The sequence below is a fragment of the Anomaloglossus baeobatrachus genome, chromosome 1 (genome assembly GCF_048569485.1).
Source record: "Anomaloglossus baeobatrachus isolate aAnoBae1 chromosome 1, aAnoBae1.hap1, whole genome shotgun sequence".
Lineage (NCBI taxonomy): Eukaryota > Metazoa > Chordata > Amphibia > Anura > Aromobatidae > Anomaloglossus > Anomaloglossus baeobatrachus.
In genome coordinates, this window is record NC_134353.1 from 155,606,717 (window position 1) to 155,750,895 (window position 144,179).

At 45.4% G+C, this 144,179-nt stretch overlaps 1 protein-coding gene and 1 long non-coding RNA gene across 3 annotated transcripts in view; one reads left to right on the forward strand and one right to left on the reverse strand.

The window, feature by feature from the left end:
- CDKN2AIP (CDKN2A interacting protein) overlaps window positions 1–2,632 on the reverse strand; it is an 8,175-nt gene extending 5,543 nt beyond the window's left edge. For both annotated transcript variants that reach the window (XM_075334715.1, XM_075334719.1), the window contains exon 1: window positions 2,265–2,632. In XM_075334715.1, coding sequence (XP_075190830.1) covers window positions 2,265–2,524 — 260 coding nt within the window. In that variant the 5' untranslated portion in view covers window positions 2,525–2,632. The remainder of the gene's footprint in view (window positions 1–2,264) is intronic.
- Window positions 2,633–12,687: 10,055 nt separating this feature from the next.
- Window positions 12,688–75,509, forward strand: LOC142290741 (uncharacterized). Its single transcript, XR_012750379.1, has 4 exons — window positions 12,688–12,751; window positions 68,809–68,854; window positions 74,094–74,216; window positions 75,301–75,509. It is a non-coding gene; the product is annotated as an uncharacterized LOC142290741 (long non-coding RNA).
- Window positions 75,510–144,179: the final 68,670 nt, after the last annotated feature.

A 144,179-nucleotide genomic window follows, 5' to 3' on the forward strand; every position in this document is an offset into this window, starting at 1 on the left:
TGAAAATGAACGACGTGTCAACGAGCAACGAAAAGGTGAGTATTTTTGCTCGTTAATCGTTCAGTGGTGTCACACTGATGTGTAACGATGCCGGATGTGCGTCACTAACGACGTGACCCCGACGACATATTGCCTGATATATCATACAGTGTGACGCCGGCATAAGAATGGGGTGTGGCCGTCAGCTCCATGCTCTTCTTACCTGTCACACCTGCACCATCTCCCAATACTTGCTTCTATCCGGTCTTAGAACAGGGGGTGTGGCGGGGATCTGACCGCCGACTCCATGCCCTTTCGTTCACACCCACTGATACTTACTTCTATCCAGTCTTAGAACAGGTGGTGGCGGGAACATATTTTATGAAGTTACTGATTTCCAAGTGATCTAAATTTACTAGGACTGCAGCTGGCAGCTCAGCTTCATAGTGTATGGGGGCAGGGACAGTACAACTTTTTTTTCTCTACCAGGAGTACCCCTTTAAAGGCCAGAAAAAGGTACATGAATGTGTATAGAAGACAGTTTCGACTTTCAGAATTCTGCACGCCTTCACCATGCCCGTGTTAAATATAACAGATTTAGCAGAAATTCACCCTGACTGGGTCCAACATGGCTTCTCCAGTGACTATTTAGTACAAGTAGTGGTGACAACATATCAACAGCAACGCAGCCAAAACACTGGGCTCAGCAGCTCATGCCATGTACATCGGTAGAGCAGATGAGCCCAGAGATTGTCTGCAGCGCTGCCGACTTGATGTCCCTGCTGCATCTGGTAAACAATCGCCAAAACATTGGTGTAGACCACACTGGAAATGGGGAGGGTGGGTACTAGCTGTTTCTATTATTAACACTGGCACCCTGATGGCATAGAGAATGAATTCACACAGGTAGGTTTTTATATTTTTATAGCCAAGCACAGGAGAGCATATAACCCGGATCAGTGATACAACGCCGACCATATGTATTACATGTACACCAAGAGGCTGAGCATCCATGACCAAGTACATCATCATTTGGCTTGCTGTGCCAAACACACTTTCCATGATAGACGCATCTAATATGTATAGACCGCTAATAGCATAGTCAGGATGTCCTCTGCACAGTAAGGGCTCATTCACACTCCAGGTCTGAAGGACGAGTTCTCTGCACATTCTTTACAGATGGACATGTGAAGGACAGATCATCTGTGGGGTTTTGAGCACTGCCCCCAGTACTAGTGAAATGTAAAACAATAAAGGTCTGAGGCTGGGGCTTGACCAGTCACAGACATCAGAGGGTGCAGGGACAGGGGCAGGGAGAGGGCACATTACTACACACTTTACATATTTTTATTTTCAGTACTCAGCCATAAGAGTGTCGGGGATCATCAATAAATGAATAAAACCCTCAAAGTTTGGTGTAAATTTCTGAAGAATTGGCCCAAAGTGACTGTGGTGCCAGGATATGTAGTGGTCAGGAAGAGAAAGCACATGACCGAGAATGAAATCACGTAGAAAGGAAACTGCAAGTATCAGAAGAGAATATGCCCTGAATGTCCTGCACCGGGGACCATACACCGGGGGGTGCCCAGTCAGGCCGCGGGGACCATACACCGGGGGGTGCCCAGTCAGGCCGCGGGGACCATACACCGGGGGGTGCCCAGTCAGGCCGCGGGGACCATACACCGGGGGGTGCCCAGTCAGGCCGCGGGGACCATACACCTGGGGGGGTGCCCAGTCAGGCCGCGGGGACCATACACCGGGGGTGCCCAGTCAGGCCGCGGGGACCATACACCTGGGGGGTGCCCAGTCAGGCCGCGGGGACCATACACCTGGGGGGTGCCCAGTCAGGCCGCGGGGACCATACACCGGGGGGGTGCCCAGTCAGGCCGCGGGGACCATACACCGGGGGGGTGCCCAGTCAGGCCGCGGGGACCATACACCGGGGGGGTGCCCAGTCAGGCCGCGGGGACCATACACCGGGGGGGTGCCCAGTCAGGCCGCGGGGACCATACACCGGGGGGGTGCCCAGTCAGGCCGCGGGGACCATACACCGGGGGGGTGCCCAGTCAGGCCGCGGGGACCATACACCTGGGGGGGTGCCCAGTCAGGCCGCGGGGACCATACACCTGGGGGGGTGCCCAGTCAGGCCGCGGGGACCATACACCTGGGGGGGTGCCCAGTCAGGCCGCGGGGACCATACACCGGGGGGGTGCCCAGTCAGGCCGCGGGGACCATACACTGGGACAGTACTTGCAGTCACACCTGAGAGCACAGTACTTTCTTACCGGCAGCCGGTGAACACGTGGTTGCTCCACACCATGGAGTAGGCGAGCAGCTGGTCCAGGCCCCGGTGGTCGGAGCCCAGAAGCGGCGGCTGCTGCTGCTCGTCCTCGCAGAAGTCGCTCATGTTCCGCAGGATGAACTCTCTCCGGTGCCGCCACTGCTTGTCGGACTCGCACTCTCCTCGCACAGTCTCCACCCAGTCAGCCGTTTCCCGGTTCTGTCTGAGGAACTCGGATACATCATCTTCGCCCGCCATCCCCATCCAGGGAAACCGGCAGCGAAGCAGTGCGGCTCTAAAGCTATGGGAACTCCTCCGACCCCAAGCAAAACTCCGACCCCACCGTCAGCTGCACGTCACCGCCCTCATCGTGTTACGTCACGGTGTTTCCGCTACCGCCACGTGACTGGATGCTAATTGTGCGCCGCCATCTTAGGTATGGGCAAAGACCCACAACAACTTCTCATTGCAGGCGGATATTCAGAGCAGTGTAAAAAGCCACTGGTGAAGAGCGTTCCTATGTCAGCAGCCATAAGCAGGCGCATACAGGCCACCATGGCAAAAAATATATATACTACAGCACAATGCAACACCCAGAAATGATAGCAGGGCATTCACTATGGAGAAAAGTTTAGTCTCCAGAAGAAACCTTGTGACCTATTGAGTGGAGCTCAGGAGCTGCTCTCACTGGGAACCAGCCATGTTGTTTTTTAAGGCTATAATGTAACTATATAAAGTTATTGGTTTTGATGCAGTCAGTCCACACTGAGGACAGGAGGGACAGTGCTGGGACTGGTTACCACAGCCTTCCCATCTCTCCCCCTCACTGACTATATATATGAACCCATCACCCTACTGTGCGGTCTCTTCTACATGTGATCCTGGATCAAGTAGGTCCTGGGCCTCTTGATTAACCATTTCAGCCCTGGGGCACTTTCCGTTTTTGCGTTTTTGTTTTTTGCTCCCCTTCTTCCGAGAGCCGTAACTTTTTTATTTTTCCGTCAATCTTGCCATATGAGGGCTTGTTTTTTGCGGGACAAGTTGTACTTTTAAATGAAACCATAAGTTTTACCATATGGTGTACTGGAAAACAGCAAAAAAATTCCAAGTGTGGAAAAACTGCAAAAAAAGTGTGATGGCACAATAGTTTTTGGGATGTTTTAGTCACGGTGTTCACTATATGGTAAAACTGATGTGTGGGTGTGATGCCTGAGGTCGGTGCGAGTTTGTAGACATCAAACATGTATAGGTTTACTTGTATCTAAGGGGTTAAAAAAAATTCACAAGCTTGTCCAATAAAAGTGGCGTACGTTTTGCGCCATTTTCCGAAACCCGTAGAGTTCTTATTTTTTGGGATCTATGGCTCAGTGACGACTTATTTTTTGCGTCTTGAGCTGACGTTTCTAATGGTACCATTTTTGCGCAGATGCTACGTTTTGATCGCCTGTTATTGCATTTTGCGTAAAACTTGCGGCAACCAAAAAACGTAATTTTGGCGTTTGGAATTTTTTTGCCACTACGCCGTTTACCAATCAGATTAATTGATTTTATATTTTGATAGATCGGGCATTTCTGAACGCGGCGATACCAAATATGTGTATATTTTTTTTTAACGCTTTAATTTTCAAGGGGGGTGATTTGAACTTTTAGGTTTTTTTTTATTTTTTAAAACTTTTTTTTTTACTTTTTTTTTATTTTACTAGTTCCCCTAGGGGGCTATAGCGATCAGCAATCCGATCGCTCTGATCTATCTGCTGATCACAGCTATACAACTGTAAACAGCAGATACGGTCACTTCCTGATTCATTCAGCTCGGGGCCGGGTGAAAACGAAAGTGAAACGTCATAGCTGCAGTCATCATCACATGACCCTGTGCTACCATGGCACCACCGAAAGTCACGTGATCACTCACGTGACTTCCGGTGGGGGCGGCGGTAAGTGAAAATCTTCACCGCGTGTATATACATCTCGCTGCAAGACTTTGGCAGCGAGATGTAAGGGGTTAATGTTACGGGTGGAATGCGATTCCACTCGTAACATGCAGGCACACATGTCAGCTGTTGAAAACAGCTGATATGTGCACGGATCGCCGCCTGCCCGCGGAAGGGGGCGGGGCTTAACGGGACACGCTCCATGACGGATAGATCCGTCCATGGTCGTGAAGGGGTTAAAGGGGTTGTCCACTACTTAATCAAATACTACAATTACAAACTACCTTAAAAACAATTACCCTGTTTCCCCGAAAATAAGACATCCGTCTTTCAGAACGAATCCAGGGGTTGATGTGGCTCGGGCGCTAGGTGCTGCTGCGCCTACCCACTGGCATCCAGGCCATGGGCGACGCGGCACTGTTCTTCCGTTTGCCTGTGTAGTCATGCCAAGGATTTTCTTATTTGTCAGTGTTGGCTGCGCATCTGTGTTTGGTATCCCTGTGAGCGTGCGCAATACCAATTCCTTGACAGTGTAGGCTGTGCAAACACACACAAATGGTGCTGCGTCTGCGCACTTACCCGTGTCCCTGGAGTGGGATGACCTCAAAGGTGATATTTTTGGATCGGTGCGTACTTCTAGTCCAGGGCATGCGCAGTTACATGCAGGGAACAATTTACTCCATTATTTAGGTAATTGATTTCAGCCCAGTGGGCGTGCTATATTGTATTTAAATCCAGGTTTCTATGCAACGCACGTGGGAGCCTTGAGATACATCTTCTCCTCACCCTCTTGCCTCCTGATGAACCGTATCTGGGGTGGAGAAATGCGTCGAGACAATCATGCACCTTCTACAGGGAAGTACTTTGTAATATTTAATATTGGGCCTTGTGCAATAATTTTATGTTTATTGCTAATTTTTGTAAAGCCTGTTTGTGTATTGTTATTAGAAACAGTCAGTAATAAATCATGTGGGCCAGTTGTACTTTTTAGGATGCAGTGCCAAATTGCTCTGTTTGTGATAAACCTACCTTCATTTAATAGGAAGTTATCAAGAAAATATTATACATGACTCTGTTTGCCACTGCATCTATTGGGCAACAAATTACATTTCAGAGAATGACGGTTGTTAATTACATAGTCACAGCAGACTCTAATTTTATAGTCAGTCCCAATTTTGGATACCGTACATAGATTGCATCAACAATTGTTGTGCCTATAGGGAAAGGATAGCGCTGACTAGGGTCAGGCGATGTGGAGCGGGGGCACCATTTTACATTATGGTCATACCCTTAACTGTCAGGCAGGAGACGGCCTAAATTAGGGTTTAAAACAGGGTGATTGATCTAGGACACCCAGTCAGCATGCCTTTGTGGATAACGGATCACTGGTTCATGAACAAATAATAGCTGGGTAAATATTAAAATATACCTTTTAAGAAATCAATTAAAACCGGGGATATGAAACAAACAAAACATATAAAACCCTCCAGAAAACCAAAAGGGTCAAAATACTGATATCAATGAGGCAAAATAGTGAGCAAAATTACGTTATCACAATACACTAACAATGATAACAGAAAGTAACAAGTCCAAAAGTGATATGAACACCCCACCGCTGGGGACTTGGTTGTTACCTGAATAGATAAATGCCTCTATTTGAGCAAAGATGGGATCACCTCCTAAGAGAGGTTCTGTTCTAAATGAAGCTCCCCTGATGGGTTTAAAACGAAACGCGTAGGAAGACTCCTGAGGACGCCATCTGTGAGTCAGCAATTAAGGGGTACGGTGCAGCTATATATGATAGCTCCCCCTTGGAGATCCAGCATTCCTTCCGTGAACATCTTACCGGACCAGGAGATTATACCGGTGAGATTGTTCCTATTGGATGCATATGTATTATGGGTGTTTGGTAATATTATATAGCCATCTGCTAAAGCCAGAAACCAGCAATCGTGTGGCCTATAATATTATAATAGCAAATCATGCAGGAGCCAGTTGATGCTGACCAATGGCATCCTTTACAGTAAGCTATAGTAGCGAGCACTGTAATCCAAACCAATCAGGGTTACGTTTCCTGAGCATAACCAGTAACTTTGTTTACAAATGCTGCCCACATGTTGCAGTTGGCTCATCGATTTATACTTATCTTTTTCTGTATTGTTTATAGAGTATTTACTCCACACTTGGACTTGAACATGTATATGAATGGTATAATAGTAATATTTTTATAATGTTTTATGGCATGTTTGCTATTAGAATTGTATTTATTGGTGGAGAAGATTTCATTGGTTGCCAGGAATTTAAATAGGAAGGCCATGTACTACCATATTACAGTGCCTTGTGAAAGTATTCGGCCCCCTTGAATTTTTCAACCTTCTCCCACATTTCAGGCTTCAAACATAAAGATAAAAAAATAAAATTTTATGATGAAGAATCAACAAAAAGTGGGAAACAATTGTGAAGGTTAACGATATTTATTGCTTATTTTAAATTTTTGTAAAAAATAAAAAACTGAAAATTGGGGCATGCAATATTATTCGTCCCCTTTACTTTCAGTGCAGCAAACTCACTGCAGAAGTTAATTGAGGATCTCTGAATGATCCAATATTGTCCTAAATGGCTGATGATGATACATATAATCCCCCTCAGTGTAATCAAGTCTCTGTATAAATGCACCTGCTCTGTGATAGTCTCAGTGTTTTGTTTAAAGCACAGAGAGCATCATGAAGACCAAGGAACACAACAGGTTTGTGATACTGTTGTGGAGAAGTTTAAAGTCGGATTTGGTTGCAGAAAGATTTCCAAAACTTTAAACATCCCAAGAAGCACTGTGCAAGCGATCATATTGAAATGAAAGGAGTATCATACCACTGCAAATCTACCAAGACCCGGCCGTCCCTCCAAAATGTCATGTCAAACAAGGAGAAGACTGATCAGAGATGCAGCCAAGAGGCATATGATCACTCTGGATGAACTGTAGAGATCTACAGCTGAGGTGAGAGAGTCTGTCTGTAGCGCCCCTGAGACCCTCAGGGCACTACAGGGAACTACATCCTCTTGGGGATGCAGGACCTACCCCCTGGGACCTGGAGTACCAGTGCCGATTCCATGAAAACACAATCTAAATCCTAGTTCTCCTCTCCACACTGAGCATAGAGGGTTAACGATGTAAGGGGATGGTCGCCATGGGAACGAGTCCCTGGGTATAGCCAGGCTCGTGGGAGGGGTCAGCAGTCAGTCAGAGAGTAGAGAGTAGGGAGTCAGGAGCACACAAGAGAGGTGTGCGGACGTGCCCGACCTGGGTCCGTGTAACGGAGAACCCAGGGGCACAGGAGAGAGGTTGCCAGGAGATACCGCTGGGACCGGAGCATGCACGGGGCACAGGGCCCTAGGTCAAACGTAAATTTTAGACTGTTCGACAAATACCTGCCCGGTGAGGACACCTTCACGGACTTCACCAAACCAAATAATCCGGGGGCATCAGCAGTAAACTAGGATCGGGGTTCGGACACTTACCTCCCCGCAGGGTCCGCACTGCCCGCCGTACGGAGAAGGAGACTGGACCCCAAAAGGGACAGTCGGGGTCTCGAAACGCTCCACGCTACGGGGACTCAATATACAGAGCGTTCCAGTGACAGAGCAATCTAGGTCACTACATTGGCACTGGTCCTCCAAGGGACCTGAACCAGCAACCCTGGGTCCATAGTGAGTAGAGACTGTTAAAGACAACCTATGTAGTCTCCATTATTGTCCCACTACATCTCCCGGGCACAGCCCTACCTGCGGAGGGCCTACCATCATAGCTGCCACTACCATCAGCTCCGGGAGTACCCAAATACAGCAGTGGCAGTTCTCTATCCTTAACCACAACCCGCAGGTCGCGTCACAAACCTTAACTTTATTATCTCCCCTGTAAATACCCCCCATTAAGAAAAGGGGCCCAGAGCACGGGACCAGGCAATGGCCACCAAAGTGACATTCCCATTTGTTACCGCCCGGGACTGAGTAGCCCCTTCTCTGGTCGACACATGTCCATAGGACAACAATCAGTCGTATGCTACACAAATCTGGCCTTTATGGAAGGGTGGCAAGAAGAAAGCCATTTCTCAAAGATATCCATAAAAAGTGTCGTTTAAAGTTTGCCAGAAGCCACCTGGGAAACACACCAAACATGTGGAAGAAGGTGCTCTGGTCAGATGAAATAAAATCAAACTTTTTGGGCACAATGCCAAACGATATGTTTGGCTTAAAAGCAACACAGCTCATCACCCTGAACACACCATCCCCACTGTCAAACATGGTGGTGGCAGCATCATGGTTTGGGCCTGCTTTGCTTCAGCAGAAACAGAGAAGATGGTTACAATTGATGGGAAGATGGATGGCGCCAAATACAGGACCATTCTTGAAGAAAACCTGTTGGAGTCTGCAAAAGACCTTAGACTGGGACGGAGATTTATCTTCCAACAAGACAATGATCCCAAACATAAAGCAAAATCTACAATGGAATGGTTCACAAATGTAAACACAAACACAATGTATCCAGGTGTTAGAATGGCCAAGTCAAAGTCCAGACCTGAATCCAATCAAGAATCTGTGGAAAGAGCTGAAAATTGCTGTTCACAAACGCTCTCCATCCAACCTCACTCAGCTCCAGCTGTTTGCAAAGGAAGAATGGGCAAGAATTTCAGTCTCTCATACCCCAAGCGACTTGCAGCTGTAATCGCAGCAAAAGGTGGCGCTACAAAGTATTAACTTAAAGGGGCCGAATAATATTGCAAGCCCCAATTTTCAGTTTTTTATTTTTTACAAAAAGTTAAAATAAGCAATAAATCTCGTTCACCTTCACAATTGTGTCCCACTTGTTGTTGACTCTTCACCATAAAATTTTAATTATTTTATCTTTATGTTTGAAGCCTGAAATGTGGGAAAAGGTTGAAAAATTCAAGGGGACCGAATACTTTTGCAAGGCACTGAAGCAATAGAAAGGTTGTTTCCAGCATCACATCCAAATGGAATTTGATAAAAATAACTTTTATTTCAAAAACATAAAACTAACATTCCGTTAGGAGGATATCCATCTTTAAAAAACGTCTTTTTAAAAAAGATGGATATCCTCCTAACGGAATGTTAGTTTTATGTTTTTGAAATAAAAGTTATTTTTATCAAATTCCATGTGGATATGATGCTGGAAACAACCTTTCTATTGCTTCTCTGACTTGCCTCCATGAACACGGAGTCGGCCTCCTTGCACCATCCCTAGAAAGACAAACCAGATGATCCAATTGCCGGGTAAGCTGAAAAAAATCCTTTTTTTCACATTTTGCAAGGCACTGTATATGACAAACACCCAGATCCATAGTAGGCGGCAAAACATTTTTGCGGTTTCTGTATTTGTGATGCCATAATAAAGCAAGATGATCGTTATTGGATGCTGCAGTCAACTTGTTTTACTTGGATTTTGCTTTAGTTAAGGTATCGTCCCACATTTGGCAATTGTGCATCCACATGGCATTGAAACTTAATGCTGCCCCATCACCTTTATTGTTACCTATTCAGCTTTATCTAATGTTAGTTGACTATATTGTCTTTAAGTTTATGAGCTATGAACTGCTTCATCATAATGTAAGGTTCTCAGATCTCACTGGTCATTACATTTTTAATATGTGTGTAGTGGCTTCATGGTATCTGAGGACAATATGAGGTAGGGCCTGAGACACTGATTTCAGGGATGTCACTTATTAGAATTTGTGCTGTTTCAATGCAGTGAGTGTTTTATCAGTAAGAGATTATCACTGCTGGGACTAGATCCATGTGAGGCCTGGTCCTGGTATGTCCCCTTTTCTGATAAGTGTCTCATTGTCAATATACAATGTACACAAAGAGCTGTGGTGTAGGCAGGGCAGCTTTCTGAGCTCTGCTACATGTTACATCTAAAAACTGTGTAACAATTGTGTAACAACTGCTGCACCCAGTAAACTAAGTGATACATAATTGGAATCAGAGTATCTTTCCTACATTATGCTGCTCTTAGATGAGGGTGCAAAAACCTGATAATCTAAGGCTGGTTTCACATCTCTGGTATTTTGCCAGAAACCGGATTCGGCACAAATGCAGTACAGTTACATTCATTTACAATGGAAGCACGACACCATGTGGACACATGCGATTGTGCATCAAGCATGTGTCCGCATGGTATCGCACTTCCATTGTAAATGAATGTAACTGTACTGCATTTGTGCCGAATCCGGCTTCTGGCAAAATACCAGAGATGTAAAACCAGCCTTAGGCTTTGTGCGCACTGGAAAATGAAATTTTCTCAAGAAAATTCCTCAAGCATTGAAAGATTACCGCACCCGTGGCAAACCACACCCGAAAACCGCATGCGGTTTGCTGCGGTTTTACCGAGGTATTGTTCGCGGTATTGCCGCGGTTTTGCCGCGTGCGGGTTGGTACATGTGCTTTATTGCATTCAATGCAATAAAGCACATTGGAAAAAAAAAAAGTCATTTCATTCTGAGATAGATAGATAAAGAAATAGACAGATAGAAGAATAGATAGATAGATAGAGTCCCTGTGAGCACACGCTGAATTTCTCACGGTCGGCAGTGTGTTCACATTACTGGCCGTGGGAAATGCCCTGTGGTTACCTCTGCTGTCTCGTTGCGAGGCTGCATTTAGTGCTGTGTCAGTCGCGGCTGGATGCAAGCATCGCAGGACGTGGATTACGCCGGAGCTGTGTGTTTCGGGGGGTTAATAAAATGGTGAACCAGGAGCTTTTTTGTGTTTTATTTAAAATAAAGGATTTTTAGGTGTGTGTTTTTTCACTTTACTTACGGGTTGATCATGTCAGCTGTCTCATAGACGCTGCCATGATCAAGCCTGGACTTAGTGGCGGCGATCCGCCGCCATTAACTCCTTACATTACCTTGATTGCCACCGCATCATGGCAACAAGAAGAGCCGGGGACACTCCGGGACTGTCGCATAATGCATGCAACAGTCCTGGGGCAGCTGCGGCTGATATTCTCGGCTGTGGGATGGGGAGGGAGGCGGGAAACATCAACCCTGCCCCTCGCCCTCCCCAGCCTGAGAATACCGGGCCGCCGCTGTGTGTTTACCTCGGCTGGAAGGTAGAAATACGGCGGAGCCCATGTGTTTTGTTTTCTATATTTCTGTTTGCTTTCTATGTGTATTCTATATGTCTGTGTCTTTGTCTGTGTTCTATGTCTGTGTCTGTGATGTCTGTGTGTGTCTGTGATATGTGTGTGTGTTTACTGTACTCCGCTTCCTCTTCCTGTAATGACATCACTTCCCTGCAAACCGCAGGGCAACGATGTACATTACCGCAGGTAAACCGCGAAATACCGGAGGGAATAACGCAGGAAAACACAATGAACCGCACAGAATTTGCTGCCTGCGATATTCCCTGCGGAATTTCATGATTACATGGCAGTCAATGGAGTGAAATCCCGCAGCAACGTGCGGAAAATAAGTGACATGCAATTGTTTTTGCTGCGGGAATCCCGCAGCAAAACATGCAGCTGTCAAATTCCGCATAGTGCGCACAGCATTTTTTTTCCAAAGGTTTTGCTGGTGATTCACTGCAGAGATGTTATGAACATTTTCTGCAGCGAAACATGCAGCAAAACCGCAGGAAATCCGCGGGAAAAACCGGTAAGTGCGCACAGGGCCTTAAGGAGAAGTTTTCTAGCTCTTGCAAAAAGGAATTATTCTTATAAAAATATTTTTTTAATGATATGCTCAAAAAATAGAAAGTTTATGATTATGAAATGCGTGGCCTTAGCATAATTTGAAACTTTCTATTTTTACAGCAAATCAATAAAAAAAGTTTTTATAAAAATAATTTCTTTTTGTGGGAACTGGATTACTTCGCCTTACAATTACCATTGTTCACATAGTGGCGGCTCAAGGTTTCTTCCGTGCAACTTACAGTACCCATTATGGATTTCTTGTCTGGATCTCGTAAGTTGATGTGAATTACTTTATTTTTAAGCAAAAACCTGATGACAGATTCCCTTTAAAGCATGTCCCCTTTTAATTACTGCGGACTACAATTGAAGTTTTAATGAAATTTTATTCTTGCTGCATTGATATTTTTAACCAAATGATTTTCTACGATCAGTTTGATAGGTTTGGCAATCCACCTGTCTTTGTTGTTCCTTGTGGGTTGAATAATTGTAAATGCATCTCATTGTCAATATCACACTTTTTGATTTCCATTTTGCTCTATTGATTGTATGCTTCTATGGTAACTTGTGTATACTGTATGTCCTCTATACAGTATTTATATAACCAAAGTTTTTTTTACAGATGAAAAATCCAATTTACAGTGAATCGAATTTGTTAGTGCTCTGCATATGAATAAAATAGAAGCGTAAGACTATAGAAATATAAATATATCATGGCAGAAATGAGGCATTGAGTGCCAGCTGGTGCGCAGTGCGTGTGACACCGAGGATTTAAACCAACCAACCACTAAAGAGGTCAGTTTCAACTTTGCACACGGAGCAGCTGGAGAAACCACAACTGCTGAAAGCCAGGTAGGGGCAGCCATCTTTACTTACTCATGTAGGCCTAATTTTCAGTGGGGTTGAGGTCAGGACCAGTCAAGTTTTTACACTCCAAACTCATCAGTAATGCTGTTTAGGGCCTTGCTCTGTGCACATGGGCACAATCATGCTGGAGCAGTAAAGGCCTTCCACAAACTCCCCACCAAGTTGGAAGCATACAATTGTCCAAAATGTCTTGCTATGCTGAAGGATTTGTAGCCATCCCCGTCTAAAAAAAACAAAAAAAAAATTAAAATAAAAAAAGCCTTAATGTTCAGTGTGAAAATAGCAAGATTTATCACTTTTATTTTTAGTAAAGATTATGATATGGGAAAAATATTGGCATAAGTTAAAAAATACATTTAACACTAAAACCTGGTATAAAATAATTAGTAATTTTTTGATGACACTTTCTTTAACCCTTCCACGACTTTTGATGTAAACTTATTTCATGGTCAGATAGGGGTTCACGACCTATGACAGGAGCTGTGCCCATGCAATCGCCACCATGATTTCTGCTTTTTTGACAGCCAAAAGCTTGCTGTCACTGCCAGGGATGATCTATGCATTGCCCCCAGCTGTTTAACCCCTAAATGCTGCGATCAATAGAGATCCCATGCAATCGCGACCCCCTCAAAGTGATCACGGGGGTCCGATCATTGCCATGGCAACTCGAGGTCGCCATGATGATGTTGTGCCGACCTCCATGTCAGCTAGCTATGGCAAGTGTCTTAGACCATGCCAGAAGCAGGGTCTAAGACGCTGGTGTCAGTGTAAAACTGTCAGGTATAATGTATTGCCATGCTGGTGTATTGCAATGTATTATACCAGCGATCAGAGCAATAAAAGTTAATCTCCCATATAGGGACTAAGGAAAAAAGTGGAAAAAAAAGCAAAAAAAAATTAAAAGTATAAAAAAAATCAGAAAATAGCAAAATACAGTATATTTTAAAAATTTTACCAATAAATATTTATATTTATATTTATCGAAAAGCAAACCAAAAAAGTACACAAATTTGGTATCGTCGCGTCTGGAACAACCCAATCTATAAAATTTTCACACTAGTTAACTCCTGCAGTGAACACTGTAAAATAAATACATAAAACACGTAGCAAAAACTATGTTTTTTCAATATACAGTTGACATAAACAGTGGAATAAAGTGCGATCAAAAAGTCATATGTAGTGATGAGCGAACCCGAACTGTAAAGTTCGATGTCCATACCAAACAGCAGGGAAGTCCTTCTTACAGTTCGGGTTTGGCAACCCAAATAATAAAACAAAAAAACAAAAGGGTTAAAGCAGGAGCAATATCCTTACCAAGCCTCCTCGCAGTGGTAATGCTACTTCCGGGTCTGTTCATCAGTGATCATACATATTTTACCGGCGGCTTGTATTGGCTGCCGATAGACCACGCCCCCACTCTCTCTAACAGCGCATGTGATTGACCAGCCCTTTAACACTGACAGTGCCAGCCGGGGAGAGGGGGGTGCGGGTCTCTCCCGCACTCCCCGACTCCCGGCCGGCACTGTTCATGTTAACACTAGAACTACAGGACTCGTGACACCTATATAGAAATACATAGTGCAAAGTAGTCAAAATGACTACCTCAGTAGTTCTAGTGTTAAAGGGCTGGCAAGGTCCAGTACTCAGGTCACTGGAGGTTATACCGTGGGAATGTGGGTATGATCTCCGGTGAACTGAGTGATGTCACAGCTGCCATCCAGGTTCCCCTTGTCAGTGCTTCCTGGAGCCTGGAGAGATCAGACGTGTTTTCGGTCTCTCCAGGCTCGGGTGTAGCAGGCTAGGACCGTCGTGGGATGTCATGTGGATTACAGCAGAACTTCAAGGGTTTTTTTTGGGTTAATAAAGACGGGAAAGAGGGTGCTGTATTTTATTTCAAATAAATTCTTTTTCTCGGTGTTTGTGTTTATTTCTTTTGACTTATAGGATTAGTGATGGGGGACTCATAGACCTCTACCCATCACTAATTCTGGGATTAGTGACAGCTGTGCGCTGTCATTAACCCCTATTACCCTGATTGCCACTGCACCAGGGCAATTGGGAAGAGCCCGGTAAAGCGTCGGGATTGTCACATCTAGTGAATGCAACAATTCCAGGGCGGCTGCAGGCTGCTATTCTTAGCCTGGAGGGACCCCAATAACGATGGGCCTCCCCAGGCTGAGAATACCAGCCCCAAGATGTTGGCTTTATCTTGCTGGATATCAAACCGCACATTGTTTTTTAAAAAATTATTTATAAAAAAAAGAAACCACATGCAGTTCCTCTTATTTTGATGCACAGCCAAGATAAGCAACACAGCTTGAGGTGGCAGCCTGTAGCCGTGGCTTTATCTGTGCTGGTATAAAGGGGGACCCTACACCAGTTTTTTAAAAATGTATTTATTTATTAATTTTACCTTCCACTATAAGCATGCAGACAGCACCTGTGATTCCAACCAATCACAGGCGCTTTTAGAGATGATGGGGGCATGGTCAGCCAATCAGAGCTGCCGGTGGGTGTTAAAGCAGTGAATATGCATAAGGACTCATGATCGGACCCGGAAGTAGTGATACAGCTGCACGGGAGGCTCAGTAAGTATAGTCTCCTGCTTTAACCCTTTTCTTTTACAGGTAATGTTTGGGTCCCCATAGACATATGGGATTCGGCGTTTGGGCACATGTTGGGGTTCAAGTACGGTCCCGAACTGGACTTTTTTTTTAAAGTCCCACCGGACCCGAACATCTGCGGTATCTCTGAAAACATAATTTTGTCTTGCAAAAATACAAGCCACTATATAACTTTGTCAGCAAAATATTACTTCTACCACAAGATGAACGTCGTAAAAAATAGTAAAAAAACCCTGTTATTGATTTGTTTATTCTGCCTCCAAAAGATTGCAATAAGGTTTGGCTCACATATATCCTGCGCTCTATGCTGAGCACTTTACATGTAAATCTCTGACAAAAATAACACAATTCGCTGTACTGAAGCAGAGGGAGTCACTTTTAACTCCTGTATGGCCTGTGCTCCAGTGGTGTCCATTTTGTTATGCCTCTTTTTAGGCGTGCCCAAAAGTGCAGTGAGCAACAGTTTTGTGCACCTTTGAAAAGACGAACACCACTAGACTGAAACCAAAGGGAGTCCGGAGTAATGCGGGCGTCACACGGTACGATATATCGGGCGATATGTCGTCGAGGTCACATCGTTAATGACGCATATCCAGCATCGTCAAACATATCGTACCGTGTGACACCTCGGAACGACTGTGAATGAGCAAAAATACTCACCTTATCGTTGCTCGTTGACACGTCGCTCATTTTCAAAAAGTCGCTCCTCCTTCTGTGCTCCGGTTGTTCGTCGTTCCCGTGGCAGCACACGTTGCTCCGTGTGACACCCCGGGAACGACGAACACAGCTTACCTGCATCCCGCCGGCAATGCGGAAGGAAGGAGGTGGGCGGGATGTTTACGTCCCGCTCATCTCCGCCCCTCCGCTTCTATTGGCCGGCGGCTGTGTGACGTTGCTGTGATGCCGAACGTCCCTCCCCCTTCAGGAAGAGGATGTTCGCCGCCCACAGCGAGGTCGTCCGGCAGGTAAGTACGTGTGACAGGGGGTTAACGACTTTGTGCGCCACGGGCAACTAATTGCCCGTGATGCATGATTTATTGTCCCGTGTGACGCCCCCATAACTCTGTTGCCTCATTAGTAAATGGATCTGTCAGGGGTTTCACCTGAATCACGTATGTCGGAGATGTAGAAGGAAACCCTAATGTAAGTGCTCAGCATAGAGCACAGGATATATGTGAACTGATCCAAAATATTCTGTACCCCAAATTCCCACTAACAGCATTCAACTCAACCCACAAAAGCCCAAGTCGCCACTCAGGTCTGTCATCTGTTAACGGAAATATAGGGGGCTTTCACGTTACTTGTAACACAAAGGCTCTGGAAAAGCCCTACAGCTCCCTAAAAATAAATGTATCAAAATATGCAGTTCCAAATCCAAATGCCCCATTCCTTTCTCAGTCTCACAGTGAGCCTAAACCACATTTAGCATCCACATGTTTTGCATTTTTGTGGTAAGGAAAGCCCATTTAATTTATGGGGTCCATGTCTCCAGAAGCACAAGCTGGGCAGAATCTATAGGCACTACAACGTACTGGGCACTACAGTGTACTGGGCACTACAATGGCAGATTTGCATTTTGACTCAGCAACATCCAGTGCTGCTTGTTTCTGGAAAACACCTATTGTGTCAAAATCATGACTACACCTGTAGATAAATGCGTAGAGGGGTGTATTTTCCAAAATAGTGTCACTTGATGAAGATTTTGCTATTGTGGCACTTAGGGTCTCTGTGCATGGAGTCCGCAAACTTTTGTATGAAAATCTATATTCCAGGATTCAAATAACGCTCCTTCCCTCCTTGTAGCTAAGCACAACTGAACAGGCACATATGAGGTGACAAATTTTGGTGCCATTTGTACTCATTTTCCTATGTGAAAATGTAAAATCTTGGGCTAAAACAACTTTTTTGTGGTAAAGATTACGGTAATTATTTTTTTTTTTCACCGCCCAATGGTATAAAATTCTGTGACACATCGATGGTGCCAATGTGATCACTGTACCCCTAGATAAATGTATTGAGAGGTGTAGTTTGTAAGATGGGGTCACTTATGGGGCATTCAGCTGTCCTGACACATCAGGGGCTCTGCCAATGTGATATGGCATGCAGAAACCATAACCACAAAATCTGCACTATAATTTGGCACTCTTTCCCTTCTGGGCTTTGCAATGTACCTCAAAAGTTGTTTTTGACCAAATATGGGGTATTGACGTACTTAGGAGAAATTGCTTAACAAACTGTTTTGTTCATCTTCCCCAATTCTGTGAATAATGTGAGGGTTAAAAATTATCACAATATGACTGCAGGATAGTGAGGGACAGGGAACTCCTTTAATGTCCCTCACGCTACGAGACCATAGGCTATTTCTAACCTCCAGATTACCCCTGATGGTGGAGATGCAGGAGCTCCAGTTTAAAAATATAATAATAGTAATAATAAGAAGAAGTTTTATTTATATAGCACTGACATGTTCTGCAACACGTTCTAATTCAGAGGGAACTTGTACAAACAAGATAAGACATTACAAGAGTAACACATAACACATCACAATCAAATACGAGGAGTGAGACCCTGCTCATAAGCTTACAATCTATGAGGAAATAGGGGAGACACAAAGCACTATTATTTTTGTGTGCCAAAGTATAGTTTTATTGATATTATTTTGAGGTACATACGTTTTGACTGCTTTTTATTGCATTTTTTCGGCAATTTTTTACTTATAGAAGGAATGTAAGGCTGTGTGCACACGTCGAGTATTTGGTTGCAGAAATTTCTGCACCATTTTTGCATCTTTTGGCAGTAAAAATAGCGGCAAAAAAAATAGTTTTCGATGTGTTTTTGCATGTATTTTTGACCTGTGGTTTTATAGTGTTTTTGACTGACTTCATTGCAGTCAATAAAAGAAAAATGTTCCTTCCAGCCCTCAAAAAGTACATGATGCTCAAGTCTATGGAAAGCATCCACAATCCAAACAAACAAATAGACCAGCACTCCTTGTATTCTTTTTAAGTCAAATCCTTTGTTCCATCCCCTGCACGGGAAGACAACACAGTAGCGCGTTTCGGCTTGAGCAAAAACCTTTCTCAAATAGAACATTTGCTTTCATTGAATGCAATGCATGAAAGTACATTGCAACACCGCTGAAAGAGTTGACATGTTGCAGATTGTTTTCTACACCAAATGTGCAAGTTACACATAAGCACCGTGTGCATAACACTTCAGGATTCTCATTGACTTTGCTGGTGTCAAGATGCCCTTCAGGTTTTGTGAAAAATCTGCACTCAAAAACACATCCAAAAACACAATAGAAATGCAATTTGTGCCCACAGGCTAATACTTTGACAACATTGTTCCCAGCAGCGACTTGGTAGTCAGAGATGTGTCCAGGGGTCTTTCCCATGCTCTTCTCATTCCATTTGAATACTTTTTCCATCCATTTCAGCGATTTTCCTGCCCCACCCCCCGCTTGAGTTTCCCATTGACTTCCATTATACTTGTTACTTGAGTGGACCCTGTCTGTGTTTCCCACCTGCTCGATTCGAGTACTTAGCATTTGAGCATGTTAGTTCTTGCATAGCACTAGTGTTTAAACAGCAATGATCAGAGCATGCTCCGATCACTGCTGTTGGATGTAGGTGCTGGTTGTATAACACAGCCGACACCTACCCTGTGGAAAAGGGCTCAGCTCCTGAGCCCGCTACATTCCACTCCCATAATGTACCATGTAAGGTGTTAAAAATACCTGAAAATGTAATTAAAAATATAAAAGACACCCCTTTACGATGGTGATTCAGCACTGACCCTCCAGTGGTGCTGCTGTTCTTTGTTCTCATTCTTCTAGATGTTAGTAGAATAGTATGTGACCTTATTCATATTATGATGTGAAGATTTTTTGGAATTGACAGGGATTTGTTTTATTATTTATCTTTTTTGTAACATTGTATATATTATGCAATAATAAGGTATAATTTCTGTACAACATGCAACATACTCTATTGCTTTAGGGACACCCATATCACTCTACTTATAAAGCTGGGTTCACACATAGCGACAGCGTCAACGACGTCGCTGTTACGTCACCATTTTCTGTGATGCAACAGCGACCTTGTAAGTCGCTGTTATGATCGCTGCTTAGCTGTCAAACACAGCAGAAGCAGCGATCATAACGACACGCGTCGCTGTGCTACATGTGCAGAGAGCAGGGAGCCGCGCACTGACAGCTGAGAGCGGCGGACGCTGGTAATGAAGGTAAATATCGGGTAACCAGGGAAAGGTCTTCCCTTGGTTACCCGATGTTTACGCTGGTTACAGCTTTCCGCAGCTGCCAGACGCCGGCTCCTGCTCCTTGCTCGCTTCATTTCGTCGCTCTCTCGCTGTCACACACAGCGATGTGTGCGTCACAGCGGGAGAGCGACGACCAAAAAATGAAGCTGGACATTCAGCAACGAGCGGCGACCTCACAGCAGGGGCCAGGTCGTTGCTGGATGTCACACACAGCGACAGCGACGGGACGTCGCTGCTACGTCACAGAAAATGGTGACATAGCAGCGACGTCGTTGTCGTCATCGCTGTGTGTGACACCAGCTTAAGGCCGGTGTGCTGACTGGTGTTAAATATATCAATCACTTTGCTTACCTAAATGCAGGAGCTGATCATTGTTATCTATGATAGTGTAAATATTGTGTGGGTGCATTTGCATCATTAGTATGTGTCTGCACTAGCATTTCATGTGTACTTCATTAGTGGTATTATTTAGGCTAGAATAATAATTATGTTGAATTCTCAATAGCAAGAGATTGCTTCAGAATTGCTTAACCCCTTCCTAATATTGCACTTATTATTTATTACTTCCCTTCTTCCAAGAGCCATGACTTTTAATTTTTCCATAGACATAGACATAAGAGGGCTTGTTTTTTGCAGGACGAGTTGTACTTTTGAATGACACCCTTCACTTCACCACCAGAGTACTGAAAACTGAGGCAAAATACTAAGTGCAATGAAATTGCGAAAAAAATGCAATTCTGATATTGTTTTTTGGGGGGATATTGTTAACAGCGTACATTGTGTGGTAAAAAATAACTCGGCAAATTGATTTTCCCCATCAGTATAATTACGGTGATACCAAACTATTCACTCAGATCTTTTTAATAGAATATACAGTATACAGTACAGACCAAAAGTTTGGACACACCTTCTCATTCAAAGAGTTTTCTTTATTTTCAGGACTCTGAAAATTGTAGATTCACATTGAAGGCATCACAACTATGAATTAAAACATGTGGAATGAAATACTTAACAAAAAGTGTGAAACAACTGAAAATATGTCTTGTATTCTAGGTTCTTCAAAGTAGCCACCTTTTGCTTTGAATACTGCTTTGCACACTCTTGGCATTTTCTTGATGAGCTTCAAGAGGTAGTCACCGGAAATGGTCTTCCAACAGCCTTGAAAGAAGTTCCCAGAGATGCTTAGCACTTGTTGGCCCTTTTGCCTTCACTCTGCGGTCCAGCTCACACCAAACCATCTCGATTGGGTTCAGGTCTGGTGACTGTGGAGGCCAGGTCATCTGGTGTAGCACCCAATCACTCTTCTTCTTAGTTAGATAGCCCTTACATAGCCTGGAGGTGTGTTTGGGGTCATTGTCCTGTTGAAAAATAAATGATGGTTCAACTAAACGTAAACCGAATGGAATGGCACGCCGCTGCAAGATGCTGTGGTAGGCATGCTGGTTCTGTATGCCTTCAATTTTAAATAAATCCCCAACAGTGTCACCAGCAAAACACCCCCACACCATCACACCTCCTCCTCCATGCTTCACTGTAAGAACCAGACATGTAAAGTCCATCCGTTCACCTTTTCTACAAAGACACGGTGGTTGGATCCAAAGATCTCAAATATGGACTCATCAGACCAAAGCACAGATTTCCACTGGTCTAATGTCCATTCCTTGTGTTCTTTAGCCCAAACAAGTCTCTTCTGCTTGTTGCCTGTCCTTAGCAGTGGTTTCCTAGCAGCTATTTTACCATGAAGGCCTGCTGCACAAAGTCTCCCCTTAACAGTTGTTCTAGAGATGAGAAGGTGTGTCCAAACTTTTGGTCTGTACTGTATATAAATATTTCTTTTCTAAACCAGACAAGCCCTTATATAAGTACAAATTTCTTACTATATAACTAAAAATTAAATAATTGATCACTATGCTTTGAGTTTCTATTCTTCACCATTTCTAAGACCATGATTGCTGTAAGTGAATGAAATATTGTTTATGTGAATGAAACAGTGCAGACCAAGTGCTCCTTAGGCTATGTGCGCACTAGAAAAGTGATTTTTCTCAAGAAAATTTCTTGAGAAACTTCTGGGAGTTGAAGATTACCGCACCTGCGGTAAAAAAACGCACCAAAACCGCGGGAAAAACGCATGCGTTTTTGCCGGGTTTTTGCTGTGGTTTTTCCGCAGGTTGGTCCCTGCGTTTTTTTATGCTGTAACTGCAATAAATAATATAGATAATAGATAGATAATCGATAGATAGATAGATAGACAGATAATGGATAGAGGGAAAGATGGATAGATGAATAGATAGATAGATAATAGATGAGAAAGACCTATATAATGTCCCACTTCCCTGCATATTCTAAGCTGGCACCCTTTAGTGACTTTCATGTAGCACTAAAGGGTGCTTAGCCTTGTATTTAGCCAAAAAATAAATAAATAATTAAAAAAAAACGACGTGAGGTCCCCCATATCTTTTGTAGCCAGCTAGGGTAAAGCAGACGGCTGCAGCTTGCAGACCACAGCTGGCAGCTTTACCTTGGCTGGTAATCCAAAACAGAGGGTACCCCACGCTGTTATTTTACATTAAATAAATAATTTAAAACAAAAAACGTGGTCCCACCCAAATTGGATCACCAGCCAAGGTAAAGCGGGCAGCTGTGGTCTGGTATTCTCAGACTAGGGAGGTCCACCGTTATTGGACACTCCCCAGCCTAAAAATAGCAGGCCACAGCTGCCCCAGAAGTGACGCATCCATTAGAAGTGCCAGTCCTGGCGCTTTGCCCCAACTCATCCCGTTGCCCTGGTGCGGTGGCAAACGGGGTAATATATGGGGTTGATGCCAGATGTGTAATGGCATCAAGCCCTGGGGTTAGTGATGTCAAGCGTCTATCAAATACCTGACATCACAACCAAGTTAGTAAAAAATAAAAAGTAGACAACAAAAAAGTTTTATTTGAAAAAACACTCCCCAAAACATTCCCTTTTTCAACAATTTATTGAAAAGAACAATCAACTCCAGGTCCGGCGTAATCCAATAAGGGGGTCCCACGACGATCCGTACAATAGTCACTGTCCCAGTCAATGAAAAACAGAATGTTCCCCATTGTCTGGGAGAGCAGTGCAGTGACCTGGCCTAACATTAATAGGTCAGCCCCGGTCACTGCAGGGGATGACGAGCGCTGCTGTCAGGAGGTTAGATGAGATCATTACCTGCAGTGATGATCTCCTGCTCTCCTGACATCAGCGCTGTCACTGATTTCTATGCCTGCCGCGTTCTCAGCAGTATCGCGAGAGCCCGTGACGTTACCGCTAGTCAGTCTCGGGCCGCCCGTGAGTCGGGCATAGAAGGCTGTGACAGCGCTGACGTCAGGAGAGTAGGAGATCGTCACAGCAGGTAATGATCTCATCTAACCTCCCGACAGCAGCGCTCGTCATTCCCGCGGCTGCCTGCACTGCAATGTGAGAAGCTGCTGATACTGCAGTGCAAGCAGTCGCGGGGCTGGAGCGGGACACAGACTGCACGGGCACCCGACAGAGGTCACACGGAAGTGCTTTCGTGCGGCGTCCAGGGTGTGTGATATGTGTGTGTTTACTCTGCTCTGCTTCCTCTTCCTGTCATAATGACATCACTTCCCTGCAAAACGCAGAGTAGTGATGAACATTACCACAGGTAAACCGCGGCTATACCGAGGGTATACCGCACATCACTTGCTACCTGCGGTATACCCGCGGTATTTCGCGATTACATTACAGTGAATGGAGTGAAATACCGCAGGTACCTGCGGAAAAGAAGTGACATGCACATTTTCTCAAGAAATTCTGCAGAAAGAATTTTCTTGAGAAAAAAAACGCAGGTTTTGCTGGGAAATGTCTGCAGAAAGATTACAAACATTTCTCAAGAAATTTCTGCAGCAAAACCGCGGGTAAAACCGCAGGTAAAAACACAGTGTGCGCACAGGGCCTTACTGTTCTTAGTATTCTACATTGTATTATATGGCTGCACAAAATGAAAGAATTATTAGTTTATGGAGGGAATAAAGGGAGTGTCGCGGGCGGGGGCGCAGACGACGGCAGGGGGCTACTCGAGACGCTCGGATCCTGGATCGTGGCTGTGGCTCGAGTGGCAGCCGGATCTGGGGCTCATGCAGCAGCCCGTCGCCCACAACTAATAAAGGGGTTATTTACAGGGGAGAGTTTGTCAGTTACACCACCCGTGGGTTGCGGTGATAGTTTGGTGACACCGCCGCTGCTTTGGTATGGGGCACCTGGGGCTGATGGAGCGGGGCAGCAGGATGGTATCCCCTCCACGGGTAGGGGTGGTGTTGTCCCGGGGCCCAGGTGTAGGTGGAGTGGAATGCTGAGACACCGTCTCCAGGCTGGACCGGATGATACCGGTGTACTCACCGTTGTTGAATAATTCACACAGAGTCCAAGTAGTAAACCAAGTGCCAGATACCGGTAGCCTCGGGTCCAGCACACCAGTGAGCAGAACACTCCTGAACTCTAATTTTGTGTCTTGTGTGTTGACTAGTCTGCATGGATTGGGAAACGTCCACTCCTGGTATTGTTGCTGTGGGAGCTGTGGCTTGCGAGATCTGACCCTGTGGATTTTTGCAAGCACTTGCAGATGCCCTATCCCCCGCGTTGGGCTTCCGTATCTCTCTATCTGGGCTACTCGTGGGACAAGATCTGGAACCTTGTCCCCTGCTGGCTAATTGACAAGGTGCTTTCAGCTGTCCTCGCCCTGGGGTCCAGGTACCCCGACTGTGCACGGCCTCCGGACCGGATTCCCGCTGTCGGCACCGGCGGGCTACAACCCTGCCCCGGTCCACTTAAGGTCTCCTGCGACCGGATCTCCATCGCCTGTGGCCCTACTCTGCCGTCTGCCACCTAGTCAGCTCAGGTAGTCCGGTAGTCCGGGAGCTATAACCCCTGACCACCACTTCACTCCTCTCACTTCCTCTGTCCAAACTTATCCGACTTGTTCCCTCCCCGAACACCTCAGAACCCCTAGGTGGGCGTCACCATCTGCCTAGCTCCGCCCACTGGTGTGTCCCTATTGTCTTGGGGGGGTGACTAGGCTTTGTGGCTGGTGTTTGTAGCTGTGTGGGGTTATGTTGGTAGGACAAAGAGGAGAGAGTCCTGCATCTGAAAGATGGATGCAGTCTCCTGTGACAACCTGATTTTGTCAGGGCGTCAGAGGAGCATGATTAATGGAGGAAATAAAGGGGGCAAGATTAATGGAGGGAATAAAGGGGGCACGATTAATGGAGGGAATAAAGGAGGCATGATTAATGGAGGGAATAAAGGGGGCATGATTAACACCCTTAGATGCCATGGCCACTGCAGTTATGAGAGGGATGCAGTGGGCTCCCTCTTTCACCTCATTAGCTTTCCTGTAGTAGAATTATGTGCCAATCAGTTTCCATTGGAGCCAAGAACGCAACAATGGCCTTCAAGTCTGTCATGCACATACGTCTAATAAGTTCTGCCTAATGAAAGATGTATATGTGGTCTGTGAGTAAATCATTGAAAAGCATAACATCAATATAGTTTAAAGAAAAAAAAAGTCCCTAGTAAAAAATGTGGCTCAGTGGTTAGCACTGTTGCTTTGCACCACTGGGGTCCTGGGCTCAAATCTCACCAAGAACAACTTCTACAAGCAGTTTGTATGTTCTCCCCGTGTTTGTCTGGTTTCCTCTGGATTCTCCATTTTCCTCCCACTTTCCAAAGAAATACAGATAAGGAATGTAAATTGTTAGCTCCAATGGTGAGAATGGCTGGTTAACAAAGATAGTGCGGAGCCCACATTGTTTTTATAAATGATTTCTTTAATTACTTGTAAAAAATGGTGTGGGGTCCCCTCTCTTTTTGTTAACCAGCCAAGGCAAAGCAGACAGCTGAGTGTTGCAGCCGGCAGCTGTCTTCTTTACCTGCTCTGGTTTTCAAATGATCAAAAATAGACAGTAGCCCACTTCATTTTTTTACTTAGTCCCTATCCACATTTTGATATAGGGCAATTGCCCCCATTTTGCATACTTTTGCAGCCCCTACCCTTTACTACAACCATTATCAGCCATTTTACTGCATTGAAGTTCAGGTTCCCATTGACTTATATGGGGTTGGGGGTCTAAGGTCAAGTTCGGATCAAGTCTGGTTCCCGAACTGAACTTTTAACTAAAGTTCTTCCGAACCTGGCGAACATGAACTTCCAGGGGTCTCTTGATCTCTATTCAGGAAGCAAAATCTTCGTTGTCCAGTGTATTAAGGAAATAAAAAAACTATTTACTGTGCATAAGTGGAAAAAAATATATTATCACTGTAATTTGTAACAACCCTGAAAATAAAATTGTTATTCATTTATAGCACACAATGAGCGCTGTAAAAAACAATAATGGCCACATTTGTATTTTCCCCTGTAAAATGAACAAAATCTATGCAATATATGCACAATAAAAAAAGCCCACATATGGCTATATCAATGGAAATAAAATAACTCTCTAAATGCAGATATAGAATTGAAGCGCCCCCGGGGTCAGGGGGTTACTCATCACCGGGCCGCGGTGCTTCTGCTGTGTCGCTGCGGTGGTCTTGCCCGGTTCCGTGACCCTGGCGGTGTCAAAAAAGATGGGGATGCGGATGATGGGGGTAGTTGTTTGTGGTGCCGGTGTTGTGGACTGTGAACCCTTCCTTCTTGTGCTGTATGTGGTGAATCCCTGTAACTTGTAGTACTACAGAGACTCATGTCCTGGGTGTAGTTCCCATCCTGTTTGACAGGCAGCGCGAGTCCGTTATTGGGCTGGATCCTGGTCACAACCCCTGTCTCTGTTTGCTCCTATACCCTGGATACTTTAGGTGGGCAAAGGGACATGCAATCCCCTCACCTGGCGGATTCTGCTGGTTGAAGTTCCCACCAACCTAGGGCTCCGCGTCCCGTCTGCGCTGATCCCAAGGGAGCTATGAAGCTCTCCCTTCAGCGACCGTGTTCTTCTGCATCTCACATGGTTCCTGTCCTAAGCTGTTCTGTCTGAGTCTGTGTGTGTCGCCTTGCTCCCCTGTCTCTAGCTCCACCCCCAGGTGCTGACTTCGTGAGTGGGGAAAGTTCCATTCCCATGGCAGCCAGCCCCCCACATCTACCCTAGCCAGTCCCAGTGGCTGGCTACTAAGGTGTATGTAGTGTGTGAATGTGATGAACACCTGTGATAAACCTCCTCCTTACCCGGGATGAATACTGCACCTTAAATTAGGTGCAGTACCCTGTGGCGACTGTAGCCTCAGGGGCACCACAGAATGACTAAAGAAGTACTTAAAAAGGACCGGTCACCTGGTCAAATATGACCAGATTTTGCTCCTATTTTATTTCCACTCCTCCTTTGAGTATTCTATTTTTTAATCCACCATACAGTACCAGAGATATGGGCATTTGTATCTTATCTAGTGCTATTTTCAATGGTCTTTACTAAGTCGGCATGGCTCACAAAATTAGCCAGGAGCATGATGTTTGGCTTCTCTGCACAATTATCAAGTGAAAAAGGCCTCCTTGACAAAGATCAGAAAGATTAGTATTAAAAAAAGACCCATAATCTAGAATTGCATGGTGGATTTAAAAAAATGAAATAAATAAATAAATAAAAGAATAAAAGTAAAATACTCATGTGAGGATCAGGAGTAAAAGAAGAACAAAATCTGGCCACTTTTGACCTTGTGACAGGTTATCTTTTAAAATGTTCCTCTTCTAGAAAAGTGTTCCCCAAATGTTTGGATGCTAGTGTAGAAAGAAGCTTAGATGATACTCATCCCCCCCGAGTCCAGTGCTCGCTCCCCTCCGCTGCTCCCGTCATGTCCTTAAGAGGTTATTGGTGGAGAACTGCTGCAACATCTAGGAACAACTTACTAATGATTAATATAGTGGCTGCATACACAAGGAGGTAAAAATACATCTGCCACTGCAAATTTTCAGATTTTCATAGTGAAGTATAATAAATTTCCACAAGAGGGCACCAAAGTACAAAGCCGCGGATTCCATGAAGAGAAGTTCATCTTTGAGAGTACTTAAATGGAATGTCAGGTCCATCATTTATGAAGCCAGCATCAGAAATGCTGAAACAAACATGCCTATGACTATATCCTGCCCTCACTATATGCTGGCCATCACTATATGCTGCCCATCACTATATGCTGCCTATCACTATATGCTGCCCATCACTATATGCTGCCCATCACTATATTCTGCCCATCACTATATGCTGCCCATCACTATATTCTGCCCATCACTATATGCTGCTCATCACTATATGCTGCCCATCACTATATGCTGCTCATCACTATATGCTGCCCATCACTATATGCTGCCCATCACTATATGCAGCCCATCACTATATGCAGCCCATCACTATGTGCTGCCCATCACTATATGCTGTCCATCACTATATACTGCCCACCACTATATGCTGCTCATCACTATATGCTGCTCATCACTATATGCTGTCCATCACTATATACTGCCCATCACTATATGCTGCCCATCACTATATTCTGCCCATCACTATATGCTGCTCATCACTATATGCTGCCCATCACTATATGCTGCTCATCACTATATTCTGCCCATCACTATATGCTGCCTATCACTATATGCTGCCCATCACTATATGCTGCCCATCACTATATGCTGCCCATCACTATATGCTGCTCATCACTATATTCTGCCCATCACTATATGCTGCCCATCACTATATGCTGCCCATCACTATATTCTGCCCATCACTATATGCTGCTCATCACTATATTCTGCCCATCACTATATGCTGCCCATCACTATATTCTGCCCATCACTATATGCTGGCCATCACTATATGCAGCCCATCACTATATTCTGCCCATCACTATATGCAGCCCATCATTATATGCAGCCCATCGCTATATGCTGCCCATCACTATATGCTGCCCATCACTATATGCTGTCCATCACTATATGCTGCCCATCACTATATGCTGCTCATCACTATATGCAGCCCATCACTATATGCTGCCCATCACTATATGCTGCTCATCACTATATGCTGCTCATCACTATATGCTGTCCATCACTATATGCTGCTCATCACTATATGCAGCCCATCACTATATGCTGCCCATCACTATATGCTGCTCATCACTATATGCTGCCCATCACTATATGCTGCTCATCACTATATGCTGCCCATTACTATATGCTGCCCATTACTATATGCTGCCCATCACTATATGCTGCCCATCACTATATTCTGCCCATCACTATATGCTGCCCATCACTATATTCTGCCCATCACTATATGCTGCCCATCACTATATGCAGCCCATCACTATATGCAGCCCATCACTATATGCAGCCCATCATTATATGCAGCCCATCGCTATATGCTGACCATCACTATATGCTGCCCATCACTATATGCTGTCCATCACTATATGCTGCCCATCACTATATGCTGCTCATCACTATATGCTGCCCATCACTATATGCTGCTCATCACTATATGCTGCCCATCACTATATGCTGCCCATCACTATATGCAGCCCATCACTATATGCAGCCCATCACTATATGCAGCCCATCACTATATGCTGCCCATCACTATATGCTGTCCATCACTATATACTGCCCATCACTATATGCTGCTCATCACTATATGCTGTCCATCACTATATGCTGCCCATCACTATATGCTGCCCATCACTATATGCTGCCCATCACTATATGCTGCTCATCACTATATGCTGTCCATCACTATATGCAGCCCATCACTATATGCTGCCCATCACTATATGCTGCTCATCACTATATGCTGCCCATCACTATATGCTGCTCATCACTATATGCTGCCTATCACTATATGCTGCTCATCACTATATGCTGCCCATTACTATATGCTGCCCATCACTATATGCTGCCCATCACTATATTCTGCCCATCACTATATGCTGGCCATCACTATATGCTGCCCATCACTATATGCAGCCCATCACTATATGCAGCCCATCACTATATGCAGCCCATCATTATATGCAGCCCATCGCTATATGCTGACCATCTCTATATGCTGCCCATCACTATATGCTGTCCATCACTATATGCTGCCCATCACTATATGCTGCTCATCACTATATGCAGCCCATCACTATATGCTGCCCATCACTATATGCTGCTCATCACTATATGCTGCCCATCACTATATGCTGCTCATCACTATATGCTGCCCATTACTATATGCTGCCCATCACTATATGCTGCCCATCACTATATGCAGCCCATCACTATATGCTGCTCATCACTATATGCTGCCCATCACTATATACTGCCCATCACTATATGCTGCCCATTACTATATGCTGCCCATCACTATATGCTGCCCATCACCATATGCAGCCCATCACTATATGCAGCCCATCACTATATGCTGCCCATCACTATATGATGTCCATCACTATATACTGCCCATCACTATATGCTGACCATCACTATATGCTGCCCATCACTATATGCTGCCCATCACTATATGCTGCCCATCACTTTATGCTGCCCACCACTATACGCTGCCTATCACTATATGCTACCCATCACTTTATGCTGCCCATCACTATATGCTGCTCATCACTGTATGCTGCCCATCACTATATGCTGCTCATCACTATATGCTGTCCATCACTATATGCTGGCCATTACTATATGCTACCCATTACTATATGCTGCCCACCACTATATGCTACCCATCACTATATGCCGCCCATCACTATATGCTGCCCATCACTATATGCTACCCATTACTTTATGCTGCCCACCACTATATGCTACCCACCACTATATGCTACCCACCACTATATGCTGCCCATCACTATATGCTGCCCATCACTATATGCTGCCCATCACTATATGCTACCCATCACTATATGCTGCCCATCACTATATGCTGCCCATCACTATATGCTACCCATCACTATATGCTACCCATTGCTATATGCTACCCATTACTATATGCTGCCCATCACTATATGCTACCCATTACTATATGCTGCTCATCACTATATGCAGCCCATCACTATATGCTGCCCATCACTATATGCTGCCCATCACTATATGCTGCCCATCACTATATACTGCCCATCACTATATACTGCCCATCACTATATGACTTCCCTCTGCTACATTTTTTTGCAAAATACTGTACAAAGACTCATTCACACTAACACTCAAAAGTAAAGTTTCACTTGTATATTTACCAAAGCATAAAAATATATGTCTCCAGAGGTCATGAAAAAGAAAAATAACGCCCCAGAAAACGGTAATTGGGCAAATAATCAAAATTGACTATCCTCAGTGGTTGATTGCTTTTAATGGCTGAGACTGACTAGTCTGTCCTTTAACACTTATTTTTCACGATTTTGGAATCCATCTATGACATTATAGTGGCCTTTTTGCAGATGAATAAATAAAGGGGTTTTACAATAAAAAAAAAAGAATGATACCCTCACTAATTCAACTGCTGCCCCTTTTAGTATATTGCTTTGTCCCTCCCAGTCTTTGACATATCAACAATAATGTGAGTTGGGGTACAGTCCTGACCCAGGACACTGATATGGCCAGTGATTGACTGAGCAGTCATTTCTTGTGCATTGAGGGGGAGCAGTAAGTAGAGAACAGCGAAGAGCCCCCAAACATCAGTTTGGCAACTGCTATATATTGGTCAGGCCGCACTTTTTTTTTTTTTTCTCTTTAGAAATTCTAACATGGAAATGGATATCCCCTTTAAATGTTTGCATAATGTTCCATCTAAATGAAGTAGCCGTGATTTGGTAAATACATAAAGGTAGCTTAGAGTATACATTAAGAATAAGCTCTAGCTGTCTATCACCAGAGGTCTGGGTAGGGCCAGGGATGTCAGACTGAACGCTAGTAAAATGGTGTGACAAGTTGGATGCTAAACGAATGACACATAATAATATAGATTACTCCACAGAGGTGCAGAATGTCTCATATACATGACTGTGGTGTAATAAAGGCTAATACTGACTGAGGTAAGATTAGAAATCTGATGGTTTTATCAGCATCTCGCTCACGCTATGTTTTATTTTAACTAATGATGAGGGAGTGTACATGCCACTGCTTGATAATCAAACATCGGGGTGCTCTGGTATGTTCATTGTTCGAGTCCACGCCCCATGTGTTTCGTGACTATATTAGACAGCCAATAAAAATGCGGGGATTGCTAGCAATCCACGGTAATGCCATTTCCACGTTAGCTACTGACGTTACTGTGATTAGCCAGTGGCATCGCCTCTTTAGATATCTTATATAACACCCGGTGACATGATGCTTGGCACACTCTCCTCTGAATGCAGCTCAGTGAGAGTTGATCCAGAAGAGAGAGCTTAGATTAGAGCAGGCATATAGGCAGAGTTTAATTGTTATTGCAGTAATTGTATACCTCTGCTGCACCATTAAAACAAAAGTCCTTTTCAGGGCAACATACTGTTTTTTCTGTAGTAAAACCGCTGTTACCTGCATTAAGTGTGGGTATAGCTGATAGATTTGGGATAGTTGTGGATTAGAGGCATATAGGCAGGGTTTATTGCCTTAGGCTATGTGCACACGCTGCGGATTTACCACGGATTTTACTGCGGATTTGCTTCAGAAAATGTGTCTAACATTTCTGCAGTCAATCCCCAGCAAAACCTATGGGTATAACAAAATTATGTGCGCACACTGCGGTTTTTTATACCTGCTGATTTACCTGCGGATTTTCCGCTGCGGAATTAACCCTAGAACGCATACCTGGGGCCTCGCCTGCTAGGTCATTTGTTTTCTATGGTAGATTGTTATGCTTGCGCGTTCTAGGGTTAATGAGCATGTCACTTCTTTTCTGCAGGTACCTGCGGTTTTTGCCATAGATAATGGTAAAAATCCGCAGGGACGAACCTGCGGAAAAACCACGGCAAATCCAAGGCAAATCTGCACCAAACCACGGAAAAACCGCATGCATATTTTGTTGCATTTTTTTACCGCAGTGCCGGAATCTTTAAGAGGGTCTGGATTTTCCTTCAGAAAAAATCACTTTCTAGTGCGCACATGGCCTTATAGTCCTTGTATAGGTGTAATGTTGCTGCGACAAAAGTCCTTTTCAGGACTACATATTTTCTTTTCCCTATTAATACCAGAAAGTTTTTGTCATATATTTTATACCTAATTTAACATGCGCAAGGCATGCAGTAAGAGACAGGAAAATGGACGTGGTACTGATGGTGCACAGAGGCCATGGACCAAGTGAAACTGAATCTGATGTGGAAGCACAACAAACATGCTCACTCCCGAGACCTAGCTTCTTTTTTCGATTTTGCAGGGGGCATGAGACGCCACTCTTGTAGCCAGAACAGTCCAAACGGGTGGTCTGTTGGATGGCAGATAATGCTTCCAGTATGTTTCCCAGCACCACCCTCTCTTCCACATGGTCCAGTATCATGTGGTAGAATCGTCGTAGGACCTCATATGGATTATGTCGGATCTGGGTGTTTTGGGGGTTAATAAAGTGGTGAAAGAGTTTGTTTTTTTTGTATTTTATTTAAAATAACACATCAATCCATGTGTAATTGGCTAAAGCCTTAGAAATTAGGACATTGAGATGTAAACTAAACTGGAAAAATTAACATCATTTGAAGGACCAGATTCTCTTCAGTAGAGATGAGCCACCCCCCTGGAGTTCAAGTTCGGTTCGGTTCGTCGAACGGTGCCCCGTTCGACGAGCTGTTCGACAAACCTCTCGAACCCCATTGAAAACAATGGGAAGCAATCACAAATACATAAAACACATTGTAAATGTACACATACAGTTAATAAACATTGCCATAACACTTACCGGTGCCCGCGATCCGTCCTGCACTCTGTCTCCCGCCGCTTTTCCATCGGTAATCGCTGCGTCCTCCCGGTAACCAGCAGTGATGCAGGACCTATCATGACGTCAAAATAGCCATGTGACCAGTCACGTGTCTATTATCTCATTGGCTACAGACTGGTCACATGGCTTTGACGTCATGCTAGGTCCTGTCATTGCACTCTCCGGTACACGGTGCACGTTTGTGTATCGCCGTGTACCGGCGACATACTCTGGCACACGTTCAACTCCCCGTTCTGCTTCCCCATTCCATTATTGACCGGCTGACACAATAATAACGGTAAATAACGGAGATCACCGTTGCAATAGCAACGCGCCTGTTAGCAGTGACGTGACCGCTAACAGCCGCAGCGGCACCGGGAATCACGTGATCGGAGCACCGTTGCTATGGCAACCCATCTGTCAGCGGTGACGGTACCGCTAACAGCCAGCAGCACTGATCACTCACGGAGTGAAAAGCCTGCACAGGAGCAGCAGCGTCTTCCTCCCATGCAGTGCTGCTGATGGAGCAGAGCTGCATGTGTTGAAGGAGAAGGAAGACAGAAGACCATGGATCGTGAAGGGATAAGAGGGAGTAATAAACATGGAGTCGCTAAGTGTGTCTGTGTATTTATTACTATTAAAGTATTTTTTCTCTGTGTGGTGTCTTTTTTTTAACCCTTTATTGGAGATTCTGAATGGCCGGGTCAAACTTGCCTGACATTAAAGGCTGCTTTACATGGTACGACCGATTGTGCGATTTCACAATCGATCGTACCCGCCCCCGTCCTTTTTGCGTCACGGGCAAATCGCTGCCCGTGGCGCACAAAGTCGGTAACCCCCGTCACACATACCTCTCGTGCGACCACGCTGTGGGTGGCGAACGTCCACTTCCTGGAGTGGGAGGGACGTTCGGCATCACAGCGACGTCACACGGCCGCCGGCCAATAGAAGTGGAGGGGCGGAGATGAGCAGGATGTAAACATCCCGCCCACCTCCTTCCTTCCACATAGAGCCGGCGGCTGACGCGGGAGGCAGGTACGCGATGTTCATCGCTCCCGTGGTGTCACACGGAGCGACGTGTGATGCCACGGGAACGATGAACAACCGGCGCCCAATTTCAGAACCGATATTATGGAACCTAGCGACCAGTACACGAATCAAGATTTGTGAGCGATACTGTGTCGCTAGGAGGTGTCACACAGGCCGGCATCGCCAGCGATGCCGGATGTGCGCCTGGTGTAAAGCAGCCTTAAGAATCTCTGGCTTAATACTAGCTAGTAAAACAAAGCTAGTATTAACTCATTATTATCCAGCAAGCAGCTGGATTATTATCCAGTGCAGCTGGAAGAGTTGGATACAGCGCCAGATGATGGCGCTTCTATGAGAGCGCCATTTTCTGGGGCGGCTGTGGACTGCAATTCGTAGCAGAGGGGCCCAGAAACCTCGGGCTAACCTGTGCTGCGGATTCCAATCCCCAGCTGCCTAGTTGTACCCAGCTGGACACAAAAATGGGGCAAAGCCCACGTGTTTTTTTTTTAATTATTTCATAAAATTCATGAAATAATTAAAAAAAGGGCTTCCCTATATTTTTAGTTCCCAGCCGGGTACAAATAGGCAGCTGGGGGTTGGGGGCAGCCTTACCTGCCTGCTGTACCTGGCTAGCATACAAAAATATGGTGAAGCTCACGTCATTTTTTTTTTTTTTTTAGTTTTTTGGAAAAAAAAATAAAAAATGCTTCCCTGGATTTTCCATTGACAGTGAAGGTAACACCAAGCAGTGGGGGTTAGCAGCCAGTAGCTGCTTGGATTACCCTTATGTAGCAATACAAAAAATGCAGCGGGAGCCCATATATTTTTTTTTATTATTTATTTAAATAACTAAAAAAAATGGGCTTCCCTGTATTTTGATTGCCTGACATGACAGTGCTGTAAATATAAATCATTAAAAAAAATGACGTAGCGCCCCGCGGTATTTTTGATTCTCAGCGCAGTTAAAGCAGACAGCTACGGGTTGTCACCCACATCTGCCTGGCGTTACCTTGGCTGGCAATCAAAATACAGGGAAGCCCATTAATTTTTTTTATTTAAAAAAATAGTTAAAAAAAAAAATGACGTGGGGTCCCCCCATTTTTGATAGCCAGCTAGGGTAAAGCAGATGGCTGTAGCCTGAAAACCACAGCTGCAGCTTTACCGTGGTTAGGGATCCAATGTGGAGGTCACCCCAGGCTCTTTTTTATAATTATTTTATAAATAATAATAATTACAAACAAAAGTAGGGTCCCCCCCAAATTGGATCACCAGCCAAGGTAAAGCAAACAGCTGTGGTCTGGTATTCTCAGGGTGGGAAGGTCCATAATTATTGGCACTTCACAGCCTAAAAATAGCAGGCCGCAGGTGCCCCAGAAGTGGCGCATCCACTAGATGCGCCAATCCTGGCGCTTCACCCCAGCTCATCCCGTGCTCTGGTGTAGTGGCAAATAGGGTAATAAATGGGGTTGATACTAGCTGTAAGGTCACCTGACATCAAGCCCAGCAGTTTGTGAAGTCATAGCGTCTATCAGATACCTGACATCACAAACTGTCAGTACTAACAAAAAAATAGACAAAAAAAATGTATTTGAAAAAACACTCCCCAAAACATTCCCTCTTTCACCAATTTATTGTAAGGAAAAAAAAATAAGGGGGTCCCACAATGACTCTGGACCATCTAGAATATGGGAGGACATGCTCAGGGAACGTATCCCCCATTTTCTTGGAGTGCAGACCCTCCATGTGAGGAGTGTGGGTGCAATGAATCTGCACCCACTCTCCCCAGGTCCACAGCAGCAGAGTCCATGTCGTAAGTGTTGCTAGCAAACCTGCAATGCCCTGCTCATGAGGTAAGGGCATGCCTAATCAGGTGAACTATTCTACATTTCCAAATATTGGTATTTGCTGATATTATTATATTATTGCTATTCCATCTACTATATATTGGGGATAGGATCTTGGAGATGGCATACCCCTTTAAGTCCAGTTATCCAGCTGAATGAATACTAAACAACAGAGCTTGCTATTTAGACATGTTTTCTTGTGGCGTATAACGGACTCTCATGTTTGATAGTCGTTCAGCAGGGCAACTATAAAATCAAATACCTCAATTTGGAAATATAGTATAGCTCTCCTGATCAACTATGTTCCTTACCTCATGAGCAGGGCATTGCAGTTGCTTACAGATGCATGGTTACCGCCACTCACTGTGTCTGAACACAGGAAGTTGAGCTGACAGCCGCTCTGTGCATGCGGCAGCGTCTATTGTGAAGGAGGGGCCGCGGGGGATCAATGCTGCACAGGTATGGTGGTCACCGGGGAACACCGGTGGGGTTATAGGGGGTGACCTGGCAGGGCCTGGGGAGGAGTTTTCTGTCGCATGTGTCATGGCACATGCAACAGAAATCAGAAGAGTAGGGTGAATGCGGCCGGCGCCCTGCTGTGTGCGTGGCCATCTTGGATTTCCGGGAGGGGGTCGGGGGGGCACTTTGGCGACACCGGGGGACCGGGGAGGAGATTTATCTTCCATCTGACATGTTTGTTCATGTCAGATGGGAGATAAATAATTTTTTACCAGCGCTGTCATTTACTGTAACGTCATCATCGGTATACGGTGTATACCTGTGATCACGTGAGCAGGGACCGGAAAAACCGGCCTGAATCATGATCTCCAGGGTCTCAGCTACTCCTGAAACCCCGGAGATTTTCTGACGCTGGGGGGTGCTATTCACTTATTTCTGCCTGCTGTTTATAAACGGCAGATCAGAATAAGGCTACATTCACACGACCGATCCGTTTTTGCGGTCCGCAAAAAACGGTCCTTTTTTTTCACGGGTGCATCCGTGTGGCATCCGTTTCCGTTCCGTATACGGTCCGTATGTCATCTGTTTGTCATTCGTGTGCCTTCCGGTTTTTTTGCGTACTGCAAAAAAACTGAAGGAGGCAAAATACATAAATTTACCCAGGATCCATAGCTTCAACCTACATGAGACAGTCACATGTTTACTCCAGTGCTATTTTCTACTGCTTTTCACAGCGTAGAGCGCTCTGGTGATTTTCCTGTGTTTGTACACTTCATAACAATCTTTTCTGTCATTATAATGGCAGAAAGACACATAATGTCCCACTCTCCTGCATTTTGTAATTTTGCACCCTTTGGTGCCTTTCATGTGGCACTAAGGGGTGCTTAGCCTTGTATTTACCAAAAAAAAAAAAATAAATTAAAAAAAAATGACGTGGAGTTCCCCCTATTTTTGTAGCCAGCTAGGGTAAAGCAGACAGCTGCAGCCTGCAGACCATAGCTGGCAGCTTCACCTTGGCTAGTAATCCAAAACTGAGGGCACCCCACGCTGTTATTTTAAATTAAATAAATAATTAAAAAAAAAATACGTGGGGGTCCCCCCAAAATTGGATCACCAGCCAAGGTAAAGCGGACAGCTGGAGTCTGATATTCTCAGACTAGGGAGGTCCATGGTTATTGGACTCTCCCCAGCCTAAAAATAGCAGGCCGTAGCCGCCCCACAAGTGGCGCATCCATTAGACTTGCCAATCCTGATGCTTCGCCCCAGCTCATCCCGTGCCCTGGTGCGATGGCAAACGGGGTAATATATGGGGTTAATACCAGATGTGTAATGTCACCTGGCATCAAGCCCTGGGGTTCGTGAGGTCAGGCGTCTATCAGATACCCAACATCACCAACCCAGTCAGTAATAAAAAAAAATAGACGACAAACACATTTTTATTTGAAAAAACACTGCCCAAAACATTCCCTCTTTCACCAATTTATTAGAAAGAAAAACAAATCCAGGTCTGCTGTAATCCAAGGGGTTCCCATTACGATCCATACCATAGTCAATGTCCCAGTCAATTAAGAACAGAATGTTCCATATTGGCTGGGAGAGCAATGCAGTGACCTGAGCTAACATCAATAGGTCAGCCCAGGTCACTGCAGGGCATGACGAGTGCTGCTGTCAGGAGTGAGGTACATTACCTGCGGTGACGATCTCCTGCACTGCTGACAGAAGACCTGTCACTGCCTTCAATGACCGCCTCCTTCACAGCCAAGTATCGCGGGAGCCTGTGACATCACCGCTAGTCACAGTCTCGGGTCAACAGCGAGAGGAAATGTGAAGCGGCGGCCATGGAAGACAGTGACAGCGCTGAGGTTGGGAGGGCAGGACTTCATCACCGCAGGTAAGCCGAGCAGGGTAATGTGTGCGGAGTGCGAGGTGGGTGGAGCCTAGCGGGGTAATGTGTGCAGAGTGCGAGGTGGGTGGAGCTAAGCGGGGTAATGTGTGTGGAGTGCAAAGTGGGTGGAGCCTAGCGGGGCCATGTGTGCGGGTGGTGGAGTGCGAAGTGGGTGGAGCCTAGCAGGGCCATGTGTGCGGGCGACGGAGTGCAAAGTGGGTGGAGCCTAGCGGGGCCATGTGGCGCTGAGGACGTCAGTGCCGGTGACTGCATGGCTGGGGACAGGTGAGTGTGAGTGTGTGTGTGTACATGCCGAGTGCAGGAGGGGGCGGAGCCCAGCGGGGAAGTGTCGGCTCCCTGCACACGTAACGGGTAAATATCGGGTTACCAAGCAAAGCGCTTTGCTTGGATACCCGATATTGATCTTGGTTACCAGCTTACCGCAGGCTGCCAGTGATGGCTCCCTGCACACTGTAGCTGTAAAAAGCCCTGCTTTTGGTGATCGAACCATTCTCGAACGTAACTTGAACTGTCGAGCTTTTAGCAAAAAGCTCGAGTTCGAGTTAGATCTCGAGCACCCCCAAAATCACTCAAACATGAAATTGGCGAACCTCGAACCTCGAACATCGCTCAACTCTACTCTTCAGTCTTCTGGAGACTGAGGGGCAAAAGCTTAAAAACCATATGAGATCCATCCAATGGAAGGAAAATGTATCTGCTCTTTGCCAAGATTCATTTCCCTGCCACTTTCTTTAAGTTTCTTTGTTTGTAATCATCAAGACTGTTGTGGATGAAAAATTACTTGTTTGGTGAATAAAAGAGCTTGCAAGAAGCATGAGTGTTGTGGTTTTCTACATTTTACTGGTTATAATCATGGATATGACCATAGGACTTGGTGGGATGACGTTCTGAATGAAAGGGCCTTTTGCTTGTAATAGAATGCTTAATGTCTGCAAATTACTTTCTCCTCCTGGTACATGACCTTAATCATGTGAAAAAAATATGACCCAAATAGAGTGAATGATTTTAAATATGGAAACCCATGGGGTTTACATGCAAATTCTGCCATATCTGCTGTGAGCCTTTTGGCCCTGCACTGGTTGATTCCATAGTTGAATTCTTGTCTAATCGTATGTACTGTTGGCTGGCTTCAATAGCACCATATTAGAAGAGTTGTGCTCTTATAATCTGAGAAGCTGCATCCTCCTCCTGTTCTGTCTAAAGAGCAATGGATCTGCAGCTTTCTCCTCCTTATAATGGAGATTTTGGTTCTTTCTGCTATGAAGAACCAGTAACTCAAGCATTATTAATATCCTATGTTATCACGACCTATATACAGTAACTAAATCCCAATATAATAAACTAAATTAAAGTAGTTTCCTTTACCATGGTAAAGGGGGCTTTACACGCTACGATATCGCTAATGCGAAGTCGTTAGGGTCACGGAATTTGTGACGCACATCCGGCCGCATTAGCGATGCCGTTGCGTGTGACACCTATGAGCGATTTTGCATCGTCGCAAAAACGTCCAAAATCGCTCATCGGTGAAATGGGGGCCCATTCTCAAATATCGTTACTGCAGCAGTAACGAAGTTGTTCCTCGTTCCTGCGGCAGCACACATCGCCCCATGTGACGCCGCAGGAACGAGGAAGCTCTCCTTACCTGCCTCCCGGCCACAATGCGAAGGAAGGAGGTGGGCGGGATGTTACGTCCCGCTCATCTCCGCCCCTCCGCTTCTATTGGGCGGCGGCTCAGTGACGCTACTGTGACATCGCTGTGACGCTGAACTAACCGCCCCCTTAGAAAGGAGGCGGTTCGCCGGTCACAGCGACGTCGCTGGGCAGGTAAGTACGTGTGACGGGTCTGGGCGATGTTGTGCGGCACGGGCAGCGATTTGCCCGTGTCGCTCAACAAATGGGGGCGGGTACCCACGCTAGCGATATCGATACCGATATCGCAGCGTGTAAAGTGGCCTTTAGTGTGAATACCAGATTTGTGAAAAACTTTGGGGGTGGGGTATTTCCAGCAAGTTTCTGTAAATTCACTCGAATTTGCCTTTTTTAAGGATACTAATTGTGAAAGTGTTGTGGTATTCCCTTTCAACTTCAGGACTCTATAACTTATGGGCAATCAGCTCTGGTGTAGAGAAAAAAATCTAAAATTCCTTAAGGGGCTCATAAATAAGTCATATACGAGCCCTCTTCGGAGCCGATCACTCAAACTCATAAAGGGGACCCATTATGGTCAGTATCTCTCTTGTTATAAGTTGCAGCTCTAGAGTTTGCCGAATGAGACCGAGGACGTTCTTTGTAAAAATTAGTGTAAAAAGAGAGTAGTGCAGCGTCTTCCAGATGCCCAATTCCTTCTTCTGTCTGATATAACTCTTTCCTCTCTTAAGTAGGAAAAACAAGAAAAAAAAAATAGTGACTTGCTGGTTAGTTCTCGCTACGAGAAATGCACTTTGTATGATGAGTTCTCTATAGATTGGTATGCTGTAACAGAACATTAGTACCCAAAATAATAATACAAGAAAACTGCTACACCCTGTAGTATGCTGTGGTGCGCTACACACTGTTTACTTGTAACTGGTCATATACCTGCTAACTGCTGATTGCTGAGCTGTCGGGTATTGGACCATAAACCATCAAAGTCCTGGACAACCCCTTTAATCCAGTAGCTGTTGCTATGTATCTGTCTCATATACCGAACAAAGGGTCATTACTGTGCATCCCAGTTCTCTCATCTATGAAGTCCTGCAGCTGTGTTGGCAGAACGTGGTCACAATGAGCTTTTATTGAATGTAAACAGACATCAAACAGAGATCTTAAATGCCGGGAGGAATCAATACATAAAGGATAATAGAAAGTTCCATCACTTTTAATTAAAGGAAAATTAAAGAGCAACTGTCAATCTGAAAAGTGACAGTAAATGAAATAACATTTTCTCGATTACGTTGTACATCTAATTAGTAAATTGGATAATTTAGCTCAATATTAAAGGGATTCTGGTTTTACTTTTATTTTGGCAGAGTGAGCGTACAATCTGACGATAGTCTGTTCTGTGGGGCACGCTAACTGGTGGGTGGAAGGAACAAGTTGATAACAAATGAAAAAGTGGAGCCTTGTGCCTGGCTCTCCCCAGAATTCAGGGTGGACCCATCAATGTGCCCATTTCTCTGGTTTGTCAAGCCGCAACAACAAAAATGGGAGAATCAATCTATTTTCCTCATAATTTTGTAAACAGCAAATCACAAACATGTTGAATTAACCATCACATGCTTTTGATTTTCCCCTTTTATTTTTTCCCCAAAATCATCCATCTGAAAACGATAAAATCTACAGTTAAGCGGGCTTTACACGCTACGACATCGCTAATGCGGAGTCGTTGGGGTCACGGAATTCGTGACGCACATCCGGCCGCATTAGCGATGCCGTTGCGTGTGACATCGATTAGCGATTTTGCATCGTTGCAAAACAGTGAAAAATCGCTAATCGGCGACACGGGGGTCCATTCCCAATTATCGTTACTTCAGCAGTAACGAGGTTGTTCCTCGTTCCTGCGGCATCACACATCGCTGCGTGTCACGCCGCAGGAGCGAGGAACGTCTCCCTACCTGCCTCCCGGCCGCTATGCGGAAGGAAGGAGGTGGGCGGGATGTTACGTCCCGCTCATCTCCACCCCTCCGCTGCGATTGGGCGGCGGTTCAGTGACGTCGCTGTGACGCTGCACGGACCGCCCCCTTAGAAAGGAGGCGGTTCGCCGGTCACAGCGACGTCGCCGGACAGGTAAGTATGTGTGACGGCTCTGGGCGATGTTGTGCGGCACGGGCAGCGATATGCCCGTGTCGCGCAACAGATGGGGGCGGGTACCCACACTAGCGATATCGGGACCGATATCGCAGTGTGTAAAGTAGCCTTTACTCTCCTTCCATAGGTCCAGTGCTACATCTCTACCACTCTACTGATGATTGTGTACAGGTTGCAAGAGTGATGTAAGGTCGACAGTGCTGCAGACAATAATTGAGCTTAGCAGCCCTGCCAATGTAGACAGAACACTGTGAAGCTCAGCGATAGACAGCAGCACTGTAGCCATGTCGTCACCATTGCAGCTTGTACACTATAAGAGGATTAGCGGCGGAGATGCAGTGCAGGAATGGTGACTACCTGCTGATTTTACCATTTTTTTATTTTGAAAAAGTTGAAAAGAGAAAGCTTTTTTAATCCCTGCAACAAGAGAATATAATATGTAATATGGTGCTATACTTACAATGGTGCTTGAAAGTTTGTGACACCGTCAACATTTCCAATATTTCTGGACAAATTTGACCTAAAACTATCTTAAGGCCCTGTCACACACAGAGATAAATCTTTGGCAGATCTGTGGTTGCAGTGAAATCATGGACATATTGTTCCATTTGTACACAGCCACAAACCTGGAACTGATTGTCCACAATTTCACTGCAACCACAGATCTGCCGCAGATTTATCTCTGTGTGTGACAGGACCTTAGATTTTCACACAAGTCCTAAGATTTTCACACAAGTCCTAAAAGGAGAAAAAAAACCCAATTCAAACAAATGAGACAAACGTATTAGACTTTGTTGTTTTTTTAAATAGGAAAAAGTATCCAATATCAGATATCTTAAAGCTGGAATTAAACAAAATGGCATGGGTTACCTGATAACCAGATAAGGTTAAGCAGACAGCTGGGGGCTGGTATAATCAGGCTAGCAAGGCCCATAGTTATTTGGCTCTTCCCAGCCTAAACATAATAGCCCACAGTCGCTCCAGAAGTGGTGCATCCATTAGATGTGCGAATTCTGGCACTTTGCCTGGCTCTTCCCGATTGCCTTAGTGGCAATCAGGGTAATATTTTTGGGTTTAATATCAGCTGGGAATTGACAGCTGGCATAAAGCCTAAGGGTTAGTATTGGAAAGGCGACTATCAGACACCCTCATTACTAATCCAGTAAGTGTAAAGTAAAAAAAAAACTCCAAGGAAGAATTAGTTTATTTGCATAAAGACTCCCCCACTCTCCAAGGGATTCGATGGAATGAGGCTCCATGGAATTCATGAACATCGTGTGACATTACACAGTTGGTTATGTCCGAAGTTCAAATATTTTTTTTGAATGAATAAATTAGAGAATTAGGGAGTGTGTGAGAGTCTTTATTCATCATTGGATTATATCAGAATTTTGAGGATTTTTTTTAAATTAATAAATTGGTGAAAGAGAGTGTGAGGGGGAGTCTTTTTTTTCAAATAAACAATTTTTTCCTTTTTTTTTACTTTGCACTAACTGCGTTAGTAATGGCGGTGTCTGATAGTCGCCTATCTATTACTAATCCCTGGGCTTGATGCCAGCTGTCAATTCACAGCAAACATCAGCCCCCAAAATATTACCTCGATTGCTAACAAATAAGGGCACTTGGGAAGAGCTAGGCAAAAAGCCCGACTTGGTGTATCTAATAGAGGTGCCACTTCTGGGGCGGCTGCAGGCCAAATAACCATGTGCCTTCTCAGCCTAGTAATACCAGCGCCCAACTGTCTGCTTTACCTTGGCTGGTTATCAAAAAAAGGACACCTCATGCCGTTTTTTTTTTTTAATGATTTATTCCCTATTTACATTTGTCGGCAGGGCAATTTAACTTCTCTTACCCCTATTTTACTCCCTTTTGCAGCCCTTAACCCTTAGTATGCACATATTACAGCCCAAAAGTTCGGGTCTCCATTGACGTATATGGGGTTCGGAGTACGTAAAGTATAGCTCAAGTCTGGTTACCGAAGCAAACTTTTAACTAAAGTCTAGCCAAACCCAACAATCTCAAACATCCAAGGGTCCGTTCATCCATAGAAGAGAGCAGTTAATGGTAGAAACTCACAACCATGAGAGTTAAAGATGTATTGTAGGGAGGAATAGGTTAAAATCTTTCCAAACTTTTGTGCACGACTAATTACTGGAAACGTTTACAGCGCACAAATTTGATATTGGCTCATTTTCTTCATTTAAAAAATGACAATGTCTAATATTGTTCCTCATTTGTTTGGTTTGGTCCTTTTTTTCTATTTTCAGGACTAATGTGAAAATCTAATAAAGTTTTAGGTTAAATTTATGTAGAAATATTGAAAACTTTGAAGGGTTGACAAAGTTTCAAACACCATTGTAGGTACCATACAGAAGCACACAGAGTGGCTGTGATTACACCGTATTCCAAAATATTATGCAAATTATATTTTTCTCTGATTTTCCTAAATGGTCGGTGCAAATGACAGTCAGTCTAATAAAAGTCATCACCCGTTAGAGTATACATCAAATTGTATTGAAGAAACCTACCAATGATAATAGTATTATCTTCAAAATGTAAAAAAACTCAACATGCACTGTTCCAAATGATTAGGCACAGTAGAGTTTCTAAACATTTTATATGTTTTAAAGAACTGAAAATGCTAATTTGTGGAATTTGCGGCATTAGGAGGTCACATTCACTGAAATAAAAGGCTATTTAAATCCAAAACATCCTAACAGGCCAAGTGACATGTTAACATAGGAACCCTTCTTTGATATCACCTTCACAATTCTTGCATCCATTGAACTTGTGAGTTTTTGGAGTGTTTCTGCTTGAATTTCTTTGCATGATGTCAGAATAGCCTCCCAGAGCTGCTGTTTTGATGTGAATTGCCTCCCACCCTCATAGATCTTTTGCTTGATGATACTCCAAAGGTTCTCTATAGGGTTTAGGTCAGGGTAAGATGGTGGCCACACCATGAGTTTATCTCCTTATATGCCCATAGCAGCCAATGACATAGAGGTATTCTTTGCAGCATGAGATGGTGCATTGTCATGCCTGAAGATGATTTTGCTCCTGAAGGCACGGTTCTGTTTTTGTACCATGGAAGAAAGTTGTCAGTCAGAAACTCTATATACTTTGCAGAGGTCATTTTCACACCTTCAGAAACCCTAAAGGGGCCTACCAGATGTCTCCCCATGATTCCAGCCCAAAACAGGACTTCTCCACATCCTTGCTGACGTCACAGCTTTGTTGGGACATGGTGGCCATCCACAAACCATCCATTACTCCATCCATCTGGACCATCCAGGGTTGCTCGACACTCATCAGTAAACAAGGATGTTTAAAAATTAGTCTTCATGTATGTCTGGGCCCACTGCAACCATTTCTACTTGTGAGCAGTGGTTAGGGGTGGCCGAATAGTAGGTTTATGCACCACAACAAGCCTTTGAAGGATGCTACACCTTGAGGTTCGAGGGACTCCAGAGGCAGCAGCAGCTTCAAATATCTGTTTGCTGGTTTGTAATGGCTTTTTAGCAGCTGCTCTCTTAATCCAATTGACTTGCCTGGCAGAAACCTTCCTCATTCTGCCTTTATCAGCACGAACACGTATGCGCTCAGAATCAGCCACAAATATCTTCACAGTACGATGATCACGCTTAAGTTTTTGTGAAATATCTAATGTTTTCATCCCTTGTCCAAGGCATTGCACTATTTGATGCTTTTCGGCAGCAGAAAGATCCTTATTCTTTCCCATGTTATTTGAAAACTGTGGCCTGCTTAATATTGTGGAACATCCAGCTTTCCATTTAGTGGGCTCACCTGGCAAACTAATTATCACAGGTATCTGAGATTGATTTCAGTGATCCAAACAACCCTGAGACACAATACCATCATTGAGTTTCATTGAAAAAAAAAATGAATTGATATGACACGTAAATCCAATTTGCATACTAATTTGGAACATGGTGTACTAGCTTTATATACTGTGAAATCTATTTCTAGGCATTCAGACACCCAGAATTGTCTAAACTTTGAAAAACAACATTTAATTAAATTGTTGTTAAAGAGAACCTATTAGCAGGATTTAGCACTATAAAGTAAAGCCATGGCCATAATGATGCTGTGATGCTGATTTAATATATACCTACAATGAAGAACTCCAATCTTTGGTTGCTGAGTAATCTTTCTCTAAAGTTTTTATCTGATGACAACGTCTGTGCATTGGTGTGCATTGGTACAGGACTTGAGGGGGTAAGGTCTTTGTCTTCTCTGCCCCTCCACTTGCATCCTCTGTTTCTTCTGCCAGTCACTGATTATTCAGTGACCTGCCTACTTTTTGAACTACCATGCCGCTGCTGCCATCATTGCGGTGGGCATGGTGTGTGTACTGTGATACTGCGGGCGGTCTGCAGGTCTGCAATAAAATGGCGCTGAAGGCAGCGCATACCTAGATTGAGATTTCGGCTCAATTAAGTCGAAATCTCGATCTGCATATGCGCAGCCCTGGAGCCATTGTATTGAAGACCGTGCGGTGTGATTGTACAGACTGTCTTCAATAAAATGGTTCCAGGGTGGTGCATGTGCAGATTGAGATTTCGGCTTTATGAAGGGGTAATTTAGCTGAAATCTCAATCTGCGCATGCGCTTCATTTGGCACCATTTTATTGAAGACCTGCAGACGGCCCACAGAATCACACTGTGCACCCAATTCCCACTGCAATGATGGCAGTGGCACAGAGTTTCAAAAAGGAGACAGGTCACTGAAAATCCAGTGACTTGTAGAAGAAACAGAAAAGGTAGGTGGAGGAGCGGAGAAGAAAACCCTACTCCCAAGTCCAGCCCTGATGCACTCGAATGCACAGAGACATCATCAGATAAAAACTAAGGAAAATTATTCAACAACACAAATTGGATTCCTTCACTGCAGGTATCAGTTTAATCAGCATCACAGCAACTTTATAATGCTAAATGGTTATAAATTGAGATTTTCTGATTGTTTAAATCCTGAATTAAGCATTAACACCCATGCAATCTGCACCACCTGCCAGGTCCAAATCTTTCTCAATGGTAGTGGTCAGCGCCACCTGCAATCATAAAGAAAATCTTTTCTCAAAACCTCTTTGGCAAGTTAAGTACCACCTAAAACAAAAATGTCAATAAATGAGAGCTTTTACTGTCATTATAAGCTGGTTGTAACATGGGAAAATAATATGTTAAAGAAAATCCTACAAACTCTTATATAATGTTATGGATAGCTCACATTCTTTACTTATGTCTTATCCTTTATTAATTAATGCATATACAAGTGCATCTCAATATATTAGAATATCATCAAAAAGTTAATTTATTTCAGTAATTCAATACAAAAACTGAAACGCATATACAGTCAGGGCCAGAAATATTTGGACAGTGACACAAGTTTTGTTATTTTAGCTGTTTACAAAAACATGTTCATAAATACAATTATATATATAATATGGGCTGAAAGTGCACACTCCCAGCTGCAATATGAGAGTTTTCACATCCAAATCGGAGAAAGGGTTTAGGAATCATAGCTCTGTAATGCATAGCCTCCTCTTTTTCAAGGGACCAAAAGTAATTGGATAAGGGACTCTAAGGGCTGCAATTAACTCTGAAGGCGTCTCCTTCGTTAACCTGTAATCAATGAAGTAGTTAAAAGGTCTGGGGTTGATTACAGGTGTGTGGTTTTGCATTTGGAAGTTGTTGCTGTGACCAGACAACATGCGGTCTAAGGAACTCTCAATTGAGGTGAAGCAGAACATCCTGAAAACATCCTGAGGCTGAAAAAAAAGAAAAAATTCATCAGAGAGATAGCAGTCATGCTTGGAGTAGCAAAATCAACAGTCGGGTACATTCTGAGAAAAAAGGAATTGACTGGTGAGCTTGGGAACTCAAAAAGGCCTGGGCGTCCACGGATGACAACAGTGGTGGATGATCGACGCATACTTTTTTTGGTGAAGAAGAACCCGTTCACAACATCAACTGAAGTCCAGAACACTCTCAGTGAAGTAGGTGTATCTGTCTCTAAGTCAACAGTAAAGAGAAGACTCCATGAAAGTAAATACAAAGGGTTCACATCTAGATGCAAACCATTCATCAATTCCAAAAATAGAAAGCCAGAGTTAAATTTGCTGAAAAACACCTCATGAAGCCAGCTCAGTTCTGGAAAAGTATTCTATGGACAGATGAGACAAAGATCAACCTGTACCAGAATGATGGGAAGAAAAAAGTTTGGAGAAGAAAGGGAACGGCACATGATCCAAGGCACACCACATCCTCTGTAAAACATGGTGGAGGCAACGTGATGGCATGGGCATGCATGGCTTTCAATGGCACTGGGTCACTTGTGTTTATTGATGACATAACAGTAGACAAGAGTAGCCGGATGAATTCTGAAGTGTACCGGGATATACTTTCAGCCCAGATTCAGCCAAATGCCGCAAAGTTGATCGGACGGCGCTTCATAGTACAGATGGACAATGACCCCAAGCATACAGCCAAAGCTACCCAGGAGTTCATGAGTGCAAAAAAGTGGAACATTCTGCAATGGCCAAGTCAATCACCAGATCTTAACCCAATTGAGCATGCATTTCACTTGCTCAAATCCAGACTTAATACGGAAAGACCCACAAACAAGCAAGACCTGAAGGCTGCGGCTGTAAAGGCCTGGCAAAGCATTAAGAAGGAGGAAACCCAGCGTTTGGTGATGTCCATGGGTTCCAGACTTAAGGCAGTGATTGCCTCCAAAGGATTCGCAACAAAATATTGAAAATAAAAATATTTTCTTTGGGTTTGGTTTATTTGTCCAATTACTTTTGACCTCCTAAAATGTGGAGTGTTTGTAAAGAAATGTGTACAATTCCTACAATTTCTATCAGATATTTTTGTTCAAACCTTCAAATTAAACGTTACAATCTGCACTTGAATTCTGTTGTAGAGGTTTCATTTCAAATCCAATGTGGTGGCATGCAGAGCCCAACTCGCGAAAATTGTGTCACTGTCCAAATATTTCTGGACCTAACTGTATTATATAGAGTCATTATACACCGAGTGATCTATTTCAAGTGTTTATTTCTGTTAATGTTGATGATTATGGCTTACAGCCAATGAAAACCCAAAATTCATTATCTCAGAAAATTAGAATATTATATAAGACCAACTGAAAAAACAATTTTAAACTCAGAAATGTTGGCGCCTACTGAAGAGTATGTACTGTAAACTCATTACTTGGTTGGGGCTCCTTTTGTATGAACTCCTGCATGAATGCATTGTGGCATGGAGGCGATCAGCCAGTGGCACTGCTGAGGTGTTATGGAAGCCCAGGTTGCTTTGATAGCAGCCTTCAGCTCATCTGCATTGTTGGGTCTCGGGTGTCTCTCATCTTCCTCTTGATTGGCGAGTTTGCTGGCCGAGCAAACACAGTGATAATGGGGTTATTAAACCAAGTATTAGTACTTTTGGCAGTGTGGACAGGTGCCAAGTCCTGCAGGAAAATGAAATTTCCATCTCCAAAAAGCTTGTCCGCAGAGGGAAGCATGAAGTGCTCTAAAATTTCCTGGTAGATGGCTGCACTGACTTTGGTCTTGATAAAACGCAATGGACCTACACCAGCAGATGACATGACTTCCCAAACCATCACTGATTGTGGAAATTTCACACTAGACCTCAGCAGCTTGGATTGTGGCCTCTCCACTCTTCCTCCAGACTCTAGGACCTTGATTTCCAAATGAAATGCAACATTTACTTTTATCTGAAAACAACACATTGAACCTCTGAGCAACAGTCCAGTTCTATTTATCCTTGTCACAGGTAAGATGATTCTGGTGTTGTCTATTGGTCATGAGTGGCTTGACACAAGGAATGTGACAGTTGTAGTCCATGTCCTGGATATGTCTCTGTGTGGTGGCTCTTGAAGCAATGACTCCACAGCAGCCCACTCCTTATGAATCTCACCCAAATTTTTTAATGGCCTTTTCTTAACAATCCTATTAAGGCTGCGGTTATTCTAGTTGCTTGTGTACCTTTTTCTACCACACTTTTTTCTTCCTTGGATACAGCACTCTGTGAACAACCATCTTCTTTAGCAATCACCTTTTGTGGCTTACCCTCCTTGTGGAATCTGTCAATAACTGCCTTTTGGACATCTATCAAGTCAGCAGTATTCCCCATGATTGAGTAGCCTACTGAACCAGACTAAGGGACCATTTTAAACGCTTAGGAAGCCTCTGCATGTATTTTGTGGTAATTATTCTAATTTTCTGAGATAATGACTTTTGAGTTTTCATTGGCTGTAAGCCATAATCATCAACATAAACAGAAATAGAGCACTCTGTTTATAATGACTCTATATAATTCATGTGCTTCCCTTTTCGTATTGAATTAATGAAATAAATCATTTTTTTTATGATATTCTAATATATTGAGATGCACTTCTATTTTTCCTGTGTACTGTGTATTAAGTTCATTTTCCTGTTTATTAAAGGACACTTGATTATATGCTTTTGTAATTGTGGTGGATCCGGTAACATCCTCTTTTTAGGTAACTATTAAATCAGACAAAAAGTAGACGATTGTCTTCCATCAGAACATGCCGTAGTTCAGTTTATTTATTAGTATGCAATGACAGTTGTTTGAGCCAATAAAGTGACTTTTTGCAGACTTTCAGCAGGTATAAGATAATTTTAATGGACAAGCTGTATGTCTACGTAACCTACCATATAACACAGAGACAATATGCTAGGCAACAGTTAGAGATATTATTAACAACTATAGATACAACATCATTTTTTATTTTCTTATCCAGGAAAATAAATTGTGTTTTTCACTTGAGCTGACATACACAGTCCGATTCATTAAGACTGAATTTGCAGAAGCCACTCATAATAAACGGACTCATGGGAGTACAATATGCCTAATTTATTAAGTGCATCTGTGAAAAGGAACCTGTCAGGTGCAGTATGCACCCAGAACCACGAGCAGTTCTGGGTGCATACTGCTAATCCCTGCTTAACTGTCCCAGCCTATAGTAGCATAGATAAAGGGATCTTTAGAAAAAGTATTTCTAAAGATCCCATATGATATGCTAATGAGGCCAGGGACTAGTTGCAAGGACGTTAGTTACCTTGGCTAGTCGGCCCCCTTAACATGCAAGCATGCCCCTGTGGGCATGCTAACATGCCAATGAATATGCAGCATCAGTGGATGGTCGCACTTAACTCTCTGCTGCCATCGCATCCGAGTCCTTGATTTCGGCTCAGTGCACATGATCCCGGACTTTTGGTCATGGCTTACGGCCATGGTGTACGCATCCCGGCTTGAAACTCACAGAGTGCGCATGACCAAAATGATCATGTGCACTGAGCCAAAGGGCTCAGAAGGAAGGAGCACCATTTAACTTTTCGAATGCAAAACTGGCTGGAATAGATAGCACACGTCATGTCACATTTGCAGAGCCCCTGCTGTGCTTAAACAGTGGAAATCTCCCACAAGTTACCCCATTTTGGAAACTACATCCCTTAAGGAATATATCTAGATGTGTGGTGAGCACCTTGAACCCACAGGTATTTCACAGAATTTTATAATGTTGAACTGTGAAAATAACAAATCACATTTTTCCCACAAAAATGTAACTTTAACCCCAATTTTTTTTATTTTCACAAGCGTATCAGGAGAAAATGGACAATACAATTTGTTGTGCAATTTCCTGTGAGTACACTATACCCTACTACTATTTGGGTGAACAACAGGGATCTGAAGGGAAAGAGCACTATTTGAATTCTAGGCTGAGAGGCACCTGTGGGTTAGGGTGCACTTGGCCTCCAAGAATAGAGTGCTCCCAGGTGGTCTGTGTGGCGTCTGCAGGCCCTGGGAGTCAGCAGCAGGGTCCAGAAACGGAGCAGACACCGCTGAGTGCTCGGGAGGTTGAGTGCGCTGGCATCCCTGCTGGAGAAGAGAGGCAGGACAGTGCAGGGGCACTGGTATCAGCGCTACACAAGAAATACTTTTCAGGCAAAGTGGAAACCTCAGAAGGGAAGGAGCGCCATATTATGGTGCAGATTTTCAGATTTTGCTGTTATGGTTTGTCAGTGCCCTGATCCAATAAAAGGGCCCCTGAGGTGGCACAATAGAAACTCCTCCATAAATAACCCCATTTTCCAAACTACACCTCCCCTTACGCCTCCAATTTTTTAGGAATTCTTGAAAGATTAGATGGGCATTAATATTCTCCTTGGGCTCCCATGATCTCTCCTCAGGACCAAAACCCTTCCAGTACACCAAGAAGAGGGTTTTACCTTGTACCCTTTACTGTATATGGCGAGGCTTGATTTTACCTCAAAGATGTCTTCAGCACTGACCGAAGGAATCAAGGTTCCGGGATTCCTGCAGTAGCAACTCAGGACAACAGGTTTGAGGAGAGACACATGGTATGACATGGGGATCCACAAGGAGGCTGGAAGCTTCAGCTTGTAGGATATGGCATTGATCTGCTGGAGCACCTTGAAGGGTCGCATTAAACGGGGTCCCAGCTTGTAGGATGGCATCTTTAGACGGACGTAATTAGAAGCCATATCTTGTCTCCGGGCTGGAACGTGGGAGGGTCTAGGCATCTCTTATCTCTGCATGTCTCTTTATTTAGCTGAAGGACTGCTGTACTTGGTCTCCTCCCAGATCTCGGAAAAACTCTTGATGAGAGCATTGACTGCAGAGTTGCCGGACGACATACACAGGGAACGGGATTTTAGGCTGCTGTCCATACCCAATACGAAACAGAGAATTGGCAGAGGACTCACGTGATTATTGTAGGAGAACTCCACACATGGAAGGAGATTGACCCAATTACTGTGGTGTTTGTTGATGAAATTTGTCAGGATCTGGTTCACCTGCTTCACTTAACCATTGGACTGTGGATAGTAGACCGACGAGAAGTCCAGTGTGACATCCAACAGCTTACAGATAGCCCTTCAGAACAGAAATGTGAACTGGTGCCTCTATCGAAGACAATGTGAAGGGGTAAACTGTGCAGGCAAAAAATGTGTTGAATGAAGAACTCAGCGAGCACTTAGGCAAAAGGCAAACCAGACAGTGAGGTAAAATGGGCAATTTTAGAAAACCTGCCCATTACTACCCAGATGATGGAGCAACCAGAGAAGTTTGGCAGTTCAGTGATGAAGTCCATCTAAATGAGCTGCCAAGGAGAGGATGGCACCAGTAAGGGACGTAGTCTCCCAGCAGAAAGATTTTTAGGGGTCTTGTTGTAGGCACAGGAAGTGCAGGTCAAGACAAACTCCACAATGTCTTGATGTAGCATAGGCCATCAATAGTGCTGAGAGATTAGCAGAGTAGTCTTATGTCCATCGTGACCAGCTAACTTAGAGGAATGATCCCACTGTAGAACATGCTTCCAGAGCTTCAGTGATGAACGTCTTTCCAGGAGGTACTTGAGACACGTTTACCAGAGCTACTGTGAGCATTTTGGAGGGCTCAATAATGTGTTGTGGCTCTTCCTCCTGGTCGGTCGACAGAAAGGACCTGGAGAGGGCATCCGCATTGATGTTATTTTCTGCAGGACGGAAATGTAAAACAGTCAAAGCAGGCGAAGAACAGCGGCCATCAAGCTTGGCATGGATTAAGCCCCTGAGCCAGTTGAAGGTAGGCCAAATTTTTGTGGTCAGTGTAGATGACAACTGGATGCATCGCCCCTTCCAGTCGGAATCGCCAGTCCTCCAGAGACGGCTTGATCGCCAACAGTCCTTGGTCACCAATCAAATAGTTTGGTCAGGTGCAGAGAAAGCCCTGGAAAAGAAAACGCAGATTACCATCTTACTAGAAGAAGACTTCTGCGTGAGAACCGCACCGGCCCCAGAAGACGAAGCATCCACTTCCAGTAAGAACTGCCTCATATTCTATAGTCTATGCAGTGCCAGAACAGAAGAGGAGTCCATATCTTAGTATTTGCTCCCTTGCAGGTCATGGCCAAGATGGGGAGAATCCAGGACGAATATTGCTGGATGAATTGGCTGTAGTAATTGGTAAAGCCAAGGAACTGCTGACACGCCTTTACTCCTGGATGAGGCCACTTCAGAGCCGCTGACACCTTTTCCAGGTCCATCTCCAAGCCTGTGTCAGAGATGATGTAGCCCAGGAAAGGAAGGGAAGACCATTAAAAGAGGCACTCGATTTTGGCATATAAGCAATTCTCTCTCAGCCTTTGTAGAATCTGGCAAACATTCCTCCTGTGTGTAGGCAGAACACAAGAATGTCATCCAGGTACACAGCCACGCATGAAAAGATTCCAGAAGATATCGTTGATACATTTCTGGAAGATCACTGGAGCATTGCTGAGCCCAAATTAGCATTACCTGATATTCATAGTGGCCATTAGGGGTATTGAAGGCAGTTTTCCATTCGTCACTTGAGCGTACATGCCTTGGAGGTTGAGTATGGAGAAGATCCTGGAACCTCACAGATAGTAGAACAATTCTGGTATAAGCAGCAGCAGATATTTATTCTTGACCGTGATTTGACTGAATCTCCTGTATTTAATACAGGAGCGCAGGGAACATTTTTCTTTACAAATAAGAACTCAGCTCAGGCTGGTGAGAAACACTTCATGACAAATCCTCTTGCCAGGTTCTCCTCGATGTACTCTGACATGGAGAGCCTGTGTGACTGCAACCACTCAGACGCAGGTTGGCAGGAGAAGTAGCGAATATGCATGAGCCTAATAAGTAACCCCGGAAGAATGGGCGGCCGTGGGAGCAGTTACAGCCATACCGGTGACTCGGTAAGTATAGCGATCTCGGGTTTTTTTTGTTTTTTTTTTTTTTTGTTTTAATTTCCTGAGTTGCCAATCCAAGAATTCAGGTTGCCTTTGAACCAGCAGGGGTTGGACTTCACAGTCCGTTCCGCCCATCACTATTTTTCACAAAAAAAACGCAGGAAAATCAGATTTGAAAAATGCACCAAAAACGCACCAAAAATGCAACGTCATTACAAGCGGTTTTTTTTTTTTTACATTTCCAGGCTCTCTGGGACAAAGTGCAATTTTTGGTGCAGTTTTGATGCCTCAATGGTGCAATTGTTTTGTGACAACAAAACTTCAGCATGCGCATGTAGCCTGCTGCTATTTTGCCACGTTTTTGTGCCTTTTTGGGTGCAGTTTTGGTCCCAAAACTGCATGCATTTTCTTCCCCAGGAAAGTCTACGAGATTTCTCTTTTTCTGTCCACACGTTGCAGCTTTTTTTTGGCCGCATCTTTGTGGTGACCACAATTCCTTCTGCAATTTTGAGCTCTTCTAGTCAATAGATTTGACTTAAAAAATGCACTGGGCAAAAACGTGGTAAAAAACACAGTAAAACGCATGCAATGGGTGCATTTTTTTGGGACCAAATACGTGCATTATTGTGGTCACCACAAAGATGCAGCGTGCGCACATAGCCTTAGACATCTACAGCCAGGAAGCCACAGCCAACCTATTTTATAGGTCTGTGTGCAATCTCCCCCATCCTTAACCCCTTCACCCCCGGCCACTAAAACACCCTAATGACCGGGCCATTTTTTGCAATTCTGACCAGTGTCACTTTGACAGGTTATAACTCTGGAACGCTTCAACGGATCCTGGCGATTCCGAGATTGTTTTTTCGTGACATATTGTACTTCATGTCAGTGGTAAATTTAAACCGATAATTTTTGCGTTTATTTGTGAAAATTTAGGAAATTTTGCAAAAATTTTGAAAATTTCGCAATTTTCAAACTTTGAAATTTATGCCCATAAATCTGAGAGATATGTCACACAAAATAGTTACTAAATAACATTTCCCACTTGTGTACTTTACATCAGCGCAATTTTCAAAACAAAATTTTTTTTCGTTAGGAAGTTAGAAGGGGTCAAAGGTCATCAGCGATTTCTCATTTTTCCAACAAAATTTAGAAAATAATTTTTTTTAGGGACCACATCACATTTGAGGTGACTTTGAGAGGCCGAGGTGACAGAAAATACCCAAAAGTGACCCCATTCTAAAAACTGCACCCCTCACTCTGCTCAAAACCACATCCAAAAAGTTTATTAACCCTTTAGGTGCTTCACAGGAACCAAAGCAATGTGGAAGGAAAAAATGAAAATTTTACTTTTTAACACAAAAATGTTACTTTAGCCATAAAATTTTCATTTTCACAAGGGAGAAAAGAGAAAGTGCACCCTACAATTTATTGTGCATTTTCTCCTGAGTACGCTGATACCCCATATGTGGTAAAAATCAATTGTTTGGGCACACAGCAGGACTCGGAAGGCAAGGAGCGCCATTTGAATTTTTGAACGCAAAATTAGCTGCACTCATTAGCGGACGCCATGTCGGGTTTGAAGACCCCCTGAGGTGCCTAAACAATGGAGCTCCCCCACAAGTGACCCCATTTTGGAAACTAGAGTCCTCAAATATTTTTTCTAGATGTTTGGTGAGCACTTTGAACACCTGGGGGCTTCACAGAAGTTTATAACGTTGAGCCGTGAAAAGAAAAAATTTTTTTTTTACTACAAAACGGTTGCTTCAACTAGGTAGCTTTTTTTTCCACAAGGCTATCAGGAAAAAATGCACCATAAAACGTATTGTGCATTTTCTCCTGAGTACGCAGATGCCTCATATGTGGTGGAAATCAAATGTTTGGACACACGGCAGTGCTCGGAAGGCAAGGAGCGCCATTTGAATTTTTGAGTGCAAAATTAGCTGCACTCATTAGCGGACGCCATGTCGGGTTTGAAGACCCCCTGAGGTGCCTAAACAATGGAGCTCCCCCACAAGTGACCCCATTTTGGAAACTAGAGCCCTCAAATATTTTTTCTAGATGTTTGGTGAGCACTTTGAACACCTGGGGGCTTCACAGAAGTTTATAACGTTGAGCCGTGATAAGAAATTTTTTTTTTTTTACCACAAAACGGTTGCTTCAACTAGGTAGCTTTTTTTTCCACAAGGCTATCAGGAAAAAATGCACCATAAAACGTATTGTGCATTTTCTCCTGAGTACGCAGATACCTCATATGTGGTGGAAATCAAATGTTTGGACACACGGCAGTGCTCGGAAGGCAAGGAGCGCCATTTGAATTTTTGAGTGCAAAATTAGCTGCACTCATTAGCGGACGCCATGTCGGGTTTGAAGACCCCCTGAGGTGCCTAAACAATGGAGCTCCCCCACAAGTGACCCCATTTTGGAAACTAGAGCCCTCAAATATTTTTTCTAGATGTTTGGTGAGCACTTTGAACACCTGGGGGCTTCACAGAAGTTTATAACGTTGAGCCGTGAAAAGAAAAAAATTTTTTTTTACCACAAAACTGTTGCTTCAACTAGGTAGCTTTTTTTTTCACATGGGTATCAGCAAAAAATTCACCATAAAATTTATAGTGCATTTTTTCCTGAGTACGCAGATACCTCATATGTGGTGGAAAGTAATTGTTTGGGCGCATGGCGGGGCTCAGAAGAGAAGGAGCGCAATTTGACAGCAAAATTGGTTGGAATCATTAGCGGACGCCATGTCACGTTTTGGATACCCCTATGGTGCCTAAACAGTGGAGCTCCCCCACATGTGACCCCATTTTGGAAACTAGACCCCTCAAGGAGTTTATCTAGATGTTTAGCGAGCCCCAAGGGGCACCACAGAAGTTGATAATGTTGAGCCATGAATACAATTTTTTTTTCTCATTACAAAACTGTTACTTGAACCAGGTAGCTTTTTTTTCACAAGGGTATCAGGAAAAAATGCACCATAAAACGTATTGTGCAATTTCTCCTGAGTACGACGATACCTCATATGTGGTGGAAAGTAATTGTTTGGGCGCATGGCGGGGCTCAGAAGAGAAGGAGCGCCATTTGACAGCAAAATTGGTTGGAATCATTAGCGGACGCCATGTCACGTTTGGAGACCCCCTATGGTGCCTAAACAGTGGAGCTCCCCCACAAATTACCCCATTTCGGAACTAGACCCCTCAAGGAATTTATCTAGATGTTTGGTGAGCCCCTTGTACCCTCTGGGGCTCCACAGAAGTTGATAACGTTGAACCGTGAAAATTATTTTTTTTTTTTTTAACCACAAAATTTTTGTATCAACCAGGTAGCTTTTTTTTTTACAACGGTTTCAGGAAAAACTGCGCCATAAAACGTATTGTGCAATTTCTCCTGAGTACGCAGATACCTCATATGTGGTGGAAAGTAATTGTTTGGGCGCACGGCGGGGCTCAGAAGAGAAGGAACGCCATTTAACTTTTCAAACACACAGACGCGGTACAATGTTCGGCCGCTGCAGGATGCACGGTCGGATGAGATACAAAAAGCGTTGGGGATACGGAAAAAAAAAAAGTCACGCCAAAAATTGAGCAGGGATGCCGATCCGTTATCTGCATCCCTGATCAGAGCTTGGCGGGACGCACGGACGGACGCGATACAAAAAGCGTCGCAAATACGGAAAAAAGTCACGCCAAAAATTGAGCAGGGATGCCGATCCGTTATCTGCATCCCTGATCAGCGCTCGGCGGGACGCACAGACGGACGCGATACAAAAAGCGTCGTGAATACGGAAAAAAGTCACGCCAAAAATTGAGCAGGGATGCCGATCCGTTATCTGCATCCCTGATCAGCGCTCGGCGGGACGCACAGACGGACGCGATACAAAAAGCGTCGTGAATACGGAAAAAAGTCACGCCAAAAATTGAGCAGGGATGTCGATCCGTTATCTGCATCCCTGATCAGCGCTCGGCGGGACGCACGGACGGACGCGATACAAAAAGCGTCGCAAATACGGAAAAAAGTCACGACAAAAATTGAGCAGGGATGCCGATCCGTTATCGGCATCCCTGATCAGCGCTTGGCGGGACGCACGGACGGATGAGGTGTAAAAATGGACAGGATACAAGAAAAAAAAAAAAAAAAAAGTTATACTCACAGTACCAGGAGGATCACTGACCAGAAGAGCTGCAGAGGAACAAGAAGGCAGTGAGATGGACAGCTTTACAGGAGCAGCAGGCAGGACGTTGAACAGATCAGCAGAAGGACCCAGCGATGGAGGCAGATGTGATCGGGCCAGTGAAGACCTCGGACGACCCGTGAAGGCAGGTAAGAGGACGTCGGGGGGGAGCAGAGGGGGATGGGGGGGGGATGGGGAGAGGGGGGGCAGATGGGGGGGGCAGAGGGAGAGCAGAGGGGGCGGAGAAGCAAAAGCAGAAGGAAGGAACCTTGGAAGCAGATGACAGAGGAGGCAGGCAGAGCGCGTGGGGAGCAGATCGGGATGCCGGGGGGCAGATCGGGGCGTAGGGGGGGCAGATCGGGGCGTAGGGGGGCAGATCGGGGGGGGCACGGGCAGGGGCCTTCACGGGAGCGTGCAGGGGCCTTCACGGGAGCGCGCAGGGGCCATCGCCGAAGCGCAATACTTACCATTGGAGCAGGCGCGGTGACAGCAGAGGCGGCGTCTGCGGCGGCAGCAACGGTGGCGTGGTACCAAAAGTACCAGCCACACCACGCTGCAGACATGTTGGGGGAGGGTCCCCAGACCAGGACAGGCCTGGGGAGGGCGGCCACCTCCAGATCAGACCGCCCCACTGCACACTGATTGGAGCGATTGCGCGTCATAGCACGATCGCTCCAATCAGTGCTGCAGGGGCTGGGGGCGACATGTTTGAGGTCCACCTATGATATGCTGCAGCAGCTGCGGCATCTCATAGCTGGATCTCACAGGATCGCACTAATTCCGGCATTATTTTTGCCGAAATTAGTGCGAACGATGTGGTGGGCGGTTCAGATTTGAACAGCCAATCACATCGATTGCCTATGGGGGGTGGCGATGCCACCCCCCCTGGGGTCAAGCAAAGGTCCCCTGCTGTAAGAAACAGCAGGGGACATCATTTGAAAGCCGTTGCTATGGCCACGGCAATCAAATGAAGTTTAGGCAGTAAAATTACGTCCCTGGTCGTTAAGTCACGTTAAAATAGGACGTAATTTTACTGCCCGCGGTCGTGAAGGGGTTAATATCACATTACAGGTTATATGACATTATCAGAGTTAGCTGATAACGAAGCAAAAACTATCACATATCTGAATGCAAAAGTATTATGTAAAATGTATGCACACTCATATGGAAGGCTAAGTTCACACTTGCGTTGTTTTGCATCAGTCACAATCAGTTGTGTGACTGATGCAGCGGATTCGTTGCAGATAGTGGCACAACTGATGTGACTGATGCTGCAAAAAAAATCCGATGTTTTTTTTTTTTACTGTTTTACCGGCGGCTGGCTTTTTGTTCTCAAAAGCCGGCCGCTGGGCGATCAACTGATCGTTCACAGCTGGCCGCCAGGCGATCAGCTGATCATTCACAGCCGATCAGTTGATCGTTCCGGCCGCTGGAACTAGAACTTAATTTACAGTCGATCATGTTTTTTTACTGTGCGCATGCTCACAGTAAAAAAAGATCTGCCGCACACAAAAAACGTTACATTCAGCATTGCTCCCGCCCGACGGTCAGTCAATAAATGACTGATCCATCACGCGGGGGATGCAACGCCATCAGTCACAATCCGTCGCTAATAAAAGCCTATGGGGAAAAAAGTCAAGGCGACGGATTGCAACTGATGCAAAACAACAGAAATGTGAACTTCTAAGCCTAACACATCCAATGTATCTTAATTACAGCATAGAATATTAGTGAAAATCAAAGTTAGTTGGAAAAGCAGCATTATAGCACGATTCAGATATGCTCCAATATCAATCAAAAGATATGTATTGAAGGGGTTTTCTCTTTTTTAAAATGATTCTCAATGAAACCAAAGTGGGTAAATTAAAAAAAAATCCTGTATTCATCCCCCATACCATGACCACTCCTGTACAACATATACTGTGTCCCCTGCTAGTCTCGAGGTATAAACATCTCGTGACCGCTGATGCCAGTCAGTGGCCACTGATCAGCTGCAGTCTTTACAATACATTGAAAACTAAGAAATACTACAGCTATACAATCCTTTATGAAAAGTTCAAGCTCAATCTCCTTCTACCTAGTCTGGTTGACGACTCCCTGCTGCCGCTTTGATCTTACATTGCTCAGTTGAAGCTGCAGTTGTTCGTCGAGTTGGGTGGGCAGAAACTCATGATGAGCGCTTTTACTCTATTGGTGAATTATAATAGGACTCAAAAAATGGTAAATTTACTGTGTTATATGGATTTTCAAAGCAAGTACACCTGCCTCATCAGGTCTAAAAGACTTACCGTAGTTATTAATCCATGCAGCTTGTACTGTGAAATCTGGTGCTGATTCCCATTTTTTTATCCCAGTTCTTTGTTTCCCGTGTTGGTTCAGCAAAATGGGGATAAAGAGACAGACAAAATTATGTACTTAGATGTTTTTCTTTATTGTTTAGAAAGTAATTCAGTACTGAAAGAGGAAAATATCATGCTCAGTGTTTCCTTTTTTATCATGTTCCTTTTAAAGAGTTAGCTTTTTCACAAACTGTCCAAAAATATCTCTATTTTGGGATCAACAAAAAACAATGACATTTTATTAAGCCATGAAAAAAAATCATGCCTTTATTTAGGGAGGAGGAACTGTTTTGAACTGCTGTTTTGAAAGTGACAAGCTTCTCAACATGCTGTCCAAAATGTATCCCTATTTAGTATCAGCAACAGGGTTGCTATTTGGAAAATGAAGAAATAGTCTTTTGAAAGTAAAGAAGCAATGGCTTCTCAACTAACCTTGTAAAAGTTCACACTTTTAAGGGAGCAAAAACATGTTTGCTTGACCTGAACAGAATAAGTTTCCCAGCAGCAGTACAATTTAGCTATACAACACTTTAGACAAGCAGGATATGTGTGAGGGCATTTACCCACAGTTACAGCAGAAGTGTCAGCAGCAGCAACAGTACAGAATAGAATATGATGGCATACACAAGAAAAAGAACATCAACAGTACAGTACCACTGTAAAACACAATGGACAGGCAGATGTTGGGCTTTCATGGCTGTCTAGTAGCACTGGCAGAAGCTACACAGTATACAATTTTTTTTCTGTGCAAGCAAAGAGACGTCTGACAGTGTATAGTTAGCATGAGCAATGCCAGCTGCAGCACCTCAGTATAGATTACATGATGGATAGGATAGGATCTTGACATTGAAGGCCACAGAACAGTGTAGAACACATTGGACTGGGAAACAAGAAAATTCTTTGGTTGATCTAATCATTGGCATCAGCCATAGATGGTCAATGCCATGGTGTTTAATCTCTTTGCCAATATACTGGAGGCTGGATATGACAGTACACCCATGACAAACTTGGCAAGTTCTTGCCACTGGTCTAATCTGCTGACCCAGATGTCCATAAGGTCAGGGCTCAGGGCTGCTGCTTGAGAAAGGACACAGTCCAGGTATGATTAAACTTGGCTGCTCAGGCAATGTATCTTTGCTAAAGTGGTCCATCATGTCAAATATATTATAATTGCTGCTGCTACCTCTTCTACTTATTCTAGTGCTCCAAGTGCTGGAACTAGTGGGGGGAGCATTGGCTTTACAAAAAGCGGAGTGGGGTCTTCTAATCGCCGTGTGATTAGCCTGAGTCTTCAAAGTGACACTTTGCCAAACAAGGAACACAATTTCTCTTACTGTGAAAATTTTGACTCCCTTTCTGAAGCCAGAAAAATTACCCAATTTTGCTTTTATAGCATGGCTATTCAGTAGTCATACCATTGCTTGATGATATGCCTGTCATCCCAGAAGCAATCAAGCATACAGCTTCCCATAATCTCCAGCATGACTGAAGGCCTTGTTCGTTCACTAATCCTCCCTCTTCCTCACTGCAATGTTATAATTTCCAGTTTTGTTTTTGTCATTATTTGCATTCTATCCCTATCAACATCATAATCTTCATGTGCCAGGCATAATGTAATGTCCCCCTATAAATCCAGTTGCTGCTGCTCATACTCTTTTTATCCTCTTCTTCCTCCACATCGTGCTGCATGTAGCATGCACCTTGAGGATCCCCCTCGGCCACAGGGTGGCGATGAGCATGTACAAGTTGCTGTTCTTACTCAATTCCTTATTGCATCCTGGTGAGCATTTTTCCAAGATACATATGAAGGGATTTATATAGGTGATTCCAAAGTTCTGCCTCCTGTCAAATTTAATAGCTTCTTCAAGGGGACCTCAGCAAGTGACACGTGACCTCATAAGCTACTGGTATTGGGTTTCAAACTAACTGAAGCCCCAGTTTTCTTACTAAATCATATAATCTGCTCACACTGCTACAAATAATCTATGTGCAGTGTCGAATTCCACCAGCTTTTGATGTCACAAATTATGTGCTCAGTTATGCTGTTCTGTTTTTGCAAAGCCTTAATGACATGCTTCATCATGTAAAAATGGTTGAAATGACTAGACATCACATTCTTTAAGTGATTATATTTTTAACATTTTTTTTGCACAATTGAGGATGTGCTTCATGCATGGTGTGTGTTACTTCAGTCAAACTTAAAGCAGTCACAATGTTCTGGGGGTAATGATCTTTGCTGTTAAAGGGAAACCATTCAGTGTGAGATTTGTTGGTTGATGTACAGCTGTTTGGCTTCAGTCACCTAGCCTCACAAGCTGTAAAACTGCTTGGCAGTACTTTACCATACATGAACGAAAAGAATGAAAGCAGTGGGTAGATGCAATGCTGTTCCGTCATGTCTGTTGAGGAAAATGTGGTGGAGCTGTAAGAGGATACAGGAAACTGCCGGATGGCAGTGGAAGCAGATGTAGCTTTCAGCCACGGAGGCATCACTAACTGTCCTGGTTTCAGTGGTGCATTGCTGCCACTCAAAACATTTATCCAGTGGGCCATGAAACACATCTTATCCCTATCCATAGTTGCTGCTTACCTATCCTTGATTGTATGTTGAAGAAACAGATGTATGCTCCCAGTCATCCTTTTTCACTTGCGGAAAGAGAGAGGGAAATGGGCCTCGTGTAAGAACAATATATGGAACCTTTGCAACTCAAGAGTTCATGATAATGCTCAATTCCTCTTGCGTTGGAGACAGAAATGTGCAGTTATAAAACTGTACTAGTAAAATAGGTATGCAAAAAGTTACATATGTACTTATTTAAAAAAAATCCCCAAAAGAACATGAGAACAAATGCTAGGTAGGCATATATCCCAAAAGCCAGCACATACCACAGGGCACTGTATTTGTGTGACATTAATGAATATAAATCTGGAATAGTACAGAAAGTGAGAAGAAAAAAACATTTTTGGAGTACGCTCACTTTGTGAAGTATACAGTCATATAGGAACATCTGTAATGTTGGGATTTTTATTGTCTTTGTTTAAGAATGAAAAAAATACCCCCTTTACATAAATGAATGTAGAAGAAAAGTAAAAAGTTGTCGCTTATCACTTGTTAGCATTACAAGCCAGAAAGAACACATTCTGTTTTCTGTTTTTTCCTTTAGTAGAAGAAATGGGATTGAGGTACTTTTGTGCCACCCCCACGTCAGCAGTCGGGCTGCTCGGATCCGGATCTGCAGTGGCACGAGGGGTCTCCGGACCCGGGGGTCGTATGGACACTTCAAATAAAAGGGGATGTATATGTATGGGGATTGCTGTAGATACTTTGTGACGCCACCCACGGTGTGTGGTAATGTGGAATACCACCGCTGCTGTTGGGAGGCACCCGGGGGTGATGGGATGGCAGCTGGATGTTAACCCCTCCGTGGGTAGGGATGGATGCCCCGGGGCTCAGTGTCCAGAACACAGGGAGTGATCTAGGCCGGAGGTGGCGTGCGGGGCCGGACCGGAGAATGTTGGTGTACTCACTGTTGAATAACTGCACACAAGTCTGTTGGTAAACCAAGGTGTCAGTGGCCGGCTGCCGCGTCCGGGTGTACTCGGGTCCCACACCTGGCTGGTGTACCGATGTCCCTTCCTCCGGCACTTTGTACTTTTTCTCACTTTTGGACAACTCAATATGGAACGGGGAAGTCCACTCCCGGTGTATTTTGGTTGGGAGACGTGCCCGCGAAAACTGACCCTTGGGATTTCAGTGGGTGTTTGCGGATACCCTATCCCCTTGGGCTGCCATTTCACTCTATCTGGGCTGACACTTTGGAACAACGCCTGAAACCTTGCTCCCAGCCTTGTTAATTAGAGAAGGGGCTTACAACTGTCTTCTAACTAGGGTCCAGGTACCCCGCCTGTGCACGGTTTCCGGACCAGATCTCCGCTGTTGGTACCGGCGGGCTCCAACCCTGTCCCGTCCACTCTGGGATCTCCCGCGACCGGACTCCCGTCGCCTTTGGACACGGTCCACTGCTTGCCACCTGGCCAGTAGACCAGGGCCACTACCCTGGCGACCTGCACTAGGCACAGTCTCGACTCCCAGAGTCTGCCACTGTCACTGACAGACCCACTTCATTCCTCACTCCACACTTGACTGAACCTGAACTTAGACTTAACTGACTGGTTCCTTCCCCTGGATCCTCAAGACCCCTAGGTGGGCGCTCCCAATCCGCCTGGTCCTGCCCACTGATGTGTCCTTCTTACCCTGAGGGGGGTTGCTAGGATTTGGTGGCTGATGGGACCTGGTGTGGGAAGGTGTTGTGTGGGGTGTAGTACCTTCTGTGACCACCTGGCGGCGCCAGGGTGTCACAATTGAACTGCTTTTCTAGTTTATATTGCTTCAATAATTAAAAAACACAAAGAAATTGTCAAATTTAATTCACAGGTAGCTGATAAAGGTGACCTATTATGACTTGTCACTATCTGGTCAATTCTCACAGAGTCTGCAACTGTTGATAACACTCCTATCACTCTCTCCCCTTATCAATTGAATCTATATGACAGTCAGAAACTGCATTTTCTCCCATTTTTCTATCTTTATAGTTCTGCAGGACTTGTTTGATCTATTTTAGGATTTCCCTCCTTATTGCTGAGCTGTGTGCCCAGAGATCCTACCTCTATGCTGTAAGACACTGAAATGGCAGTTGCTTTCCCTGCCTCAGCTTTTATTCTGGCTCTGCAAGGCATTATGGGGAAGTCCGCATGGGTGCACCCTCAGTCATGTAAGCCTTCTGTGGCTGATGCAATCTTCTACAATAGGTAAAATGGCACAGGGATTTTATTATGTTGATTTGCGCTAAACTAATTGCAAATTGCTTGTACTCGTTGATACCAACATATTTCATGAAATTCAACTCAAAGACTATTCACTTTGAAGTGTTAATTAAAAAAATGTAAAAATCAATTATAAATAAATGTAATGATTCCTGTGAAAAATCTGGGAACTATTGTAACTCAACTATAGCCTTGATATAATCATGCTGCCTTTATGGATAACTTCTGTCCAGTTCTTGCATCACATGAAAATGGAGCATTTCTCAGTGGAAAACTACAGATATAATTTCCTTTGAGTACAAATACATATATTTAACTTGCTGTAGTGATTGCATAGTCCCCATCTGTAATTTCTACAAGCTACGACATAAGCTGTATGATTACCTGGCTGGAGACAATGCATGAACTCCATTCTCTGTAAACAGTAGTGCTTTGCAAAATGATCTTAATTCATGTGTTCATTTAAGTTGCTTATATAGTTTTACATTATTTTATGCCACCCTGTCATTTTACCTGTAACACTACTTTACTGTTGAAGAAAACATAATATACGTAGATTTTTTTATATTTCTTTATTGAATGAATTCAGTGTGTACTCTTGTAGCAGTTGTCATTAAAGAGGTGGTTTATTCCATAACTTACTTGTGCAAATCTAGCAGGATATATCTAAGACTAAGGCGGGCTTTGCACGTTGCGACATCGCAAACCGATGCTGCGATGTCGCACGCGATAGTCCCCGCCCCCGTCGCAGGTACGATATCGTGTGATAGCTGGCGTAGCGAAAATTATCGCTACGCCAGCTTCACACGCACTCACCTGCACTGCGACCGTCGCTCTGGCCGGCGACCCACCTCCTTCCTAAGGGGGCGGGTCGTGCGGCGTCATAGCGACGTCACACGGCAGGCGGCCAATAGCGGCGGAGGGGCAGAGATGAGCAGGATGTAAACATCCCGCCCACCTCCTTCCTTTCGCATATCCTACGGAAGCCGCGGTGACGCCGGTAGGAGATGTTCCTCGCTCCTGAGGCTTCATACACAGTGATGTGTGCTGCCGCAGGAACGAGGAACAACATCGGACCGTATTGATGGATTACGCCGACGCTGCACCGATGATACGATTACGACGATTTTGCGCTCGTTAATCGTATCATCTAGGCTTTACACACTACGATGTCGCATGCGATGCTGGATGTGCGTCACTTTCAATTTGACCCCACCGACATCGCACCTGCGATGTCGTAGTGTGCAAAGCCCGCCTAAGAACCTCTTTTAGGTTTGAAACGCGTAAGAGATTGTTTAATACTTTATAGGCTAAGGTGTAAGACATTGTTTTAAACTTTATGGATGTCCATACAACCTAGTGTTGTTTTTAACCTTATGGCATAAAATTGGTTTGTAACCTTATTTCTTGGACGTGATGCTGGAAACAACTTTTTTCTATTGCCGAAGGTTTGAGAGGTAGAGACGGAGTTTGAAGGGGGCCCGAAAATGTTGTCAGTACGGGGCCCTGAAGTTCCTGGTGGCAGCTTTGCTCGCAGTAGTGCTCCTGTGGCCCCAGCCTAAGGTCATTTATGGCAAGATCTTTACACACAATTTATTGGGGTCGGTGGAGCTTTGCGGTAGGGGGAAGTATTCAGGCTCAGCCTGGCATATGCATCATAATCTATAATCACAAAAACTGGTTAAATTCAGACAGAAATGTTCTCCGGTACATGGCTGGAAAACATTTCTGCTTCTGTCATATGGCAACTAACAGGTATTCTGTAAGGGGCACCTGTGGATTTGTTTAGTAATAAGAAACTTTGTTTTTCCTAACATTTTCATTCGGTACGTTTCCCTTTTGTAACAAATGCACACAAAATGACAGGAAATATAATGGTGGCTCTTTTGAATTAATATATCTGAGACTGAAATGCATCATACTGTAACTGAAGCATTTGTCCCCAAGCTATTACCTTTCCAAAACACTCACGTAATTGTTTTATACAAGGCCATGTTTCTTCCTAATTGTGCTTAGCAAAGGAAAATGTGTAGTCATATGTGATCCCTCAGTATGAGCCTTATGTTGATTTATGATTTTGTTACCTGTTTGTTGACTTTTATCAGATTTTTTGTCACTTCTGGATGGCATCACTTTTTAAAGACGTCAAAGGTAAGCTGGCCACAAAAAGCTATTGTATTGTTACAGAGTGTGAATAATTGATGAGGAGTCTGAGAAACATCTTTCTGGGAGAGAACATCACTGTGACTGATGAGCTATGTAAATAGACTTAAAGGGTTTGTTCAATATATAAAAAGTCTGTACAAATATCTATCTTTAATCCCCAACCACTTTTGTAAGATTTGAATATTTCCTACTAATCTCCATAACAGCTAATCCCTATAGCTGTATTCTTACTTTACTTCCTGTGACATTTCGTTTGAGGGGATTCTCAAGCAGGACATCAAAGGACGATGACCATGCAGTCACCTCCCTGAAGCTTCTATCACCTGCTTGGTTCAGGATATCACAGGAGGATGGCCCTGCAGTCACCTCCCTGAAGCTTCTATCACCCCCTTGGTTCAGCACGTCACAGGAGGATGGCCATGCAGTCACCTCCCTGAAGCTTCTATCACCCGCTTGGTTCAGGATATCACAGGAGGATGGCCCTGTAGTCACCTCCCTGATGCTTCTATCACCCACTTGGTTCAGGATATCACAGGAGGATGGCCCTGTAGTCACCTCCCTGAAGCTTCTATCACCCACTTGATTCAGCACATCCCAGGAGGATGGCCCTGCAGTCAGCTACCTGAAGCTCCTATCACCCCCTTGGTTCAGGACATCACAGGAGGATGGCCCTGCAGTCACCTCCCTGAAGCTTCTATCACCCGCTTGGTTCAGGACATCACGGGAGGATGGCCCTGTAGTCACCTCCCTGAAGCTTCAATCACGCACTTGGTTCCTGATGTCATCAGGTGATGGTACAGCGGTCACTTACCACATCTTCTATCACAGCCTCAGACTGCTGATGTCTGGAATCAATAATGGTGATAGTAGCAGAAAAGAGACCAGACAGTTTCTGTCTGCCCTGAAATGGCTTGTCATTAGGAGGTGGCAAAGCTGTCACTCACCCTGTCTCTATCACTGGTTCCTCCTGATGATCTCCTGTTCCAGGGGAGAAAGGGTGATAGAAACTGAGACTCCCTTCAAAGGCAATGTCATAGACAATAAGGAAAACAGATATAAGGATTAGCTATAGGGAAAAAGTAGGGAATTTGCAAATAAAGCAAAAGTGGTTAGGACTTAAAAATAGATATTTATACAGGACATTTTATGTATCGAACAACCACTTTGACTGCTTCATGACCAAGGACATGCCATGGGTGTCCCTTTAATGTGAGCCTGCATTTAATGAGAACTCAAATTTTTCCTCCTGATGGGAGCTGATCTGATCAGCTGACGTGCAGCTAACAGAAGCAAGTGGATCTCCGTTAACTACACCATCGTTGGCCCTGTAACGTGATCACGGGGTGTCAATGGGTTGTGATGATAGTGTGGGATCAGCTGTTGACCCCTGTCATTGTCATGATGTAGTTCCTGTGAATGCCAGCAGATTGCCAGCATTCACGGGTGGTCAGCGTTTCTGTTGTTTAGGCTGATGCTGAAGCATCGCTCTGAACAGCAGAAGTGATCAGACAGTGCCAGTTTCAAGTCCTAAAGGAACTAGTAAAATCAATAAGTGTCAAAAAATGTTTTTAAAAAATATAAAAAACCCCCTAAAAGTTCAAATCACTTCGCTTTTGCCCCATTGAGAATAAAACAATTAAAAAAAAACACATATTTGGTATCGCCACTTTCAAAAATGCCCAATCCATCAAAATATAAAATTAATTAATCTGATTGGTGAAGGGCATAATGAGAAAAAAAAATCTAAACCGTAACATTGCAATAAAATGCAATTAGAGGTGATCAAACATCACATCTACACAAGATTGGCATAGTTCAAAACAGCAGATCAAGATGCAAAAAATAAGCCATCACACAGCCCCAGATCCTGAAAAATTAGAATGCTAAGGTTCTTGAAAATAGTGGCAAGAGTGCAATTCTTTTGACAAATTTCTGAATGTTTGTGCTACTTAATTGAAAGTAAAACTATACATGTTTGATATCTATGAACTCGTACCAGCCTGGGAAATCATATTATCAGGTCTGTTTTACCATATAGTGAAAATGGTAAATAACCCCCCCAAAAACCAATAGTGTAATTACATTTTTTTCGCAATTTCATCGCACTTGGATTTTTTTCCAGTACAATATGGACAAGAATAAATGGTGTCATTCAAAAGTACAACTCATCCAGCAAGAAACAAGCCCTTATATGGCTATATTGATGGAAAAATAAAAAAAGCTATGGCTCATGGAAGAAGGTGAGGAAGATACTAAACCGAAAACTGGAAAATCGACGGGTTGTAAAGGAATTAAAGGTTGTTTACAATAAATAATGGCCAAATGTCAATATCATTCCATTTTTTTAGAGTGGATTTATGAATCAAACTAAATTTAAAGCCTACTTCACACATCCGTGCAAAACACAAACATTTTGCACTGTCCGTGGTGAAGGTACAGTTAGGTCCAGAAATATTTGGACAGTGACACAAGTTTTGTTATTTTAGCTGTTTACAAAAACATGTTCAGAAATACAATTATATATATAATATGGGCTGAAAGTGCACACTCCCAGCTGCAATATGAGAGTTTTCACATCCAAATCGGAGAAAGGGTTTAGGAATCATAGCTCTGTAATGCATAGCCTCCTCTTTTTCAAGGGACCAAAAGTAATTGGACAAGGGACTCTAAGGGCTGCAATTAACTCTGAAGGCGTCTCCCTCGTTAACCTGTAATCAATGAAGTAGTTAAAAGGTCTGGGGTTGATTACAGGTGTGTGGTTTTGCATTTGGAAGCTGTTGCTGTGACCAGACAACATGCGGTCTAAGGAACTCTCAATTGAGGTGAAGCAGAACATCTTGAGGCTGAAAAAAAAGAAAAAATCCATCAGAGAGATAGCAGACATGCTTGGAGTAGCAAAATCAACAGTACATTCGGGTACATTCTGAGAAAAAAGGAATTGACTGGTGAGCTTGGGAACTCAAAAAGGCCTGGGCGTCCACGGATGACAACAGTGGTGGATGATCGCCGCATACTTTCTTTGGTGAAGAAGAACCCGTTCACAACATCAACTGAAGTCCAGAACACTCTCAGTGAAGTAGGTGTATCTGTCTCTAAGTCAACAGTAAAGAGAAGACTCCATGAAAGTAAATACAAAGGGTTCACATCTAGATGCAAACCATTCATCAATTCCAAAAATAGACAGGCCAGAGTTAAATTTGCTGAAAAACACCTCATGAAGCCAGCTCAGTTCTGGAAAAGTATTCTATGGACAGATGAGACCAAGATCAACCTGTACCAGAATGATGGGAAGAAAAAAGTTTGGAGAAGAAAGGGAACGGCACATGATCCAAGGCATACCACATCCTCTGTAAAACATGGTGGAGGCAACGTGATGGCATGGGCATGCATGGCTTTCAATGGCACTGGGTCACTTGTGTTTATTGATGACATAACAGCAGACAAGAGTAGCCGAATGAATTCTGAAGTGTACCAGGATATACTTTCAGCCCAGATTCAGCCAAATGCCGCAAAGTTGATCGGACGGCGCTTCATAGTACAGATGGACAATGACCCCAAGCATACAGCCAAAGCTACCCAGGAGTTCATGAGTGCAAAAAAGTGGAACATTCTGCAATGGCCAAGTCAATCACCAGATCTTAACCCAATTGAGCATGCATTTCACTTGCTCAAATCCAGACTTAAGACGGAAAGACCCACAAACAAGCAAGACCTGAAGGCTGCGGCTGTAAAGGCCTGGCAAAGCATTAAGAAGGAGGAAACCCAGCGTTTGGTGATGTCCATGGGTTCCAGACTTAAGGCAGTGATTGCCTCCAAAGGATTCGCAACAAAATATTGAAAATAAAAAATTTTTTTTTGGGTTTGGTTTATTTGTCCAATTATTTTTGACCTCCTAAAATGTGGAGTGTTTGTAAAGAAATGTGTATAATTCCTACAATTTCTATCAGATATTTTTGTTCAAACCTTCAAATTAAACGTTACAATCTGCACTTGAATTCTGTTGTAGAGGTTTCATTTCAAATCCAATGTGGTGGCATGCAGAGCCCAACTCGCGAAAATTGTGTCACTGTCCAAATATTTCTGGACCTAACTGTATGTCCGTGTGTGTGTTCCTTGTGCTGTCCCTATGCTATCTGTGTGACATCCGGATTGCACACGGATAGCATGAGATGGTATACTTACCTGTCCCCGTTGCTGCTGTGTCCGGCGCAGCTGATACTTCTGCGTCCGCGGTGAGTTTAGTTAATATACAATGAGCGTAATGAGTGGGCCTAGAACTAACAGCAGCGCCAGAGACTGCAGCGCTGGAGACAGGTAAGTATAAAAATTCTTTATTTTTATGTGATCTCTGTTTTCTCTGGTACCTGTCACACTGATTTCACATGGATCACATCAGTGTGCGGTCTGTGTGACACCTGTGCTGCTGGCAGAAAATATGTCACCATGTGTAGCACACAGACACACCTGTGCTTCACACGTACACATGCTCTGTGTGAAAACACAGATGTCTGACCAAGCCCATTGACTTTAATGGGTCTACATGTGTCCTTGTCACTGTTGCATGTGAAAACGGACGTCATATGTACGGGAGACAGGGATGTATGAAGGAGGCCTAGTATGTATAGGAGATCATTCCATATATATGAACTATTAACTTAGACAACGATGAACAAGATTAATTTGGCCATTATTAATCACTTTGGTCATATACAGCAGTAAATTTCTGCCCATACCTAGTGTAAAAGCAATGATATAACAATTCGAATAATGCTCATTTAACTATCCTGTTAAAAAGACCAATATGGACTGTATAGTTCCAAATGATTCGTAATACAAATGTTCAGTCCCCATACAGTTTGATAGCAACAGATCAAAGTTTATGGAAGAAGATGTACTGCTGACAATTATTATTATTTAGGCCACATTAAAGATGTGAACACCTGAAGAACAAGAATTGCTCATAATAAGCTGATCTCTGCCATTTACACACGGGCCAATGATTGTTATGAATGCCTGTTTGGCCAAATATCAGTCCGTGTAAATGACCCATAAAACAATAAAGGAAAAATGTTCTCCCTATTTTACAAGTAAAATGATTACAATAATAAGATGCAACTTACTGTGACATAGGTTTTAAAATAATCATTATTGTCGGACTCCTTGTGATAATAGATTGTGAATTCTGCAGTGACCACACAACTAGTTGTATTGCATCAATCTATAGGTGAAGAACATTGATCTGGACAGATAAGATGAATCATTACAATTCCGTATGGAATCGGAAGCAGTTACAGATTACTGGTTATGTCAAAAACAACAAAGAACACTGGGATCAGAAACAGAATAAGTGAGTACAACAATTGTTCAATTAGAGTTTCATTTGTTACCGATTATAATATTACAATCCTTCCTTTGAGAGCTGAATGCCAGATGTACTGCAGCCAGAAATGTTACTTCTGCTTTGCAAACGCCCAACCTCGCTGTCTGAAGTCTGTCTTACCTGCTCATGCTGAAGCAAGCAGCTTCAGCTGCATCTCCCTTCTCCTTGCCTACTAATAATATTAGACATCTTTAAAGAATAATGTGGCATCTGAACATTTACATTGAGCTACCAAGCCAGCATAGGGGAATGACAACCTGCTAAAAGGTGGAAAATATGCTCTCTTCTAGAAATGAGCGGACCGTGGAAGTTCAGATTCACTGCGTTCAACCGGACTTTAGTTAAAAGTTTGGTTCGGGACCCGGATATGACCCCATATAAGTCAATGGAGATCTGAATTTCTGTGATGTAAAATGGTTATAGTAAGGGCTAGGGAGTTGCAAAAGTTAGCAAACCGGTGGCAATTGCCCTGCAAACAAATGTGGATAGAGAATAAATAAAACAAAAACGTGTGCTCTTGCCTATTTTTGCTAACAGCGCAGTAAAACAAACAACTTCGGGCTGCAATTATCAGCTGTCTGCTTTACCTTGGCTGGTTATCAAAAATAGAGGGGATCCCAAGTCGTTTTCTTTTTTCTTTTAAATAACCAGTCAAGGTACAGCAGACAGCTGGGGGCTGGTATTATCAGGCTGGAAGGGCCCATGGTTATTTCCAGTCTAAAAATAGCAGCCCTCAACTGCCCCAGAAGTGGTGCATCCACAACCATTAGATGCACCAATTCTGGTGCTTTGCCCAGCTCTTCCAGATTTCCCTGGTGCAGTGGCAATTGGGGTAATACTTTTGTGGTTGATGTCAGCTGTGTTGATTGACAGCTGGTATGAAGCCCAGGGGTTAGTAATGGAACATGAGCATGTCAGCCATATGCCGGGAAAGCTTTTGTGTACATACTAATTACCATACAATTTTATAATACAGAACATTATTGCATTTTTCATTTACATTCTTCATCAGCTAGTATGAACCTTTCAAAATATATATTTTTTTCATTAGAACCGAGTCCAAAGTAGAAAAGAAGCCAAAGCAGTCTTACGTCATCCTGAGGTCAATCACCAAAGCTCCAGATCCAATTCAGCTGACTGCTAGACACGTTCCTCTTCGATACAGCAATGTTCACACTGCACTTCAAGCTAGGAGAAGGAACTACAAACTTGGGAAATTAGGTGAAGAATGCTGTTTTTCTCCTTGTGAAAAATAAAAGATGATTCAAATTGCATGTTTATTAATAAAAATGTGTGCAGTTGCTAAACACAAAGGAATGCTTTCTGCAGTTATTTGCTTTTTTACTTAATGGGGATGATTAATATTTGCCAATACTTATAAATCAGCCATCACATTGATGGACTTCCATCAGAATATTTCAAGAAGCTGCACCTGCTATTCGAGGGCAGTGTCATGCAAGCCGCACCTATACGGGTGAGATAATCCACAATCATTATCAGTCAAATTGATTGCTGAAAAATACAAAATAGTTTAAATGAAACTTCCCATTATGTAAATAACCAAATTTATCACACACACACACACACACACACACACACACACACACACACACTGTATATATTTATGTCATAGCGAAGAAACGATCGGTGTGCAGTTCAACAAGAGGGGAACACCAGGCAACAAAAGGAGGTTTTGGCAATAATGAGAGGGAAGAAGGTTCACCTCTTAAAGGGAACCAATCACCAGGATTTTCGTATATAACCTAAAGTCAGTGCTATTCTGGCACTATCAGGCTGACTCTCTACATACCATTAGTGGACAGCTTGGATGTATAGGTTTTCAAATCCAAGAAAGTGATGTTTATAAATTCAGCAGCTTCTTGATTGGCAGGAGCAACAGAGCAGATAATATCTGGGTGGGTATTCATATGGATTCCCACCCCCCTGCCGCCTGTTCCTCCCTCTATGGTAAGTATTATACAAACTATTCACTGTGCTGAAGGACCTGTGTGAGGTCATACCCATGTGACCATAAGGGGCGGGGCCTCAGCCAACAAAGCTGGATGCCAGGTCACATCGGTATAACCTCACCACAGGTCTTTCAGCACAGTAAATAGTTTGTATAAGGCTGGACTCACACGAGCATGTGGCATGCGATATATGCTTATGACCCCCGGCTCAGGCTCTGTACGAGCATGAGCCGAGTGTCATGCAACTGTGACCGGATCTTGCGAACGGGTCACAGCTGCGAAGCTGAGGGCGGGTTAATCTCCCCATCTCCTCTATTGTCAGCCTGTGCGTATATCGCACTGCACTGGGATAACATCCGAGTGCAGTCCTATGTTTCTCTCGCACCTATAGATTTGTATGGGTGCGAGTGATACGGCTCTTGCAGAAAATTGCAGCATGTTGTGATTTTTTTCCTCAGTCCGTTTAGAGCTGAGGAAAAACATGCAGATCTAAGCTGCAGCATTGTCTAACATGGGCCCGAGTGCAATGCGAGATTTCCTCGCATTGCACTCGTCTCATTTATATGTTCCTGTGAGCTTACCCTAATACTTACCATTGGATTTGAAAGCCTTAACATCTGAGCTGACCACTAAAGGTATGTAGAGAATCAGCTTGATAGTGTCAATATAGCACTGGTTCCCTTTAATGTTATATGTGCACACTGCTGTTTATTATGCAGACAAACTGCAACCAAAACTGCACCTTGTCACAGAGAGCCTGAAAATGTAAAAAAAAATGCTTGTAATGTAAGTGCGTTTTTGTTAATGCGTGTTTTAAAGGAGAAACAGCATGTGAGAGGATAGGATTGATAGATAGCTAGAATAGATTGATAGATAGAAAAAATAGATAGAAAGAATAGATAGATAGAAGGATAGATACATAGAACATATAGAATACCTAGAAAAAAAGAACATATAGAATAGATAATAAGAAAGAACAGAATAGATAGAAAGAAATAACAGAATAGCTTGATAGAGGGATAGCTAGCTTGGCCAGCTGTTTTTTCTAGATTTTTTGCGATAACAAATGACGTGGGGTCACTCCCATTTTTCATTTCCAGCACAAGAACAACAGCAACTGTAGGCTGCAACCCTCATCTGTCTGCTGTACCTTGGCTGGTTATGAAAAATAGAGGGGATCCTCCTTTATTTATTTTTAAAAATGACGTGGGGTCCCCCCATTTTTCTAAAACCAGGCAAGGTACCACAGACAACTGATTTAATTATTGTGGGAAGGGCCAAATAACGATGGCCCCTTCCAGCCTAACAATAGCAGCCCACAGCCGCCCCAGAAGTGGCGCATTCATAAGATGTGCTAATTCTGGTGCTGGGCCCGGCTCTTCCCATTGCCCTGGTGTGGTGGAAATTGTGGTAATAAGGAGTTAATAACAGGCCACAGCTGCTACTAAGGTGGAGGACTCCAGCTGTGACCGGAAATCACCTGAATGACGTCACTGCTTATTGCGCAGCTCACTTCACTTAGTTCGTGAAGCTCACAGTGGGCAGTCTTGTTCTATCGCGCTAACTGTGAGCATCAGATGTAGCGTTGCTGGAAGCGTTGTGGGACCTCGTGTGGATTATGTTGGGCCTGGAGGGGTTTATGGGGTGTTAATAAAGTGGTGAATGAGGGTGGCTTTCTTGTCTTATTTCAAATAAAGGATTTTTTAAGTGTGTGTATTTATTTACGTACTCTTACAGATTAATGATGAGGGGATGTCTCATAGACACCTGTCATGATAAATCTAGGACTTAGTGGAAGCTATGGGCTGTCATTTAACCCCTTATTACCCCGATTGGCACCACACCACGGCAATCAAGAAGAGTCGGATGAAGTGCCGGGACTATCGCATGTAATGGATGCGGCATTTCCGAGCAGCTGCTGGCTGATATTTTTAGGCTGGGGAGAGCCTAATAACCATAGGCCTCCACAGCCTGAGAATACCAGCCCCCAGATGTGGGGCTTTATCTAGCTGGGTATCAAAATTGGGGGAACCGCCCAAGGTTTTTTAAAAATTATTTATTTTACTGTACGATATAGACCCGCTCACCGGTGGCTGTGATTGGTTGCAGTCAGACAGCTGTCACTCAGCATGGGGGTGGCTCTGACTGCAAATAATCACAGATGCCGGTGAGTGGGGGAAGCAGTGAATATGTATGAGCCTAATGAGCGGCCGGCTGGGGAAGAACAAAGAGCTGCCACAGGAGCAGTGTGACAGCTACCCCGGTGATCGGTGAGATGTAGCACTTGGAGAGAGAGAGACAGGGAGAGAGAGAGAGAGAGAGAAAGACACAGACACCCCAAAATCACTCCAGCATTGATTTTGTCATTCTGGAACTAAGTTGGTGAGCTGCGTTTTTGTTTACAAAACTGCGGGTAAAACATATGCAAAACGCAAACAACTTGTAACCATGTGTTTTGCCTTGCGTTTTTTTATTATTTATTATTGATTTCAATGGGAGACAAAAGTTGACAAAAACACAAAAAGAATGAATATGCTGCTTCTTTTTTGACACAAAATTTTGTCAAAAAAACTGCTGACAAACTGCAACGTGCGCACAGCAAATCTGACTTCTCATAGACTTTGCTGGGAAGTCAAAAGTGAGAAAGTTTTGACAACAAAACTGCACCAAAAGACGCGACAAAAACTGCAGCGTGCGCATATAGTCAACACTCACCTGAGTCTGAACCCTGCTCTCCCTGTTGTCTCTAGATGGGTACTTCCCCCTGTGCATGATCACATGCCTAGGCCCTAGCTGACCCTGGACTGGCCCTAGCTAGCGTATAGGGCAGAAAAACGCTAGTTTTACTACTGCAATAAGACTACATAAGGAAAGAGGCAAACAAGCAGGACAAAACACAAAAAGGAACTACAAAGCTTCTCCAGAGAGGGATTTCAAAGCTTCTAATGGAAAGAACTCCACAACTTTCACTATAGTGATCAGGATAGAAGATCTAGAATTGCCATAGAAGAGATCTAGGAGGGAGTTAAAATAGAGAAAGGGAGTGGTCATAAAGCACAGCAGCTGAGAACTAAAGCTACAAGGATTCTCAGCAGGAAAAAAAAAGCACTCGACTCTTTTAGCACAGAAAGGAAATGCGCTAACCCATGGGGGTGGTGCTAAATGTTGCAGAGGGACCAGCTGGGATATGTAGTTCCACTGGCAGCAGATGATAATGTTACAGTAGCTGAAGTGGATTGTTGGACCCCTAAACACTTAACTTTTGTCCACAACAATTGTCAATGGCAGGAGGTAGCACTTACAGACATGTATAGAGCGCTCCTATGGACGTGGTGTCTTGGTGCAGGCGTTGAAACACTGCTGATGTTTGTGCAATTGTATAAGCAGCCAGACATATAGATAAACTTGCAAAAACAACACTTTACTGAAGGGAATAAGGGGATACAGTCTGTCTGTTAACCTGTTCAAGACACCTGGATCGTGTCAGGGTAATCACCTGCCGCTGCTGCGGGCAGCCAGCAGAGATCCCCGCAGATATCAGCTGATTTGAACAGCTGACATGTGTTCCTCACAGGCACAAGTAGATCCACGATCCACCCGTGCCTGTTTACCGCTTAGATCGTGCTGTCAAAATGTGACAGTGATGATGTAAATGCCAGCCACGGTAAGCGTTCACTCAGCCAGCGCCATCGGAAGTCACATGACGTGATCACGTGGATCCAATGGTTGCCATGGTAGCACAGGGTCATGTGATGACACCTGTAGCTTTCATGAGTCACTTCCTCTTACTGCTGACAGAGCGCTGTATGTAAGAGGAAAGCAGCATTTCAGCAGATCAGAGCTGTGCAGCTGTGATCTACAGAAAAGCACAAGTGATCAGACTGCTGATCCTTATAGCCCCCTAGGGGGACTAGTAAAATAAACAAAAGTTAAAAAAAGTTTTAAAAAATTAAAAAAAAAACAAAAAACTGAAGGGTTAAAAAAAAAAAAATATTCACATATTTTGTATCGCCATGGTCAGAAATGCCTGATCTAAAAATATAAAATCAATTAATCTGATCGGTAAATGTAGCATCTGCGCAAAAATGATACCATTAAAAATGTCAGCTTGAGACGTAAAAAATAAGCCATCACTGAGCCCCAAATCCTGAAAAATGAGAACGCTATGGGTTTTGGAATATGGCGCAAAAAGTGTGCCACTTTTTTGGACAAACTTGTGATTTTTTTTTAACCCCTTAGATAAAAGTAAACCTATACATGTTTGGTGGCCACGAACTCGTACCGACCTGAGACATCACACCAACACATCAGTTTTACCATATTGGGAACACGGTGAATACAATTCCTAAAAACAATTGTGCAATCACACTTTTTTTTGAAATTTTTCCGCACTTGGAATTTTTTCTGAAAAATAAAAAGTTATGGCTCTCAGAAGAAAGGGAACAAAAAAAAAACTACGGAAAATCGCCTCGGGGTGAAGGTGTTAAGGGCAAACTAGTTCACTGTATAGGGTAAACAGTATTTTACATATGAAAGAAGGTGTCTTCTCCTCATGAAACAAGCAAGTTTGGTGCCTCTCAGGGCGCCTTGAGTACAGTTCTCTCACTTGATGTTGGAGGTAATATGCACAATCCAGGTAACTACGCTGATTTAGAAATCTTCATGGGTCGAATCCGTGACACACTAGTGGTATGTAGCTACTCACGGTTTTACATTACCATTCCCTTTTGGGAGATTACATAGTTCCTAATTCACAGTGCCCAAAGTATTTCTGGTGTACTGGAAAAAGTCATTCCCACACAAAAACTGTTTAACTCAGCAGCAGTAGAATGGGTACGAAGATACCCCAGAAATAATTCCGCTCTAGTCATTATAACCATCAAGTGGGCTCTAAGGAGGACCTGTGATCTGCCAATTTCCTTGACCTTCTGATCCTAGATACCCTAGAGGTTACAGCAGGGCATGGCAAACCTCATGACAGTACCCCCCCTTCTACAAGGGGCCTCCGTATGCTCAGGACCAGGCTTATGCAGATGAGATGCCTGGAAGGAGCACACCAACCTATTTGCATTACCTTGTGATGCTGGCACCCAGATTCTTTCCTCTGGACCATAACCCTTTCAGTGTACCAAGTATTGAAGAGAGTGACGAACAAAACGGGAATCCCCAATTCTTAACACTTGAAGTTCTAAATTACCATAAACAATGGAGTCGATAATGGTGACAGTTCAGATGACACCACATATTTTTTGAGCAATGATCTATGAAACACATTGTGGATTTCAAGTGCTTGTGGTAACTCAAGGTGAAAATCAACAAGATTAATGAAAGCAACCACTTTATTCGGACCAATGAAGATAGGACCTAATTTCCACTAAAAGATTTTTCAACTTAATATTTCTGGTAGACAACCATACGTAATCATTAACACACAGATCCGGACTTGACGAACGTTTCTTATCAGCCTTCCGTTAATATCTGTCCCCATAACCTTCATATTGTCAAACAGAAGAAAAACTTTCCTCCCCAGGAACTCTCAAAGACACATTTCTACTGAAAGCACAGAGCTGAGGGTAAAAACCATATGTACCAAAAAATGGTGACTTAACAGTCGAGTCATACCGGCAATTGTTTAATGCAAATTTAGCCAAAGGTAAGTAAGATGACCAATTTTCCTGATTCTCAAACATGAAACTTCTAAGATATGTTTCCAAACTTTAATTTAAGCATTCGGTTTGACCATTCAATTGAATATAAAAAGCTGAGGAAAAATACAAGGACACTACCTCAATCTAAACCCCGGATTTTAAAATATGTAATTTTATGTAGTTTCAAATTTATATATAAAATTGTATATTTACAGTCATATGAAAAAGTTTGGGCACCCCTATTAATGTTAACCTTTTTTCTTTATAACAATTTGGGTTTTTGCTATTTCAGTTTCATATATCTAATAACTGATGGACTGAGTAATATTTCTGGATTGAAATGAGGTTTATTGTACTAACAGAAAATGTGCAATCTGCATTTAAACAAAATTTGACCAGTGCAAAAGTATGGGCACCTCAACATAAAAGTGACATTAATATTTTGTAGATCCTCCTTTTGCAAAAATCACAGCCTCTAGTCGCTTCCTGTAGCTTTTAATGAGTTCCTGGATCCTGGATGAAGGTATATTTGACCATTCCTATTTACAAAACAATTCCAGTTCAGTTATGTTTAATGGTCGCCGAGCATGGACAGCCGCTTCACATCATCCCACAGATTTTCAATGATATTCAGGTCTGGCGACTGGGATGGCCATTCCAGAACATTGTAATTGTTCCTCTGCATGAATGCCTGAGTAGTTTTGGTGCGGGGTTTTGAATCATTGTCTTGCTGAAATATCCATCCCCTGCGTAACTTCAACTTCGTCACTGATTCTTGCACATTATTGTCAAGAATCTGCTGATACTGAGTTGAATCCATGCAACCCTCAACTTTAACAAGATTCCCGATGCCGGCATTGGCCACACAGCCCCAAAGCATGATGGAACCTCCACCAAATTTTACTGTGGGTAGCAAGTGCTTTTCTTGGAATGCCGTGGTTTTTTGCCTCCATGCATAATGCCTTTTTGTATGACCAAACAACTCAATCTTTGTTTCATCAGTCCACAGGACCTTCTTCCAAAATGATACTGGCTTGTCCAAATGTGCTTTTGCATACCTCAGGCGACTCCGTTTGTGGCGTGCGTGCAGAAACGGCTTCTTTCGCATCACTCTCCCATACAGCTTCTCCTTGTGCAACGTGAAAACTGACAGTTTAAATCTCTGAGACAACTTTTTGTATCCTTCCCCTGAACAACTATGTTGAATAATCTTTGTTTTCAGATCATTTGAGAGTTGTTTTGAGGAGCCCACGATGCCACTCTTCATAGGAGATTCAAATAGGAGAACAACTTGCAAGTGGCCACCTTAAATACCTTTTCTCATGATTGGATACACCTGCCTATGAAGTTCAAAGCTCAATGAGGTTACAAAACCAATTTAGTACTTTAGTAAGTCAGTAAAAAGTAGTTAGGAGGGTTCAAATCAAGAAATTGCTAAGGGTGCCCATACTTTTGCATCGGTCAAATTTTGTTTAAATGTGGATTGTACATTTTCTGTTAGTACAATAAACCTCATTTCAATCCAGAAATATTACTCAGTCCATCAGTTATTAGATATATGAAACTGAAATAGCTGTTGCAAAACCCCAAATTGTTATAAAGAAAAAAGGTTAACATTAATAGGGGTGCCCAAACTTTTTCATATGACTGTATATTTGTACCATATCATTTTTCCCTATAGTAATAGAATATTATCTTCATGTCATACCAATTTGGGATATATTGTGAAAGGACATGTTTGTTTGATGGTGGTTCCCTTCCCTATGAATAAATAGGGTAGAAGATTATAGGAATAGCCACGGAGGTATTTGGACACAACTATTAATAGGGTCTTCAAATATGTCCTCCTATTTAGGTAGAAAGAGGTAGGATAATGATATGGTCCATGAGACTAATCCTGGTATGAATTCTATTATTGTATTTTTGAACACTTATTCACTTTTTGTTTTTTTTGTTTGAGGTGGAATTATTTACCTTTTTAAATTGAATTTACTCTGTGTGCAGAATTATTAGGCAAGTTGTATTTTAGAGGATTTTTTTCATTATTGATCAACAACTGTGTTCTAAATCAACCCAAAAGACTCATAAATATCAAAGCTTAATATTTTTGGAAGTTGGAGTGGTTTTTTTTTTTAGATTTGGCTATCTTAGGAGGATATCTATTTGTGCAGGTAACTATTACTGTGCAGAATTATTAGGCAACTTAATAAAACCCAAATATATTTCCATCTCACTTGTTTATTTACCAAGTAAACCAATATAACTGCACAAAATTTAGAAATAAACATTTCTTACATGCAAAAACAAAACCCTAAAAAATTAATGACCAATATAGCCACCTTTCTTTATGATGACACTCAACAGCCTACCATCCAAAGATTCTGTCAGTTGCTTGATATTTACGATCAACATTGCGTGCAGCAGCCACCACAGCCTCCCAGACACTGTTCCGAGAGGTGTACTGTTTTCCCTCCCTGTAGATCTTACATTTTATGAGGGAGCACAGGTTCTCTATGGGGTTCGGATCAGGTGAACAAGGGGGCCATGTCATTATTTTTTCATCTTTTAGACCTTTACTGGCCAGCCACGCTGTGGTGTATTTGAATGCATGTGATGGAGCATTGTCCTGCATGAAAAATCATGTTTTTCTTGAACGATACCGACTTCTTCCTGTACCACTGCTTGAAGAAGTTGTCTTCCAGAAACTGGCAGTAGGTTTGGGAGTTGAGCTTCACTCCATCCTCAACCCGAAAAGGTCCCACAAGTTCATCTTTGATGATAACAGCCCATACCAGTACCCCACATCCACCTTGCTGGTGTCTGAGTCGGAGTGGAGCTCTCTGCCCTTTACTGATCCAGCTTCTGACCCATCCATCTGGCCCATCAAGAGTCACTCTCATTTCATCAGTCCATAAAACCTTTGAAAAATCAGTCTTAATATATTTCTTGGCGCAGTCTTAACGGTTTATCTTATGTTCCTTGTTCAAAAGTAGTCGTTTTTCAGCCATCCTTACCTTGGCCATGTCCCTGAGTATGGCACACCTTGTGCTTTGTGATACTCCAGTAATGTTGTAGCTCTGAAATATGGCCAAACTGGTGGCAAATGGCATCTTGGCAGCTTCATGCTTGATTTTCCTCAATTCGTGAGCAGTTATTTTGCGCCTTTTTTGCCCAACATGCTTCTTGCGACCCTGTTGGCTATTTGCCATGAAACGCTTGATTGTTCGGTCATCATGCTTCAAAAGTTTAGCAATTTCAAGACTGCTGCATCCCTCTGCAAGACATCTCACAATTTTGGACTTTTCAGAGCCCGTGAAATCTCTCTTCTGACCCATTTTGCCAAAGGATAGGAAGTTGCCTAATAATTAAGCACACCTTATATAGGGTGTTGATGTCATTACACCACACCCCTCCTCATTACAGAAATGCACATCACCTGATTTACTTAATTGGTAGTTGACTCTCAAGCCTATACAGCTTGGAGTAGGACAACATGTGTAAAAATTATCATGTGATCAAAATACTCATTTGCCTAATAATTCTGCACACAGTGTAATAAAGGAGTATTTTATTACATATATATGGGTCTTTTTGATATTTCTGTGAGTACCACCGCCCTTTTGACCAAAAATCCAAGTGAGCAGAGGTTATACTGAGTCTTTTCTCATAAAACTATACAGTCTGCTCAGCTCCCCCTGCTCAATAACATGATGCCCACAGATTGGACAGTTATCTAATACTGCAAAGATCTCACTTCTATGGTACACAGAACACCACACACAATACCACACAAATCATTGCTAATGAAATAAACACCATTAAAAATGTTATACCTGTTTATTATCTATTTATTATTGAAATAATAAATGTTCATAACATGAAAATTGAAACCTTTTTAAACGTAATAGCTGAAAGGTTATACATTGTTTTCTGTTATTAATTTCTCATAACAATAACTTATTAATGTATTAGATGACTATTCCAGATACTTTATATCTTAGGGAACATTGTTGATAACATTGTTACTTCTCAGTATATTGTACAAGTTAAAGAAGCATACCATATCACATAAGAACATCCAAATAATAAATCATGACGTAAGATTTGGCAAAAGAAATTATATTATTCAACAATGAACAAAAAAAATCTGAACTGTTATATAAACTTTTCAGGTCAAATTCAGAGACATTATTCAATAAACTAGTCACTGCCAATTAAAGATATTTTCCGAGAATGGAAAACAATACATGACTAAAGGAATTGTCCTTATAAATTCCTTAATCCCTTCCCCCTTCTTTCCCTTAACACCTTCCTGGTCAGTCCAATTTTTTCAATTTTGACTAGTGATGGGCGAACTTGCAGATAAATGGGACCAGCGGGTCTAACCGGGTTAAAAACAAGTCTCCCAGTTCCGGCTCGGGATTGATCGCAATTATCTAGCTGGATACTGGCCCCCATATAAGGGGAAAAGGAGAAGCGGCAAGCTTTTAAAGTGCAAAAATATGACAGATTTTTATTATGACAAGTGACAATTCATTGCAGGGTTAAAAACATTTAAGAACGGAGACCTTAAATAATGACAATGTCCTATTGCCCCCCATATCCCAAAACACATGTGATGTCTGTAAACATAAACATGGAGGATATAATAGCTATATCAGGGCACAATGGACAAGTATGTACAAATACAATTCAATTTTAATTCTCATTCAGGCTAGTAAATATTGCAAAGTGCCCAGATAACTGTTTCAGGGAGTCATCACACTGGATGACGATGTCCTATTACCCCCCATATCTCAAAACACATGTGATGTCTGTAAACATAAACATGGAGAATATAATGGCTATATCAGGGCACGATAGACAATTATACACAAATACTATTCAATGTTGATGCCTGATTAGGCTAGTAAATATTGCAAAGTGCCCAAATAAATGTTCCAGGGAATCATCACACTGGATGAGGAGGAGGGGGAGGACATGGAGCCGAAGATGACCAGCTCGTAAAGGTATCAATTAAGGTCTCAGAGCATCCTCATACCATCCCAACGCACGTTTCAATAACGATTTTCTTTGTCTTCTTCAGGGGAAAAGGTGCTGTAATGCATGCCCACCAAATGCCGGTTTATAAATGCCGCCGATATGAGCCGGGATTCCCCGGAAGTGACGTATCGGCGCATGCGCAGACCGCCGTCGCCGAGCCCGAGCGTCACTGTGCCGTCACGCCAATCAGCGCATGCGCGGGAGCGGGGACGCGTCACCATAGCTCCCGCGCATGCGCGCGGCGTACAGACGGCAAAAATGACACTGAGCAAGGCGAGACGGACCCCGCACGCGCGCGGACACAGCCGGGGATAGGTGTACCATATGGTTACAAGGGCGGCAGAAGAAATCAATACAGGAAAAGTCCGTGAATCCAAGTGGAGAGGTGAAATGGGAGGCTTCTGTATATATATAAAGGTAAAAATATACAAGTTTACTTTTATCTAAGGGGTTACAAAAAATTCAGAAATTTGTCCAAAAAAACTGGTGCAATTCTTATGCCATTTTGCACAATCCATAGCATTCTCAATTTTCGGGAATTATGACTGATTTATGTGATAGCTTATTTTTTCCGTCTTGAGCTCAGGTTTTTAATGGTACCATTTTTGGGCAGGTGCTAAATTGTGATCGCCTGTTATTGCATTTTGCACAAAATTTACAATGACCAAAAAATATAATTTTGGCGTTTTGAATTTTTTTGTTTGCCGCTACGCCGTTTACTGATCAGATTGATTGATTTTATATTTTGATACATTGGGCATTTCTGGAGGCAGTGATACCAAATATGTGTATATTTTTTAATTTTTTTAACCCTTTCATTTTCAATGGCTGGTGATATGAACTGTTAGGTTTTTATTTTTTTTAATTTTTTTAAACCTTTTTTAACTTTTTTTTTATTTTACTAGTCCCCCTAGGGGACTATAAGGATCAGCACTCTGATCACTGATTCCTTCCTGTTGCTCAGTGCTGCACAGCTATGATCAGCAGAAATGCTGCTCTCCTGTTGCTGCCGCTGCTCTGCCGGCTGTGACAGGAACTACGTCCTGATAGACACAGGAGTCATCACATGACCCATCGCTACCATGGCAACCCATCGGCACCCCGTAATCACATCACGGGGCCTCCAGTGGCAATGGGGAAAGGCGATTTCTTTTCTGCGGCCATTTAAATTGCACTGTCACATTTTGAGTGACGCGTGCATTGAGTGCATTTCTGAAACTTTGATTAGACATTTTGTAGCAATCAAGCATTCAAAATTCCAGAAATACACTCATTGTTTGAGTGACGTGTGCATTGGGGCGGGACTATGTGGGTCGGGTCTTATATTTGTCGCGCCCTGGGACAGCCGAGCTTCTCGGATCCGGGCAGTCCGTGGCTCGAGGGGTCCTGGACCCGGGGGCACCGTTGAACAGTATTTAAAACAAAAATAAAATTTAAAGTAAAATAAAAGTCTGACTACGCCACTCGCGGTTTGCAGCCAGGGATGATAGGGCTGCCGTTGCAGGTTCTCACTGGGGATGATGGATGGGGGCAGCGTGGATGGTGGAGCCCTCCATGAGCAGGGCTTTTTCCCTGGGGTAGGTGAAGGGTTAATGTGGAGGCGTGCGGCAATGAAACAGTCCAGACAAAGAGGGCAGTTTGATAGTGTTTACTCATTGGTTCGACACCCTGAGACATACTGGATTCCAGGTGCGCCCTTGTCCTGATGGCTGTGCCTGCCAACCTGGTGCCACTCTCCACCTGTGCACTCCTATGTATGTGGGTCCTCCCTGGCGTGGAGCACTTGGTCCTCCTGGTGTCTGGGTCCTGCTGCAGGCAGCTTGGACTATTTAAGGAAATATGTCCCGGTCCCCACTTTGCTGTTGATGCCTCAGACGTTAAAGGGTGGCAGATGAGTCCTGGAATCCCACCCGCCTGGCAGAGTTAACAGAAGGCTTGAAATCCGTGTCTGTTCTGGGGATCTGCACCCCTGCGTGCAAAGTACTGTAAGCTTTGGATGTCCACCCCACAGGGTCCCTCTGTCCTTGGGATTTGCTCTCTCACTCCACAGCTACTTTCCTCCTCTGAGTGGCTGTTCTTCCAACTCAGGTATTTGCAGTGTCTTTCTTTCTATGTGTCTCAAGAGTCTCTGGTCTTCCCTTCACCCTTCCTCTTTTACTGTCTACTCCTAACTACCTACCACTTCCTGTCTTCTGCAGACTACCCACACTCCCCAGGTCACTATTTTCTCCCCCAGGTCTGGTCTCTTCTTCCCAGTTGGCTGCCTTTTATCTACAGCGCCCAGCTCTGTCATCTAGCTAAGTGAGGCTCCCAGCCGGGTACAGCGAGTGTAAATGTCCTGGTGTGCTGGTGTGTGTGTAGTGGCTGGCACAATTATGTTGGACTTGGGCTGTTACCTAAATTGTTACATTATTTTTGTAACACCTGGTTACCGCAGGTGTGTCAGACATTCTTATTCCGCCTCTTTACATTTGCCTGGCTTTCTTCACCACCATTTCCTTTATGTCCGACGAGTGCAATAGCATTGGGAAATATTTCATCACAATAGAAGGGGAACCCGCCTCTAGCAGCAGCAGCAACAGCAGCTAACTGCACCCGAAGCAGATGGCATGCTTGAAATCAAACAGCCCTTGTCAACAGCATCAGACACGTAGGAAGCATGAAGAAACCGTCAAAAAGATGAAGCTGTAGATAGCACTATGCACCGGCACTGACTCCAATGCTACCTTAGTGAAGAGTTGGTTTGATACTTCCCAATTCTACTGCAAGAGTGCCGGACATAAAGGAAATGGAGGTGCCTGGGGAGAGAAAGACCAGGCAAACATAAATGCTATATATATATATAATTGCCTTATTCTGTCTGTCTGTCTGTCTTGTTCCAAAATTGTGTCCTTATGGTGACAAGCGTCTGATTGGCCGCTGCTTCGGCCTGGCCCCGCCCCCCCACGGATTGGTAGCTCGCCTCGGCCTGGCCCCGCCCCCCCCCGCATGGATTAGCCGCTCGCCCCGGCCCTCTGCACGCATCGCCAGACATAACCTTGTGTTGCTGGGATCGTGACGGAGCCGGTGAACGCTGGTAACCATTATACACATCGGGTAACTAAGGTCCCTTAGTTACCCGATGTGTATCATAGTTACCAGTGTACACCGGCTCCCCAGCGGCCTTGCCCCTCCCCCCCCACGGATTGGTCGCTCGCCTTGGCCTGGCCCCGCCCTCCGCATGGATTGGCCGCTCGCCCCGGCCCTCTGCACGCATCGCCAGACATAACCTTGCGCTGCTGGGATCGTGACGGAGCCGGTGAACGCTGGTAACCATTATACACATCGGGTAACTAAGGTCCCTTAGTTACCCGATGTGTATCATAGTTACCAGCATACACCGGCTCCGTCATGATCCCAGCAGCCCCAGACATAACCTTGCGATGCTGGGATTGTGACGGAGCCGGTGAACGCTGGTAACTATTATACACATCGGGTAACTAAGGTCCCTTAGTTACTCGATGTGTATCACAGTTACCAGCGTACACCGGCTCCCGGTACACATGTGCAGGGAGCCGGCATTATACTCCTCTCCCCCCAGGACTACTCCTCCTATTATAGTCCTCCTATTATACTCCTCTCTGAGTATAATAGGAGAACTATTATAGCATGGGGGATGGAGCACGATGGGGAGTGCGCAGCATGGGGGATGGAGCACGATGGGGTGCGCAGCATGGGGGATGTAGCACGATGGGGGGTGCGCAGCATGGGGGATGTAGCACGATGGGGGGTGCGCAGCATGGGGGATGGAGCACGATGGGGGGTGCGCAGCATGGGGGATGGAGCACGATGGGGAGTGCGCAGCATGGGGGATGGAGCATGATGGGGAGTGTGCAGCATGGGGGATGGAGCACGATGGGGGGTGCGCAGCATGGGGGATGGAGCACGATGGGGGTGCGCAGCATGGGGGATGTAGCACGATAGGGAGTGCGCAGCATGGGGGATGGAGCACGATGGGGAGTGCGCAGCATGGGGTATGGAGCACGATGGGGGTGCGCAGCATGGGGGATGTAGCACGATGGGGGGTGCGCAGCATGGGGGATGTAGCACGATGGGGAGTGCGCAGCATGGGGGATGTAGCACGATGGGGGGTGCGCAGCATGGGGGATGGAGCACGATGGGGAGTGCGCAGCATTGGGGGATGGAGCACGATGGGGAGTGCGCAGCATGGGGTATGGAGCACGATGGGGGTGCGCAGCATGGGGATGTAGCACGATGGGGGGTGCGCAGCATGGGGGATGTAGCACGATGGGGAGTGCGCAGCATGGGGGATGGAGCACGATGGGGGGTACGCAGCATGGGGGATGGAGCACGATGGGGAGTGCGCAGCATGGAGGATGGAGCACGATGGGGGGTGCGCAGCATAGCGGATGGAGCACGATGGGGGGTGAGCAGCATAGGGGATGGAGCACGATGGGGGGTGCGCAACATGGGGGATGGAGCACGATGGGGAGTCCGCAGCATGGGGGATGGAGCACGATGGGGGGTGCGCAGCATGGGGGATGGAGCATGATGGGGGGTGCACACCTCCCCCTACTGCACAACACCACACACACACACACCACACACACACTGGGAACCACAAACACCGCCCTACACAGACACCCAACACACAAACAGCGCGGCACACACAAATATACGCACATGCCGCACAACACACACATTGCACAAAACATACCTCCCACCAAAACACACACACACACCCCACACCCACACAAACCGCGCAACACACACACACAGCGCTCCACAAACAACGCAACACACACAACACAACACACAAACAACACCGCTCTCACCCCCCGCCACACCCAGACAACACCCAGAACATGTACAGCGCCCTACACAAACACTTGGTAACTACACACAACAACATCTATATATATATAACAAAAATCATACATTAACTACACAATACGTAAACTCTAGAATACCCGATGCGTAGAATCGGGCGACCTTCTAGTATTTTCATATAAAACATCCCTACATTTTTTTTTTTTGTTTCTAACTTTTGTTCCTCTTGAATTTTCACTTTATTCTCTGCAGCCACTTTATTTACCTGTAGCTCAACAAAACATGCCCAGCCTCAGTGTCCAGCCCCGCCCTCTGCCCACCCATTATGTATAGCACCTAATGGGAGTCTATAGTAGATATATACACTATGTGTGTATGATAGATATGTATATACTCACACATAGAATCCCCCCCCTGTCTCTCACCAATGTACTCTATTCTCTTCCCCTGGGGCGCTGTCTCCTCTGCCCCCCCAGCACATTCACTCTGTCTCTCTCCCATGTGTGGGACCCTTGGGTTTCAGGCGCCACAGGGTATTACACCACTTTTATGGTGTAATATCTATCCCGGGTCAGGTGGAGGTTAACCTGCCTGTCCCTTCACAGAACACACACAAAGAGCAGGTGCTTACTCAGGGAGGTGAGATCCTGGCCGGAGACTGACAAGAGTGTGGTGAAGGACATTTTAGCTAAGCTGAAGGTAACCTTTTTTACCCGTACACCGTCTGAGATAAAAATGCATTTTTTTGGCTGCAAGCAGAGAGCCCAGGAGAGCATCCAAGATTATGACTTAAATCTGCAGGAGGCAATGAAAGCAGTCAAGTAGGTGGCACCAGCAGAGGTGGGGGATGAAAATCGCTTACTGACCGACCAGTTTCTGGAGGGGCTGCTGTCTTATGCCCACCGGAGCCAGCTGCGCTTCGTAGCCATGCAACACCACCCAGACATCAGCTTTGCCGAATTCAAAGACCGGGCAATCCAAGTGCTGCGTGAACCATCTTGGCCCAATCCTGTGTCCACTACCAAGCTAAAGGTGGATGCCAACGTGCAAGCTGTGGAGAAGGATCCCCCCAATGATTGGCGACTCCAGATCCAGGGACTGATCAAGTGTGTGACTGCCTTAACCCATGTAGTACAGTCCAAGCAGGTGAAACAGCTACCGGTATCTATTGAACTGGCTTCCGGTGCTGATGACCTTCCCTGGCGACGATGCGGTAAGGACCCGTTGTCTCAAGTTCCTGATCGGTATACTGCAGTCCAAATGTCGCCGTTGTGGTAAAGCGGGACATTTTGCAAGAGGCTGTCCTATGAGTGTCCAGAACCAGGGGGCCGGGACCGGTTCCCTGGTACAGCCATCTCCACCAGCAGCAGCAGACAAGAAAGAGTGATAGTAAATATTTTCTTGCATAAGAGAAAATTAAAGTTAATGTTAATTTTCTATGTTGCACTTTGAAAATGTCTTGATGACTTGATGGCCTGTTTGAAACAGTTGAAAATGTTTGAAATGTTTATTTGCTGTGCCGCCCATAAGGGAAAGACATAATGTTTTGGTTTAATGCATAACAAAAATGCGGTAATATTTTTAAAATGTTGCAGCCCAGGAGTGCTGCAATTTGCCACCGGGGAATGTGACACCCTTGGACTTCAGGCGCCACAGGGTATTACACCACTTTTATGGGGTAATATCTATCCCAGGTCAGGAGGAGGTTACCCTGCCTGTGACTTCACAGAACACACACAAACAGCAGGTGCTTACTCACAGGGGGTTGGACTAGGGCAGACAGGGTAGCCAGCCATCACAAAGCATGGGACTTCCCCATTCGCTAGGACAACCACCGGGGCGGGCACCACATGAAGTTGAAGTAGGTGCAACCATCACACTTTAGACAGAGCCTTCCTCGGCACAGCTTGGGATAACACCTAGCACTGACAACAGGAGTTAGGGGGGCTTTACACGTTGCAACATCACTTCCGAAATATCGTCAGGGTCACGTCGTTAGTGATGCACATCCGGCGCCGGTAACGACATCGCAACGTGTAAATCCTAGATGCGCCGATAAACGATCGCAAAAGCGTCGAAAATCGGTGATCTGTGTAGCGTCGCACATTTTCATATTATCAGGTCGACCGCAGGTACGATGTTGTTTGTCGCTCCTGCAGCTCCACACATCGCTGTGTATAAACCTGCAGGAGCGACAAACATCTCCTTACCTGCGTCCCGACGGCAATGCAGAAGGGAGAAGGTGGGCGGGATATTATGTCCCGCTCATCTCTGCCCCTCCGCTTCTATTGGCCGGCCGATTAATGACGTTGCGGTGACGTCGCGGTGACGCCGAACGCACCTCCCCCTTGAAGGAGGTATGTGCGTGTGAAGCTGCCGTAGCGATAATGTTCGCTGCGGCAGCAATCACCACATATCACATGTGCGACGGGGGCGGGTACTATCTCGCTCGGCATCGCTAGCCGATGCTAGCGATGTCGCAACATGTAAAGCCCCCCTTACTGTTCCTCTCTTTTCGTGGGACTGTGACTTTGAGCAGAAGGCTCGGTCCGGGTTCCGGATAGCTACAGAGGGACACTTCAGTAACAGACTTTCACGGGCACCGGCGGTCACCGGCGACTATCTGGGATCGGCTGGAGTTCATCGTGGCAGAGGACGGTACTCTGGGGCAGCGCCTGAACAATCTGTAAGTAAAAAGACTTGGAACCGCAGCCCCTGCCTCTGCCTCTCCTTTACCGGTGCTGACACTCAGCGCTGCGACGCCAATGGGGACTACTACCACCACCCCCGTCCTCCATCATCCCCCGGGGCCTGCTCCCACAGGGGGATGATGAGCGACACTATCCCGGCTGCACCCGACATCTGCCCCGGTGAGAGAACTTGCAGCTGCGTACCACAGATGGCGTCATGATCCTAATAGACTTTCCTAAAAACCCTGACTACTACCTCCATCCTCCCTGCCACCCTCCAAACCTCCTTCCTGTATGCCTCGGGGCAACGGAATGGGGCCAGGCCACCCCATGATGATGCAGAAGATCTGTATCCCCGGCCTGGCGAAGAGTAGGTTAACACACCTGCCCCATGGGGCGTTACACATGCACTCTCTTCTCTCCCCCCTGCGCTGTCTTTTCTGACTCCTCGCGCGCTGTCTCTCACCCCATGCTGTCCTTACAGCTGAGCGATGCAGAGCTCAGTGCTGTTCACCGCAGTGTCAGGTGACGTCGCTGGGCTCTGCTCCTGGAAGTGTTGAAATGCTAGGTGTGCCTGATGCTGCATTTATCACACAGTGCAGAGACACAGTGCACGAGGGAGGGAGGAAATAGTTACTCGGGCCCCATACATCATAAAGAGCTGAGGACACCGTCAGGCAAATAGCGTTGTCCTAACAGTGACTGGGCCCCTATGTTTGTCCACAGGGCCTGGCTCATACAGGGCACAAATAGCAATGCACAGGGGGCTGAGAAGAGCACGGAATGTGGGCAGTAGGCGGGGAAGGATGAGAGTTGGCGGGGCTGCATCGCACTGTACTTGGTAGGCAGCAGGGCGGCAACATGACGTCGGCTATGATGCCCGTCAACAAGGTCCTGCCCCTGTCGTTGTGACGTCCTGGACTATTCAGGTCATCACAGGGTTCTGCACAATCTGCCCTTCCCGTGCAGGACTCAAACCCCCATGGTTCTGGGAACCTAACCTGTGGTACTGCCTCCACCAGCAGTCACAAATCCTAGATACATCTTGTACCACACCTGTCAGGCACACCAGTGGGCTGCTTAAGCAGGAATAGGGCCGCCCACCTAGGGGTCAGGCAGGGAGGTGGGAGATGTCAAGTCAGTTCAGTGGTAGCCCTCGAGCTGTGAGGAGCTCTGAGGAAGCTGGGAGTTGGAGCTCCCAGTGGAGAAGTAAACTAGGTCACGACGGTGGTCTGGACCTAGAGGAGTCGGACCCCTGGTCGCAGGAGATTAAGGCTAGGTGCCTGGAACCCGTTAAGGAGCCTGGTCCTATCACCTGTCCGGGACCAAAGGCACGTCGGGGTACACATACCCTAGGTCGGGGAGAAGCTTCAGGCAACCCGGCAATTAACCTGTGGAGGACAGGGCCTTTATGGACTGTTCCCACCAAGCTCAGAGATCGGGGGCACTAGCGCAATGAGGGGGATAGGGCTTTCCAAACAAGCGGCCCACTGAAATCCTAAACGTGAGCTCCTGAGAACAGGCTCCTTCACTTAGCCACAGTGGGGAGCGGGGCCCGGAAAGCTCCAAGCTACCAGGCCACAACGGACAATCTAAACTTTTGTGCCAGGAGGCAGATTACGGACCACCAGGCAGTGCTGCAGGGGACGGGATCCGGACAACCTCCTCTCGAGAGGCAATGGCAGGCAGAGACTTGGTTTACCCTGTTGTCAGCGTCTGCTTCATTGCTGAGTGAGTACCCGACTGACCCCTGCACTACAACCCCTCATCCCTATCCAAAATCCCGGGGCCTACCCCTACCCGTGGATGGTAACGTCATCTTGCTGCCCTACTCCATCACCCCGGTTACTCCCAACGGCAGCAGCGGTACTCCCAATTACCGTACACCACGGATGGCATCACAAACTATACCTCTCCCCAGTAAATAACGCCCTTTTACATTTCAGTGTGGCCTCTAGCTCCCGGGTCCAGAGACCCTCGAGCCATGAGTAATCACCACCCCCGGATCCGAGCGGCTCGATCCGCTGAAGGGGTGGCACATCATCGTGACATTACAGGAAGCAGCAAAATCCCAGCAGAAGCAGTCACATGACCACTCTGAGCTGGGGGAGAGGTGCTGACAGCAGGGCAGGTAGGTAGTTACTATCTACTTACCTGCTCCTATGTTAGCCAATAGTTAAATAACAAAAAAAAGGCAAAATAAGCTGGATAACCCCTTTAAAGGAGTTAACGCTCTGTATTTAGAACTGGGTTAAAGGGGCTTTCCAGTCCCTGTAATAGCACAGCAGGTTCCAAATGTAAAATACCATAACCCACTGCTGCATCTTGTTTTCGTAGAGTGGCAGCATTTCATCCATGCCCATGTAACCTCTGGCTTATTCTGAGTGTAAAGAGATGTTTGAATGTCTATAGATGTTAGTGCGATATCTTACTGTGATTATCCATCTTCAAACAAAATGAAAATCTAAAAAACTCTTAATACCTAATAAAAACTGCTGTCTGAATAACTGATCAAAAGAAAACAAACAGAAATTCTGGCGCCAGCGTGCTGAATAATGAGAGATATCCCAGGTTATGTAAAAGCTATTCAGCTTGTCAGGTGAGCTAGTTTGAACAGCCACACATATATATTGACACTGTGTGATTAAGCTTCAGAATGCTCTCTGTACGTGATTTGCGGCTGTGAGCAAGATATTGGGAAGCTTAGTTGTCATCAAACATTGTTTCAATTAGGCAACCTGGCAATAACTACATAATGAGTTTGGTAGTCCCAACTTCACAATTGTAATCCAGGTATTATAGAAACTATTAACTACCCACTTGAATCCACAGTTCAGTGGAAACCTGAACCTATCATGGCAAGAACATGGAACACAAAGCAAACCATGAGTCACCAGAGGTTTTAAATAGTAATCCCTGTCTTTCCTTTGGCTCCTTGGTGGCTCAATTAGGCATTGTAATTACAATAACAACTATAAAGCTCAGGGTCTTTGGTGATTTGGGCCCATCCATTGTTATTATTCTGATGATGCACATTAAGTAATATAACTAATTTTATAAGAACTATTGCAATTCTGACAAGATATAATACTGCAATTTCAGAATTCCGATGATTTAGGAGGTAAACCTAGAGCCGTTTTGGAGTTCATACAGCCCTAGGCATTTGAAATGGTCACATCCCCTATTAGCAAATCAGACAAAAACAAAAGGATTCAGCATGTCCGATTTCAAACTGCAGTTGCTTTTGTTCTCTTAAGGCCACGTCTCAGTATGCGACATCGCTAGTAACATCGCTGCTAAGTCAAGGTTTTTGTGATGTAACAGCGATCTTGCTAGCGATGTCGCTGTGTGTGACATCCAGCAACGACCTGGCCCCTGCTGTGAGGTCGCCGGTCGTTGCTGAATGTCATTGACCATTTTCTTCAAAGGCGATGTCCTGCTGGGCAGGACGCATCGTTACATTTGACACTGTGTGACACGGTCCCAATGACATCAGAGATCGTTATACAGGTTGTCGTTGTCGGGATCGCTGGTAAGTCGTTGTGTGTGACTGGGCCTTAAGAGATAAGCCACAATCAGAGATGTGAAATAGAAAAGCAGCAGATTGAATGCTCCTGTGAAATCGAGAGTTGGAGTAAATTGTTGCCGGCCATATGATCAGCCGAACCATTGTTCAGCCGACAGCTAAAGTGTATGGGTAATTTAGTCAAATACTTGTTCTGATGAGACGTATGGCCTCATTCAGATGGTTGTACTTTCAGCCTCTGTTTTGTCCTTGTATGCAAAGGACAGCACACTGGCCTTATGATATTTTCTCAAATCTAACAAATTAAACATTCCTACATCTACATTAATACAGGATTAGAACCACTATCACTACATGCATCCAGCATCACAAGTAATATCATGACTATTGCAGCAGACCCATCATAAGTAGAAGAATACAACTCCAGAAACCTTAGCAGTACCTAACTAAATCACCAAAACCATCATCAATTCACAAATGCACCTGAAGTGGCCGCGTGTAAGACCGCGGCTGAGGTCCCATAATCTGTGCCAACAAAATCCCCACGCTCAGATTTTATGCAAGGGTACATTTCTTTACTGGTAAACATCTCAATGACACACGCCGCTGGCTTAGCAGCACACATAACCAGATTTTGCTATCCGGGTCTCTAACTTCGGACACACGGCACAGAACACAAAAAAAAACAGCAATGATAAACAAGAATTCTGTCCCTGACTTGCCCTATAGGTTATATTACCAGTCCAAAACACAAGGAGGGAGGGCTCCCACGTAGCAGTCCTGGACTCCGGGTAAACAGCGGCGACTCCAAGGGAGAGAGATGGAAGATCTTCAGCCCTCTCAACAGAGGACTAGCTTACAGTCTCTTGGTATGGAGGAAGGAGACGGTCCGGAGGTCCCTTGAGTCCAGTATCACGTCTGCAGCAGTTCTGGCAATCCCTCACACTTCAGCGATGAGGGCAGTCAGAGGCAGGTCTGTTCAGGTCCAGCTCCAGGTCCTCCATGTCCTTTTCCCGCACTTTTACTTCCTGTACAACAAGTGCCTGAGGGAGGGGATCAGATTTTACAGCGTCCACCCCTCGAGCAGTTTCAGCACTTGTCCACAAGGTGGCAGCACCATCCTGTGTAATGTCAGTCTCCATGTCCATTTTAATCACAAAACAGTCACAGCTACTCGCCTCGTTACACACCCACCAGAGTCTTCATCACCATTACAGAAATTCTTCCCCTGAATCATCATCAGTACATGAATACAGAACCAAGTCCATCATTAGTACATGAAAACAGCATTGAAAAGATCAAATGTACATGAACAACGCACCAAGCTTAATACAGTGCTCAACTGCAATGTCAGGTCAGCCCTAGCATATACAACTGTATTACATAAACCTGTAACTGAGATAATGGAAGGGGTTGCTGTTACCGAGCCATACAGGAACCACAGTATTGGTTATACACAGGCAATAGCACTATTACACATTTCAAGAGTAATTCAACTTTTAGGAGTTATCTGGCACTCTAATTATGAGCAGATTGATGTGGCTCTGGGTATTGAGACCCTCTGCTATCATTCAAAAGAGCACTGAGAATTGGGCAGCTTACAAAAAAGGAAGCTATGACTTTCTACTATTTCCATATTCTGCTATGTGTGTACTCAATAACTCACTCACTGATAGACACCTCTCCATTACTAACACCAATATGCCAGACGCCATCGAACGTGAGCATAACAATAACCGTTATGACAATGAACTGCAGTCAGGTGGAGACCCCGATGAGGACGACGAGCAGCAGATGAGCTTCCTTGAGATGGTTTCTGTCAGTTTGTAAATAAATTCTTTGGTTATGCAAACAGATTGTTGCAGTAGCTGTCTGGGTGACTGATCTCAGACGATCTTGAAGGTGAAAATGCTGGATGTGTAAGTCCTCGGCTGGTGGGTGTGGTTACATGTGGTTTCCAGTTGTGAGGCCAGTTTGGATATGCTGCCAAATTCTCTGAAACGCCTTTGGAAACGGTTTATGGTAAAGAAATGAACATTCAATTCACTGGCAACAGCTCTGATGGCCATTCCTGCAGTCAGCATGCCAATTACATGCTCCCTCAAGACCTGCGACATTTGTGGCATTGTGCTGTGTGATAAAACTGTACATTTTAGAATGCCATTTTGTTTGCCAGCCTGTGCAACAATTATGCTGTCTAGTCAGCATCTTGATATTCTACACCTGTAAGGTGGACGGATCTCGACAAAGGAGAAGTGTTCACTAACACTAGCAATGGAAGCAGCTACAGAGAGAGGAGTAATATGTTGGCGCTGCAATAACCCTGGCCACAGTGTCCATAACACATTATCCAGGATCCTGTCACATTAGATACGAGGAAGTACCAAGCAAGTGGTGAAAGGTAAGAGAAAGGGACTCCTAAGTCTAGGGAAGGGGGAGATGGTGACCCCTGACCCAACCTACAGCTGGTCCCTCACCACCCTAGATAGGTTCTGCACCTATGCGCCAAGCTGGATACCTTAGGTGTCCCTAGTGCTGGATCCTAAATAGGGAATGGGTGGGATGAGCGCTTCATCAAACCCACTAAATGCTAAAGGAAGACACAAGGAGGACACACGGGGGGAAAAAGCATGAACTACTTGTCCACAGAAGACTCAAGCAGGAGATCAACAAAGCTTCAGCAATGATACTACAGATGAGAGCAAGCCAGCTGCTTGGAACCAGAGCTAGAATGAACTGAATAATATCACCAGCACCAGTCCAGGGAAGAAGGGAGTATTTAAGCACCAAGATGATACTGATAATCAGCAGCTGGGTGGAAGGCAAGCTCCTACAGGGTCCTAAAGGGAAAGAGATGAAAATACAGCAGGGAAGCTACCTATGACAATGAACACTGACAGCAGGAGTAATAGAAAGTTAGGGAGCATTTTGCACAGCTAAATGCTGTGACCTTCTATTGCCAGAAACTACATGACTGTCTGTGGGCTGTGACACACCCGTGACAGAACCCCTTCTACAACGAGTGGTCTCCAGACACTCAGGACCAGGCCTATCTGGATGGGCAACATGAAATGAATGAACCAATCTTGTTGTATTCACATCCAATGCTGGAATCCGCATTCTATCATTTGGTCTGTATCCTTCAAGGGGGCTTTAAGATTGAAGGGAAAAACACAGAAAATAAGAGTCAACAATTTTAGCTATCTAAAACTCCAATTTACCATCAACATGGTTGGGGGCCGACGGCAAGGGTAAGGGTATGTGCGCACGTTGCTTTTTACCTGCTTTTTACCTGCTTTTTTGCTGCTTTTTCTTCTGCGCTGTTTAATGCCAAAATTGATGTGTTCTTCTATTCAAGCAAAGTCTATGGGAATTTGGTTTTCTTGTTCACACTATGTTGTTCAAAATGCTGCCTTTTTGAGGCCGAACTTTGGTCAAAAACTCAGCTTTTCAAAGAAGCAACATGTCAATTGTTTTTGCCATTTGGGTTTTGCACTGCAAAGCTGAGTTTTTGACCAAAGTTCTGCCACAAAAAGGCAGCATTTTGAACAACATAGTGTGAACAAGAAACCCAAATTCCCATAGACTTTGCTTGAATAGAAGAACACATCCATTTTGGCATTAAACAGCGCAGAAGAAAAAGCAGCAAAAAAGCAGGTAAAAAGCAGGTAAAAAGCAACGTGCGCACATACCCTTATGGCTCCAAAGGTTCCACATACTTTTTAAGCAGTGCCCTATGGAACACATTTTCGATCCTAAAGGGCACATTACACACTGCGATATCGCTATCGATATCGCTAGCGAGTGTACCCGCCCCCGTCGGTTGTGCATCACGGGCAAATCGCTTTCTAAGGGGGCGGTTCATGCGATGTCACAGCGACGTCACACGGCAGCCGTCCACTAGAAGCGGAGGGGCGGAGATGAGCGGGCGGAATATCCCACCCACCTCCATCCTTCCTCATTGCCGGTGGACGCAGGTAAGGAGATGTTCGTCGTTCCTGCGGTGTCACACATAGCGATGTGTGATGCTGCAGGAACGACGAACAACCAGCGGCATGTACCCCAACGATATTATGAAAAGGAGCGACGTGTCAACGATCAACGATTTTTGACGTTTTTGCGATCATTGATTGTCGCTTCTAGTTGTCACACGCTGCAATGTCGCTAACGACGTGACCCCGATGATATATCTTTAGTGATGTCGCAGCGTGTAAAGCGCCCCTAAGTGCCTGAGGTAACTCCAGATGAAATGCTACTGGGTTAATGATGGCAGTTATTTTATAGGAACCAATAAAACTAGGCCCCAGCTTCCAGGAAGGAATTTTCAACTTTATGTTCCTGGGATTCAATCAGACAGTCACTCACACCATAGTCCAGACAAGGTAAGCATTTTTTGTCAGTCATATGTTTGTATCTGTCTCCCATGAGCTTCAAATTACTCTGAACCCCTTGCAATACAAAACAGAGTCACGAAGCAAAACATTCCTCTTTAGAAACTCCTGAAGCACCCCTACCCTGAAGCACCCCTACCACTAAAGGTAACAAATTGCGGATGAAAACCATATCCACCAAGAATTGTGACTTGTCAGTAGACTCCTGGTGACAATTATTTAAAGCAAATTCGGCCAATGGTCAATAAGATACCCAATCCTCCTGGTTCTTGGAGACAAAGCACCTAAGGTAAGTTTCCAAATTTTGATTTATGCATTCTGTCTGCCTATTCGACGAAGGGGTACTTTGCACACTACGACATCGCAGGTGCGATGTCGGTGGGGTCAAATTGAAAGTGACGCACATCCGGCATCGCAGGCGACATCGTAGTGTGTAAAGCCTAGATGATACGATTAACGAGCGCAAAAGCGTCGTAATCGTATCATCGGTGTAGCATCGGCGTAATCCATAATTACGCTGACGCGATGGTCCGATGTTGTTCCTCGCTCCAGCAGCAGCACACATCGCTGTGTGTGAAGCCACAGGAGTGAGGAACATCTCCTACCGGCGTCACCGCGGCTCCCGTAGGATATGCGGAAGGGAGAAGGTGGGCGGGATGTTTACATCCCGCTCATCTCCGCCCCTCCGCTCCTATTGGCCGCCTGCCGTGTGACGTCGCAGTGACGCCTACGACCCGCCCCCTTAATAAGGAGGCGGGTCGCCGGCCAGAGCAACGTCCCAGGACAGGTGAGTCCATGTGAAGCAGCCGTAGCGATAATGTTCGCTACGGCAGCTATCACAAGGATATCGCAGCTGCGACGGGGGCGGGGACTATCGCGCTCGGCATCGCAGCATCGGCTTGCGATGTCGCAGCGTGCAAAGTACCCCTAAGGATGCAATACAGAAGAGAAAGACAACTGCACCCACAGTCAAGCACAAAATGCTTTCCAAAATTTGGAAACAAACTGGGTTCCCCGATCTGAGGCCACATTGGAAGGAACCTTGTGATAACGCGATGAAATATGTCATCTTACTGAACCTATCCACAACCACCAAAACCACAGTATTTCCTGAAGACAACAGTAGGTCAGTAATGAAATCCATGGATAAATGCGTCCATAGTCTATTCGGAAGCCAATGGCAGGAGAGATCCCGATGGATGGGTAGGCGTCACCTTAGAACGTGCGCAAAGACTGCAAGCATGTGGCGCCCTGGCCTAGCCAAGTCATCACAGGTAACACACAAACACCCCCACCCCCACTAGACAGTAACATTAGTCAAACAAAAACCCTTGTTGTCTCCCTCCAGTGTCTGATGTCCACACCAGGTGGGGCGGAGCCAAGTGGTTGGCCCCACCCACTGAGGAGTTCACAGGCCTTGAGGCGGGAAAAGTGACAGTTTAGTTCAGGAGGTTGAAGTGAGAGGAACGAACACTTGGGTGTCTGGGTTGTGGCCCAGGCACTGACAGCAAGGTTGGCAGACGGTGGTAGCCGTCTGCAGGAGTGGTGAAGCAACGCGGAATCGTAGGACCGATGTCGGGCCCGCCGGTACCGACCGTGGAACGAAGTGAAGCCAGCACACACAGGCAGGGCCATCGGACCCCGACCAGGCTTGGAGCCGCCGATGATAGTCAAATCCGAGTGTGACCGGAACCCCAGGGGTTTCCTAACAGCCAAAGACCCGATAGAAGGCCACCGCCCACACCAAGAGGGTATACAGATACCGCCTAAGGCTAGAGACCCAAGGGCCAGCGCCTGCAGGCAAACGGGCTCCTCCAGCACCCAAACACCGGGTAGTGGACTACCATTGGGGATCCATCGTAGTCAAACAAGTACACAAAGGTGCAGGGAAAAGACCCCGTATGTCATACAACCCACTGAATGGGAGAATGAGAAGGCCTACCAGATTAGTCGTGATCAGGGGAAGACTTCGGCCACAGTTTCCAGGGACCATCTGAAGAGGTGCCCATCTCCATTGAAGGTGGCAGCTGAAGTTCCGGCCCCCAGACCAACCGGGGAGAAGGCAAAAGAGGTAATCCATACAGTGATGGGTGATTTCCCAGCGGACTGGCCTACACAGAACGGCGCGGTGCTTATTCCGGTAATAATGTTCCCACAACCCGTGGAGGAAAAGGAGACGGAAGTAACCGCCAGTGAACCAGTGCCAGGGGCTGCACCTGTACCCAGCCCCCCTGAGTCTCCGCCGGCCCCACATGGTAGACGGGAAGAGGAGCTGACTGTCTCTTCTGCCCCCTTGCCCTCCACTGATAGCACTGGGCCCAGAAGGTCCACACGCCCCAACCTAGGCCAACCCCCGCTTAGGTACAGGGAAACTACCATTTAGGGGTGTCATATGTTAAGTGTGTAAATATGTGAATGAATGACATTAATCAACCGAGTTCTTCATCTGATCGTCTACGTGATTATCACGGCCGTTGCTGGCAAGTTGTCCCCGGAGGGACTTTCTGAGTTTTATCACCCACATGAGGAACTACTCATGGACATGGCCGAGAACTGGCAGGCCACCCACGAACTGGTGGGCTTGTAAATAGTTTTGTGGGATGGAAACCGTTGCCACCTCCGGAGAGGCAGATTGGAGGAAGGGCCCGCAGCAGAGGAGGCTGGGGCCTGGCCACCACCAGGACCGGTGGCTATCCTCCGGGGGTCAGGGGTCCCCCTTGGACGTGGGGTCCCCTGAAGTGACAGCCGGGTGCGAGTTACCATACCCGTTCCCGCTCGGGCAGCCTGAACCTGGACTGGGGTCAAGGGGTGCTGCCCACTTCTTAGGGGCAGCATTAGGGCTAGGTTGCTTGTGTGGGAGAGCGGAGGACATCCGTCTGTTGTTATTAAAAATGTTTTTATATGTGCAACGTTTAAGTGATCTAACAAAAATGCTTATATGTTTGATTTGTTGATATGTTATTTATCTTTTATAGTTTTGAAAAATAAAACCGGTGATGGACGGGCAGCCCACGGACGGTCTGCATTTCACCAAGGGGGAATGTGGCGCCAAACAAAAACCCTTGTTGCCTCCCTCCAGTGTCTGATGTCCACACCAGGTGGGGATGGAGCCAAGCGGTTGGTCCCACCCACCGAGGAGTTCACAGGCGTGGAGGCAGGAAAAGTGACAGATGAGTTCAGGAGGTTGAAGTGAGAGGAGTGAACACTTGGGTGTCTGGGTTGTGGCCCAGGCACTGTCAGCAAGGTTGGCAGACGGTTGTGGCCGTCTGCAGGAGTGGTGAAGCAACGCGGAACCGTAGGACCGGGGTAAGGCGTTGGCCCGCCGGTACCGACCGGGGAACGAAGTGAAGCCAGCACACACAGGCAGGGCCATTGGACCCCGACCAGGCTTGGAGCCGCCGACAATAGTCAAATCCAAGTGTGACCGGAACCCCAGGGGTTTCCTAACAGCCAAAGACCCGATTGAAGGCAACCGCCCACACCGTGAGGGTATACAGCTACTGCCTAAGGCTAGAGACCCAAGGGCCAGCGCATTCGGGCAAACGGGCTCCTCCGGCACCCAAACACCGGGGACTGGACTACCGTTGGGGATCCATCGTAGTCAAACAAGTACACAAAGGTGCAGGGAAAGACAGCCACCATCACCTGTCCGGGGAGAGACACTGCAGCCGGCTGCGGGACCCGTCCATCCAGCCGTTTGGTTTACCGAGGACTTTGTGCATCTCTTACTGAGTGAGTACACCCGTGCCATCTGGCACTGCGCCGCGCTGTCCCTGCAACCCTGCACCTCACCAACCCTGCCTCCCCGTCTCACCACCGGGCACCGGGACCCCTATCCACAGAGGGGGAAAACAACATTCCAGCTGCTCCCTACCATCGCTCCCGGGATCCCCGTCACCAGCAGTGGTGGTGCCCATCTTCACCACAACCCGTGGGTGGCGTCACGGACTAAATCCCCCAAACCAACCACCCTTTTCACTCACGGGCGAGGAGCGCCGCTCGAGTCCCCGGATCCAGCCCACCGCTCGAGCCACAGCGACAAGCAGACACAAAGTTAACCAGATCCTGATGCAACCTGGGCCACCAAAAATGACAAGACAGAAGGTCCAAGGTTGCTTTGCTACCTGGATGATGCACAAGTACAGAATTATGATACTTCCCAATTAGTTTACAATGCAAATTGGATGGCATGAACAATTTCCCTGAAGGACAAGAGGCTGGGGCCTCCAACACCTCTCCCCCCGTGTCTGGCCACAAAGCTGAGGCAACCACCCCCTTCTGCAAAATGGGTACCAGGTTCACATCAACACTACCACCAGGCAATCTCAGAGATAATGCATCTGCTTTGATGTTTTTAATCGCTGGAAAGTAATTGACAGTAAAATTAAACCTGGTAAAAAACAAAGACTGTGTAGCCTGCCTAGGATTGAGACATTTGGCAGACTCGAGATGTAACAGGTTTTTATGATCTGTGATTATCATAATGGGATAAACTGCCCATTCCTCGAAAGCGAACCTAATTGTCAAGAGCTTTCTGTTGCCAACATCATAGTTTCTCTTGGCCAAGGAAAATTTCTTGAAAAAGAAAACAGAAGTAGGACACACGGGTGAAAAAAGCATGAACTACTTATCCACAGATGACTCAGGCAGGAGTTTAGCATAGCTTTAGCAACGACACTACAGATGAGAGCAAGCCAACTGCTTGCAACCAGAGCTAGACTGAACTGAATAATATCACCAATACCAGTCCAGGGAAGAAGGGAGTATTTAAGTTTCCCGCCCCAGGGCTATGGGGTACTCGGTCCAGGGCGGTGTACTACTGGGGTGTGTCACTGGGTGGCCGTTGCTCGGTTCCGTGACCCTGGGGGTCACTTTAAATGGGGTATATACAGGGGAATGTTCAATAAAGTTTATCTGATGACGCCACTTGCGGGTTGCGGTTATGGAGATAGAACTGCCGCTGCAAAGTCTCTCCACTGGGGCTGATGTTGACGGCATCCTGGATGTTGGGCCCTCTGCAAGTAGGGTCGGGGCCCCAGGTGGTAGGTGATGGAATTCGGTGTGGAAAGAAGGTAGGCCACACAAGGGGTTGCTGTGTAACTGGTTCTCTTTACTCACAGTGGATGGTAACTGGTACCTGGAGGAAGGATGGTATTCATCTCTAGTTCCCTTAGTCCCAGTTCCGGGTTGATGACCTGGTGGCTTCTTTCCCCTGCACCTCTCTCAAGTTGGTGGGTCCCCATGGCTTGAAGCGTTTGGGGCTCCCCTCCTGTTTGTCTCTCAGTCTCTGGTCCGTACGGCGGGCAGTGTGAACCCTGTAGGGTCGGTGTTCCGTTCCGGTCCCTGGTTCTCTTGTTACTGCTGGTACCCCCGGACTTCTAAGGTCAGTGAGGTCTTGGATGGTCCCCTCACTGTGCAGATTTTATCAGGTCTGCCTCGAGCGTTTGCCTGACCTAGGTCTCTGTACACCGTCGCTGCTATGGTTCCGGGAGTACTTCGCCGTACTCCACCGGCAACCACATGCTTGGGCCCTCAGGTCAACGTTACACTCCTGTGTCAGTGCAGTTACGTCCATTCTCTCTCAGTTCCACTTACTAACTCTCTAACTGTCCGTCCTGTCCCACCTGGTTATTGTCTAGTGGACTGGATTGGCTCCACCCCTGGGAGGCCATCCATTGGGTCCACTCTAGTCTGTCAACAGTCTGTGGATGGGGAAAACTGGGATTTTAATGTGTTTTTCTGTTACCGGCACTGGTCTTCCAGGTCCCTGGGGGGTAGGCCGTGCATCTTTGGCAGGATGCAGTACCTTGTAGTGCCCTGATGGGTTTAGGGGTGCTACATAAGCACCAAGAGGATACTGATAATCAGCATCTGGGTGGAAGGCGACCTCCTACAGGGTCCCAAAGGGTGAGAGATGAAAATCTGGCAGGAAAGCTACCTATTACAATGAAATATAAGGGAAATACTGCTACCAAACAGAAGGAGATCTCCCCAAATGGCGGCCAGGACACCAAACGGAAGCAACACAACTTAGAGGTAATTAACCTATCCTCTCATCTTCTCTCTGATGCCCAGTGTCAGGTGTTGAGGTTGGGTCTGACCTTCGCCCCCAACAACATGTTTGATTATTTTACATCGGTTAAGGATCTGTATTTATTTTCACGGAAATTGGTTTTGAGGAGACTACATCAAAAACGGGACAGCCAAGACATATCACTATCTACTATTGAACAAGAGGTATTGAGAGATCTGGAGGACCTGCTCAGGGAACAGGAAACTGGTTCCTTGGGTAGATTCCCAGAAAGCTAATTCCTAGATAAACCACGTTCCCTCCCTTATCTATATGTCCTCAGGTGGAAATTTTTACTTAGTTAGTGCTTGAGGATTTAAAAAAAAAAAAATCCAAACATTTCCAAAACATAATAATCTATCTAGAGCCCAAAGGGTGGCACTAAAAGAACTTAAAGAGACGAAGGACATTGTTATTAAGAGCGCAGATAAGGGAGGGAATGTTGTGATCTGGCCTACTATGAAATATGAGTGGGAAGCTTTTCGTCAGTTGAACGACAAAAACACCTATCTTAGACTGGACACAATCCAACACTTGCCTTTAGTGCAGAACTGCAGGAGATACTAGATCGAGCATGCTGCAGCGGAGTTATTCCCAGAAAGGTTATGAATGGTTTGCTGGTAGAGGAACCTCAAGACCCATCTCTTCCAACAAGCCTACAACCTACAATAACCCTCAGTCCAGTACACCACTGCGCAACCAGCTCTGTCCTTACCTATTGTACCATCACCCATTCCCTATAGACTGTGAGCCCTCGCGGGCAGGGTCCTCTCTCCTCCTATACCAGTCTGCTATGTACTGTTAATGATTGTTGTATGTATACCCTCTTTCACTGTAAAGCGCCATGGAATCAATGGCGCTATAAAAATAAATAATAATAATAATAATAATAAAACATCCTAAAACCCCAACGTTCTATCTACTACCCAAGGTCAACAAAGATGCCGCCAATCCCCCTAGACGTCCAATTGTCTTGGGGATTGGCGGCATCTGTGATCCCATCTGCAAATTTGTGGACTTTTATTTGAAACCGCTTGTCTATGATTTACCGTCATATGTTAGCGATACTACTGATGTACTAACCGCAATGGAGGAGCTCCACATTGACCATGATATGTGGTTTGTAACGGCTGATGTGGAGTCCCTCTATACATGCATCTCGCATAATGATGGTCTGGAGGCTGCTCGACTGTTTCTCAAGGGTAGCGGGTGGGACGGCGCTGTTCATGGACTTATTGTTGAACTTTTGGAATTCATCCTGACGCATAATGTGTTTGTCTTTAAAGACAGATTCTTCCTGCAGAGACGTGGCACCGCCATGGGGGCAGCATGCGCACCATCTTATGTCAATTTATTTTTAGGCATGTGGGAACGGAGACTATTTCATTAGAACAACCAATTTTCCAACTATGTTGTTGTATGGCTAAGATATATTGTTGATGTGCTGTTCCTGTGGCAAGGTGCCTGGTCCGAGCTGGATGAATTCATGAGAGCCATAAATATGAATAACCTTAACATCAGGCTAACACATTGTGCGCATCAGAGGCGAATCAAATTCCTAGATATATTATTTGAAGTGGGCGACGTTGAGGTGCTGCAGACAGATATTCACAGAAAGGACACTTCTGTGAATTCTCTCCTGCACGCATCGTCTGCCCACACTAAGTCCACGATCAGGGCTGTCCCAACCGGACAGTTTCGGAGGGTCAGAAGAGTATGCTCCATGGACCAGAAATTTGAGATGCAGGCGGACGAATTAAGGGAGCGGTTTTTACAGAGGGGTTATAGCAAATGAAACATCAAAAAAAGCTACCTAAGAGCCAGATATTCCCAGAGGGAGCAGCTCCTCTTCAAGTCCACCCCCCGGAGAACACAGAGAATGTGGTGAGGTCCTTTTTTACATTCAATTGTAGATGGCATCAGATGACGGATTCCCTATCCAGACATTGGTCTGTTTTGTAAACTGACCCATGTCTGGCTGGGATTATCCCAGATTCACCCCTTATGACATCTCTAAGAGCCAAAAACCTCAAAGACAATCTGGTAGATAGCCATTATGTGGCGAGGCCAAGTAACCTATTCTCGGCTTCTGGGGTGGTGGCTGTGAGGGGTGGTTGTTTTCCCTGTAGGAAATGTCTGGCCTGTAAAGAAAAGAACATCATTAGGGACGTTAAGTTTAGCTCCACTGATGGCAAAAAAACATTTAAAATTCTGAGATGTATCTCCTGCAGTAGCACATATGTTATTTACTTGGCAACCTGTCCATGTCAAAAAATGTATGTCGGGCTAACATCGAGGCACTGAGGATGAGAATAAGGGAACATGTCCGCAATATTAACAACTCCAAACAGTGTTTGGATGTGCTGCTCCTCAGAACCATCCCAAGACATTTTAATGTCTGTCATAATTGTGATCCTTCAGGATTGAAGGTCAGAGGTATAGATATCCTACACTGTGGCATTAGGGGTGGCGACCTTAAAAACCAGCTTGCCCAACTGGAGTGTCGCTGGATAGTCACTCTGGGGACTATGGCCCCTATGGGGCTGAATGAAAAACTTAGTTTTTCACCTTTTCTTTGAGCTTCTGAGCACGGTCTTCCCGATGTGGTTATCTATTTGGTAGATTTATACGATAATCTGTCATTGGTATCACTTTAGTATGATCTGGAACTGTAAATATGGGGGCGGTTTAAGTAAAATAAGCCTGGGGATGCGGTAGTTGGGATAAGTGATATATGATGTGTGGAGACACGGGGTCAGTGGGTGCTCTCGTTCGCTGGCCCGGCCGCCTTTAGAAAGACAGTGTGGCCCAGGGCTCATCCCGACTGAACGCCGACCTCCTTAACCGTGGGCGTAACACTACTCAGACAACACAGGGTGAGGGAATCACAATATTAAGACTTTATTGGATCCCCAAACAATTAACGGCACATAGCACATAACCAGCAAAACACACAAATGTAACAGGCAAGTTTCTCACCCTTCCGCTGGCTCACCAGGGATTAGAATGTCCGTACCTCAGAGCTTCCAGGGCTACTTACTCCAATCCAGCAGCACTCCGCTTTTGGCGGGCACCCACCGAGAATGGAATAACGCCAGATTTACGAAGCTGGCTGAGGTCTGCAAAGTCTGTAGCCAGGTGACCAAATTGTCCCAACCTGGGTTTCTTGCTTAAGTAGTCTCTGGTATGATGAAATAATCCTGGCAGCCGGAGTCGAAATCCCTAGACTGCGGTTATGGTCTCCAATCGGAATCGAAGTCCCTAGATTGAAGCCATGTAGCCAAGTGATCCTCTAGTCGGAGCTAAAGTCCCTAGACCGAGTCCACAAGGCATCCTGTTCTGATCCCCTAGCCAGCTCCTAAGAGCTTAGACTGGATCATGCAACATCCATCAACAACCGATGACTTAAAGAAGTCCCTTTTTATATAGCCATAGCCTTCCCTTCGGATATACTGTGCCCTTATCGGATTGGTTGTACAAGATTGCTTCTCTTATTGGATGAATTTCAAGCTATATTCAAATATCCAGAGACAAGGGTGAGGCAGGTAAGTTACATCACATCTAGCAATTCACTTAGTAATACAATAGGAATTTCGCATAATTGAGTTATCTGGGTGTCTGGCCTTCAGTGGCCAAAACAATTACATGAGTCAACAAAAACATCAATACTAAACGCCCAAGAGTCTTGTAGAACAATGAGGGATTATCCCCCATCTATAAACAAACTGTCTTCATGTCTGGCTGAATTTTAAGAAAGTTAACCCATGCTAGGCAGTGAGTGTCCATATCGTCACATGATGCACTATGGTTATGGTCCCATTGTGGTACAAGTGTACCTTATGTGTTTTATTATTTGTGACTCTTTTTAATTATGCCTGGTATTTTGTTGGTGTTTTTAACAGTGAATTTCATATACATACTCCTCATCTATAAATTAAATATATGGCGTTCATGAAGTAAATTGATATCAGTGTACAGGGCTGTGTACAATCTCCTGACATCCGAAATGGTCGGCCGAATTGCCTTTCCAAATATGTGGAGCTGTGAAAAATATGGATAAAGGAACTGTGACGCCCTGGACTAGCCAGGTAGTCACAGATAGAGCCCCGCACAACACCTGTCCCCTAATAAGATGTCACCAGCCAACCAGTAAAACCCTAGTCACCCCTCTCAGGGCTTGATGTTCACACCAGGGGGCGGAGACAGGTGTTGGTCACGCCCACCGAGGAGTTCAGAGAGCCTGAGGTGGGAAAACATCAGATGATGAAGTTTGGAGGAGTCAGTTAGTAGGAGTGAGGAGAGTAGCAGCAGGCCTGTGCCCAGGTCTGCAGAAATCTGACAGGTGCCAGGGTTGGAGCCTGCTAGGAGGCAAGCGGTGGCCTCAGCCTGCAGGAGCTGGGAAGACAGCTCGGTGGAACCGTGGTGTACCGGGACAGGGTAGTGGCCCGCCGGTACCGACCCGGGGAACCGACTCGGAAACCGGAGCACAAAGGGAGGTACTCAGACCCTGAAACGAGGTCCAGAAGCCACTGGACCGAGTTAATTAACTGATTGCAGTCTGGACTATAGGTTCTTTCCCACCCAAAGTCCCGACTGAAGACAACAGCCCAACAAGGGGAATAGAAAGCCACCGCACAGGCAGAGAGCTCCCACGGGCTAGCATTTGCAGGCAAAAGGGCTCTCCCGACATTCACAAAGCCGGGGAGCGGACTCCCGTCGCTGAAGCGCAGGCAGTCCACAGATACACAACACGGTGCAGGAAAAAGGCAGCGACCACCAACCGGGTGGGGGACCCGACGCAGCCGGCTGCAGGCACCGACCACCATCAACTTGGTTTACCAGAGACTTGTGTGTGTTACTAATCGTGAGTACAACAGTGCCCTCCGGCCGCGCACCTCCCTGCACCGCCCAACCACACAACACCCAACGGGTCCCGGGGCCATCATCCCTGCCCACGGAGGGGTTAACATCTTGCTGCGCAACATCTCCCCCGGGTGCCCAGTAAATGCAGCGGTGGTGTGCACCTTCACCACAACCCGTGGGTGGCGTCACAAACTTAAATACGGCTCCAGCCGTACACCTACATCCCCTAAAAGCGCCAGCCCCCACCCCCTTTCAGATCGAAGTGGACCACCGGGCCCCCAGGTCCGGAGACGCTCGAGCCACCGCCCGGCGAGTCCGGATCTGAGCGGCTCGGTTGCCGCCGAGCATGGGGCGGTACAGAACGAAAGAAATATACATCATCTACACAAGGATATGACAAGCTTATTATGGTGTTCCATACTGCCAATTTAATAGTCTTTCACTTATATGTATGACGTCCATGAAGTTGAATGTAATATTAAAAATTGTATATGATTGTTTAAGTATCCATGCACTCTTGGTATAGGGATGATGATGCACTTATAATGATTGTATAAAATGTTGGACACCATGGGATTCCGGTTGCCTTATAATAATATGTCAGATATTGCACACTGGAAATGTAGATGGCAATTATATGGGAGATTTTTCCCTCTTGGTATATGCCAGGAGAATTGAGTTGCCTGTTACTCACATTCCCTGCGCTGGTTATTATGATGTTTTCCCATGGATGATCGCTGCTGCTGCGTGTGCGCGCGGGACGCGACTTCCGGGTGTCTGCACCCAGCGGCCTCAGTGAAACCAGTGCACATGTTTATAGACGTCATCGATTTCCCTCTGACGTGCGCCCTGGGGATGAGAGCCGCTGCGTGTGGACGCAAGTTCCGGGTTTCCCGTCCCGCGCGCATACGCTGCCATAGTGGCGACATGGTATGGGAAATACGTCACTGACCACTAATGACACACATGGATATAAAATGGGGAGCATGATGAGTGGCACATCTACTCGCCTGCACCCTGCTGATGAAGCATACGCAATACGCGCATTCGGGACTGGGTTATCTCCTCACCTACCTCTGACTGGCAGTTTGTGTGCCCCCATCCATACACCATGGGTAAGTGTTTGACGCAAAATACTATGCAATTGATATTTAAGTAATTGACCCTAGGTGTTTCTCCATGGATTTAATATTAGTACTACCATCTAATCTGTGATGATGGTTTGAGACACATGGAGTGGATGTGGGACAGTACCTGCTTGTTCCTTGGTGGGTGGGTGTGATAGAATCTGATTTGCTGCCTCATACTTTTTCAATCTATATGGAAATTGACCATTTAAAATTTTAATGTATTGTCTATTTATGAACGAGCTTCCTGTACGTGTTTCTTGGCACAATGTATTTATTTACTATTACAATGAATACTGACAGCAAGAACAATAGAAAGTCAGGGAGCATTTTGCGCAGCCAAACACTGTGACCTTCTATTGCCAGAAACCACATGACTGTCTGTCACCCATGACACACTCGTGAGAGATCCAAAACATCCTCAGGGGGCGCGCAATGCATGAAACTAGTAAGCAACTGCAACGCTGCCCCCTATTGACCTGCTGTTCCAGGAGAGATGATGGACACTGTGGGGAGTGACTGCAGCTCCAGCCTTCTGTGATGTTATATTTGAGGCTCCTTTCAAATGAAACATCACAGAAAATGCAGTAAAAAACACATATAGGGATTAGATAGATAGCGAAGAAGTGTAAGGAATAGTATAATTAAGATAATTACAAAAGGGGCTAGGGGGTAATGATAGAAAATACATTTTAAGTGTCGTACAATAAATATCTGTCAGCTAAATGATATTTTGGCTGATCGTATGGTTGGCAGCTCTCTGTTCTGACTCTTCCAAACACTTTTTGGAGCTGCTCACAGACTACTTTGATGGCAACTTTTCACAATGAGAATAAAAGGATCAGCAGTTCGAAATCAGATTTGCCAGATCCTTATCATCCTTAGTATCATCTCTTGAGGGAGGATCTGGAGGCCCCAATACACATTAGATTGTCAGCCGAGCCTGTCTATAAGGCCTCTTTCACACGTATGTGCCTCCGGTACGTGTTTGGCAGTTTTCTCACGTACCGGAGACACGTACTCACGTAGACCTATGGATTCCTTTGGTTTTGGACACACGTAAGTATTTTGGCACGGAACGTGTGTCCGTTCCGTACTTACGTGTGTCCGTGTGTTTCTCACGGCAATATGTCCGTTTTATCTCCGGCATCACGGGTGTCACACTAGACGCAAACGTGTCACACGTAATGCACACGGACCACACGGATGTGTTCTGTGTGACACGCACCGGAGAAAAAACATGTGTCTGTGTGAAAAAAAACAAAACATTACTCACCTTCTCCAGCCATGCAGTCTCTGCCGCTGCTGTCACTTGCTGCCGACCGCCGCTCATTATACTTATTGAATATTCACTTCACTGTGGCCGGAAGCTGCAGCAGCGGGGAGTCGGCAGGGCGGGAGACTGCAGATCAGCACCACGGACAGCGACGCCAGGGACAGGTGAGTAGAAAGTTCCCGTTCTCCATGTGTTATCACGGATAACACACGGAGAACACACGTGAGCCATAAATACAACTCACGGAGAGCAAAACGCACCTTTGACACGTCCGTGGAAAACGTGCGAGGTTTTCCATGGGCATGTGAAAGAGGCCTAACAGAGAGTTCAGCTGATGTAAGTCTAATGTGTATGGGGACCTTTATTATTTTGCATTGTCATTTGCAGTTGGTAAATGCCCTAATTTTGGACCAGCAATTTCTCCATCCTGCATACTTTTACTAAAGTAGAGGCCCATCTAAGGAGGTTAATATCCATACATACTTTGATGAAAATGAAAACAAAAACTGAAAACTTAATTGTTGCAAATGTGTTAATATGCTAAGCTGGTTCAGCAATGTGATCATTCTGTGCCTATCAGATTTCCCATACATATCACATTTACCGTACTTTATAAATACTCCTATTTTATACGCTGATGCTTCCTAAGCAGTGCTGGGTGTGTAATTTAAAACCAGTGAAAAGCCTCCTGAGAGACTTTAATCTTAAAGGGAAGGTGTCGTAAAAAAAAAAAAATCAATAACTGAAAAAATGTAAGGTAACTTTTTAAGGTAATGTTTTAATGTTTTGTTTAAATATAATTATTTGTTTTCAAACGTTTTTATTGGTCTCTGAAAGTGAACAAGTTGTAACAAAAGCTTGTGCATTTTGTGTATATAATGATAATAACAAAGCATTAGAAGTAACTATATCAATTAACAAATTGTGTGGGGGGTGGAGGAGTGAGGAAGATTGGGGGACAAGGAAAGGATTAGGGAAAGAGCAACTTATTGGGGGTAATAGAGGAACAAGGGAGTTAAGATGGGGTGGGAAGAGAAGGGTAGGAGGAGAACCATCTTGATTAAAATATGTATGAAATTATGAAACAAATTTGACTATATTAGTAATAGTTTAGTAATAACTCACAGTAATTGAAAAGAGAAGAGTTCATAAGTTTTTAAGTGTAAAAAAACAATGAAAAAAGAACAAAAAAAACCACAAAAAAACCAAAACAAACTTTAATGGGAGAGAAGAGTGGGAAGGAAATTAGAAAATAGAAAAAAGAAAGGAAAGGGACTCCTCGTTTGTAACGTCGAAGACCAAAGACCTGTTAGAGGAGAGTTGAGTGAATTTATATCAATAAATCAGGAATACATAAGGTAATTAATCTTGGTTGATGAAAGATCTCCAAGTGCTCCATCTTTTATAATAGGAGTGGAAGAGGTTATTATATATGGCATGTGTTCTTTCGTAATCATGATGATTTGATACTGAGTGGATAACGTCAGATATCGTTGGAACATTTCCAGTTTTCCAGTTGGCCAAGATCAGTTGTTTAGTGGTTAAGAATATATGAATCATAATTGGTTTATATAATAGATTTATATCTTCGAGGTCTAAAGATAATAGAGCCATTTCTGGAGAGATTACTAATTTTGATTTGGTAATATGTGATATCAAATCAGTTACTTCATTCCAGATTGTTCTTATGTTTGGACATTCCCACATAATATGGAGCAAGGTACCTTTTTCATTGCAGTCTCGAAAGCACAGATCAGAGTGTTTTGTGTCAAATTTACTTAATCTCTGCGGTGTATAATGCCATTTTGTCAAAATCTTATGAAAAGATTCATGTAGACTTGCTGAAAGAGTAGAAGAGTACGGTGGAACCTCGCTTAACGAGTAACCCAGTTAACGAGAATTTTGCTTAACAAGCAAAGCTTGCTGTAAATTTGTAACTCAGTTTATGAGAAAGCTTTGCTGTACGAGCAAAATACTCACCGCACACACTTCCGTTTCCGTACATCCACGGCGCTCTGACCCGCTCTTGCAGTCCACACAAACGCACACAAGCACGCACAAAACACACACAAATAAACACGCACGCACACACATACAATATTATGCTCACCTTACCTTCCGTTCCATCGCCAGCCTCATGATTCTTGTAGTCCGCCGGTACATCGCGACAAGGGAGGAATCCTCGCGGCGAACTACAAGACCCAGGAGGCCGGCGATGAAACGGAAGGTTAGGTGAGCATAATATGTGTACCTTCTGTTCCATCGCCAGCCTCCTGGGTCCTGTAGTTCGTCGCTCCAGGATGTGTATCCGCAAGCATCGCGACGAGGTAGGAACTTCTGCTGTTAGTCGCTACTCAAAGGCAGCACGCTGACCAATCAGAGGCAAGCGACTCCTGCCTTTGACGTCAGCTCTCTGGGTGCGGAAGTTCCTCCCTCGTCGTGATGGTTACCCGATACACAGCTCTTACTAGCGAACAGCAAGTCCGAGGAGACCGGCGATGGAACGGAAGGTAAGGTGAGCATAATATGTGTGTGCATGCTTGTGTGTGTTTGTGCGTGTTTGTACGTGTTTGTGTGTGTTTGTGCATGTGTGGAATGGCACAATAGGGGACCAGGATGGGACATTTAACAAGTTGTAGAACGAATTGTCTGCATTGCAATGATTTCCTATGGGAAATCTTGCTTTGCTGAACGAGTAACTTAGTTAACAAGCGCACTCCCAGAACAGATTGTTCTCTTTAACCAAGGTTCCACTGTATGTCGCTTTAAGGCTAGATCACCAACTGTCTTCAGTAAAACTTTTCTTAAGATCCTTCTCCCATTTCAGCATAAAACTAGTATCGTATAATTTAGTATCATCATTTATGGCACCATAGATGTGCTTAGTACTCCAGATTGACTTGCTGTCCAAATTGCAAAGAAATAGACTTGCAATTTCTGGAAGTTAATTTTTGTAGATGAGTAGTTTGTGGAGAGTTCCTCTGATGGACAGGAGTTGTTTAAATTCAGAATCTACTATTTTATATTTAATTTTGAGGTTCAAAAATGGAATAAAATCGTGACCGTTATGTACCGTATTTTTCGGATTATAAGACGCACTTTTCCATGAGGGGTGCGTCTTGAAATCCGAATATAGCTTTACCTGGGTGTCCTGTCTGTGTGGCGATCGGGCGTCCGGGTACTTGTGGCTGCGTGCAAGCGGCTGGGTACCTGTGCTTGCGTGCGGGTGGCAGCCGGGTACCTGTGGCTGCGTGTGGGCATCAGTCGGGTGCCTGTGCCTGCGTGCGTGCGGGCGGCTGTGCAGCAGGTTACCCAGTGTGTCCGTGGTCCCAGTTTCGAATGATGGTGCCGGAAGCGGCGCGTGCGCAGATGGAGCTCTTGGATGAGAGCTCCATCTGCGCACGCACCGCTCCGTGAGTCAGCGCGTGCGCAGATGGAGCCCTTGGATGAGAGCTCCATCTGCGCATGCGCCGCTCCAGGCACCATCATTTGAACCCGGGAATGTGGACATTGGGACACTCACCGCACCGGCCTGCTGCACGACTCACCCGCCCCTGCCACCACGGACGCCGCCGCCCCTGTCACCACGTATGCCGCTGCCCCTGTCACCACGGACCCCGCTGCCACTGACCCGCCACACCTGCCAGCACAACCTCTGCCTCCTGTGATCCCGCTTCACCACCACTGCTGCCCCCCTCTGGTAAGACAACACCGGAGTATAAGACGGACGCCATTTTTATTTTTTTACCTTTTTTTATGTCTAAATTTGGGGTGCGTCTTATAATCCGGTGCATCTTATAAAGTGAAAAATACGGTATGTCACGTATATATCGTAGTCCGGGATCATGCCAGATTGGGGGGATCACAACATTAGATAAACTTGAAAGAAATTTACTAATTTGGTTGTATTTGGGGAGTTTTGTTTTAATTTTGCAAAGAGATTTCCATGCAAGTATAGTAGCAGCCAGTGTAGGAAAGTTTGGCAGAGATAGGTTAGGGTTTAATAGGTGAAGGGAAATAAGGGATTTAAGGGAAGAATAATTGGTAGGGAGAACTCCAGATCAAGCCATGGAAGATGGTAATTATTATGTAACCAATGTAGGCTTTGCTGAATAATGTTAGTTTTGTAATAACACTCCAAATTTGGCACTCCATAACCACCTCTGGTTTTGCGTCTCATGAGAATGGTTCTAGAGATCCTAGGTTTTTTACGTTCCCATACATACTCATTTAAAATACTTTGTAACTTGCTTATAAATCGTGTCGGAATAGTAAGTGGAATTGCTTTAAAAACATATAATACTTTAGGGAGAACTAACATTTTATATGACATTATTCTGCCAAGCCAGGTCATTTTGGATTTAGCAAGGATAGTTGTTTCCTTTTGAGACACTTCTATGAGGTTTTCCATGTTTACTGTTATCAAAGATGGTAGCTGATTGGTGATTTGGATCCCTAGATAGGTTATAGAATCTGATTCCCAATTAAAAGGCAATATGGTTTGTATGGTCTGGATAGTCTGATTATCCAAGAAGAAGGGTAGGATTTTAGATCTATTTGGGTTGATTTTGTAATAAGAAGCATTTGAGAATATGTTCAACACCATTTGTACTTTACGAACAGATGTGATTGGGTCTGATAATGTTAAAATAACATCATCAGCAAAAAGACCCAGCTTATGATGATAGCTATTTGTCTGAATGCCAATAATTTCCTTGTCCGATCTTATCTCGGCCAATGGTTCGATAGCAAACACAAACAATAGGGGCGACAACGGACACCCTTGTCTGGTGCCATTCGTGATGTGAAATGGTGATGACAAATGATTATTCACAAAAATTCTGGCTGATGGGCATGAGTATAAGGCCATTATTGTTTTTATATTATGGTTATTAAAGCCAAACTTTGACAAAGTTTTTGCTAAATAATTCCAGTTGACTCTGTCGAAGGCCTTTTCAGCATCCAACGCCACCAAAACAGATGGTATTTTTTGGCATTGATGAGAGAAATAAGATTTAAAACTTTCCTAGTGCCGTCAGAAGTATGTCGATCCTTAACAAAGCCCATTTGATCAAAATTAATTAATTTTGGAAGTATTTCTTTTAATCTATTAGCAAGGATTTTTGCATAAATCTTTATATCTGTATTAATAAGTGAAATGGGCCTGTAGTTGGTAACTTGATCAACAGCACCTTTAGGCTTGGGAATCACAGTAATCACTGCTTCTAGCATTCTCTAGGAACCGTTGGCCGAGATAAGATCGGACAAGGAGAGCTGCTTTAGAAAATAATTTAGACAGATATGGCACTAGAGTTGTCGAAAAGGCCTTAAAATATTCATTGCCGAAGCCATCGGGACCCGGTGCTTTTCCATTTTTAAGGGTGGAAATTGTTCTTATTATTTCGCTTTCTGAGAATGGCCGATTTAGAGTTTCCAATTGAGTTTGGCTTAATTTAATTTAATTTTTTTTTATTATGGTGTCATCTGGTTGAGGGGTCGAATGGTCATCTTTTAAGTTGTTAAATTTAGTATAGTACTCTGCAATAAATATTATTATATTTTTTAATTGAGCAAAATATAAAAAAAAATTTAAAAGTTTGATATTTTCCACTCTTAAACACTAGGGGGAGCAGCTGCTGAAATCCTACAGAAATCCTACTTTAGAAGTAGCCTGGATTACAGCTGCAGTAAAAGTGGTCAGAATCTGCTCTCCTGTGTGTGATGTCACCTCCCCCTCCCAACCTGGGGGTTTCCAAACAAATAAGGGAAGGTAAAATGTAGGGACACAGTGCAGAGCCATTTTGTTGGTGACCACAAATGTAAAGTATCACCAAGGACAGCTGCATAGTGCTCCCCACATAGCGCTCTGCACGGCCCGATCCAGCAATTCTCTGCCTCATGCACGCCCACCCCCAATGTTCTGCCACATGCATGCACACAGTGTGTGTGTGTGTGTGTGTGTGTACAGTGTATATTTACTGTGTGTATGACCGAGCACCCAGCATGAGGGCAGCGGAGCAAGTGTGTGTATATACTATATACCGCGTGTACGGTGTGTACATACTGTGTGTATGACCAAGCACCCAGCATGAGGGCGGCATAGCCAGTGTGTGTATATACTATATACCGTGTCTACTGTGTGTATATACTGTGTGTGTGGGACTGAGTACGCAGCATGAGGGCGGCAATGCTCTGCCACATGCACGCAATGTTCTGCATACACGCAATGCTCTGCATGCCTGCACAAAATGCTCTGCATGCCTGCACGCAATGCTGTGCATGCATGCACGCCTGCACGCAATGCGCTGCACGGATGCATGCCCGCAAGCAATGCCCTGCATGCACGCTTGCATGCAATGCTCTGCAACATGCACGCAATGCTCTGCATGCACACACATAATGCTCTACTGCATACACGCACAAAATGCTCTGCATGCACACACATAATGATCTACTGCATACACACACAAAATGATCTGCATGCACACACACAAAATGCTCTGCTGCATACACACACAAAAGGCTCTGCTGCATACACACAAAAGGCTCTGCACACACACACACAAAATGCTCTGAATGCACACGCACACAATGCTCTGCTGCATACACACACAAAATGCTCTGCATACACACAAAATGGTCCACATGCACACACCCAATGCTCTGCTACATACACACATAAAATGCTCTGCATGCACACACACACACACAAAATTCTCTGCATGCACACATACAAAGCTCTGCTTCATGCACACACACACACACACACACACACACACACAATGCTCTGCTGCATGCACGCCTGCAGCGGCACCGGGGGGGAGAATGGGGCTAGGTAGAGTGAGGGGAGGTGGTGTCATTGGAGACGGTAAGAGGAGAGGGGGTAGGCGCGGCGGCCCGGCGCCCCGTACTCACACATCCCAGCGGTTGACAGGGGGAAAGTGGAGCAGACACAGCATACGCTCTGTGCTCCACAAAGATGGCCCTTATCTCCTTCCTCTGCTGTGATCTGGACAGCTCAGGGGGCGCGTCCATTTCACAGCAGACGTCTTCTCTATGTACAATATAGAGTCGCAGACCGACCACGGTCATCTATGCCCTGGGCGCTGCCATAAACGAGGTGAGTAACTGTCGTTACTCACAGCAAATCCAAGATGGCAGCCCCCAGTGCTTCAGTAAAACTAGAATTAAATAAAAACTTAGTAAAAAGTGAGTTTAATTTTGTATTAAAAATATATGATTTCATAATCACTATTATTAATACAAAATAAAAAAAGTGGCACCTTCCCTTTAAGGCGGGCTTTGCACGTTGCGACATCGCAAGCCGATGCTGCGATGTCGCACGAGATAGTCCCCGCCCCCGTCGCAGGTACAATATCTTGTGAAAGCTGGCGTAGCGAAAATTATCGCTACGCCGGCTTCACATGCACTCACCTGCCCTGCAACCGTCGCTCTGGCCGGCAACCCGCATCCTTATTAAGGGGGCGGGTCGTGCGGCGTCACTACGACGTCACATGGCAGGCGGCCAATAGGAGCGGAGGGGCGGAGATGAGCAGGATGTAAACATCCCGCCCACCACCTTCCTTCCGCATAACCTACGGAAGCCGTGGTGACGCCGGTAGGAGATGTTTCTCGCTCCTGCGACTTCACACACAGCGATGTGTGCTGCCGCAGGAGCGAGGAACAACATCGGACCGTCGCGTCAGCGTAATTATGGATTACGCCGACGCTGCACCGATGATACGATTACGACGCTTTTGCGCTCGTTAATCGTATCATCTAGGCTTTACACACTGCGATGTCGCATGCGATGCCGGATGTGCGTCACTTTCAATTTGACCCCACCGACATCGCACCTGCGATGTCGTAGTGTGCAAAGCCCGCCTAAGTCTTTTAATTCAACTGACAATAAATCATAGGCCAATTTGGCATTTAAGTTAATTCAAAGAGCCTGAATCATCAAACATCTTCCCACCAGCATAACCATTCAGACTTTTGATGTCAGTATCATTACACATACAGTATATTTCTCAGATGCCCAAGACACTAGTTTTATTACTGTCACAAAGAAAGGGGCATGACCTAATAGATTACCTTAAATGGGTATATAGGTTGACAAAAACAAGATCGTAAATGATGGATCCTGCTGCATTCCTAAAAGTCTAGTTCTGTCCAGTTTTCTGGACATTCATTAACAAAGACATTTGAGACAAAAGCATCTTTATAACAAAGAGTACACCCTGTGTTATTGCTTTTATGAATAACACTTATGAAGCTAATATAAAAGTACAAAATTATCAAAGATATATAGATATATAAATTGCTTAAATGATAATCTAACTTAATATAAAATATTAACCATAACAATTCCTCCCTTTTTATTATTTACAGACAATTTATCCACCAGCTATATCCCCATGCTGTGACAGCATGAAGGGGCCAACCCCATTCACCGATAGATATCTTGTTTGTAAACTTCATCATATATGTTTACCAAGGGAGCACTTTGATGTTTTGCAGATGTGTTAACTGACGGCCTGTGATGTTTGATCTTACGAGTCTCTTTACATAATGTTGTCACAACAAATATACCAATTCTTGCAGCTACATACACTAATAGTACCAACATTCCCATCTGTAGGATGCCTTGCAGAATGCCCATCAGCCACCCACCTGTACCCTTAAACCAATTAGCGGGATTAAGAAATGAAAAAGTATTGTTCCACCAAGAGTCCTTGTTTTCATGGTGTTCCTGTAACCATTTATCTGTAACCATGGGCTCTCCACCCACCCCGCAATTTGGATCGGAACCACATGGCTGCTGGTGAGGTTTCCTCCATTATAGTGGACGGAATCAAAAGTCTCTTCGTGGAAACAGCTATAGTTGAAAACCTCATATGGAGTCAGAGGCACAGCGAGATATGGCATAGAATTAGAGGCTATTGGGCTATGAGTGCATATCCAGCAGTTCTTAGGGCGGTCTCCAGAGTCCATGTCTCGGAGCAAGACTTGGTGATGCTTTATCAGTTTATTATCCCAGTCCTCTTTTAGCTCCTCATTGAGAGACCAGGCAAGGGACACAATTGACATCAGCATGGTCCAGAGGGGCAGGGTCATCATTTCTGCTTTTACCAGGGTTCAGGATCTTTTTGCAGTGGCTCGCATGGATCCAAGTGTCTTTGCCTTCGAGCTTGACAGAAGTGGCAGTGGTCAGTATCACTTGAAATGGCTCACTGTATCTAGGTTCCAGTGGTCTCCTTATGTGTCTCTTGACCACAACCCAGTCTCCTGGTGCCAGTGTGTGTGTGCCACGTATACAGTTGGGGTCTGGGATGGAGGAGAGAACACGTTTATGAGTGACATTCAAATGTTTATGCAACTCAAGGACATACTCAGTGAGAGTACCATATGAAGCCTGCAATTGCTGTGGAAAATACAATCCTGTCTTAGGAACACCACCAAACAGTATTTCATATGGGGACAGCTTCTCTATACCCCTTGGGGCAGTTCGTACTGAAAACAATGCGATGGGCAAACAATCTACCCAGGACAAGTGTGTTTCCTCCATGCACTTCTGGATTTTTAATTTAAGAGTACCGTTAAGGTGTTCCACCTTCCCACTACTTTGTGGGTGATAGGGAACATGGAAAGCCTGTTCTATCTGCAAAGTAGCCATGATCTGTTTCATTAATTCCCCAGTGAAGTGAGTACCCCTGTCACTTTCTATGGTTTCGGGAACCCCATATCTGCAAACCACCTCACTTATCAACTTCTTGGCAGTAGTTTTTGTATTTGCTTTGGATACTGCCCAAGCTTCCGGCCACCCAGAGAAAAGATCAATGCATACCAGGGCGTATTCATAAGTACCCACCTTAGGTAGCTGTATGTAGTCCACCTGCAGTCTCTGAAACGGGTAATCTGGTTTTGGTGTGCATTTCTGTGGGACTCGAATAGGCCTACCGGGGTTATGTTTTGCACAAACAAGACATCCCTGAACATACTTTGCAGCCGCATTCGGGAACCCTGGGGCACACCAGTTTTGTAACACTACTGCACACATCACACCCTTTGAATTATGCACCGGGGAATGTGCAAGGGCAGCCATCATGGGGAACAGGCAGCGTGGGAGGCAAATCCGGGTGTTTACCTGCCATACCCCTGACTCTGACCGTACAGCGCCCACTTTGACCCACGCATTCTGTTCGTTTGAGGGGGCTTGGGTCTGGAAGACCTGCAACAGTTCACGATCAACGGCCACTGGGGCCGGTACGGTGCCAGCCTCCTTTGCTGTAAGGGGGCACCCCGCACTCGTGGTCACTAAGCTCCCTGAGAGGGCTATGTCTGTTATGGCCAGTATGTCTGTCAGAGGTAGTCTTGCTGCTTCTTTAGCCGCCTTGTCGGCCAGTGCATTCCCTACTGCAAGGGGAGTTTGTTCCCGTGTGTGTGCCGATACTTTGACTATGGCTGCCCTTCGGGGAAGGGTGAGTGCTGTCAGTAGCTGCTCTACCGCCTGCGTATTCTTTATGGGTTTGCCAGCAGAGGTCAGGAAATTACGGCTTCGCCAAATGGCGCCAAAGTCGTGTGCTACCCCAAAAGCATATTGTGAGTCAGAAAATACATTAATCTCCTTACCTCTTCCCAGATTGCACGCTGCAGAGAGTGCTTTCAGCTCAGCCTCTTGCGCAGAACTGCTGGAGGGGAGTGGTTCTTTTATTACTGCCTTACCATCGTGGACTACTGCATACCCGGTGATGAACCGTCCTTGATCATTGTCCCAAGCTCTGGAACCATCTACAAAATACTCAGCTGAGGGGTTAGTGAGTGGTACATCAGTGATATTTGCCAAGCCCTTTGTTTCTGCTTCCATCAATGCCTGACAGTTATGTTCATGTGTCATGTCTACCTTAGCTTCCACGTCTTGGCTCACAGTCTCTCCCTTTTCCCCATCCTGAACTTTTCCTCCCTTTTCTAAATCCACTGGTAATAGTGTGGCTGGATTTAGAACATTACAACGTTTGATAACAATATGAGGGGGTGTGAGAAGGGATACTTCATATTTTGTCAGTCTGGATGCTGACAGATGGCGGGTCTGAGCCTGTTGGAGTATTTCAGATACAGCATGAGGAACCTGAATTGTGAGAGTGTTGCCTAACACTATGTCCTCTGTCTTTTTAACGAGTTCTGAAGCAGCCGCCACAGCTCGTACACATGAAGGGGAACCCATAATGACTGAATCTAGAGTTACAGAGTAATATCCTACAGGGCGTTGTCGCCCACCATGTTCTTGAGTGAGGACGCCAGATGCATGGCCTGCCTGTTCGTGACAGTAAAGAGTAAAAGATTTGTCATAGTTTGGGATACCAAGAGCTGGTGAGGCAGAGAGGGTGGACCTGAGGGTGTGGAATGCATCAACTGCTTCAGGGCCAATAGTAAAAGGTTCAGTTTTAAGGCATTGGAACAATGGGGCCATGACACTAGAGGCATTTGGAATCCAAAGCCGACAATACTGGACTAGGCCCAAGAATGCTCGTAGGGACTTAGTAGATCTGGTGAGAGGTACTTTTAGTATTGCCTCAATCCTCCCTTTCTGTAAAATGACTGAAACAAGATCATCCCACGTGGCCCGATATGCCTCTTGGACGCCCTGAAGGCGCGTTCTAAATGTAAGGGGGGTTTTTCGGGGATCGGGGAGTTGAGTAGCAAGGGCAATAAGCTCACTGGGGGACCAGGGCCGATATGTTTCTATTGGCCATACCTGAGGGTGATGGTGTACTGGTTGGTTATTCCCATCCACTCCCGGGGGTGTAAACTGTACATGACTTGTGGTCCTCATTGGGAACAGAGGCACCTTGTGCATTATTTCTGGGCGTGGGGACCCACAAGACAAACAATAGTTAGCCCCAGGGGAGTTCTGTTGACCACAAGACCTGCATGCCCATCCCTTTGATCCTGTATAAGGTGGGGGTGCTGAAGGGATTGTATGTTTTACATTCAGTATAGGGACTTCAAGAGTTTCAGGGTTTTTAATACTATCATAGATTTGATAGACAGTACCATGCTTGGTTTCTTCTGATTTATGCTCACTCATAGAGAGACGCTTGGCTACATCTAACCACATCCTAGCCTGTTCAAACTTGTTCTTATCTTTCAGCCATCCTTCCCAGTTGCAAATACACTTCTCCCATTCCCCCTCTTCTAGATTACCCCACTTGCCCATACCAAATTTCTTCAGTATAACTTCACATCCATCTACTGCTTCCTTTCCTTTCAGCCTCTCCACTATCTCACATGCTGGAACTGGGACAATGGCCGTTGAGTTAGTGAATTCCTTACTGTTGCCAGTCCCCATGACTGCAACACCTGTGCCTGTGCTGAGTTAACCGTAGAACTCCTTTTAGCACAGCTTGAGTCTCTCAGACTCTCAATTTAATCCTGTCCCAGTCTTCTTCAGGACTCGCAAGACGGATTCTAAGGAAGCACTAACACCGGTTGTCCAGCCCTGTGAGCTAGAGAGATTCTGACACACACCCAAATGAACAGTAATACAAACCCTACTACACCAAAAACAATTGTAACAGTCTCTATGGGTTCATATAACATTTCCTGAGGTAATCTGTAATTATTCAATAGCCGCCTCTGCAGCTTCTCAGTCAACTGAATCAATTCCTGGACAAAAGAAGGATGTCACCCAGGTGGGGGCGTAGTGATGTGTATTTACTACCCAGTTCAAAAGCTTTCCTTCAACTCCCTGTAATGGCACTGCATGACAATTATATCTACAGTAAGTTTTACTTCTTATACTGTATATTTCCTGGTCTGGGTAAATAGGCTGAGCAAAAACTTCAACTACTATGATTTTTCCTCTCTTGAGTTCACACAAAACAGAACACAGACACTGAGGACAACGATTCTGATTCATCAACACAACTTTACAATACGTCAGTTACACAATCCACACTTCCACAGTCGCTGGTATTAACACTCCTGCTGTATTCAGGTCAAAGCTGCATTCAGCACCTCTTTCAAGAGAGTACCCTTATCAATTTACAGGAGAGATTCAATACCCTCAGAGTACTACCTTACCATGAAGGATTCCTCTGTTATGGACAATTATACTTCCCTGATCCTGATAAGGACCGATTTTTCTCTTCACCACATGTAAAGGAACACACCTAACGGGATCCCTTATCAATCAGAGACCGTAGTCCCTTATTAGTCACTCAAAGATCAATCAGTCCCACATTCAAGGATCCTCATAGTTTACAACCACATCAGTCCAGACATAACAATCACATAGACAATGGAGACAACATATAACAATCCTCCGACTCCTGAAATATACAGGTAGAACTGCGGAGGTTCCTGTCCAGAATCGTTGGGCAAGGTTGGTTACTTGTCACTTCATTCAATTTTCATTCATCCATCATTCAATTCAATTATACATCTAAAGACACATTGATACATAGAACAGAGAAAAAAAAAATTCAAACACTGGCAAAGGTTCAACAGAAATTGTCTTGTTAGGACCACCAATTACCCGTCCCAGAGCCCTCTAGGTAACACTGAATTATTTGTAACACAATGGGTTACTCACCGCGGTTTTATTCAGTGGTTCCCAGAGAGATCCTTGTAGTCGGGTCCAAAGAAGGTCCAGTTTGACAATTCCCAGGTTTCAGGCACCATGTAATGTCGTGGAAACCTTGCTATACAAAAAAAGCTATAGGAGAAAGACAAATGGTCTCACACGTTTGCCAGTGTTAACTAAAACAAGTTGGTCGATCGATCGGAGAACAAGGACACACACACAGCCAATTGTGTCAGTGTGCTAGGCTTGTCTGAAATCTCAGATGCCCAAGACACTAGTTTTATTACTGTCACAAAGAAAGGGGCATGACCTAATAGATTACCTTAAATGGGTATATAGGTTGACAAAAACAAGATCGTAAATGATGGATCCTGCTGCATTCCTAAAAGTCTAGTTCTGTCCAGTTTTCTGGACATTCATTAACAAAGACATTTGAGACAAAAGCATCTTTATAACAAAGAGTACACCCTGTGTTATTGCTTTTATGAATAACACTTATGAAGCTAATATAAAAGTACAAAATTATCAAAGATATATAGATATATAAATTGCTTAAATGATAATCTAACTTAATATAAAATATTAACCATAACAATAGTAATATACAGTATTATAGAAAAGATAAATCTAAATCAAGTCAATATTTGGTGTGACAACCCTGAACTTCAAAACAGCAGCAAAACATCAATTCTTCAAGGCACATTTGCAATTTTTAAAGGGGTTCTCTAGGAAATGTGATAAAATAAATACTTTTCAATATTAAACATTTTTTTAAATATCTTTAGTTAGCAAAGGGGTATGCTTTATCTAGTTCACTCTGTCTAGACTTTAAGGGTGGCAATTAGTGATGGGTAGACTCGCAGATATCCAGGATCGGCAGGTCCAACTAAGTTTTTAAAAAAAACTGGTTCAGACCTGAAATTGATATGTATATGGGGACCAGAACACGGCATTTTAAAATGGTGGTAGAAGGAATATTGGGATTGGAGCAAGTGCGTTATATTTTACTGAGCCTCCCACGCAACTCTAATGCTACTTATGGGGCTGCTCATTACCCCTCATGAATATGCACTGATTCCCCTGCCCACTGGCAGTCCTCGCATCTTTGATTGGTTGGAGTCAGACGTGCCCCCATCCTGTGTGATAGCGTGTCTGACTGCTTTCAATTAGAGACACTGTGTGTGTGTCTCTATTGCTATAAAAATAAATAAATAGCTAAATAAAAAAATAGTGTAGAGTCCTCTCATATTATAATACCCAGCACAGATAAAGCATATGGCTACAGGCTGCAGTCTTCAGCCATGCACTTATCTTAGCTGTGTATCAAAATAAGAGGATCCGCCCCAATTTTGTTACCTAGCCATAATAGCTGTTATTCACTTGTGATATGAGGTCAGGTTACCTGCGATCACAGGTGGGGACTGTAGGAACAAACTGGGGCTCTGTTATTTTCTGCCTGACGCTCAAAGCAGATGGTCATGTTATATGCTCAAGTGCTGTCATTTCAGATGTTGCAGAGGTGGAATCATCTTGGGACCTTGTGTGGATTACAATGGACCTGGTTGTTTCTGAGGTTAATAAAGGGGTGAAAGAGGGTGTGTTTTTTGTATTTTATTTTAAAAAAAGGATTTTCTTTTTACTTACATATTAGTAATGGGGGGTCTTATAGACACCTCCTATTACTAATCTAGGGCTTAGTGGCAGCTGTGAGCTATTATTTACCCCTTACTAGCCGAATTGTCACCGCACTAGGGCAATCGGGATGAGCTGGGTAAAATTCCAGGATTGTCGTGTCGCGGGCAGGAGGTGACTGACCACGTCAGGGAAGGCTACCCGAGGCGCTCGGATCCGAGATCGTGGCTGGGGCTCAAGTGGCAGCCTGATCCAGGGCTCGTGCAGCGGCCCGTCGCCCACAACAATAAAAAGGGGTATTTACAGGGGAAGAGTTTGTCAGTGACGCCACCCGTGGGTTGCGGTGATGGTTGGTTACACCGCCGCTGCCTTGGTATGGGGGTGCCCGGGGCTGATGGAGTGGGGCAGCAAGGTAGAATCCCCTCCATGGGTAGGGGAGGTGTAGTCCCGGGGCCCAGAGGATGGTGAGGGGGGTTGCAGGGAGCAGTCTCTTGGACTGGACCGGATGGTACCGGTGTACTCACTGTGGTAATAAATCACACAAAGTCCGTATTGTAAACCAAGCCGGATGCCGAGAGCTTCTGGAGGGGTGTGCTTGGTCCCACGCACGGGCTGACAGGGCAGGGGCCCTTCCTTCTGCATTTGTAGTTTCTTGTGTGGTGACTTAATCCGCATAAAACGGGAGAAGTCCGCTCCCTGTGTTATGTACTATGGGAGCCGTTGCCCGCAAAATCTGACCCGGGGGATCTCTGTGGATTCTGGCGGACATGCTATCCCCCTCGTTGGGCTTCCGTTTCGCTCTCTGGGCTACTCGTAGAACAAGATCTGGAACCTTGTCCCCTGCTGGCTAATCCGTAAGGTACTTGAAGCGGTTCTTGCCCTGGGGTCCAGGTACCCCAACTGTACACGGCCTCCGTACCGGATTCCTGCTGTCGGCACCGGTGGGCTACAAGCCTGCCCCGATCCAATTAAGGTCTGCCACGACCGGATCTCCGTCACCTGTGGCACTGCTCTGCCATCTGCCACCTAGTCAGCTTAGGTGGTCCGGTAGTCCAGGGGCTCCAACCTCTGACCCTACTTCACTCCATGCTCCTCTCACTTCCTCTGCTCAAACTAGACTCCTCTCACTTTTTCTTAACATGTTCCCTCCCCTGACACCTCAGGACCCCTAGGTGGGTGTTTCCATCCTCCTGGTCCCACCCACTGGTGTGTCCCTATTGTCCCGGGGGGGTGACTAGGCTTTTGTGGCTGGTGTTACCTGTGTGTGGTGTTGTGTTGGTAGGCCTGCACGTGGAATATTTGTGCAGTCTCTGTGACAACCTGGTTTTGCCAGGGCACAAAACCATTTTAAAAATTATTTATTTAAATAATTAAAAAAATAAAAAAAAGAAGCTGTATGCGATTCTTCTTATTTTGATACACAGCCAAGATAACGTGCATGGCTGGGGTCTGCAGCCTGTAGCCGTATGCTTTATCATGGCTGGGTATCATAATATGGGGGGACCCTACGCCAATTTTATTTATTTGTTTACTTATATACCAATCTACCAATCTAGATGCAGACAGCGCCTCTGATTGCTTGCAGTCAGACATACTGTCACAAAGGCTGGGGGCACTGTCTTACTGCAACCAATCAGATATAGGGACTGATGGTGGGCGGTGTAAGCAGTGCATATGCATGAAGATAATGACCAGCCCCGGACGTAGAGTGAGTGGCCCCAGAAGCAATGTACAGCCGTGCAGAGACTCGGTAGATATGAAACGCTTGGTTTATTCTTATTTTCTTTCTTTTTTCTTTGATTTTTTTTTATTACCCAGTTGACCAGACCCAAATCTTTAATCCACAGTTCCCTGAATACTGCAGGCCTGGGGTCGGTGCTCGATTTCTTTTGTACTCAAGCGGATCCAGACTTTTTAAAGTCGAGGTCTGCCCGGCACAAATGGCAACTTCAGTCTAGCCGTGTGAAGCCTGTCCTAGGACAGGATGTGTGAAGAGCATCTGCAAGACAGACATTTTCCCTGCAGTGCACTAAAACTGTCAGGCTCACTGAGATGGATGTTCATTCTTGTCAGCTAAACAAAGGTGTAAATTTTCTCCTTTAGGGCTCATTCAGACGACCGTTCTGTTTGTCCTGTTCAGTACCTGTTTTTTTTGCGGAACTACTGACAAGACCATCTTTTCAATGTCTTTTTTATAGGATTGGATGCCACACGGAGCACTTCCGTGTGCCATCAGTGACTACAAAAACCACATCGGATGCCGTATGTCCATTCAATTATTATGGAACATGTCCTATTCTGTTCCTCAATTGCGGAATGTAACACAATACCAGTCAATGGGTCCGTAAAATCCCAGGAAGCCACACGGAAGCAATTCCATGTAACTTCCGTTGGGTGCCCCTGCAGTCAGTGTCCCAGTCCCATGTCAGCCTAGCAGCTGTTCGCACTGCAGTGTGTCAGCATCTGCACAGCAGTGCTAGCAGCTGCGGGACAAGCACAGACATCAGGAGGTTAGCTAAGTTCATTACTTGTGGTGATGGAGTCCGCTGCACTCCTGATGTCAGCGCTCGTCACTGACTTCAATGCCCGCTGCGTTCTCACATGAAGTCTTGCAAGTGGCCCAAGACTTTGACTAGTGGTGACGTTACGTGCAGCTCGTGATACTTCGCTTGTGAATGCGGCAGACAATGGAAGTCAGTGGCGAGCGCTGACATCAGGAGTTCAGTGGAGATCATCACCGCAGGTAATATACCTAGCTAACCTCCTGACGGCAGTACTCGTCATGCCCTGCACTGACCTGGGCTGCCTATTGATGTTAGCTCAGGTCACTGCACTGCTCTCCCAGCCAATAGGGAACATTCTGTTCTTCATTGACTGGGACAGTGAGTATGGATCATCGCGGGACCCTGTTATTGGCAGAGATGAGCGATGTTCTAATCAAACCGTTTGCCAATTTCAAATTCGAGTGATTTTGGGCGGTGTTCGAGTTGTTCAATGAACTCAAACGATTTGCTTCAAGTTCGGCAGTTCGAGTTACCTTTCGATAATGGTTCGATCACCAAAAGCGTGGCTTTTCACAGTAAGGCTATGTGCGCATGTTGTGTATTTGCATGCGTCCTGTGTCCCCAGCACTATGCCTCTCTCTTTCCTACTCACCAATCACGGGCGCGGCACAAAGCTACAGCAGCTTTTCCTCTTTTGAAAATGGCTGCCGCTCATTATTCAATCTGGTATTCCCTGCTTTCCCCGCCCACCGGCGCCCATGATTGGTTGCAGTCAGACACGCCCCCACGCTGAGTGACAGCTGTCTCACTGCAACCAATCACAGACGCCGGCGGGCGGGTCTATATCGTGCAGTAAAATGAATAAATAAATGATAAAAAAAAAAAAACCTGCGGTTCCCCTCAATTTTGATACCAGCCAAGATAAAGCCACACGGCTGGAGGCTGGTATTGTCAGGATGGGGAGCGCCACGTTATGGGGAGCCCACCACCCTAACAATATCAGCCAGCAGCCGCCCGGAAGATGCGACAGTCCCGGGACTCTACCCGGCTCATCCCAAATTGCCCTGGTGCGGTGGAAATCGGGGTAATAAGGTTAGGTTAATCATGACAGGCGTCTTCCCCAAATTACCTTCCATGATTAACGTGTAAGTGAAAGTAAATAAACAAACACACACAACGAAAAATCCTTTATTTGTAATAAAAGACAAAAAACACCCTCAGTTACCTCTTTATTAATCCCCAAACAACAATCCAGGTCTGAAGTAATCCACACGATGCTTTCAGCTCTGCTACATGAAGCTGACAGGAGCGCCGTAGAACACGAGCGCTCTGTGTAAGCTCCACGGACCAACTGACGTGAGCCGCGCTGTCACTGGAGACTTCACTCAGGTAGTGCCTGCTCTTTCTCTCCCTCTCTCTCTTTCTTTTTCTTTCTCTCTCTTTTTCTCGCTTTTTCCCTCTCTCTATCTCTCTTTGTAGCTGAATAATCCACTTCTGGATTCTCTACTGCAATACAGAAGTCAAGATTACCAAATCTTTCTATGCTTTTCATTAGAGGCAGTGGCTCAATGGGTAGAGCTACTGCCTAAGGCCTAAAACACACTTCCGCAAAAAAAATGTCCGTGTGACACGGTCCGTTTTTCGGGTCTGTGTTCCGTTTTTTTGGGACATTTCTCTGGTACGCATGGCATCCATGTGATGGCGTATGCGAGCCGTGTATACGTGTAAAATGTCCGTGTTTGTGTGTAAAATGCCCGTGTATGTGTACGTGGAATGTCCGTGCGGAATGTCCGTTTGTGTGTTGCACAATGTCGTTGATACATGTCGGCTGACAGCAGACAGAGTTGCGCGATAAGAATGAACTCGGGTGAACTTCACCCGACTTCATTGTCATGCCGCGGCTCTCTCTGTGTGCCGCGTACTGATTAGCGCTCACCTGTGAAGGATTCACCAGAGACCGCTAATCCCCCGAGTGACTGAAGTGAGCAGCCCTCTCTCATACTTACCGCTCCCCGATCACCAGCGCGGCGAGGAACAGCTGTGCAGAGAATACGCGGCAACATTTACTTTGACTATGCTGGCCGCTCATTAATCAATCTCGTATTCCCTGCTTTCCCCACCCACAGACGCCTGTGATTGGTTGCAGTCAGACACGCCCCCCACGCTGAGTGACAGCTGTCTCACTGCACCCAATCACAGCAGCCGGTGGGCGTGTCTATACTGTGCAGTAAAATTAATAAATAAATAATTAAAGCCCCCAATTTTAATACCAGCCAGATAAAGCCATACGGCTGAAGGCTGGTATTCTCAGGATGGGGAGCCCCACGTTATGGGGAGCCCCCAGCCTAACAATATCAGTCAGCAGCCGCCCAGAATTGCCGCATACATTATATGCGACAGTTCTGGGACTCTACCCGTCTCTTCCCGATTTGCCCTGGTGCGTTGGCAAATCGGGGTAATAAGGAGTTATTGGAAGCCCATAGCTGCCAATAAGTCCTAGATTAATCATGTCAGGCGTCTCCACGAGATACATTCCATGATTAATCTCTAAATTACAGTAAATAAACACACACAACCGAACAATCCTTTATTAGAAAAAAAACCACTAACAAATTGCCTTGTTTACCAATTTAATAAGTCCGAAAAAGCCCTCCATGTCCGGCGTACTCCAGGATGGTCCAGCGTCGCTTCAGGCTCTGCTGCATGGAAGTGACAGAAGCTGCTGAAGACACCGCCGCTCCTGTCAGCTCCACGCAGCTAATGAAGGGAATAGCACGATCAGCTGTATTCAGTGTTGGCCGCGTGTAACCTCAGTGACAGCTCAGCTGATCACGCTATTCCCTTCATTAGCTGCGTGGAGGTAACAGGAGCGGCGGTGTCTTCAGCAGCTCCGGTCACCTCCATGCAGCAGAGCTGGAAGCGACGCTGGACCATTCTGGAGTACGCCGGACATGGAGGGCTTTTTCGGGCTTATTATATTGGTAAACAAGGCAATTTGTTAGTGTTTTTTTTTCTAATAAAGGATTGTTCAGGTGTGTGTGTTTATTTACTGTAATTTACAGATTAATCATGGAAGGTATCTCCGGGAGACGCCTGACATGATTAATCTAGGACTTATTGGCAGCTATGGGCTTCCAATAACTCCTTATTACCCCGATTTGCCAACGCACCAGGGCAAATCGGGAAGAGCCGGGTACAGTCCCAGAACTGTCGCATATAATGTATGCGGCAATTCTGGGCGGCTGCTGACTGATATTGTTAGGCTGGAGGGCTCCCCATAACTTGGGGCTTCCCATCCTGAGAATACCAACCTTCAGCCGTATGGCTTTATCTGGCTGGTATTAAAATTGGGGGGGACCGCATGCCGTTTTTTTAAATTATTTATTCATTTATTTTACTGCACAGTATAGACACGCCCACCGGCTGCTGTGATTGGGTGCAGTGAGACAGTTGTCACTCAGCGTGGGGGGCGTGTCTGACTGCAACCAATCACAGGCGTCTGTGGGTGGGGAAAGCAGGGAATACGAGATTGATTAATGAGCGGCCGGCATACAGTTAGGTCCAGAAATATTTGGACAGTGACACAATTTTCGCGAGTTGGGCTCTGCATGCCACCACATTGGATTTGAAATGAAACCTCTACAACAGAATTCAAGTGCAGATTGTAACATTTAATTTGAAGGTTTGAACAAAAATATCTGATAGAAATTGTAGGAATTGTACACATTTCTTTACAAACACTCCACATTTTAGGAGGTCAAAAGTAATTGGACAAATAAACCAAACCCAAACAAAATATTTTTATTTTCAATATTTTGTTGCGAATCCTTTGGAGGCAATCACTGCCTTAAGTCTGGAACCCATGGACATCACCAAACGCTGGGTTTCCTCCTTCTTAATGCTTTGCCAGGCCTTTACAGCCGCAGCCTTCAGGTCTTGCTTGTTTGTGGGTCTTTCCGTCTTAAGTCTGGATTTGAGCAAGTGAAATGCATGCTCAATTGGGTTAAGATCTGGTGATTGACTTGGCCATTGCAGAATGTTCCACTTTTTTGCACTCATGAACTTCTGGGTCGCTTTGGCTGTATGCTTGGGGTCATTGTCCATCTGTACTATGAAGCGCCGTCCGATCAACTTTGCTGCATTTGGCTGAATCTGGGCTGAAAGTATATCCCTGTACACTTCAGAATTCATCCGGCTACTCTTGTCTGCTGTTATGTCATCAATAAACACAAGTGACCCAGTGCCATTGAAAGCCATGCATGCCCATGCCATCACGTTGCCTCCACCATGTTTTACAGAGGATGTGGTGTGCCTTGGATCATGTGCCGTTCCCTTTCTTCTCCAAACTTTTTTCTTCCCATCATTCTGGTACAGGTTGATCTTTGTCTCATCTCTCCATAGGATACTTTTCCAGAACTGAGCTGGCTTCATGAGGTGTTTTTCAGCAAATTTAACTCTGACCTGTCTATTTTTGGAATTGATGAATGGTTTGCATCTAGATGTGAACCCTTTGTATTTACTTTCATGGAGTCTTCTCTTTACTGTTGACTTAGAGACAGATACACCTACTTCACTGAGAGTGTTCTGGACTTCAGTTGATGTTGTGAACGGGTTCTTCTTCACCAAAGAAAGTATGCGGCGATCATCCACCACTGTTGTCATCCGTGGACGCCCAGGCCTTTTTGAGTTCCCAAGCTCACCAGTCAATTCCCTTTTTCTCAGAATGTACCCGACTGTTGATTTTGCTACTCCAAGCATGTCTGCTATCTCTCTGATGGATTTTTTCTTTTTTTTCAGCCTCAGGATGTTCTGCTTCACCTCAATTGAGAGTTCCTTAGACCGCATGTTGTCTGGTCACAGCAACAGCTTCCAAATGCAAAACCACACACCTGTAATCAACCCCAGACCTTTTAACTACTTCATTGATTACAGGTTAACGAGGGAGACGCCTTCAGAGTTAATTGCAGCCCTTAGAGTCCCTTGTCCAATTACTTTTGGTCCCTTGAAAAAGAGGAGGCTATGCATTACAGAGCTATGATTCCTAAACCCTTTTTCCGATTTGGATGTGAAAACTCTCATATTGCAGCTGGGAGTGTGCACTTTCAGCCCATATTATATATATATAATTGTATTTCTGAACATGTTTTTGTAAACAGCTAAAATAACAAAACTTGTGTCACTGTCCAAATATTTCTGGCCCTGACTGTATTCAAAGTAATTGTTGCCGCGTATTCTCTGCACAGATGTTCCTCTCCGCGCTGGTGATCGGGGAGCGGTATGAGCCGGGGGAAGAAAAAAAACGAGCGCCAATGTAAGTATGACTGAGAACAGCAGAAAAAAAGGTAAGTATACTGACTTTAATTTAAAAAAAACAAAAATAAGATCGCTAGTGTAAAAACACACACGCACGAAACGTGCTGAACACGGACATACTCCGTGTGCGGTACGTGCAGGCACGGACCCATAGACTAAAGCGGGTCCGTGCCTGCGTGCTGCCGGCCAAAAACGGACATGTCGTCCGTGTAGAAAAGTGCACACACGTACTTACCACACGGTCACACGTTCCGTGTAATTTTATGTGTGTGTGCCATCTACCATTGAATAACATGGGTCTCCGTGTGTACGTGTCTCCGGTACGTGCAAATACGTACCGCACACGTACAAATTAAACGGATGTGTGTTGCGGGTCTAAGGAGAATTAGTTCACGAGTTCAAGTCCCGGTTGTCCCGGTAAAGAATTTAATTTAATTTATTTTTAATTTTAAATTATAATTATTATTTATTTATAATTATAATTTAATTTACTTATGCACTGAGGGGATGAGCCGGACATCAGCTGTGAGCAGCGGGACACACTTCTAAAATCGGAGCAGTTCACGGAATGAGGCTGCATTGCTCTCTCCTTTCTCTCTTCTCTCTCCTCTCTCTCTTCTCTCTCTCTCTTTTTCTCTCTCTCTTGTTCTCTCTTTTTCTCTCTTTTTCTATCTTTTTCTTTCTTTCTCTCTCTCTTTTTCTCTCTCTTTTCTGTCTTTTTCTCTATTTCTCTTTGTCTCTCTCTTTCTCTCTCTATTTTTCTCTCTCTCTTTTTCTCTCTCTCTTTTTCTCTCTGTTTCTCTCTTTTTCTCACTTTTTTTCTCTCTCTCTCTTTTTCTCTCTGTTTCTCTCTTTCTCTCTCTTTCTCTTTCTCCCTCTCTCTCTTTTTCTCTCTCTTTCTCTCTCTCTCTCTTTTTCTCTCTCTCTCTTTTTCTCTCTCTCTCTCTTTTTTTCTCTCTCTTTTTTCTCTCTCTCTTTTTTTCTCTCTCTTTTTTTCTCTCTCTCTTTTTCTCTCACTCTCTTTTTCTCTCTCTCTATTTTTCTCTCTCACTCTCTCTTTCTCTCTCTCTCTTTTTTTCTCTCTCTCGCTCTTTTTCTCTCTCTCTCTCTTTCTCTCTTTCTCTCTCTCTCTCTTTCTCTCTCTCTCTATCTATATATATATATATATATATTTTTTTTTATATATATATATATATATATATATATATATATATATATGTGTGATGCCCTGGACTAACCAGGTAGTCACAGATATCGCCCCGCACAACACCAGTCCCTCACTAGGTAACACCAGCCAAACCATAAACCCTAGTCACCTACCTCAGTGCTTGATGAACACACAAGGGGGCGGAGCCAGGCGGTTGGCCATGCCCACCGAGGAGTTCAGAGAGCCTGAGGCAGGAAACACAGAGTGGAGAGTTGAGTTTTAGTGAGTGAGGAGTGAAGGAGTCTGACAGGTGCCAGGGTTGGAGCCCGGGCACCTTTGGCTAGGAGGCAGACGGTGGCCTAGCCTGCAGGAGCCAGGAAGACGGCTCGGTAGAACCGTGGTGGACCAGGACAGGGTAGTGGCCCGCCGGTACTGACCCGGGGAAACGACTCGGAAACCGGAGCACACAGGGGGGTACTCAGACCCTGAAACGACGTCCAGAACCCACTGGACTGAGTTAATTGACTGATTGTGGTCTGGACTATAGGTCCTTTCCCACCCAAGTCCCGACTGAAGACAATAGCCCACCGAGGGGGATAGAAAGCCACCGCACAGGCAGAGAGATCCCACGGGCCAGCGTCTGCCGGCAAAAGGGCTCTCCCGACATACATACAGACGGGGAGCGGACTCCCGTCGCTGAAGCGCAGGCAGCCCAAATACACTACACGGTGCAGGAGAAAGGCCAAGACCACCGAACCGGGTGGCGGACCAGACACAGCCGGCTGCGGGCACCGACCACCATCAACTTTGTTTACCAGAGACTTGTGTGTGTCAATAACAGTGAGTACAACAGTGCCATCCGGCCGCGCACCGCCCTACACCACCCAGCTCTCCCCAATGGGTCCTGGGGCCACCACCCCTGCCCACGGAAGGGTTAACACCTTGCTGCATCACCAACTGGTCCGGGTGCCCAGTAACCGCAGCGGTGGTGTCCACCTTCACCACAACCCGTGGGTGGCGTCACGAACTTAAACACAGCTCCGGCCGTACACCTACCTACCACCCCCCCTAAATAGCGCCAGCACCCTTTCAGAGCGAAGTGACCCCAGGTCCGGAGACGCTCGAGCCACCCACCAACGAGCCTGGATCCGAGCGGCTCGGCGGCAGCCGAGCGTGGGGCGGTACACATCGTCTCTTCTGGCGTCACGAACAGGATATTTACCTATTCACTTACCTAGTGAAGTGCGCCTTGAAGTGAAGTCAACGGTGATCCATTGCAAAATTTGCATAATCCACCATCTTGCCGCCATCTTTTGGCGCGAAGATTCCCGCCAGAGTCTTCTTCCCTGCAGAAAGGGTGCGAAAAACTGAAGCCCCGCCCCCCTGGGAATGCGGCTGTGCAGCAAAGCAAGAGGTTGAAAAGCGAAACTGCCCACCAGAAGAACGGAGTGCTGCGAAAAGACCAAGGGGGAGCAGATGGCGGATGTCTGCTCCCAAGCCTGATGCCGGCCCTGCGCCGACCGCTGGAGCGGTGGCGCCCGCAGAGAATGCCGCCGGCGAGGAGGAGGTTACAGTTCCCGCTCCGGTCGCAGGAGCGGCGGGTCCAGAGGCTCTGGTGGTGACTCCCCGTGCAGCAGCTGGCGGTGAACCGCCTGCCGCAGGAAGGATGTCGGCCCCGGCAGTCCGCCCAGCCGCGATGGGAACGGCGCCCGGCCCGGAAGACCCCGTTGGTGACAAATCAGAACCGGAGACGACAGATCGCAGCAGCTCAGGGGATGATACAGAGTCCGTCTCGGAGGATGAGGCCCCGCTCGTCATTGGTGTCTTCGGAAACACGATGATGGCGCTCTGCAGGTACTGTCGGCAGCTGGGGCACTTTGCAGGCATGTGCCCTGAAAATGGCCGGCCTTAAAGGAGCCGGAACCCGCTGCAAGGTTGAAGTTTGCAGAAGTTTGCAGAGTTGATTCCCGTTGTTTACCCCGTTTTACCATGAACAAGGCTGAGAACTTGCAGGCCACCCAAAAACTTTTGGGCTTGCAAATTATCCCGGACCAACCTTTCAGGTCCTGCAGCCCCCGGGGAGGCTGGTTGGAGGAAGGGCCTGCGGCAGAAGAGGCCGGGGTCCCGTCACCATTGCAACCGGTGACCACCCTCCGGGTCAGGGGTCCCCTGGACGTGGGGCCTCTGAGAGACTGCCGGGTATGGAACTTTGTACCCGGTCTGTATGGGCCACACCCGGACCCGAACCCGATTCCTGGACTGGGGAAAAGGGGTGCTGACCTGTTTTTAGAGGCAGCAGCAAGGTTCAGGTTTGCTTGGGTGGGCAACTGAAAGGACCTGGTCCCGTCCCGTTCCCAGTTAATAAAAATGTGTTTTTATCTGTTTGCAACGTTTAAGCAAAATGCCTCCCATCAAGGGAGGAAACAAAAGTTTTCGTAATTGTAAATATGTTGGTATACTTGTATACATGTTCTCTTTTATCTTTTGCAGTTCAGAAAAATAAATGGTGGTGGTCGGACAGCCCGCGGACGGTCTGTAGTTAATCAAGGGGGAGTGTGATGCCCTGGACTAGCCAGGTAGTCACAGATAGCGCCCCGTACAACACCAGTCCCTCACTAGGTAACACCAGCCAAACCATAAACACTAGTCACCTACCTCAGTGCTTGATGAACACACCAGGGGTTGGCCACGCCCACCGAGGAGTTCAGAGAGCCTGAAGCAGGAGACACAGAGAGTGGAGAATTGAGTTTTAGTGAGTGAGGAGTGAAGGAGTCTGACAGGTGCCGGGGTTGGAGCCCGGGCACCTTTGGCTAGGAGGCAGACGGTGGCCTAGCCTTCAGGAGCCGGGAAGACGGCTCGGTAGAACCGTGGTGGACCAGGACAGGGTAGTGGCCCGCTGGTACCGACCCGGGGAACCGACTCGGAAACCGGAGCACACAGGGGGGTACTCAGACCCAGAAACGAGGTCCAGAACCCACTGGACTGAGTTAATTGACTGATTGTGGTCTGGACTATAGGTCCTTTCCCACCCAAGTCCCGACTGAAGACAACAGCCCACCAAGGGGGATAGAAAGCCACCGCACAGGCAGAGAGTTCCCACGGGCCAGCATCTGCGAGCAAAAGGGCTCTCTCAACATACATACAGCCGGGGAGCGGACTCCCGTCGCTGAAGCGCAGGCAGCCCAAATACACTACACAGTGCAGGAGAAAGACCAAGACCACCGAACCGGGTGGGGGACCAGACGCAGCCAGCTGCGGGTACCGACCACCATCAACTTTGTTTACCAGAGACTTGTGTGTGTCAATAACAGTGAGTACAACAGTGCCATCCGGCCGTCCACCACCCTGCACCACCCAGCTCTCCCCAACGGGTCCCGGGGCCACCACCCCTGCCCATGGAGGGGTTAACACCTTGCTGCATCACCACCTGCCCTGGGTGCCCAGTAACCACAGCAGTGGCGTCCACCTTCACCACAACCCATGGGTGGCGTCACGAACTTAAACACAGCTCCGGCCGTACACCTACCTACAACCCCCCTAAGTAGCGCCTGCACCCTTTCATAGCGAAGTGACCCCGGGTCCGGAGACGCTCGAGCCACCCACCAACGAGCCCTTATCGAGCGGCTCGGCAGTACATACATATATATATATATACAGTGCCTACAAGTAGTATTCAACCCCCTGCAGATTTAGCAGGTTTGATAAGATGCAAATAAGTTAGAGCCTGCAAACTTCAAACAAGAGCAGGATTTATTAACAGATGCATAAATCTTACAAACCAACAAGTTATGTTGCTCAGTTAAATTTTAATAAATTTTCAACATAAAAGTGTGGGTCAATTATTATTCAACCCCTAGGTTTAATATTTTGTGGAATAACCCTTGTTTGCAATTACAGCTAATAATCGTCTTTTATAAGACCTGATCAGGCCGGCACAGGTCTCTGGAGTTATCTTGGCCCACTCCTCCATGCAGATCTTCTCCAAGTTATCTAGGTTCTTTGGGTGTCTCATGTGGACTTTAATCTTGAGCTCCTTCCACAAGTTTTCAATTGGGTTAAGGTCAGGAGACTGACTAGGCCACTGCAACACCTTGATTTTTTCCCTCTTGAACCAGGCCTTGGCTTTCTTGGCTGTGTGCTTGGGGTCGTTGTCTTGTTGGAAGATGAAATGGCGACCCATCTTAAGATCCTTGATGGAGGAGTGGAAGTTCTTGGCCAAAATCTCCAGGTAGGCCGTGCTATCCATCTTCCCATGGATGCGGACCAGATGGCCAGGCCCCTTGGCTGACAAACAGCCCCACAGCATGATGCTGCC